Source organism: Phalangium opilio, unplaced genomic scaffold, assembly GCF_054372755.1.
Source record: "Phalangium opilio isolate 3A_F unplaced genomic scaffold, DU_Popi_V2 ptg000019l_1, whole genome shotgun sequence".
Lineage (NCBI taxonomy): Eukaryota > Metazoa > Arthropoda > Arachnida > Opiliones > Phalangiidae > Phalangium > Phalangium opilio.
In genome coordinates this window covers 3,845,205-3,985,229 of record NW_028324152.1, presented here as the reverse complement: position 1 = coordinate 3,985,229, position 140,025 = coordinate 3,845,205, and the positions used below count along the sequence as shown (strand labels likewise).

General features: G+C 40.3%; 2 non-coding genes and 98 pseudogenes across 2 annotated transcripts; all 100 read right to left on the bottom strand.

Annotated features, from left to right (window-relative positions):
* Positions 1 to 81,016: 81,016 nt before the first annotated feature.
* LOC149700190 (5S ribosomal RNA) lies at positions 81,017 to 81,135 on the bottom strand (annotated as a pseudogene).
* A 359-nt stretch (positions 81,136 to 81,494) lies between these two features.
* Positions 81,495 to 81,613, bottom strand: LOC149700189 (5S ribosomal RNA; annotated as a pseudogene).
* A 362-nt stretch (positions 81,614 to 81,975) lies between these two features.
* LOC149700188 (5S ribosomal RNA) lies at positions 81,976 to 82,094 on the bottom strand (annotated as a pseudogene).
* Positions 82,095 to 82,937: 843 nt separating this feature from the next.
* On the bottom strand, positions 82,938 to 83,056 carry LOC149700187 (5S ribosomal RNA; annotated as a pseudogene).
* Positions 83,057 to 83,396: 340 nt separating this feature from the next.
* LOC149700186 (5S ribosomal RNA) lies at positions 83,397 to 83,515 on the bottom strand (annotated as a pseudogene).
* Positions 83,516 to 84,101: 586 nt separating this feature from the next.
* LOC149700185 (5S ribosomal RNA) lies at positions 84,102 to 84,220 on the bottom strand (annotated as a pseudogene).
* Positions 84,221 to 84,560: 340 nt separating this feature from the next.
* On the bottom strand, positions 84,561 to 84,679 carry LOC149700184 (5S ribosomal RNA; annotated as a pseudogene).
* Positions 84,680 to 85,265: 586 nt separating this feature from the next.
* On the bottom strand, positions 85,266 to 85,384 carry LOC149700183 (5S ribosomal RNA; annotated as a pseudogene).
* Positions 85,385 to 85,730: 346 nt separating this feature from the next.
* On the bottom strand, positions 85,731 to 85,833 carry LOC149700182 (5S ribosomal RNA; annotated as a pseudogene).
* A 137-nt stretch (positions 85,834 to 85,970) lies between these two features.
* LOC149700181 (5S ribosomal RNA) lies at positions 85,971 to 86,088 on the bottom strand (annotated as a pseudogene).
* Positions 86,089 to 86,210: 122 nt separating this feature from the next.
* LOC149700180 (5S ribosomal RNA) lies at positions 86,211 to 86,313 on the bottom strand (annotated as a pseudogene).
* Positions 86,314 to 86,450: 137 nt separating this feature from the next.
* On the bottom strand, positions 86,451 to 86,569 carry LOC149700179 (5S ribosomal RNA; annotated as a pseudogene).
* Positions 86,570 to 86,915: 346 nt separating this feature from the next.
* On the bottom strand, positions 86,916 to 87,018 carry LOC149700178 (5S ribosomal RNA; annotated as a pseudogene).
* A 137-nt stretch (positions 87,019 to 87,155) lies between these two features.
* LOC149700177 (5S ribosomal RNA) lies at positions 87,156 to 87,274 on the bottom strand (annotated as a pseudogene).
* A 122-nt stretch (positions 87,275 to 87,396) lies between these two features.
* Positions 87,397 to 87,499, bottom strand: LOC149700176 (5S ribosomal RNA; annotated as a pseudogene).
* A 137-nt stretch (positions 87,500 to 87,636) lies between these two features.
* LOC149700175 (5S ribosomal RNA) lies at positions 87,637 to 87,755 on the bottom strand (annotated as a pseudogene).
* Positions 87,756 to 87,878: 123 nt separating this feature from the next.
* LOC149700174 (5S ribosomal RNA) lies at positions 87,879 to 87,981 on the bottom strand (annotated as a pseudogene).
* A 137-nt stretch (positions 87,982 to 88,118) lies between these two features.
* LOC149700173 (5S ribosomal RNA) lies at positions 88,119 to 88,237 on the bottom strand (annotated as a pseudogene).
* Positions 88,238 to 88,360: 123 nt separating this feature from the next.
* Positions 88,361 to 88,463, bottom strand: LOC149700172 (5S ribosomal RNA; annotated as a pseudogene).
* A 137-nt stretch (positions 88,464 to 88,600) lies between these two features.
* Positions 88,601 to 88,719, bottom strand: LOC149700171 (5S ribosomal RNA; annotated as a pseudogene).
* A 360-nt stretch (positions 88,720 to 89,079) lies between these two features.
* LOC149700170 (5S ribosomal RNA) lies at positions 89,080 to 89,198 on the bottom strand (annotated as a pseudogene).
* A 134-nt stretch (positions 89,199 to 89,332) lies between these two features.
* Positions 89,333 to 89,451, bottom strand: LOC149700169 (5S ribosomal RNA; annotated as a pseudogene).
* Positions 89,452 to 89,573: 122 nt separating this feature from the next.
* LOC149700168 (5S ribosomal RNA) lies at positions 89,574 to 89,692 on the bottom strand (annotated as a pseudogene).
* A 137-nt stretch (positions 89,693 to 89,829) lies between these two features.
* LOC149700167 (5S ribosomal RNA) lies at positions 89,830 to 89,948 on the bottom strand (annotated as a pseudogene).
* A 358-nt stretch (positions 89,949 to 90,306) lies between these two features.
* Positions 90,307 to 90,425, bottom strand: LOC149700166 (5S ribosomal RNA; annotated as a pseudogene).
* A 136-nt stretch (positions 90,426 to 90,561) lies between these two features.
* On the bottom strand, positions 90,562 to 90,680 carry LOC149700165 (5S ribosomal RNA; annotated as a pseudogene).
* Positions 90,681 to 90,802: 122 nt separating this feature from the next.
* Positions 90,803 to 90,921, bottom strand: LOC149700164 (5S ribosomal RNA; annotated as a pseudogene).
* A 137-nt stretch (positions 90,922 to 91,058) lies between these two features.
* On the bottom strand, positions 91,059 to 91,177 carry LOC149700163 (5S ribosomal RNA; annotated as a pseudogene).
* A 122-nt stretch (positions 91,178 to 91,299) lies between these two features.
* LOC149700162 (5S ribosomal RNA) lies at positions 91,300 to 91,402 on the bottom strand (annotated as a pseudogene).
* Positions 91,403 to 91,539: 137 nt separating this feature from the next.
* Positions 91,540 to 91,658, bottom strand: LOC149700161 (5S ribosomal RNA; annotated as a pseudogene).
* Positions 91,659 to 92,017: 359 nt separating this feature from the next.
* On the bottom strand, positions 92,018 to 92,136 carry LOC149700160 (5S ribosomal RNA; annotated as a pseudogene).
* A 136-nt stretch (positions 92,137 to 92,272) lies between these two features.
* Positions 92,273 to 92,391, bottom strand: LOC149700159 (5S ribosomal RNA; annotated as a pseudogene).
* Positions 92,392 to 92,513: 122 nt separating this feature from the next.
* LOC149700158 (5S ribosomal RNA) lies at positions 92,514 to 92,632 on the bottom strand (annotated as a pseudogene).
* Positions 92,633 to 92,769: 137 nt separating this feature from the next.
* On the bottom strand, positions 92,770 to 92,888 carry LOC149700157 (5S ribosomal RNA; annotated as a pseudogene).
* Positions 92,889 to 93,246: 358 nt separating this feature from the next.
* LOC149700156 (5S ribosomal RNA) lies at positions 93,247 to 93,365 on the bottom strand (annotated as a pseudogene).
* A 136-nt stretch (positions 93,366 to 93,501) lies between these two features.
* LOC149700155 (5S ribosomal RNA) lies at positions 93,502 to 93,620 on the bottom strand (annotated as a pseudogene).
* A 122-nt stretch (positions 93,621 to 93,742) lies between these two features.
* On the bottom strand, positions 93,743 to 93,861 carry LOC149700154 (5S ribosomal RNA; annotated as a pseudogene).
* A 137-nt stretch (positions 93,862 to 93,998) lies between these two features.
* LOC149700153 (5S ribosomal RNA) lies at positions 93,999 to 94,117 on the bottom strand (annotated as a pseudogene).
* Positions 94,118 to 94,239: 122 nt separating this feature from the next.
* Positions 94,240 to 94,342, bottom strand: LOC149700152 (5S ribosomal RNA; annotated as a pseudogene).
* Positions 94,343 to 94,717: 375 nt separating this feature from the next.
* On the bottom strand, positions 94,718 to 94,836 carry LOC149700151 (5S ribosomal RNA; annotated as a pseudogene).
* A 361-nt stretch (positions 94,837 to 95,197) lies between these two features.
* LOC149700150 (5S ribosomal RNA) lies at positions 95,198 to 95,316 on the bottom strand (annotated as a pseudogene).
* A 583-nt stretch (positions 95,317 to 95,899) lies between these two features.
* On the bottom strand, positions 95,900 to 96,018 carry LOC149700149 (5S ribosomal RNA; annotated as a pseudogene).
* A 120-nt stretch (positions 96,019 to 96,138) lies between these two features.
* On the bottom strand, positions 96,139 to 96,241 carry LOC149700148 (5S ribosomal RNA; annotated as a pseudogene).
* Positions 96,242 to 96,599: 358 nt separating this feature from the next.
* On the bottom strand, positions 96,600 to 96,718 carry LOC149700147 (5S ribosomal RNA; annotated as a pseudogene).
* Positions 96,719 to 96,838: 120 nt separating this feature from the next.
* LOC149700146 (5S ribosomal RNA) lies at positions 96,839 to 96,941 on the bottom strand (annotated as a pseudogene).
* A 373-nt stretch (positions 96,942 to 97,314) lies between these two features.
* LOC149700145 (5S ribosomal RNA) lies at positions 97,315 to 97,433 on the bottom strand (annotated as a pseudogene).
* Positions 97,434 to 97,790: 357 nt separating this feature from the next.
* On the bottom strand, positions 97,791 to 97,909 carry LOC149700144 (5S ribosomal RNA; annotated as a pseudogene).
* A 122-nt stretch (positions 97,910 to 98,031) lies between these two features.
* LOC149700143 (5S ribosomal RNA) lies at positions 98,032 to 98,150 on the bottom strand (annotated as a pseudogene).
* Positions 98,151 to 98,287: 137 nt separating this feature from the next.
* Positions 98,288 to 98,406, bottom strand: LOC149700142 (5S ribosomal RNA; annotated as a pseudogene).
* A 122-nt stretch (positions 98,407 to 98,528) lies between these two features.
* LOC149700141 (5S ribosomal RNA) lies at positions 98,529 to 98,631 on the bottom strand (annotated as a pseudogene).
* A 135-nt stretch (positions 98,632 to 98,766) lies between these two features.
* LOC149700140 (5S ribosomal RNA) lies at positions 98,767 to 98,885 on the bottom strand (annotated as a pseudogene).
* Positions 98,886 to 99,242: 357 nt separating this feature from the next.
* LOC149700139 (5S ribosomal RNA) lies at positions 99,243 to 99,361 on the bottom strand (annotated as a pseudogene).
* Positions 99,362 to 99,482: 121 nt separating this feature from the next.
* Positions 99,483 to 99,600, bottom strand: LOC149700138 (5S ribosomal RNA; annotated as a pseudogene).
* A 138-nt stretch (positions 99,601 to 99,738) lies between these two features.
* LOC149700137 (5S ribosomal RNA) lies at positions 99,739 to 99,857 on the bottom strand (annotated as a pseudogene).
* Positions 99,858 to 99,979: 122 nt separating this feature from the next.
* On the bottom strand, positions 99,980 to 100,082 carry LOC149700136 (5S ribosomal RNA; annotated as a pseudogene).
* A 137-nt stretch (positions 100,083 to 100,219) lies between these two features.
* Positions 100,220 to 100,338, bottom strand: LOC149700135 (5S ribosomal RNA; annotated as a pseudogene).
* A 122-nt stretch (positions 100,339 to 100,460) lies between these two features.
* On the bottom strand, positions 100,461 to 100,563 carry LOC149700134 (5S ribosomal RNA; annotated as a pseudogene).
* Positions 100,564 to 100,698: 135 nt separating this feature from the next.
* LOC149700133 (5S ribosomal RNA) lies at positions 100,699 to 100,817 on the bottom strand (annotated as a pseudogene).
* A 122-nt stretch (positions 100,818 to 100,939) lies between these two features.
* Positions 100,940 to 101,042, bottom strand: LOC149700132 (5S ribosomal RNA; annotated as a pseudogene).
* Positions 101,043 to 101,179: 137 nt separating this feature from the next.
* Positions 101,180 to 101,298, bottom strand: LOC149700131 (5S ribosomal RNA; annotated as a pseudogene).
* Positions 101,299 to 101,420: 122 nt separating this feature from the next.
* LOC149700130 (5S ribosomal RNA) lies at positions 101,421 to 101,523 on the bottom strand (annotated as a pseudogene).
* A 137-nt stretch (positions 101,524 to 101,660) lies between these two features.
* LOC149700129 (5S ribosomal RNA) lies at positions 101,661 to 101,779 on the bottom strand (annotated as a pseudogene).
* A 137-nt stretch (positions 101,780 to 101,916) lies between these two features.
* On the bottom strand, positions 101,917 to 102,035 carry LOC149700128 (5S ribosomal RNA; annotated as a pseudogene).
* Positions 102,036 to 102,396: 361 nt separating this feature from the next.
* LOC149700127 (5S ribosomal RNA) lies at positions 102,397 to 102,515 on the bottom strand (annotated as a pseudogene).
* A 362-nt stretch (positions 102,516 to 102,877) lies between these two features.
* Positions 102,878 to 102,996, bottom strand: LOC149700126 (5S ribosomal RNA; annotated as a pseudogene).
* Positions 102,997 to 103,357: 361 nt separating this feature from the next.
* On the bottom strand, positions 103,358 to 103,476 carry LOC149700125 (5S ribosomal RNA; annotated as a pseudogene).
* Positions 103,477 to 103,838: 362 nt separating this feature from the next.
* LOC149700124 (5S ribosomal RNA) lies at positions 103,839 to 103,957 on the bottom strand (annotated as a pseudogene).
* Positions 103,958 to 104,318: 361 nt separating this feature from the next.
* Positions 104,319 to 104,437, bottom strand: LOC149700123 (5S ribosomal RNA; annotated as a pseudogene).
* Positions 104,438 to 104,559: 122 nt separating this feature from the next.
* On the bottom strand, positions 104,560 to 104,662 carry LOC149700122 (5S ribosomal RNA; annotated as a pseudogene).
* Positions 104,663 to 104,799: 137 nt separating this feature from the next.
* On the bottom strand, positions 104,800 to 104,918 carry LOC149700121 (5S ribosomal RNA; annotated as a pseudogene).
* A 361-nt stretch (positions 104,919 to 105,279) lies between these two features.
* LOC149700120 (5S ribosomal RNA) lies at positions 105,280 to 105,398 on the bottom strand (annotated as a pseudogene).
* A 362-nt stretch (positions 105,399 to 105,760) lies between these two features.
* LOC149700119 (5S ribosomal RNA) lies at positions 105,761 to 105,879 on the bottom strand (annotated as a pseudogene).
* Positions 105,880 to 106,240: 361 nt separating this feature from the next.
* On the bottom strand, positions 106,241 to 106,359 carry LOC149700118 (5S ribosomal RNA; annotated as a pseudogene).
* A 122-nt stretch (positions 106,360 to 106,481) lies between these two features.
* On the bottom strand, positions 106,482 to 106,600 carry LOC149700117 (5S ribosomal RNA; annotated as a pseudogene).
* A 362-nt stretch (positions 106,601 to 106,962) lies between these two features.
* LOC149700116 (5S ribosomal RNA) lies at positions 106,963 to 107,081 on the bottom strand (annotated as a pseudogene).
* Positions 107,082 to 107,442: 361 nt separating this feature from the next.
* LOC149700115 (5S ribosomal RNA) lies at positions 107,443 to 107,561 on the bottom strand (annotated as a pseudogene).
* Positions 107,562 to 107,923: 362 nt separating this feature from the next.
* LOC149700114 (5S ribosomal RNA) lies at positions 107,924 to 108,042 on the bottom strand (annotated as a pseudogene).
* A 361-nt stretch (positions 108,043 to 108,403) lies between these two features.
* Positions 108,404 to 108,522, bottom strand: LOC149700113 (5S ribosomal RNA; annotated as a pseudogene).
* A 122-nt stretch (positions 108,523 to 108,644) lies between these two features.
* On the bottom strand, positions 108,645 to 108,763 carry LOC149700112 (5S ribosomal RNA; annotated as a pseudogene).
* A 362-nt stretch (positions 108,764 to 109,125) lies between these two features.
* LOC149700111 (5S ribosomal RNA) lies at positions 109,126 to 109,244 on the bottom strand (annotated as a pseudogene).
* Positions 109,245 to 109,605: 361 nt separating this feature from the next.
* On the bottom strand, positions 109,606 to 109,724 carry LOC149700110 (5S ribosomal RNA; annotated as a pseudogene).
* A 361-nt stretch (positions 109,725 to 110,085) lies between these two features.
* Positions 110,086 to 110,204, bottom strand: LOC149700109 (5S ribosomal RNA; annotated as a pseudogene).
* A 362-nt stretch (positions 110,205 to 110,566) lies between these two features.
* Positions 110,567 to 110,685, bottom strand: LOC149700108 (5S ribosomal RNA; annotated as a pseudogene).
* Positions 110,686 to 111,046: 361 nt separating this feature from the next.
* Positions 111,047 to 111,165, bottom strand: LOC149700107 (5S ribosomal RNA; annotated as a pseudogene).
* Positions 111,166 to 111,526: 361 nt separating this feature from the next.
* Positions 111,527 to 111,645, bottom strand: LOC149700106 (5S ribosomal RNA; annotated as a pseudogene).
* Positions 111,646 to 112,007: 362 nt separating this feature from the next.
* LOC149700105 (5S ribosomal RNA) lies at positions 112,008 to 112,126 on the bottom strand (annotated as a pseudogene).
* Positions 112,127 to 112,263: 137 nt separating this feature from the next.
* On the bottom strand, positions 112,264 to 112,382 carry LOC149700104 (5S ribosomal RNA; annotated as a pseudogene).
* Positions 112,383 to 112,743: 361 nt separating this feature from the next.
* Positions 112,744 to 112,862, bottom strand: LOC149700103 (5S ribosomal RNA; annotated as a pseudogene).
* A 362-nt stretch (positions 112,863 to 113,224) lies between these two features.
* LOC149700102 (5S ribosomal RNA) lies at positions 113,225 to 113,343 on the bottom strand (annotated as a pseudogene).
* A 361-nt stretch (positions 113,344 to 113,704) lies between these two features.
* On the bottom strand, positions 113,705 to 113,823 carry LOC149700101 (5S ribosomal RNA; annotated as a pseudogene).
* A 362-nt stretch (positions 113,824 to 114,185) lies between these two features.
* Positions 114,186 to 114,304, bottom strand: LOC149700100 (5S ribosomal RNA; annotated as a pseudogene).
* Positions 114,305 to 114,665: 361 nt separating this feature from the next.
* On the bottom strand, positions 114,666 to 114,784 carry LOC149700099 (5S ribosomal RNA; annotated as a pseudogene).
* A 361-nt stretch (positions 114,785 to 115,145) lies between these two features.
* On the bottom strand, positions 115,146 to 115,264 carry LOC149700098 (5S ribosomal RNA; annotated as a pseudogene).
* A 362-nt stretch (positions 115,265 to 115,626) lies between these two features.
* Positions 115,627 to 115,745, bottom strand: LOC149700097 (5S ribosomal RNA; annotated as a pseudogene).
* Positions 115,746 to 115,882: 137 nt separating this feature from the next.
* Positions 115,883 to 116,001, bottom strand: LOC149700096 (5S ribosomal RNA; annotated as a pseudogene).
* A 361-nt stretch (positions 116,002 to 116,362) lies between these two features.
* LOC149700095 (5S ribosomal RNA) lies at positions 116,363 to 116,481 on the bottom strand (annotated as a pseudogene).
* Positions 116,482 to 116,843: 362 nt separating this feature from the next.
* Positions 116,844 to 116,962, bottom strand: LOC149700094 (5S ribosomal RNA; annotated as a pseudogene).
* Positions 116,963 to 117,323: 361 nt separating this feature from the next.
* On the bottom strand, positions 117,324 to 117,442 carry LOC149700093 (5S ribosomal RNA; annotated as a pseudogene).
* Positions 117,443 to 125,578: 8,136 nt separating this feature from the next.
* Positions 125,579 to 125,651, bottom strand: TRNAK-CUU (transfer RNA lysine (anticodon CUU)). The gene has a single exon. It is a non-coding gene; the product is annotated as a tRNA-Lys (tRNA).
* A 2,423-nt stretch (positions 125,652 to 128,074) lies between these two features.
* TRNAN-GUU (transfer RNA asparagine (anticodon GUU)) lies at positions 128,075 to 128,147 on the bottom strand. The gene has a single exon. It is a non-coding gene; the product is annotated as a tRNA-Asn (tRNA).
* Positions 128,148 to 140,025: the final 11,878 nt, after the last annotated feature.

Genomic DNA, 140,025 nt, shown 5'->3' with positions numbered 1-140,025 from the left:
GGGCCGAGTACTTAAGCAAAACGTAACGAAACAAACCCCCTCCATGGGAAATGCATTAGACTATACTTTGCAGGCTCGTAACTCTGTTTCTACTGGAGATACGGGGATGTCCTTTGAGTATGTTATAGTCCAATTTGTCCCCCATCTAACCATACTAAAAATATTGAGCTACGACAAACAGGGGCCGAGTAATTAAGCTAAACGTAAACAAACAAACCCCTCCATAGGAAATGCATTAGACTATACTTTGAAGGCCCATAACTCTGTGTCTACTAGAGATACGGGGATGTCCTTAGGATATGTTATAGTCCAAATACACCACTTTGACATTACCTAGGGCGCCACGGCGGGCTACTGAGAACTAGTACTTATTAAGATGGGCAGGGAAAAAAACCGCGTGGGGTTGCGCTTTTGCTAGTAGGGGTAACAAAGAGCAGTTTCCAGTCTTTCCCTTTGAGGCGCTTCGAGCGCGGGGCATTGGGCATGCGCACAACAGAATGTCGAAGTGGTGTATTGTCCCCCATCTAACCATACTAAAAACTTTGGGCTACGACAAACAGGGGCCGAGTAGTTAAGCAAAACGTAACGAAACAAACCCCCTCCATAGGAAATGCATTAGACTATACTTTGCAGGCTCGTAACTCTGTTTCTACTGGAGATACGGGGATGTCCTTTGAGTATGTTATAGTCCAATTTGTCCCCCATCTAACCATACTAAAAATATTGAGCTACGACAAACAGGGGCCGAGTAATTAAGCTAAACGTAAACAAACAACCCGTCCATAGGAAATGCATTAGACTATACTTTGCAGGCCCATAACTCTGTGTCTACTAGAGATACGGAGATGTCCTTAGGATGTGATATAGTCCAAATTGTCCCCCATCTAACCATACTAAAAACATTGAGCTACGACAAACAGGGGCCGAGATATTAAGCAAAATGTTCGTCAACTTTGGTATCGTCTCACTTATTTTTATTATGTTACTTATGATTTTTGCACTAAACTTTGGAGGCTCATAACTCTTGTTCTACAAGAGGTACTGGGATCTCCTTTGGATATGTTATAGTACTCTTTGCTCCCCATACAAGGATACTTTAAACTTGAGGCTACCTCAATATCGTCGTCAACTTACTTTTTGTCTCACTTATTGTTAGAAGGTTACTTTTGATTTTTGAAAATATACTTTGCAGGCTCGTAACTCTGTTTCTACTGGAGATACGGGGATGTCCTTTGAGTATGTTTTAGACCAATTTGTCCCCCATCTAGCCATACTAAGAATTAGGGCTACGACAAACAGTAGTCGAGTAATTAAGCTAATCGTAAACAAACAAACCCCTCCATAGGAAATACATTAGACTAAATTCTGGAGGCTCGTAACTCTGGTTCTACCAGAGATACGGGGATGTAAATAATGTGACCTTGACACAAACGTTCGGATAATTATAAAGGTCTTTGCATGTTCCAAGCAAAAAAAAAACTTCGCGGTTTCGAACCTGTGGCCTTCCGAGAGTGAGGCGGATGCGATAACCGCTACACTAAAGATATGTTATTATTTTTAATCGAAAGAACAGGGTCAAGTAATTAAGCAATACGTGAACAAACAAACCCCTCCATAGAAAATGCATTAGACTATACTTTGCAGGCTCGTAACTCTGTTTCTACTGGAGATACGGGGATGTCCTTTGAGTATGTTATAGTCCAATTTGTCCCCCATCTAACCATACTAAAAACATTGAGCTACGACAAACAGTAGTCGAGTAATTAAGCTAATCGTAAACAAACAAACCCCTCCATAGGAAATGCATTAGACTATACTTTGCAGGCCCATAACTCTGTGTCTACTAGAGATACGGGGATGTCCTTAGGATATGTTATAGTCCAAATACACCACTTTGACATTACCTAGGGCGCCACGGCGGGCTGCTGAGAACTAGTACTTATTAAGATGGGCAGGGAAAAAAACCGCGTGGGGTTGCGCTTTTGCTAGTAGGGGTAACAAAGAGCAGTTTCCATTCTTTCCCTTTGAGGCGCTTCGAGCGCGGGGCATTGGGCATGCGCACAACAGAATGTCGAAGTGGTGTATTGTCCCCCATCTAACCATACTAAAAACTTTGGGCTACGACAAACAGGGGCCGAGTACTTAAGCAAAACGTAACGAAACAAACCCCCTCCATAGGAAATGCATTAGACTATACTTTGCAGGCTCGTAACTCTGTTTCTACTGGAGATACGGGGATGTCCTTAGGATATGTTATAGTCCAAATTGTCCCCCATCTAACCATACTAAAAACTTTGGGCTACGACAAACAGGGGCCGAGTACTTAAGCAAAACGTAACGAAACAAACCCCCTCCATAGGAAATGCATTAGACTATACTTTGCAGGCTCGTAACTCTGTTTCTACTGGAGATACGGGGATGTCCTTTGAGTATGTTATAGTCCAATTTGTCCCCCATCTAACCATACTAAAAATATTGAGCTACGACAAACAGGGGCCGAGTAATTAAGCTAAACGTAAACAAACCACCCGTCCATAGGAAATGCATTAGACTATATTTTGCAGGCCCATAACTCTGTGTCTACTAGAGATACGGGGATGTCCTTAGGATATGTTATAGTCCAAATTGTCCCCCATCTAACCATACTAAAAACTTTGGGCTACGACAAACAGGGGCCGAGTACTTAAGCAAAACGTAACGAAACAAACCCCCTCCATAGGAAATGCCTTAGACTATACTTTGCAGGCTCGTAACTCTGTTTCTACTGGAGATACGGGGATGTCCTTTGAGTATGTTATAGTCCAATTTGTCCCCCATCTAACCATACTAAAAATATTGAGCTACGACAAACAGGGCCCGAGTAATTAAGCTAAACGTAAACAAACAACCCGTCCATAGGAAATGCATTAGACTATACTTTGCAGGCCCATAACTCTGTGTCTACTAGAGATACGGGGATGTCCTTAGGATGTGATATAGTCCAAATTGTCCCCCATCTAACCATACTAAAAACATTGAGCTACGACAAACAGGGGCCGAGATATTAAGCAAAATGTTCGTCAACTTTGGTATCGTCTCACTTATTTTTATTATGTTACTTATGATTTTTGCACTAAACTTTGGAGGCTCATAACTCTTGTTCTACAAGAGGTACTGGGATCTCCTTTGGATATGTTATAGTACTCTTTGCTCCCCATACAAGGATACTTTAAACTTGAGGCTACCTCAATATCGTCGTCAACTTACTTTTTGTCTCACTTATTGTTAGAAGGTTACTTTTGATTTTTGAAAATATACTTTGCAGGCTCGTAACTCTGTTTCTACTGGAGATACGGGGATGTCCTTTGAGTATGTTATAGACCAATTTGTCCCCCATCTAGCCATACTAAGAATTAGGGCTACGACAAACAGTAGTCGAGTAATTAAGCTAATCGTAGACAAACAAACCCCTCCATAGGAAATACATTAGACTAAATTCTGGAGGCTCGTAACTCTGGTTCTACCAGAGATACGGGGATGTAAATAATGTGACCTTGACACAAATGTTCGGATAATTATAAAGGTCTTTGCATGTTCCAAGCAAAAAAAAAAAACTTCGCGGTTTCGAACTTGTGGCCTTCCGAGAGTGAGGCGGATGCGATAACCGCTACACTAAAGATATGTTATTATTTTTAATCGAAAGAACAGGGTCAAGTAATTAAGCAATACGTGAACAAACAAACCCCTCCATAGAAAATGCATTAGACTATACTTTGCAGGCTCGTAACTCTGTTTCTACTGGAGATACGGGGATGTCCTTTGAGTATGTTATAGTCCAATTTGTCCCCCATCTAACCATACTAAAATTATTGAGCTACGACAAACAGTAGTCGAGTAATTAAGCTAATCGTAAACAAACAAACCCCTCCATAGGAAATGCATTAGACTATACTTTGCAGGCCCATAACTCTGTGTCTACTAGAGATACGGGGATGTCCTTAGGATATGTTATAGTCCAAATTGTCCCCCATCTAACCATACTAAAAACTTTGGGCTACGACAAACAGGGGCCGAGTACTTAAGCAAAACGTAACGAAACAAACCCCCTCCATAGGAAATGCATTAGACTATACTTTGCAGGCTCGTAACTCTGTTTCTACTGGAGATACGGGGATGTCCTTTGAGTATGTTATAGTCCAATTTGTCCCCCATCTAACCATACTAAAAATATTGAGCTACGACAAACAGGGGCCGAGTAATTAAGCTAAACGTAAACAAACCACCCGTCCATAGGAATTGCATTAGACTATATTTTGCAGGCCCATAACTCTGTGTCTACTAGAGATACGGGGATGTCCTTAGGATATGTTATAGTCCAAATTGTCCCCCATCTAACCATACTAAAAACTTTGGGCTACGACAAACAGGGGCCGAGTACTTAAGCAAAACGTAACGAAACAAACCCCCTCCATAGGAAATGCCTTAGACTATACTTTGCAGGCTCGTAACTCTGTTTCTACTGGAGATACGGGGATGTCCTTTGAGTATGTTATAGTCCAATATGTCCCCCATCTAACCATACTAAAAATATTGAGCTACGACAAACAGGGCCCGAGTAATTAAGCTAAACGTAAACAAACAACCCGTCCATAGGAAATGCATTAGACTATACTTTGCAGGCCCATAACTCTGTGTCTACTAGAGATACGGGGATGTCCTTAGGATGTGATATAGTCCAAATTGTCCCCCATCTAACCATACTAAAAACATTGAGCTACGACAAACAGGGGCCGAGATATTAAGCAAAATGTTCGTCAACTTTGGTATCGTCTCACTTATTTTTATTATGTTACTTATGATTTTTGCACTAAACTTTGGAGGCTCATAACTCTTGTTCTACAAGAGGTACTGGGATCTCCTTTGGATATGTTATAGTACTCTTTGCTCCCCATACAAGGATACTTTAAACTTGAGGCTACCTCAATATCGTCGTCAACTTACTTTTTGTCTCACTTATTGTTAGAAGGTTACTTTTGATTTTTGAAAATATACTTTGCAGGCTCGTAACTCTGTTTCTACTGGAGATACGGGGATGTCCTTTGAGTATGTTATAGACCAATTTGTCCCCCATCTAGCCATACTAAGAATTAGGGCTACGACAAACAGTAGTCGAGTAATTAAGCTAATCGTAGACAAACAAACCCCTCCATAGGAAATACATTAGACTAAATTCTGGAGGCTCGTAACTCTGGTTCTACCAGAGATACGGGGATGTAAATAATGTGACCTTGACACAAATGTTCGGATAATTATAAAGGTCTTTGCATGTTCCAAGCAAAAAAAAAAACTTCGCGGTTTCGAACTTGTGGCCTTCCGAGAGTGAGGCGGATGCGATAACCGCTACACTAAAGATATGTTATTATTTTTAATCGAAAGAACAGGGTCAAGTAATTAAGCAATACGTGAACAAACAAACCCCTCCATAGAAAATGCATTAGACTATACTTTGAAGGCTCGTAACTCTGTTTCTACTGGAGATACGGGGATGTCCTTTGAGTATGTTATAGTCCACTTTGTCCCCCATCTAACCATACTAAAAACATTGAGCTACGACAAACAGTAGTCGAGTAATTAAGCTAATCGTAAACAAACAAACCCCTCCATAGGAAATGCATTAGACTATACTTTGCAGGCCCATAACTCTGTGTCTACTAGAGATACGGGGATGTCCTTAGGATATGTTATAGTCCAAATTGTCCCCCATCTAACCATACTAAAAACTTTGGGCTACGACAAACAGGGGCCGAGTAATTAAGCTAAACGTAAACAAACAACCCCTCCGTAGGAAATGCATTAGACTATATTTTGCAGGCTCGTAACTCTGTTTCTACTGGAGATAGGGGATGTCCTTTGAGTATGTTTTAGTCCAAATTGTCCCCCATCTAACCATACTAAAAACTTTGGGCTACGACAAACAGGGGCCGAGTAATTAAGCTAAACGTAAACAAACAACCCCTCCGTAGGAAATGCATTAGACTATATTTTGCAGGCTCGTAACTCTGTTTCTACTGGAGATAGGGGATGTCCTTTGAGTATGTTTTAGTCCAAATTGTCCCCCATCTAACCATACTAAAAACTTTGGGCTACGACAAACAGGGGCCGAGTACTTAAGCAAAACGTAACGAAACAAACCCCCTCCATAGGAAATGCATTAGACTATACTTTGCAGGCTCGTAACTCTGTTTCTACTGGAGATATGGGGATGTCCTTTGAGTATGTTATAGTCCAATTTGTCCCCCATCTAACCATACTAAAAATATTGAGCTACGACAATCAGGGGCCGAGTAATTAAGCTAAACGTAAACAAACAACCCGTCCATAGGAAATGCATTAGACTATATTTTGCAGGCCCATAACTCTGTGTCTACTAGAGATACGGGGATGTCCTTAGGAAATGTTATAGTCCAAATTGTCCTCCATCTAACGATACTAAAAACATTGAGCTACGACAAACAAGGGCCGAGATATTAAGCAAAATGTTCGTCAACTTTGGTATCGTCTCACTTATTTTTATTATGTTACTTATGATTTTTGCACTAAACTTTGGAGGCTCATAACTCTTGTTCTACAAGAGATACTGGGATCTCCTTTGGATATGTTATAGCACTCTTTGCTCCCCATACAAGGATACTTTAAACTTGAGGCTACCTCAATATCGTCGTCAACTTATTTTTTGTCTCACTTATTGTTAGAAGGTTACTTTTGATTTTTGAAAATAAACTTTGCAGGCTCGTAACTCTGGTTCTACCAGAGATACGGGGATGTAAATAATGTGACCTTGACACAAATGTTCGGATAATTATAAAGGTCTTTGCATGTTCCAAGCAAAAAAAAAACTTCGCGGTTTCGAACCTGTGGCCTTCCGGGAGTGAGGCGGATGCGATAACCGCTACACTAAAGATATTGTTGTAGTATTAAGTTGGCTCGTTTAATAAACAATTTAACTTTATTGTATGATTAACTAGTATATTTGTTCTAACCCGTTCATGCCTGATGCAATCATTTATATAGTTGCTTATCTATATTTTTTATAGTTAACGTGTTATATATTTCTTAGTATTAAGCTTATCTATATTTTTTATAGTTAACGTGCTATATATTTTTTAGTATTAAGTATACCACTAGGTCTACTATAACAACTTTTTTTTTTTTTTTTTTTGAATAAACACTTTATGGAATGCAAACAAATGGTTGTGGTTTTTTCGATACTCTGCCGCTCCTTGTCACTTGTCGGTCGTGGACCATTCCTGTCTCCTTGAATGCTGTTGGAATCTCGTCTGAGGTTCTATCTGTGTGACTACTCGTTGCTTGTTGCTGTCTTTGTTGTGGTCGGTTGCGAGTGACTACTGGTAGTCGGACGATTATTCTGTCTTCTGGTGTACGTTGTTCAGTCTTAGTCAACGTTGGCTTTGCATCAGTCACTTGGTCTACTTTAGGCGGGTTGCTTACAGATTTTCCGAGTGTGCTTCGTATGTGTGTTCTGGTTCTCCTATATAAGCATCCGTTTTCGGAGCGAATGATGTATGAATCGTTTTCTTCTTTTTTGTGTATCACCGCTTTGATCCAAAATCTTGGTCCGGCCAGGTATCGAACGTGGTCTCCCGGCTTAAGGTCTGGCAATGGTTTGTTGGGTCGTCGATTGGCTTGAATTGTCATGTTGCTTTGCCTTCGTTCGAGTGCGTCCTTTATTCTTTTAGTCGGATAGTGCGGTTCGAGTGACGCTTGGTTGGTTGTTAGTGGTGTGCGGAGCCTTCGGCCCATTAAAATCTCCGCCGGGGATGGTAGTTCCGCCCTTGGTGTGGTTCTGTATTCTAGCAGTACTTCGTCGAGTGTTTTTCCTGTCTTTGTTGCTTTCGCCAATAGGTTTTTCAGTGTTTGCACTGCGCGTTTCGCGAGACCATTTGTTTGTGGATGGTACGGGCTTGAAGTCTTATGTTCTATGTTCCAGTGGTGTAGGAACTCTTTGAATGCCACTGAATTGTATGGAGGACCATTATCGCTAATTAATGTCTGCGGAGCGCCGTGTCTTGTTATTTGTGGTTGGAGGAATTTTATCACTGCCTGTACTGTCGTAGTTGGCATTTCTTGCGCTTCGATGTATTTCGAGTAATAGTCGATGAGCAGTATATAATTGCGACCCCTATAGTGAAACAGGTCCGTTCCTACGGTGTTCCATGGGCTGATCGGGATTGGCAGGGGCTGAATTGGAGTAGCGGTGTTGGCTCTATCGTGCATTCGGCAGATGTCACACTGTTGGATGTAGTGTTTGATGTCTTGGGCTATCTCAGGCCAGTATACGTGTACGCGTGCCTTCGCTAGACATGATGTTATGCCCTGGTGTGCTGAATGAATTTGGTCCAGGGTGTTTTTCTGCAGCGTCTGTGGTACTACCAATCTCTCTCCCCTGTATAGTAGTCCATTTTCCGCATGTAATTCTTCTTGTAGTGGCCAGTAGGACTTCACCTCCTTGCTCGTTATTTTGTTCCTAGTTGATGGCCAACCTTCGGTGCTATACCGGATAATTGTTTGTAAGGTTTTGTCCTTCTGGGTTTCTGCACGGAATTTCTCTTCTCTTTCTCTGGACATGACTGTTAGGCTGAATACAGCGGCATTTGGTCCTTCCAGGTAGTCCGTATTGTATCGTGTGTCAGGAAGTGGAGCCCTTGATAGAGTGTCAGCGACGTAGAGTTTCGATCCGGGTACGTATACTAAGGTAGGATCGTAGCGCGCGAGGCGTAACGTGAGGCGTTGAAGTCGCGGTGACATTAAGTTGAAGGGTTTCTTTATGACGGCTAATAGTGGACGATGATCGGTTTGCACCGTGATAGGAGCTCCCGCGATGTAAAAATGGTAATGTTCACATGCGAAGAGGACGACCAAAATTTCTTTTTCAATTTGTGCATAGCGCTCCTGGGTTGAATTGAAGGTCATTGACGTGTACTCGATGGGGTGGTTATCTTGGAGTAATACTGCTCCCACACCATGCTGGCTGGCGTCGACAGACAGGGTACAAGGTAGCTTTGCGTCGAATAGTTTCAGTACCGGTGTGGTCGCGATGGCCATCTTAACGTCATCGTGAGCTCGTTGTAGATTCTCGTCCCAGCAGTATTCCACGGTTGATTTTAGTAGGTTTCGTAGTTGCGAGGTTCGTTCCGAATATGCTGGTATGAACTTGGCCATGTAATTAACCATGCCCAAGAATCTTTGCAGGGCAGGTTTGTCAGGAGGATGTGGTAAGTTAATTATAGCTTTAGTCTTCGCTGGATCCGCATGCAAACCTTGGTCACTGATTATATGTCCCAAGTATTTTATTTGTGTCGAAGCCAGCTGCATTTTTGACGTACTGAACTTGAGACCTTCTTTTCGTGCTCTTTGAAGTGCCCTTATTAGCGCCGTATTGTGAATCTCCATAGTTGGTCCGTGTATTACGAAATCGTCCGTGGAGATCCTTACATTGGGAATGTCTCCGAAGATCCTTTGCATCACTTCTTGGAAAAGTTGCGACGCAGTGGCAATGCCATACGGCAGTCTCTTAAATCGAAATCTGCCAAATGGCGTTGCGAAAGTGCAGAGTCTTGAACTTGTCTTTGTTAGTTGTACTTGCCAGAAGGCGCTTTGAGCATCAAGTACGGTAAAGTATTTCGAATTGGCGAGGTCTGTATATATTTCCTGTGTTGTTGGCATAGGATATTCTGTTCGTCGTAACGCAGCGTTCAGTTTTCTTGGATCCAGGCAGATTCTGACTTTCGTTCTGTTTTGCTCTGGTTGGTTGACTTGGCTCGGTTCGTCAAGGCAGTTCTCCCCCTCGTGTGTCTTGTTTTTTCTCACTACCACCATCGGGTGGACCCAGTCCGATGGTTCCCGCACTTCTTCAATGACGTCATTGTCCATCATTCGCTGGAGTTCTTCTTGGACTTCCTTGTTTAGTTGCACTGGTATTCGTCTAGGTGCACTGATCGTTGGCTGTACATGAGGTTTCAAACAAAGGTCGTGTTTTCCAGGTAATTTGCCTATTGTATTGAATACGTCCTTGAATGCGCTGATGATGTCTTGTGGCCGTGATCGAATCGTGACGTTGTCGTTTTTCATTGTTTGCTTGGAACCGAGTTCCGATTGTTTTATCTCTGATCTTTGGGTACTGATGGTGGTGGCGTGGATTTGTTGCTGTGATGTCGGTGTATTGTACGGCAATCGCGCTATTAGTCCCAAGGCCGTAGATTCTTTTCCGCTCAGAATTGGCGTGGAGTACTTTGGGGTGACGTAGAACGGGCAGTAAGTTGTTGCAGCTTGTGAGGCGCAAGGAAGGTAAAGCATTCCAATGACCTCAACTGGATGACCTGAGTATGCTCGGATGCTATGGAGCGGCTTCCTCAGGGGCGGTGCGTCCGGTAGACTTAAATAATCGTCAAGAGGTATTATATTCACCTGGGACCCTGTGTCGATTTTGAATGTAATCTTTCGACTGGCGACGTCTATGGTCTCCTTCCACGTAGAGTCTCCGTGCTCGTTCCTTTTGTTAGCGTCATTCGGGATTGTCGAGTATAAGCTCAGCTCGTTGAGGTAAAGCGGTTCCCACGCTGTTTCATTTTCTTCTAGAGGTGAGTTTGGGCTCATCGCCTGTTGACCGTAGGCGTGTTCCGTGGCTGCGGTCTGTATCATGTAATGGGATTGCCATGGGTCGTTTGTTGTTGTCTGTCCTGGTATTTCATCCAAGGTTCGAATGGATCGGCACCTTGATGCTTAGTGATTGTTGCCTCCACACGATCGACATTGCGCTCCTTCAGCTGGGCAACGGTAAGGTGGATGTATGAGTCCGCATCTGTTACACTTTTGATTGCGGGAGTACTGATCTCTGTTTCCAAGCGAACTGGCTCGGGGTCGCGTCTGGAATTGTTGATTTGTTGGGTACCTTCGTGACTCACTAACCGCTCGTGGTCGATATGTCTTCGTCGAGAATCTGTTGCGGTTCAGGCTTCGAGAGCGGTAAGTATTGTGATATTCGAGTGCGTCCACGGTTTCCGATGTTCCTGTTGCGCTTGTTGTGTTGTGTGTCATAAGGTGCAGGTGTTCGGAAGATGTTTCTTCGGCCTGACATATTGCTATGGCATCTTCTAAAGACAAGTCGTCAATTTGTAACATTTTCTTGCGAGCTTCTGGGGAGCTAGTTCCAATTAGTATTATTGTTGCCGTGAGAGAGTCCTGGAGTTGACCCAGTGCGCAGGCAGGTGCCATGGTCTTGAGTGCAGTGAAGAATTGGTCAAATGTTTGATGTCTCTCTTGTTTCGTAGTAAAGAATCGATATCGGGAGTAGTTGATACTCGTATATGGTCTATAGTAGGCGTCGAATGCCTCAATAATTAGTTGAAGTGGGGGCTTTGCTGCGTCAGTGCCAATCTTCAGCGTCTTATAGATCCGTAGGCCTTCACTCCCCAGGACATGCAAAAAGACGTTCTTTTGATATTCCTTATCTTCGTTGTCCAGTTTGGAAGCGGCCGAAAAGATGGTATAGCGTTCTTTGTACTCTTGCCAAGCAAGAGCGGGATTGCTGCCCGGTATAAACGGGTCTGGTGGGCGAAGTGTGGTCATTCTTGTCCGGGTTGATCCGTCGTCGGGGTTTCTTAGACAACTTCTGACATCATGTTGTAGTATTAAGTTGGCTCGTTTAATAAACAATTTAACTTTATTGTATGATTAACTAGTATATTTGTTCTAACCCGTTCATGCCTGATACAATCATTTATATAGTTGCTTATCTATATTTTTTATAGTTAACGTGTTATATATTTTTTAGTATTAAGCTTATCTATATTTTTTATAGTTAACGTGTTATATATTTTTTAGTATTAAGTATACCACTAGGTCTACTATAACAGATATGTTATTATTTTTAAACGAAAGAACAGGGTCAAGTAATTAAGCAATACGTGAACAAACAAACCCCTCCATAGAAAATGCATTAGACTATACGTTGCAGGCTCGTAACTCTGTTTCTACTGTAGATACGGCGATTTCCTTTGAGTATGTTATAGTCCAATTTGTCCCCCATCTAACCATACTAAAAACATTGAGCTACGACAAACAGGGGCCGAGTAATTAAGCTAAACATAAACAAACAACCCGTCCATAGGAAATGCATTAGACTATACTTTGCAGGCCCATAACTCTGTGTCTACTAGAGATACGGGGATGTCCTTAGGATGTGATATAGTCCAAAGTGTCCCCCATCTAACCATACTAAAAACATTGAGCTACGACAAACAGGGGCCGAGATATTAGGCAAAATGTTCGTCAACTTTGGTATCGTCTCACTTATTTTTATTATGTTACTTATGATTTTTGCACTAAATTTTGGAGGCTCATAACTCTTGTTCTACAAGAGGTACTGGGATCTCCTTTGGATATGTTATAGTACTCTTTGCTCCCCATACAAGGATACTTTAAACTTGAGGCTACCTCAATATCGTCGTCATTTTACTTTTTGTCTCACTTATTGTTAGAAGGTTACTTTTGATTTTTGAAAATATACTTTGCAGGCTCGTAACTCTGTTTCTTCTGGAGATACGGGGATGTCCTTTGAGTATGTTATAGACCAATTTGTCCCCCATCTAGCCATACTAAGAATTAGGGCTACGACAAACAGTAGTCGAGTAATTAAGCTAATCGTAAACAAACAAACCCCTCCATAGGAAATACATAAGACTAAATTCTGGAGGCTCGTAACTCTGGTTCTACCAGAGATACGGGGATGTAAATAATGTGACCTTGACACAAATGTTCGGATAATTATGAAGGTCTTTGCATGTTCCAAGCAAAAAAAAAACTTCGCGGTTTCGAACCTGTGGCCTTCCGAGAGTGAGGCGGATGCGATAACCGCTACACTAAAGATATGTAATTATTTTTAATCGAAAGAACAGGGTCAAGTAATTAAGCAATACGTGAACATACAAACCCCTCCATAGAAAATGCATTAGACTATACTTTGCAGGCTCGTAACTCTGTTTCTACTGGAGATACGGGGATGTCCTTTGAGTATGTTATAGTCCAATTTGTCCCCCATCTAACCATACTAAAAACTTTGGGCTACGACAAACAGGGGCCGAGTACTTAAGCAAAACGTAACGAAACAAACCCCCTCCATAGGAAATGCATTAGACTATACTTTGCAGGCTCGTAACTCTGTTTCTACTGGAGATACGGGGATGTCCTTTGAGTATGTTATAGTCCAATTTGTCCCCCATCTAACCATACTAAAAATATTGAGCTACGACAAACAGGGGCCGAGTAATTAAGCTAAACGTAAACAAACAACCCGTCCATAGGAAATGCATTAGATTATATTTTGCAGGCCCATAACTCTGTGTCTACTAGAGATACGGGGATGTCCTTAGGAAATGTTATAGTCCAAATTGTCCTCCATCTAACCATACTACAAACATTGAGCTACGACAAACAAGGGCCGAGATATTAAGCAAAATGTTCGTCAACTTTGGTATCGTCTCACTTATTTTTATTATGTTACTTATGATTTTTGCACTAAACTTTGGAGGCTCATAACTCTTGTTCTACAAGAGATACTGGGATCTCCTTTGGATATGTTATAGTACTCTTTGCTCCCCATACAAGGATACTTTAAACTTGAGGCTACCTCAATATCGTCGTCAACTTATTTTTTGTCTCACTTATTGTTAGAAGGTTACTTTTGATTTTTGAAAATAAACTTTGCAGGCTCGTAACTCTGGTTCTACCAGAGATACGGGGATGTAAATAATGTGACCTTGACACAAATGTTCGGATAATTATAAAGGTCTTTGCATGTTCCAAGCAAAAAAAAAAAACTTCGCGGTTCCGAACCTGTGGCCTTCCGGGAGTGAGGCGGATGCGATAACCGCTACACTAAAGATATGTTATTATTTTTAATCGAAAGTACAGGGTCAAGTAATTAAGCAAAACGTGAACAAACAAACCCCTCCATAGAAAATGCATTAGACTATACTTTGCAGGCTCGTAACTCTGTTTCTACTGTAGATACGGCGATGTCCTTTGAGTATGTTATAGTCCAATTTGTCCCCCATCTAACCATACTAAAAACATTGAGCTATGACAAACAGGGGCCGAGTAATTAAGCTAAACGTAAACAAACAACCCGTCCATAGGAAATGCATTAGACTATACTTTGCAGGCCCATAATTCTGTGTCTACTAGAGATACCGGGATGTCCTTAGGATATGTTATAGTCCAATTTGTCCTTCATCTAACCATACTAAAAACATTAAGCTACGACAAACAGGGGCCGAGTAATTAAGCTAAACGTAAACAAACAACCCGTCCATAGGAAATGCATTAGACTATACTTTGCAGACCCATAACTCTGTGTCTACTAGAGATACGGGGATGTCCTTAGGATATGTTATATTCCAAATTGTCCCCCATCTAACCATACTAAAAACTTTGGGCTACGACGAACAGGGGCCGAGTACTTAAGCAAAACGTAACGAAACAAACCCCCTCCACAGGAAATGCATTAGACTATACTTTGCAGGCTCGTAACTCTGTTTCTACTGGAGATACGAGGATGTTCTTAGGATATGTTATAGTCAAAATTGTCCCCCATCTAACCATACTAAAAACTCTGGGCTACGACAAACAGGGGCCGAGTAATTAAGCTAAACGTAAACAAACAACCCCTCCGTAGGAAATGCATTAGACTATATTTTGCAGGCTCGTAACTCTGTTTCTACTGGAGATAGGGGATGTCCTTTGAGTATGTTTTAGTCCAAATTGTCCCCCATCTAACCATACTAAAAACTTTGGGCTACGACAAACAGGGGCCGAGTACTTAAGCAAAACGTAACGAAACAAACCCCCTCCATTGGAAATGCATTAGACTATACTTTGCAGGCTCGTAACTCTGTTTCTACTGGAGATACGGGGATGTCTTTTGAGTATGTTATAGTCCAATTTGTCCCCCATCTAACCATACTAAAAACTTTAGGCTACGACAAACAGGGGCCGAGTACTTAAGCAAAACGTAACGAAACAAACCCCCTCCATAGGAAATGCATTAGACTATATTTTGCAGGCTCGTAACTCTGTTTCAACTGGAGATACGAGGATGTCCTTAGGATATGTTATAGTCCAAATTGTCCCCCATCTAACCATACTAAAAACTCTGGGCTACGGCAAACAGGGGCCGAGTAATTAAGCTAAACGTAAACAAACAACCCCTCCGTAGGAAATGCATTAGACTATATTTTGCAGGCTCGTAACTCTGTTTCTACTGGAGATAGGGGATGTCCTTTGAGTATGTTTTAGTCCAAATTGTCCCCCATCTAACCATACTAAAAACTTTGGGCTACGTCAAACAGGGGCCGAGTACTTAAGCAAAACGTAACGAAACAAACCCCCTCCATAGGAAATGCATTAGACTATACTTTGCAGGCTCGTAACTCTGTTTCTACTGGAGATACCGGGATGTCCTTTGAGTATGTTATAGTCCAATTTGTCCCCCATCTAACCATACTAAAAATATTGAGCTACGACAAACAGGGGCCGAGTAATTAAGCTAAACGTAAACAAACAACCCGTCCATAGGAAATGCATTAGACTATATTTTGCAGGCCCATTACTCTGTGTCTACTAGAGATACGGGGATGTCCTTAGGAAATGTTATAGTCCAAATTGTCCTCCATCTAACCATACTAAAAACATTGAGCTACGACAAACAAGGGCCGAGATATTAAGCAAAATGTTCGTCAACTTTGGTATCGTCTCACTTATTTTTATTATGTTACTTATGATTTTTGCACTAAACTATGGAGGCTCATAACTCTTGTTCTACAAGAGATACTGGGATCTCCTTTGGATATGTTATAGTACTCTTTGCTCCCCATACAAGGATACTTTAAACTTGAGGCTACCTCAATATCGTCGTCAACTTATTTTTTGTCTCACTTATTGTTAGAAGGTTACTTTTGATTTTTGAAAATAAACTTTGCAGGCTCGTAACTCTGGTTCTACCAGAGATACGTGGATGTAAATAATGTGACCTTGACACAAATGTTCGGATAATTATAAAGGTCTTTGCATGTTCCAAGCAAAAAAAAAAAACTTCGCGGTTCCGAACCCGTGGCCTTCCGGGAGTGAGGCGGATGCGATAACCGCTACACTAAAGATATGTTATTATTTTTAATCGAAAGTACAGGGTCAAGTAATTAAGCAAAACGTGAACAAACAAACCCCTCCATAGAAAATGCATTAGACTATACTTTGCAGGCTCGTGACTCTGTTTCTACTGTAGATACGGCGATGTCCTTTGAGTGTGTTATATTCCAATTTGTTCCCCATCTAACCATACTAAAAACATTGAGCTACGACAAACAGGGGCCGAGTAATTAAGCTAAACGTAAACAAACAACCCGTCCAAAGGAAATGCATTAGACTATGCTTTGCAGGCCCATAACTCTGTGTGTACTAGAGATACGGGGATGTCCTTAGGATATGTTATAGTCCAAATTGTCCTTCATCTAACCATACTAAAAACTTTGGGCTACGACAAACAGGGGCCGAGTACTTAAGCAAAACGTAAAGAAACAAACCCCCTCCATAGGAAATGAGTTAGACTATATTTTGCAGGCTCGTAACTCTGTTTCCACTGGAGATACGGGGATGTCCTTTGAGTATGTTATAGTCCAATTTGTCCCCCATCTAACCATACTAAAAACTTTAGGCTACGACAAACAGGGGCCGAGTAATTAAGCTAAACGTAAACAAACAACCCCTCCGTAGGAAATGCATTAGACTATATTTTGCAGGCTCGTAACTCTGTTTCTACTGGAGATAGGGGATGTCCTTTGAGTATGTTTTAGTCCAAATTGTCCCCCATCGAACCATACTAAAAATATTGAGCTACGACAAACAGGGGCCGAGTAATTAAGCTAAACGTAAACAAACAACCCGTCCATAGGAAATGCATTAGACTATATTTTGCAGGCCCATAACTCTGTGTCTACTAGAGATACGGGGATGTCCTTAGGATATGTTATAGTCCAAATTGTCCCCCATCTAACCATACTAAAAACTTTAGGCTACGACAAACAGGGGCCGAGTACTTAAGCAAAACGTAACGAAACAAACCCCCTCCATAGGAAATGCATTAGACTATACTTTGCAGGCTCGTAACTCTGTTTCTACTGGAGATTCGAGGATGTCCTTAGGATATGTTATAGTCCAAATTGTCCCCCATCTAACCATACTAAAAACTCTGGGCTACGACAAACAGGGGCCGAGTAATTAAGCTAAACGTAAACAAACAACCCCTCCGTAGGAAATGCATTAGACTATATTTTGCAGGCTCGTAACTCTGTTTCTACTGGAGATAGGGGATGTCCTTTGAGTATGTTTTAGTCCAAATTGTCCCCCATCTAACCATACTAAAAACTTTGGGCTACGACAAACAGGGGCCGAGTACTTAAGCAAAACGTAACGAAACAAACCCCCTCCATAGGAAATGCATTAGACTATACTTTGCAGGCTCGTAACTCTGTTTCTACTGGAGATACGGGGATGTCCTTTGAGTATGTTATAGTCCAATTTGTCCCCCATCTAACCATACTAAAAATATTGAGCTACGACAAACAAGGGCCGAGATATTAAGCAAAATGTTCGTCAACTTTGGTATCGTCTCACTTATTTTTATTATGTTACTTATGGTTTTTGCACTAAACTTTGGAGGCTCATAACTCTTGTTCTACAAGAGATACTGGGATCTCCTTTGGATATGTTATAGTACTCTTTGCTCCCCATACAAGGATACTTTAAACTTGAGGCTACCTCAATATCGTCGTCAACTTATTTTTTGTCTCACTTATTGTTAGAAGGTTACTTTTGATTTTTGAAAATAAACTTTGCAGGCTCGTAACTCTGGTTCTACCAGAGATACGGGGATGTAAATAATGTGACCTTGACACAAATGTTCGGATAATTATAAAGGTCTTTGCATGTTCCAAGCAAAAAAAAAAAACTTCGCGGTTTCGAACCTGTGGCCTTCCGGGAGTGAGGCGGATGCGATAACCGCTACACTAAAGATATGTTATTATTTTTAATCGAAAGTACAGGGTCAAGTAATTAAGCTAAACGTAAACAAACAACCCGTCCATAGGAAATGCATTAGACTATATTTTGCAGGCCCATAACTCTGTGTCTACTAGAGATACGGGGATGTCCTTAGGATATGTTATAGTCCAAATTGTCCCCCATCTAACCATACTAAAAACTTTAGGCTACGACAAACAGGGGCCGAGTACTTAAGCAAAACGTAACGAAACAAACCCCCTCCATAGGAAATGCATTAGACTATACTTTGCAGGCTCGTAACTCTGTTTCTACTGGAGATTCGAGGATGTCCTTAGGATATGTTATAGTCCAAATTGTCCCCCATCTAACCATACTAAAAACTCTGGGCTACGACAAACAGGGGCCGAGTAATTAAGCTAAACGTAAACAAACAACCCCTCCGTAGGAAATGCATTAGACTATATTTTGCAGGCTCGTAACTCTGTTTCTACTGGAGATAGGGGATGTCCTTTGAGTATGTTTTAGTCCAAATTGTCCCCCATCTAACCATACTAAAAACTTTGGGCTACGACAAACAGGGGCCGAGTACTTAAGCAAAACGTAACGAAACAAACCCCCTCCATAGGAAATGCATTAGACTATACTTTGCAGGCTCGTAACTCTGTTTCTACTGGAGATACGTTGATGTCCTTTGAGTATGTTATAGTCCAATTTGTCCCCCATCTAACCATACTAAAAATATTGAGCTACGACAAACAAGGGCCGAGATATTAAGCAAAATGTTCGTCAACTTTGGTATCGTCTCACTTATTTTTATTATGTTACTTATGGTTTTTGCACTAAACTTTGGAGGCTCATAACTCTTGTTCTACAAGAGATACTGGGATCTCCTTTGGATATGTTATAGTACTCTTTGCTCCCCATACAAGGATACTTTAAACTTGAGGCTACCTCAATATCGTCGTCAACTTATTTTTTGTCTCACTTATTGTTAGAAGGTTACTTTTGATTTTTGAAAATAAACTTTGCAGGCTCGTAACTCTGGTTCTACCAGAGATACGGGGATGTAAATAATGTGACCTTGACACAAATGTTCGGATAATTATAAAGGTCTTTGCATGTTCCAAGCAAAAAAAAAAACTTCGCGGTTTCGAACCTGTGGCCTTCCGGGAGTGAGGCGGATGCGATAACCGCTACACTAAAGATATGTTATTATTTTTAATCGAAAGTAAAGGGTCAAGTAATTAAGCTGAACGTAAACAAACAACCCGTCCATAGGAAATGCATTAGACTATATTTTGCAGGCCCATAACTCTGTGTCTACTAGAGATACGGGGATGTCCTTAGGATATGTTATAGTCCAAATTGTCCCCCATCTAACCATACTAAAAACTTTAGGCTACGACAAACAGGGGCCGAGTACTTAAGCAAAACGTAACGAAACAAACCCCCTCTATAGGAAATGCATTAGACTATACTTTGCAGGCTCGTAACTCTGTTTCTACTGGAGATACGAGGATGTCTTTAGGATATGTTATAGTCCAAATTGTCCCCCATCTAACCATACTAAAAACTCTGGGCTACGACAAACAGGGGCCGACTAATTAAGCTAAACGTAAACAAACAACCCCTCCGTAGGAAATGCATTAGACTATATTTTGCAGGCTCGTAACTCTGTTTCTACTGGAGATAGGGGATGTCCTTTGAGTATGTTTTAGTCCAAATTGTCCCCCATCTAACCATACTAAAAACTTTGGGCTACGTCAAACAGGGGCCGAGTACTTAAGCAAAACGTAACGAAACAAACCCCCTCCATTGGAAATGCATTAGACTATAATTTGCAGGCTCGTAACTCTGTTTCTACTGGAGATACGGGGATGTCCTTTGAGTATGTTTTAGTCCAAATTGTCCCCCATCTAACCATACTAAACACTTTGGGCTACGACAATTAGGGGCCGAGTACTTAAGCAAAACGTAACGAAACTAACCCCCTCCATTGGAAATGCATTAGACTATACTTTGCAGGCTCGTAACTCTGTTTCTACTGGAGATACGGGGATGTCCTTTGAGTATGTTATAGTCCAATTTGTCCCCCATCTAACCATTTTAAAAATATTGAGCTACGACAAACAGGGGCCGAGTAATTAAGCTAAACGTAAACAAACAACCCGTCCTTAGGAAATGCATTAGACTATATTTTGCAGGCCCATAACTCTGTGTCTACTAGAGATACGGGGATGTCCTTAGGATATGTTATAGTCCAAATTGTCCCCCATCTAACCATACTAAAAACTTTAGGCTACGACAAACAGGGGCCGAGTACTTAAGCAAAACGTAACGAAACAAACCCCCTCCATAGGAAATGCATTAGACTATACTTTGCAGGCTCGTAACTCTGTTTCTACTGGAGATACGAGGATGTCCTTAGGATATGTTATAGTCCAAATTGTCCCCCATCTAACCATACTAAAAACTCTGGGCTACGACAAACAGGGGCCGAGTAATTAAGCTAAACGTAAACAAACAACCCCTCCGTAGGAAATGCATTAGACTATATTTTGCAGGCTCGTAACTCTGTTTCTACTGGAGATAGGGGATGTCCTTTGAGTATGTTTTAGTCCAAATTGTCCCAAATCTAACCATACTAAAAACTTTGGGCTACGTCAAACAGGGGCCGAGTACTTAAGCAAAACGTAACGAAACAAACCCCCTCCATAGGAAATGCATTAGACTATACTTTGCAGGCTCGTAACTCTGTTTCTACTGGAGATACGGGGATGTCCTTAGGATATGTTATAGTCCAAATTGTCCCCCATCTAACCATACTAAAAATATTGAGCTACGACAAACAAGGGCCGAGATATTAAGCAAAATGTTCGTCAACTTTGGTATCGTCTCACTTATTTTTATTATGTTACTTATGGTTTTTGCACTAAACTTTGGAGGCTCATAACTCTTGTTCAACAAGAGATACTGGGATCTCCTTTGGATATGTTATAGTACTCTTTGCTCCCCATACAAGGATACTTTAAACTTGAGGCTACCTCAATATCGTCGTCAACTTATTTTTTGTCTCACTTATTGTTAGAAGGTTACTTTTGATTTTTGAAAATAAACTTTGCAGGCTCGTAACTCTGGTTCTACCAGAGATACGGGGATGTAAATAATGTGACCTTGACACAAATGTTCGGATAATTATAAAGGTCTTTGCATGTTCCAAGCAAAAAAAAAACTTCGCGGTTTCGAACCTGTGGCCTTCCGGGAGTGAGGCGGATGCGATAACCGCTACACTAAAGATATGTTATTATTTTTAATCGAAAGTAAAGGGTCAAGTAATTAAGCTAAACGTAAACAAACAACCCGTCCATAGGAAATGCATTAGACTATATTTTGCAGGCCCATAACTCTGTGTCTACTGGAGATAGGGGATGTCCTTTGAGTATGTTTTAGTCCAAATTGTCCCCCATCGAACCATACTAAAAATATTGAGCTACGACAAACAGGGGCCGAGTAATTAAGCTAAACGTAAACAAACAACCCGTCCATAGGAAATGCATTAGACTATATTTTGCAGGCTCGTAACTCTGTTTCTACTGGAGATAGGGGATGTCCTTTGAGTATGTTTTAGTCCAAATTGTCCCCCATCGAACCATACTAAAAATATTGAGCTACGACAAACAGGGGCCGAGTAATTAAGCTAAACGTAAACAAACAACCCGTCCATAGGAAATGCATTAGACTATATTTTGCAGGCCCATAACTCTGTGTCTACTAGAGATACGGGGATGTCCTTAGGATATGTTATAGTCCAAATTGTCCCCCATCTAACCATACTAAAAACTCTGGGCTACGACAAACAGGGGCCGAGTACTTAAGCAAAACGTAACGAAACAAACCCCCTCCATAGGAAATGCATTAGACTATACTTTGCAGGCTCGTAACTCTGTTTCTACTGGAGATTCGAGGATGTCCTTAGGATATGTTATAGTCCAAATTGTCCCCCATCTAACCATACTAAAAACTCTGGGCTACGACAAACAGGGGCCGAGTAATTAAGCTAAACGTAAACAAACAACCCCTCCGTAGGAAATGCATTAGACTATATTTTGCAGGCTCGTAACTCTGTTTCTACTGGAGATAGGGGATGTCCTTTGAGTATGTTTTAGTCCAAATTGTCCCCCATCTAACCATACTAAAAACTTTGGGCTACGACAAACAGGGGCCGAGTACTTAAGCAAAACGTAACGAAACAAACCCCCTCCATAGGAAATGCATTAGACTATACTTTGCAGGCTCGTAACTCTGTTTCTACTGGAGATACGGGGATGTCCTTTGAGTATGTTATAGTCCAATTTGTCCCCCATCTAACCATACTAAAAATATTGAGCTACGACAAACAAGGGCCGAGATATTAAGCAAAATGTTCGTCAACTTTGGTATCGTCTCACTTATTTTTATTATGTTACTTATGGTTTTTGCACTAAACTTTGGAGGCTCATAACTCTTGTTCTACAAGAGATACTGGGATCTCCTTTGGATATGTTATAGTACTCTTTGCTCCCCATACAAGGATACTTTAAACTTGAGGCTACCTCAATATCGTCGTCAACTTATTTTTTGTCTCACTTATTGTTAGAAGGTTACTTTTGATTTTTGAAAATAAACTTTGCAGGCTCGTAACTCTGGTTCTACCAGAGATACGGGGATGTAAATAATGTGACCTTGACACAAATGTTCGGATAATTATAAAGGTCTTTGCATGTTCCAAGCAAAAAAAAAAAACTTCGCGGTTTCGAACCTGTGGCCTTCCGGGAGTGAGGCGGATGCGATAACCGCTACACTAAAGATATGTTATTATTTTTAATCGAAAGTACAGGGTCAAGTAATTAAGCTAAACGTAAACAAACAACCCGTCCATAGGAAATGCATTAGACTATATTTTGCAGGCCCATAACTCTGTGTCTACTAGAGATACGGGGATGTCCTTAGGATATGTTATAGTCCAAATTGTCCCCCATCTAACCATACTAAAAACTTTAGGCTACGACAAACAGGGGCCGAGTACTTAAGCAAAACGTAACGAAACAAACCCCCTCCATAGGAAATGCATTAGACTATACTTTGCAGGCTCGTAACTCTGTTTCTACTGGAGATTCGAGGATGTCCTTAGGATATGTTATAGTCCAAATTGTCCCCCATCTAACCATACTAAAAACTCTGGGCTACGACAAACAGGGGCCGAGTAATTAAGCTAAACGTAAACAAACAACCCCTCCGTAGGAAATGCATTAGACTATATTTTGCAGGCTCGTAACTCTGTTTCTACTGGAGATAGGGGATGTCCTTTGAGTATGTTTTAGTCCAAATTGTCCCCCATCTAACCATACTAAAAACTTTGGGCTACGACAAACAGGGGCCGAGTACTTAAGCAAAACGTAACGAAACAAACCCCCTCCATAGGAAATGCATTAGACTATACTTTGCAGGCTCGTAACTCTGTTTCTACTGGAGATACGTTGATGTCCTTTGAGTATGTTATAGTCCAATTTGTCCCCCATCTAACCATACTAAAAATATTGAGCTACGACAAACAAGGGCCGAGATATTAAGCAAAATGTTCGTCAACTTTGGTATCGTCTCACTTATTTTTATTATGTTACTTATGGTTTTTGCACTAAACTTTGGAGGCTCATAACTCTTGTTCTACAAGAGATACTGGGATCTCCTTTGGATATGTTATAGTACTCTTTGCTCCCCATACAAGGATACTTTAAACTTGAGGCTACCTCAATATCGTCGTCAACTTATTTTTTGTCTCACTTATTGTTAGAAGGTTACTTTTGATTTTTGAAAATAAACTTTGCAGGCTCGTAACTCTGGTTCTACCAGAGATACGGGGATGTAAATAATGTGACCTTGACACAAATGTTCGGATAATTATAAAGGTCTTTGCATGTTCCAAGCAAAAAAAAAAACTTCGCGGTTTCGAACCTGTGGCCTTCCGGGAGTGAGGCGGATGCGATAACCGCTACACTAAAGATATGTTATTATTTTTAATCGAAAGTAAAGGGTCAAGTAATTAAGCTAAACGTAAACAAACAACCCGTCCATAGGAAATGCATTAGACTATATTTTGCAGGCCCATAACTCTGTGTCTACTAGAGATACGGGGATGTCCTTAGGATATGTTATAGTCCAAATTGTCCCCCATCTAACCATACTAAAAACTTTAGGCTACGACAAACAGGGGCCGAGTACTTAAGCAAAACGTAACGAAACAAACCCCCTCTATAGGAAATGCATTAGACTATACTTTGCAGGCTCGTAACTCTGTTTCTACTGGAGATACGAGGATGTCTTTAGGATATGTTATAGTCCAAATTGTCCCCCATCTAACCATACTAAAAACTCTGGGCTACGACAAACAGGGGCCGACTAATTAAGCTAAACGTAAACAAACAACCCCTCCGTAGGAAATGCATTAGACTATATTTTGCAGGCTCGTAACTCTGTTTCTACTGGAGATAGGGGATGTCCTTTGAGTATGTTTTAGTCCAAATTGTCCCCCATCTAACCATACTAAAAACTTTGGGCTACGTCAAACAGGGGCCGAGTACTTAAGCAAAACGTAACGAAACAAACCCCCTCCATTGGAAATGCATTAGACTATACTTTGCAGGCTCGTAACTCTGTTTCTACTGGAGATACGGGGATGTCCTTTGAGTATGTTTTAGTCCAAATTGTCCCCCATCTAACCATACTAAACACTTTGGGCTACGACAATTAGGGGCCGAGTACTTAAGCAAAACGTAACGAAACTAACCCCCTCCATTGGAAATGCATTAGACTATACTTTGCAGGCTCGTAACTCTGTTTCTACTGGAGATACGGGGATGTCCTTTGAGTATGTTATAGTCCAATTTGTCCCCCATCTAACCATTTTAAAAATATTGAGCTACGACAAACAGGGGCCGAGTAATTAAGCTAAACGTAAACAAACAACCCGTCCTTAGGAAATGCATTAGACTATATTTTGCAGGCCCATAACTCTGTGTCTACTAGAGATACGGGGATGTCCTTAGGATATGTTATAGTCCAAATTGTCCCCCATCTAACCATACTAAAAACTTTAGGCTACGACAAACAGGGGCCGAGTACTTAAGCAAAACGTAACGAAACAAACCCCCTCCATAGGAAATGCATTAGACTATACTTTGCAGGCTCGTAACTCTGTTTCTACTGGAGATACGAGGATGTCCTTAGGATATGTTATAGTCCAAATTGTCCCCCATCTAACCATACTAAAAACTCTGGGCTACGACAAACAGGGGCCGAGTAATTAAGCTAAACGTAAACAAACAACCCCTCCGTAGGAAATGCATTAGACTATATTTTGCAGGCTCGTAACTCTGTTTCTACTGGAGATAGGGGATGTCCTTTGAGTATGTTTTAGTCCAAATTGTCCCCCATCTAACCATACTAAAAACTTTGGGCTACGTCAAACAGGGGCCGAGTACTTAAGCAAAACGTAACGAAACAAACCCCCTCCATAGGAAATGCATTAGACTATACTTTGCAGGCTCGTAACTCTGTTTCTACTGGAGATACGGGGATGTCCTTTGAGTATGTTATAGTCCAATTTGTCCCCCATCTAACCATACTAAAAATATTGAGCTACGACAAACAAGGGCCGAGATATTAAGCAAAATGTTCGTCAACTTTGGTATCGTCTCACTTATTTTTATTATGTTACTTATGGTTTTTGCACTAAACTTTGGAGGCTCATAACTCTTGTTCTACAAGAGATACTGGGATCTCCTTTGGATATGTTATAGTACTCTTTGCTCCCCATACAAGGATACTTTAAACTTGAGGCTACCTCAATATCGTCGTCAACTTATTTTTTGTCTCACTTATTGTTAGAAGGTTACTTTTGATTTTTGAAAATAAACTTTGCAGGCTCGTAACTCTGGTTCTACCAGAGATACGGGGATGTAAATAATGTGACCTTGACACAAATGTTCGGATAATTATAAAGGTCTTTGCATGTTCCAAGCAAAAAAAAAAAACTTCGCGGTTTCGAACCTGTGGCCTTCCGGGAGTGAGGCGGATGCGATAACCGCTACACTAAAGATATGTTATTATTTTTAATCGAAAGTACAGGGTCAAGTAATTAAGCTAAACGTAAACAAACAACCCGTCCATAGGAAATGCATTAGACTATATTTTGCAGGCCCATAACTCTGTGTCTACTAGAGATACGGGGATGTCCTTAGGATATGTTATAGTCCAAATTGTCCCCCATCTAACCATACTAAAAACTTTAGGCTACGACAAACAGGGGCCGAGTACTTAAGCAAAACGTAACGAAACAAACCCCCTCCATAGGAAATGCATTAGACTATACTTTGCAGGCTCGTAACTCTGTTTCTACTGGAGATTCGAGGATGTCCTTAGGATATGTTATAGTCCAAATTGTCCCCCATCTAACCATACTAAAAACTCTGGGCTACGACAAACAGGGGCCGAGTAATTAAGCTAAACGTAAACAAACAACCCCTCCGTAGGAAATGCATTAGACTATATTTTGCAGGCTCGTAACTCTGTTTCTACTGGAGATAGGGGATGTCCTTTGAGTATGTTTTAGTCCAAATTGTCCCCCATCTAACCATACTAAAAACTTTGGGCTACGACAAACAGGGGCCGAGTACTTAAGCAAAACGTAACGAAACAAACCCCCTCCATAGGAAATGCATTAGACTATACTTTGCAGGCTCGTAACTCTGTTTCTACTGGAGATACGTTGATGTCCTTTGAGTATGTTATAGTCCAATTTGTCCCCCATCTAACCATACTAAAAATATTGAGCTACGACAAACAAGGGCCGAGATATTAAGCAAAATGTTCGTCAACTTTGGTATCGTCTCACTTATTTTTATTATGTTACTTATGGTTTTTGCACTAAACTTTGGAGGCTCATAACTCTTGTTCTACAAGAGATACTGGGATCTCCTTTGGATATGTTATAGTACTCTTTGCTCCCCATACAAGGATACTTTAAACTTGAGGCTACCTCAATATCGTCGTCAACTTATTTTTTGTCTCACTTATTGTTAGAAGGTTACTTTTGATTTTTGAAAATAAACTTTGCAGGCTCGTAACTCTGGTTCTACCAGAGATACGGGGATGTAAATAATGTGACCTTGACACAAATGTTCGGATAATTATAAAGGTCTTTGCATGTTCCAAGCAAAAAAAAAAACTTCGCGGTTTCGAACCTGTGGCCTTCCGGGAGTGAGGCGGATGCGATAACCGCTACACTAAAGATATGTTATTATTTTTAATCGAAAGTAAAGGGTCAAGTAATTAAGCTAAACGTAAACAAACAACCCGTCCATAGGAAATGCATTAGACTATATTTTGCAGGCCCATAACTCTGTGTCTACTAGAGATACGGGGATGTCCTTAGGATATGTTATAGTCCAAATTGTCCCCCATCTAACCATACTAAAAACTTTAGGCTACGACAAACAGGGGCCGAGTACTTAAGCAAAACGTAACGAAACAAACCCCCTCTATAGGAAATGCATTAGACTATACTTTGCAGGCTCGTAACTCTGTTTCTACTGGAGATACGAGGATGTCTTTAGGATATGTTATAGTCCAAATTGTCCCCCATCTAACCATACTAAAAACTCTGGGCTACGACAAACAGGGGCCGACTAATTAAGCTAAACGTAAACAAACAACCCCTCCGTAGGAAATGCATTAGACTATATTTTGCAGGCTCGTAACTCTGTTTCTACTGGAGATAGGGGATGTCCTTTGAGTATGTTTTAGTCCAAATTGTCCCCCATCTAACCATACTAAAAACTTTGGGCTACGTCAAACAGGGGCCGAGTACTTAAGCAAAACGTAACGAAACAAACCCCCTCCATTGGAAATGCATTAGACTATACTTTGCAGGCTCGTAACTCTGTTTCTACTGGAGATACGGGGATGTCCTTTGAGTATGTTTTAGTCCAAATTGTCCCCCATCTAACCATACTAAACACTTTGGGCTACGACAATTAGGGGCCGAGTACTTAAGCAAAACGTAACGAAACTAACCCCCTCCATTGGAAATGCATTAGACTATACTTTGCAGGCTCGTAACTCTGTTTCTACTGGAGATACGGGGATGTCCTTTGAGTATGTTATAGTCCAATTTGTCCCCCATCTAACCATTTTAAAAATATTGAGCTACGACAAACAGGGGCCGAGTAATTAAGCTAAACGTAAACAAACAACCCGTCCTTAGGAAATGCATTAGACTATATTTTGCAGGCCCATAACTCTGTGTCTACTAGAGATACGGGGATGTCCTTAGGATATGTTATAGTCCAAATTGTCCCCCATCTAACCATACTAAAAACTTTAGGCTACGACAAACAGGGGCCGAGTACTTAAGCAAAACGTAACGAAACAAACCCCCTCCATAGGAAATGCATTAGACTATACTTTGCAGGCTCGTAACTCTGTTTCTACTGGAGATACGAGGATGTCCTTAGGATATGTTATAGTCCAAATTGTCCCCCATCTAACCATACTAAAAACTCTGGGCTACGACAAACAGGGGCCGAGTAATTAAGCTAAACGTAAACAAACAACCCCTCCGTAGGAAATGCATTAGACTATATTTTGCAGGCTCGTAACTCTGTTTCTACTGGAGATAGGGGATGTCCTTTGAGTATGTTTTAGTCCAAATTGTCCCCCATCTAACCATACTAAAAACTTTGGGCTACGTCAAACAGGGGCCGAGTACTTAAGCTAAACGTAACGAAACAAACCCCCTCCATAGGAAATGCATTAGACTATACTTTGCAGGCTCGTAACTCTGTTTCTACTGGAGATACGGGGATGTCCTTAGGATATGTTATAGTCCAAATTGTCCCCCATCTAACCATACTAAAAATATTGAGCTACGACAAACAAGGGCCGAGATATTAAGCAAAATGTTCGTCAACTTTGGTATCGTCTCACTTATTTTTATTATGTTACTTATGGTTTTTGCACTAAACTTTGGAGGCTCATAACTCTTGTTCAACAAGAGATACTGGGATCTCCTTTGGATATGTTATAGTACTCTTTGCTCCCCATACAAGGATACTTTAAACTTGAGGCTACCTCAATATCGTCGTCAACTTATTTTTTGTCTCACTTATTGTTAGAAGGTTACTTTTGATTTTTGAAAATAAACTTTGCAGGCTCGTAACTCTGGTTCTACCAGAGATACGGGGATGTAAATAATGTGACCTTGACACAAATGTTCGGATAATTATAAAGGTCTTTGCATGTTCCAAGCAAAAAAAAAAACTTCGCGGTTTCGAACCTGTGGCCTTCCGGGAGTGAGGCGGATGCGATAACCGCTACACTAAAGATATGTTATTATTTTTAATCGAAAGTAAAGGGTCAAGTAATTAAGCTAAACGTAAACAAACAACCCGTCCATAGGAAATGCATTAGACTATATTTTGCAGGCCCATAACTCTGTGTCTACTAGAGATACGGGGATGTCCTTAGGATATGTTATAGTCCAAATTGTCCCCCATCTAACCATACTAAAAACTTTAGGCTACGACAAACAGGGGCCGAGTACTTAAGCAAAACGTAACGAAACAAACCCCCTCTATAGGAAATGCATTAGACTATACTTTGCAGGCTCGTAACTCTGTTTCTACTGGAGATACGAGGATGTCTTTAGGATATGTTATAGTCCAAATTGTCCCCCATCTAACCATACTAAAAACTCTGGGCTACGACAAACAGGGGCCGACTAATTAAGCTAAACGTAAACAAACAACCCCTCCGTAGGAAATGCATTAGACTATATTTTGCAGGATCGTAACTCTGTTTCTACTGGAGATAGGGGATGTCCTTTGAGTATGTTTTAGTCCAAATTGTCCCCCATCTAACCATACTAAAAACTTTGGGCTACGTCAAACAGGGGCCGAGTACTTAAGCAAAACGTAACGAAACAAACCCCCTCCATTGGAAATGCATTAGACTATACTTTGCAGGCTCGTAACTCTGTTTCTACTGGAGATACGGGGATGTCCTTTGAGTATGTTTTAGTCCAAATTGTCCCCCATCTAACCATACTAAAAACTTTGGGCTACGACAATTAGGGGCCGAGTACTTAAGCAAAACGTAACGAAACTAACCCCCTCCATTGGAAATGCATTAGACTATACTTTGCAGGCTCGTAACTCTGTTTCTACTGGAGATACGGGGATGTCCTTTGAGTATGTTATAGTCCAATTTGTCCCCCATCTAACCATTTTAAAAATATTGAGCTACGACAAACAGGGGCCGAGTAATTAAGCTAAACGTAAACAAACAACCCGTCCTTAGGAAATGCATTAGACTATATTTTGCAGGCCCATAACTCTGTGTCTACTAGAGATACGGGGATGTCCTTAGGATATGTTATAGTCCAAATTGTCCCCCATCTAACCATACTAAAAACTTTAGGCTACGACAAACAGGGGCCGAGTACTTAAGCAAAACGTAACGAAACAAACCCCCTCCATAGGAAATGCATTAGACTATACTTTGCAGGCTCGTAACTCTGTTTCTACTGGAGATACGAGGATGTCCTTAGGATATGTTATAGTCCAAATTGTCCCCCATCTAACCATACTAAAAACTCTGGGCTACGACAAACAGGGGCCGAGTAATTAAGCTAAACGTAAACAAACAACCCCTCCGTAGGAAATGCATTAGACTATATTTTGCAGGCTCGTAACTCTGTTTCTACTGGAGATAGGGGATGTCCTTTGAGTATGTTTTAGTCCAAATTGTCCCCCATCTAACCATACTAAAAACTTTGGGCTACGTCAAACAGGGGCCGAGTACTTAAGCAAAACGTAACGAAACAAACCCCCTCCATTGGAAATGCATTAGACTATACTTTGCAGGCTCGTAACTCTGTTTCTACTGGAGATACGGGGATGTCCTTTGAGTATGTTTTAGTCCAAATTGTCCCCCATCTAACCATACTAAAAACTTTGGGCTACGACAAACAGGGGCCGAGTACTTAAGCAAAACGTAACGAAACTAACCCCCTCCATTGGAAATGCATTAGACTATACTTTGCAGGCTCGTAACTCTGTTTCTACTGGAGATACGGGGATGTCCTTTGAGTATGTTATAGTCCAATTTGTCCCCCATCTAACCATTTTAAAAATATTGAGCTACGACAAACAGGGGCCGAGTAATTAAGCTAAACGTAAACAAACAACCCGTCCTTAGGAAATGCATTAGACTATATTTTGCAGGCCCATAACTCTGTGTCTACTAGAGATACGGGGATGTCCTTAGGATATGTTATAGTCCAAATTGTCCCCCATCTAACCATACTAAAAACTTTAGGCTACGACAAACAGGGGCCGAGTACTTAAGCAAAACGTAACGAAACAAACCCCCTCCATAGGAAATGCATTAGACTATACTTTGCAGGCTCGTAACTCTGTTTCTACTGGAGATACGAGGATGTCCTTAGGATATGTTATAGTCCAAATTGTCCCCCATCTAACCATACTAAAAACTCTGGGCTACGACAAACAGGGGCCGAGTAATTAAGCTAAACGTAAACAAACAACCCCTCCGTAGGAAATGCATTAGACTATATTTTGCAGGCTCGTAACTCTGTTTCTACTGGAGATAGGGGATGTCCTTTGAGTATGTTTTAGTCCAAATTGTCCCCCATCGAACCATACTAAAAATATTGAGCTACGACAAACAGGGGCCGAGTAATTAAGCTAAACGTAAACAAACAACCCGTCCATAGGAAATGCATTAGACTATATTTTGCAGGCCCATAACTCTGTGTCTACTAGAGATACGGGGATGTCCTTAGGATATGTTATAGTCCAAATTGTCCCCCATCTAACCATACTAAAAACTTTAGGCTACGACAAACAGGGGCCGAGTACTTAAGCAAAACGTAACGAAACAAACCCCCTCCATAGGAAATGCATTAGACTATACTTTGCAGGCTCGTAACTCTGTTTCTACTGGAGATTCGAGGATGTCCTTAGGATATGTTATAGTCCAAATTGTCCCCCATCTAACCATACTAAAAACTCTGGGCTACGACAAACAGGGGCCGAGTAATTAAGCTAAACGTAAACAAACAACCCCTCCGTAGGAAATGCATTAGACTATATTTTGCAGGCTCGTAACTCTGTTTCTACTGGAGATAGGGGATGTCCTTTGAGTATGTTTTAGTCCAAATTGTCCCCCATCTAACCATACTAAAAACTTTGGGCTACGACAAACAGGGGCCGAGTACTTAAGCAAAACGTAACGAAACAAACCCCCTCCATAGGAAATGCATTAGACTATACTTTGCAGGCTCGTAACTCTGTTTCTACTGGAGATACGGGGATGTCCTTTGAGTATGTTATAGTCCAATTTGTCCCCCATCTAACCATACTAAAAATATTGAGCTACGACAAACAAGGGCCGAGATATTAAGCAAAATGTTCGTCAACTTTGGTATCGTCTCACTTATTTTTATTATGTTACTTATGGTTTTTGCACTAAACTTTGGAGGCTCATAACTCTTGTTCTACAAGAGATACTGGGATCTCCTTTGGATATGTTATAGTACTCTTTGCTCCCCATACAAGGATACTTTAAACTTGAGGCTACCTCAATATCGTCGTCAACTTATTTTTTGTCTCACTTATTGTTAGAAGGTTACTTTTGATTTTTGAAAATAAACTTTGCAGGCTCGTAACTCTGGTTCTACCAGAGATACGGGGATGTAAATAATGTGACCTTGACACAAATGTTCGGATAATTATAAAGGTCTTTGCATGTTCCAAGCAAAAAAAAAAACTTCGCGGTTTCGAACCTGTGGCCTTCCGGGAGTGAGGCGGATGCGATAACCGCTACACTAAAGATATGTTATTATTTTTAATCGAAAGTACAGGGTCAAGTAATTAAGCTAAACGTAAACAAACAACCCGTCCATAGGAAATGCATTAGACTATATTTTGCAGGCCCATAACTCTGTGTCTACTAGAGATACGGGGATGTCCTTAGGATATGTTATAGTCCAAATTGTCCCCCATCTAACCATACTAAAAACTTTAGGCTACGACAAACAGGGGCCGAGTACTTAAGCAAAACGTAACGAAACAAACCCCCTCCATAGGAAATGCATTAGACTATACTTTGCAGGCTCGTAACTCTGTTTCTACTGGAGATACGAGGATGTCCTTAGGATATGTTATAGTCCAAATTGTCCCCCATCTAACCATACTAAAAACTCTGGGCTACGACAAACAGGGGCCGAGTAATTAAGCTAAACGTAAACAAACAACCCCTCCGTAGGAAATGCATTAGACTATATTTTGCAGGCTCGTAACTCTGTTTCTACTGGAGATAGGGGATGTCCTTTGAGTATGTTTTAGTCCAAATTGTCCCCCATCTAACCATACTAAAAACTTTGGGCTACGTCAAACAGGGGCCGACTACTTAAGCAAAACGTAACGAAACAAACCCCCTCCATTGGAAATGCATTAGACTATACTTTGCAGGCTCGTAACTCTGTTTCTACTGGAGATACGGGGATGTCCTTTGAGTATGTTTTAGTCCAAATTGTCCCCCATCTAACCATACTAAAAACTTTGGGCTACGACAAACAGGGGCCGAGTACTTAAGCAAAACGTAACGAAACTAACCCCCTCCATTGGAAATGCATTAGACTATACTTTGCAGGCTCGTAACTCTGTTTCTACTGGAGATACGGGGATGTCCTTTGAGTATGTTATAGTCCAATTTGTCCCCCATCTAACCATTTTAAAAATATTGAGCTACGACAAACAGGGGCCGAGTAATTAAGCTAAACGTAAACAAACAACCCGTCCTTAGGAAATGCATTAGACTATATTTTGCAGGCCCATAACTCTGTGTCTACTAGAGATACGGGGATGTCCTTAGGATATGTTATAGTCCAAATTGTCCCCCATCTAACCATACTAAAAACTTTAGGCTACGACAAACAGGGGCCGAGTACTTAAGCAAAACGTAACGAAACAAACCCCCTCCATAGGAAATGCATTAGACTATACTTTGCAGGCTCGTAACTCTGTTTCTACTGGAGATACGAGGATGTCCTTACGATATGTTATAGTCCAAATTGTCCCCCATCTAACCATACTAAAAACTCTGGGCTACGACAAACAGGGGCCGAGTAATTAAGCTAAACGTAAACAAACAACCCCTCCGTAGGAAATGCATTAGACTATATTTTGCAGGCTCGTAACTCTGTTTCTACTGGAGATAGGGGATGTCCTTTGAGTATGTTTTAGTCCAAATTGTCCCCCATCGAACCATACTAAAAATATTGAGCTACGACAAACAGGGGCCGAGTAATTAAGCTAAACGTAAACAAACAACCCGTCCATAGGAAATGCATTAGACTATATTTTGCAGGCCCATAACTCTGTGTCTACTAGAGATACGGGGATGTCCTTAGGATATGTTATAGTCCAAATTGTCCCCCATCTAACCATACTAAAAACTTTAGGCTACGACAAACAGGGGCCGAGTACTTAAGCAAAACGTAACGAAACAAACCCCCTCCATAGGAAATGCATTAGACTATACTTTGCAGGCTCGTAACTCTGTTTCTACTGGAGATTCGAGGATGTCCTTAGGATATGTTATAGTCCAAATTGTCCCCCATCTAACCATACTAAAAACTCTGGGCTACGACAAACAGGGGCCGAGTAATTAAGCTAAACGTAAACAAACAAACCCTCCGTAGGAAATGCATTAGACTATATTTTGCAGGCTCGAAACTCTGTTTCTACTGGAGATAGGGGATGTCCTTTGAGTATGTTTTAGTCCAAATTGTCCCCCATCTAACCATACTAAAAACTTTGGGCTACGACAAACAGGGGCCGAGTACTTAAGCAAAACGTAACGAAACAAACCCCCTCCATAGGAAATGCATTAGACTATACTTTGCAGGCTCGTAACTCTGTTTCTACTGGAGATACGGGGATGTCCTTTGAGTATGTTATAGTCCAATTTGTCCCCCATCTAACCATACTAAAAATATTGAGCTACGACAAACAAGGGCCGAGATATTAAGCAAAATGTTTGTCAACTTTGGTATCGTCTCACTTATTTTTATTATGTTACTTATGGTTTTTGCACTAAACTTTGGAGGCTCATAACTCTTGTTCTACAAGAGATACTGGGATCTCCTTTGGATATGTTATAGTACTCTTTGCTCCCCATACAAGGATACTTTAAACTTGAGGCTACCTCAATATCGTCGTCAACTTATTTTTTGTCTCACTTATTGTTAGAAGGTTACTTTTGATTTTTGAAAATAAACTTTGCAGGCTCGTAACTCTGGTTCTACCAGAGATACGGGGATGTAAATAATGTGACCTTGACACAAATGTTCGGATAATTATAAAGGTCTTTGCATGTTCCAAGCAAAAAAAAAAACTTCGCGGTTTCGAACCTGTGGCCTTCCGGGAGTGAGGCGGATGCGATAACCGCTACACTAAAGATATGTTATTATTTTTAATCGAAAGTACAGGGTCAAGTAATTAAGCTAAACGTAAACAAACAACCCGTCCATAGGAAATGCATTAGACTATATTTTGCAGGCCCATAACTCTGTGTCTACTAGAGATACGGGGATGTCCTTAGGATATGTTATAGTCCAAATTGTCCCCCATCTAACCATACTAAAAACTTTAGGCTACGACAAACAGGGGCCGAGTACTTAAGCAAAACGTAACGAAACAAACCCCCTCCATAGGAAATGCATTAGACTATACTTTGCAGGCTCGTAACTCTGTTTCTACTGGAGATACGAGGATGTCCTTAGGATATGTTATAGTCCAAATTGTCCCCCATCTAACCATACTAAAAACTCTGGGCTACGACAAACAGGGGCCGAGTAATTAAGCTAAACGTAAACAAACAACCCCTCCGTAGGAAATGCATTAGACTATATTTTGCAGGCTCGTAACTCTGTTTCTACTGGAGATAGGGGATGTCCTTTGAGTATGTTTTAGTCCAAATTGTCCCCCATCTAACCATACTAAAAACTTTGGGCTACGTCAAACAGGGGCCGAGTACTTAAGCAAAACGTAACGAAACAAACCCCCTCCATTGGAAATGCATTAGACTATACTTTGCAGGCTCGTAACTCTGTTTCTACTGGAGATACGGGGATGTCCTTTGAGTATGTTTTAGTCCAAATTGTCCCCCATCTAACCATACTAAAAACTTTGGGCTACGACAAACAGGGGCCGAGTACTTAAGCAAAACGTAACGAAACTAACCCCCTCCATTGGAAATGCATTAGACTATACTTTGCAGGCTCGTAACTCTGTTTCTACTGGAGATACGGGGATGTCCTTTGAGTATGTTATAGTCCAATTTGTCCCCCATCTAACCATTTTAAAAATATTGAGCTACGACAAACAGGGGCCGAGTAATTAAGCTAAACGTAAACAAACAACCCGTCCTTAGGAAATGCATTAGACTATATTTTGCAGGCCCATAACTCTGTGTCTACTAGAGATACGGGGATGTCCTTAGGATATGTTATAGTCCAAATTGTCCCCCATCTAACCATACTAAAAACTTTAGGCTACGACAAACAGGGGCCGAGTACTTAAGCAAAACGTAACGAAACAAACCCCCTCCATAGGAAATGCATTAGACTATACTTTGCAGGCTCGTAACTCTGTTTCTACTGGAGATACGAGGATGTCCTTAGGATATGTTATAGTCCAAATTGTCCCCCATCTAACCATACTAAAAACTCTGGGCTACGACAAACAGGGGCCGAGTAATTAAGCTAAACGTAAACAAACAACCCCTCCGTAGGAAATGCATTAGACTATATTTTGCAGGCTCGTAACTCTGTTTCTACTGGAGATAGGGGATGTCATTTGAGTATGTTTTAGTCCAAATTGTCCCCCATCTAACCATACTAAAAACTTTGGGCTACGTCAAACAGGGGCCGAGTACTTAAGCAAAACGTAACGAAACAAACCCCCTCCATAGGAAATGCATTAGACTATACTTTGCAGGCTCGTAACTCTGTTTCTACTGGAGATACCGGGATGTCCTTTGAGTATGTTATAGTCCAATTTGTCCCCCATCTAACCATTTTAAAAATATTGAGCTACGACAAACAGGGGCCGAGTAATTAAGCTAAACGTAAACAAACAACCCGTCCTTAGGAAATGCATTAGACTATATTTTGCAGGCCCATAACTCTGTGTCTACTAGAGATACGGGGATGTCCTTAGGATATGTTATAGTCCAAATTGTCCCCCATCTAACCATACTAAAAACTTTAGGCTACGACAAACAGGGGCCGAGTACTTAAGCAAAACGTAACGAAACAAACCCCCTCCATAGGAAATGCATTAGACTATACTTTGCAGGCTCGTAACTCTGTTTCTACTGGAGATACGAGGATGTCCTTAGGATATGTTATAGTCCAAATTGTCCCCCATCTAACCATACTAAAAACTCTGGGCTACGACAAACAGGGGCCGAGTAATTAAGCTAAACGTAAACAAACAACCCCTCCGTAGGAAATGCATTAGACTATATTTTGCAGGCTCGAAACTCTGTTTCTACTGGAGATAGGGGATGTCCTTTGAGTATGTTTTAGTCCAAATTGTCCCCCATCTAACCATACTAAAAACTTTGGGCTACGACAAACAGGGGCCGAGTACTTAAGCAAAACGTAACGAAACAAACCCCCTCCATAGGAAATGCATTAGACTATACTTTGCAGGCTCGTAACTCTGTTTCTACTGGAGATACGGGGATGTCCTTTGAGTATGTTATAGTCCAATTTGTCCCCCATCTAACCATACTAAAAATATTGAGCTACGACAAACAAGGGCCGAGATATTAAGCAAAATGTTTGTCAACTTTGGTATCGTCTCACTTATTTTTATTATGTTACTTATGGTTTTTGCACTAAACTTTGGAGGCTCATAACTCTTGTTCTACAAGAGATACTGGGATCTCCTTTGGATATGTTATAGTACTCTTTGCTCCCCATACAAGGATACTTTAAACTTGAGGCTACCTCAATATCGTCGTCAACTTATTTTTTGTCTCACTTATTGTTAGAAGGTTACTTTTGATTTTTGAAAATAAACTTTGCAGGCTCGTAACTCTGGTTCTACCAGAGATACGGGGATGTAAATAATGTGACCTTGACACAAATGTTCGGATAATTATAAAGGTCTTTGCATGTTCCAAGCAAAAAAAAAAACTTCGCGGTTTCGAACCTGTGGCCTTCCGGGAGTGAGGCGGATGCGATAACCGCTACACTAAAGATATGTTATTATTTTTAATCGAAAGTACAGGGTCAAGTAATTAAGCTAAACGTAAACAAACAACCCGTCCATAGGAAATGCATTAGACTATATTTTGCAGGCCCATAACTCTGTGTCTACTAGAGATACGGGGATGTCCTTAGGATATGTTATAGTCCAAATTGTCCCCCATCTAACCATACTAAAAACTTTAGGCTACGACAAACAGGGGCCGAGTACTTAAGCAAAACGTAACGAAACAAACCCCCTCCATAGGAAATGCATTAGACTATACTTTGCAGGCTCGTAACTCTGTTTCTACTGGAGATACGAGGATGTCCTTAGGATATGTTATAGTCCAAATTGTCCCCCATCTAACCATACTAAAAACTCTGGGCTACGACAAACAGGGGCCGAGTAATTAAGCTAAACGTAAACAAACAACCCCTCCGTAGGAAATGCATTAGACTATATTTTGCAGGCTCGTAACTCTGTTTCTACTGGAGATAGGGGATGTCCTTTGAGTATGTTTTAGTCCAAATTGTCCCCCATCTAACCATACTAAAAACTTTGGGCTACGTCAAACAGGGGCCGAGTACTTAAGCAAAACGTAACGAAACAAACCCCCTCCATTGGAAATGCATTAGACTATACTTTGCAGGCTCGTAACTCTGTTTCTACTGGAGATACGGGGATGTCCTTTGAGTATGTTTTAGTCCAAATTGTCCCCCATCTAACCATACTAAAAACTTTGGGCTACGACAAACAGGGGCCGAGTACTTAAGCAAAACGTAACGAAACTAACCCCCTCCATTGGAAATGCATTAGACTATACTTTGCAGGCTCGTAACTCTGTTTCTACTGGAGATACGGGGATGTCCTTTGAGTATGTTATAGTCCAATTTGTCCCCCATCTAACCATTTTAAAAATATTGAGCTACGACAAACAGGGGCCGAGTAATTAAGCTAAACGTAAACAAACAACCCGTCCTTAGGAAATGCATTAGACTATATTTTGCAGGCCCATAACTCTGTGTCTACTAGAGATACGGGGATGTCCTTAGGATATGTTATAGTCCAAATTGTCCCCCATCTAACCATACTAAAAACTTTAGGCTACGACAAACAGGGGCCGAGTACTTAAGCAAAACGTAACGAAACAAACCCCCTCCATAGGAAATGCATTAGACTATACTTTGCAGGCTCGTAACTCTGTTTCTACTGGAGATACGAGGATGTCCTTAGGATATGTTATAGTCCAAATTGTCCCCCATCTAACCATACTAAAAACTCTGGGCTACGACAAACAGGGGCCGAGTAATTAAGCTAAACGTAAACAAACAACCCCTCCGTAGGAAATGCATTAGACTATATTTTGCAGGCTCGTAACTCTGTTTCTACTGGAGATAGGGGATGTCCTTTGAGTATGTTTTAGTCCAAATTGTCCCCCATCTAACCATACTAAAAACTTTGGGCTACGTCAAACAGGGGCCGAGTACTTAAGCAAAACGTAACGAAACAAACCCCCTCCATAGGAAATGCATTAGACTATACTTTGCAGGCTCGTAACTCTGTTTCTACTGGAGATACCGGGATGTCCTTTGAGTATGTTATAGTCCAATTTGTCCCCCATCTAACCATTTTAAAAATATTGAGCTACGACAAACAGGTTCCGAGTAATTAAGCTAAACGTAAACAAACAACCCGTCCTTAGGAAATGCATTAGACTATATTTTGCAGGCCCATAACTCTGTGTCTACTAGAGATACGGGGATGTCCTTAGGATATGTTATAGTCCAAATTGTCCCCCATCTAACCATACTAAAAACTTTAGGCTACGACAAACAGGGGCCGAGTACTTAAGCAAAACGTAACGAAACAAACCCCCTCCATAGGAAATGCATTAGACTATACTTTGCAGGCTCGTAACTCTGTTTCTACTGGAGATACGAGGATGTCCTTAGGATATGTTATAGTCCAAATTGTCCCCCATCTAACCATACTAAAAACTCTGGGCTACGACAAACAGGGGCCGAGTAATTAAGCTAAACGTAAACAAACAACCCCTCCGTAGGAAATGCATTAGACTATATTTTGCAGGCTCGTAACTCTGTTTCTACTGGAGATAGGGGATGTCCTTTGAGTATGTTTTAGTCCAAATTGTCCCCCATCTAACCATACTAAAAACTTTGGGCTACGTCAAACAGGGGCCGAGTACTTAAGCAAAACGTAACGAAACAAACCCCCTCCATAGGAAATGCATTAGACTATACTTTGCAGGCTCGTAACTCTGTTTCTACTGGAGATACCGGGATGTCCTTTGAGTATGTTATAGTCCAATTTGTCCCCCATCTAACCATACTAAAAATATTGAGCTACGACAAACAGGGGCCGAGTAATTAAGCTAAACGTAAACAAACAACCCGTCCATAGGAAATGCATTAGACTATATTTTGCAGGCCCATAACTCTGTGTCTACTACAGATACGGGGATGTCCTTAGGAAATGTTATAGTCCAAATTGTCCTCCATCTAACCATACTAAAAACATTGAGCTACGACAAACAAGGGCCGAGATATTAAGCAAAATGTTCGTCAACTTTGGTATCGTCTCACTTATTTTTATTATGTTACTTATGATTTTTGCACTAAACTTTGGAGGCTCATAACTCTTGTTCTACAAGAGATACTGGGATCTCCTTTGGATATGTTATAGTACTCTTTGCTCCCCATACAAGGATACTTTAAACTTGAGGCTACCTCAATATCGTCGTCAACTTATTTTTTGTCTCACTTATTGTTAGAAGGTTACTTTTGATTTTTGAAAATAAACTTTGCAGGCTCGTAACTCTGGTTCTACCAGAGATACGGGGATGTAAATAATGTGACCTTGACACAAATGTTCGGATAATTATAAAGGTCTTTGCATGTTCCAAGCAAAAAAAAAAACTTCGCGGTTCCGAACCTGTGGCCTTCCGGGAGTGAGGCGGATGCGATAACCGCTACACTAAAGATATGTTATTATTTTTAATCGAAAGTACAGGGTCAAGTAATTAAGCAAAACGTGAACAAACAAACCCCTCCATAGAAAATGCATTAGACTATACTTTGCAGGCTCGTAACTCTGTTTCTACTGTAGATACGGCGATGTCCTTTGAGTATGTTATATTCCAATTTGTTCCCCATCCAACCATACTAAAAACATTGAGCTACGACAAACAGGGGCCGAGTAATTAAGCTAAACGTAAACAAACAACCCGTCCAAAGGAAATGCATTAGACTATGCTTTGCAGGCCCATAACTCTGTGTCTACTAGAGATACGGGGATGTCCTTAGGATATGTTATAGTCCAAATTGTCCTTCATCTAACCATACTAAAAACTTTGGGCTACGACAAACAGGGGCCGAGTACTTAAGCAAAACGTAAAGAAACAAACCCCCTCCATAGGAAATGAGTTAGACTATATTTTGCAGGCTCGTAACTCTGTTTCCACTGGAGATACGGGGATGTCCTTTGAGTATGTTATAGTCCAATTTGTCCCCCATCTAACCATACTAAAAACTTTAGGCTACGACAAACAGGGGCCGAGTACTTAAGCAAAACGTAACGAAACAAACCCCCTCCATAGGAAATGCATTAGACTATATTTTGCAGGCTCGTAACTCTGTTTCAACTGGAGATACGAGGATGTCCTTAGGATATGTTATAGTCCAAATTGTCCCCCATCTAACCATACTAAAAACTCTGGGCTACGGCAAACAGGGGCCGAGTAATTAAGCTAAACGTAAACAAACAACCCCTCCGTAGGAAATGCATTAGACTATATTTTGCAGGCTCGTAACTCTGTTTCTACTGGAGATAGGGGATGTCCTTTGAGTATGTTTTAGTCCAAATTGTCCCCCATCGAACCATACTAAAAATATTGAGCTACGACAAACAGGGGCCGAGTAATTAAGCTAAACGTAAACAAACAACCCGTCCATAGGAAATGCATTAGACTATATTTTGCAGGCCCATAACTCTGTGTCTACTAGAGATACGGGGATGTCCTTAGGATATGTTATAGTCCAAATTGTCCCCCATCTAACCATACTAAAAACTTTAGGCTACGACAAACAGGGGCCGAGTACTTAAGCAAAACGTAACGAAACAAACCCCCTCCATAGGAAATGCATTAGACTATACTTTGCAGGCTCGTAACTCTGTTTCTACTGGAGATTCGAGGATGTCCTTAGGATATGTTATAGTCCAAATTGTCCCCCATCTAACCATACTAAAAACTCTGGGCTACGACAAACAGGGGCCGAGTAATTAAGCTAAACGTAAACAAACAACCCCTCCGTAGGAAATGCATTAGACTATATTTTGCAGGCTCGTAACTCTGTTTCTACTGGAGATAGGGGATGTCCTTTGAGTATGTTTTAGTCCAAATTGTCCCCCATCTAACCATACTAAAAACTTTGGGCTACGACAAACAGGGGCCGAGTACTTAAGCAAAACGTAACGAAACAAACCCCCTCCATAGGAAATGCATTAGACTATACTTTGCAGGCTCGTAACTCTGTTTCTACTGGAGATACGGGGATGTCCTTTGAGTATGTTATAGTCCAATTTGTCCCCCATCTAACCATACTAAAAATATTGAGCTACGACAAACAAGGGCCGAGATATTAAGCAAAATGTTCGTCAACTTTGGTATCGTCTCACTTATTTTTATTATGTTACTTATGGTTTTTGCACTAAACTTTGGAGGCTCATAACTCTTGTTCTACAAGAGATACTGGGATCTCCTTTGGATATGTTATAGTACTCTTTGCTCCCCATACAAGGATACTTTAAACTTGAGGCTACCTCAATATCGTCGTCAACTTATTTTTTGTCTCACTTATTGTTAGAAGGTTACTTTTGATTTTTGAAAATAAACTTTGCAGGCTCGTAACTCTGGTTCTACCAGAGATACGGGGATGTAAATAATGTGACCTTGACACAAATGTTCGGATAATTATAAAGGTCTTTGCATGTTCCAAGCAAAAAAAAAAACTTCGCGGTTTCGAACCTGTGGCCTTCCGGGAGTGAGGCGGATGCGATAACCGCTACACTAAAGATATGTTATTATTTTTAATCGAAAGTACAGGGTCAAGTAATTAAGCTAAACGTAAACAAACAACCCGTCCATAGGAAATGCATTAGACTATATTTTGCAGGCCCATAACTCTGTGTCTACTAGAGATACGGGGATGTCCTTAGGATATGTTATAGTCCAAATTGTCCCCCATCTAACCATACTAAAAACTTTAGGCTACGACAAACAGGGGCCGAGTACTTAAGCAAAACGTAACGAAACAAACCCCCTCCATAGGAAATGCATTAGACTATACTTTGCAGGCTCGTAACTCTGTTTCTACTGGAGATACGAGGATGTCCTTAGGATATGTTATAGTCCAAATTGTCCCCCATCTAACCATACTAAAAACTCTGGGCTACGACAAACAGGGGCCGAGTAATTAAGCTAAACGTAAACAAACAACCCCTCCGTAGGAAATGCATTAGACTATATTTTGCAGGCTCGTAACTCTGTTTCTACTGGAGATAGGGGATGTCCTTTGAGTATGTTTTAGTCCAATTTGTCCCCCATCTAACCATTTTAAAAATATTGAGCTAAGACAAACAGGGGCCGAGTAATTAAGCTAATCGTAAACAAACAACCGGTCCTTAGGAAATGCATTAGACTATATTTTGCAGGCCCATAACTCTGTGTCTACTAGAGATACGGGGATGTCCTTAGGATATGTTATAGTCCAAATTATCCCCCATCTAACCATACTAAAAACTTTAGGCTACGACAAATAGGGGCCGAGTACTTAAGCAAAACGTAACGAAACAAACCCCCTCCATAGGAAATGCATTAGACTATACTTTGCAGGCTCGTAACTCTGTTTCTACTGGAGATACGAGGATGTCCTTAGGATATGTTATAGTCCAAATTGTCCCCCATCTAACCATACTAAAAACTCTGGGCTACGACAAACAGGGGCCGAGTAATTAAGCTAAACGTAAACAAACAACCCGTCCAAAGGAAATGCATTAGACTATGCTTTGCAGGCCCATAACTCTGTGTCTACTAGAGATACGGGGATGTCCTTAGGATATGTTATAGTCCAAATTGTACTTCATCTAACCATACTAAAAACTTTGGGCTACGACAAACAGGGGCCGAGTACTTAAGCAAAACGTAAAGAAACAAACCCCCTCCATAGGAAATGAGTTAGACTATATTTTGCAGGCTCGTAACTCTGTTTCCACTGGAGATACGGGGATGTCCTTTGAGTATGTTATAGTCCAATTTGTCCCCCATCTAACCATACTAAAAACTTTAGGCTACGACAAACAGGGGCCGAGTACTTAAGCAAAACGTAACGAAACAAATCCCCTCCATAGGAAATGCATTAGACTATATTTTGCAGGCTCGTAACTCTGTTTCAACTGGAGATACGAGGATGTCCTTAGGATATGTTATAGTCCAAATTGTCCCCCATCTAACCATACTAAAAACTCTGGGCTACGGCAAACAGGGGCCGAGTAATTAAGCTAAACGTAAACAAACAACCCCTCCGTAGGAAATGCATTAGACTATATTTTGCAGGCTCGTAACTCTGTTTCTACTGGAGATAGGGGATGTCCTTTGAGTATGTTTTAGTCCAAATTGTCCCCCATCGAACCATACTAAAAATATTGAGCTACGACAAACAGGGGCCGAGTAATTAAGCTAAACGTAAACAAACAACCCGTCCATAGGAAATGCATTAGACTATATTTTGCAGGCCCATAACTCTGTGTCTACTAGAGATACGGGGATGTCCTTAGGATATGTTATAGTCCAAATTGTCCCCCATCTAACCATACTAAAAACTTTAGGCTACGACAAACAGGGGCCGAGTACTTAAGCAAAACGTAACGAAACAAACCCCCTCCATAGGAAATGCATTAGACTATACTTTGCAGGCTCGTAACTCTGTTTCTACTTTAGATTCGAGGATGTCCTTAGGATATGTTATAGTCCAAATTGTCCCCCATCTAACCATACTAAAAACTCTGGGCTACGACAAACAGGGGCCGAGTAATTAAGCTAAACGTAAACAAACAACAACTCCGTAGGAAATGCATTAGACTATATTTTGCAGGCTCGTAACTCTGTTTCTACTGGAGATAGGGGATGTCCTTTGAGTATGTTTTAGTCCAAATTGTCCCCCATCTAACCATACTAAAAACTTTGGGCTACGACAAACAGGGGCCGAGTACTTAAGCAAAACGTAACGAAACAAACCCCCTCCATAGGAAATGCATTAGACTATACTTTGCAGGCTCGTAACTCTGTTTCTACTGGAGATACGGGGATGTCCTTTGAGTATGTTATAGTCCAATTTGTCCCCCATCTAACCATACTAAAAATATTGAGCTACGACAAACAAGGGCCGAGATATTAAGCAAAATGTTCGTCAACTTTGGTATCGTCTCACTTATTTTTATTATGTTACTTATGGTTTTTGCACTAAACTTTGGAGGCTCATAACTCTTGTTCTACAAGAGATACTGGGATCTCCTTTGGATATGTTATAGTACTCTTTGCTCCCCATACAAGGATACTTTAAACTTGAGGCTACCTCAATATCGTCGTCAACTTATTTTTTGTCTCACTTATTGTTAGAAGGTTACTTTTGATTTTTGAAAATAAACTTTGCAGGCTCGTAACTCTGGTTCTACCAGAGATACGGGGATGTAAATAATGTGACCTTGACACAATTGTTCGGATAATTATAAAGGTCTTTGCATGTTCCAAGCAAAAAAAAAAACTTCGCGGTTTCGAACCTGTGGCCTTCCGGGAGTGAGGCGGATGCGATAACCGCTACACTAAAGATATGTTATTATTTTTAATCGAAAGTACAGGGTCAAGTAATTAAGCTAAACGTAAACAAACAACCCGTCCATAGGAAATGCATTAGACTATATTTTGCAGGCCCATAACTCTGTGTCTACTAGAGATACGGGGATGTCCTTAGGATATGTTATAGTCCAAATTGTCCTTCATCTAACCATACTAAAAACTTTGGGCTACGACAAACAGGGGCCGAGTACTTAAGCAAAACGTAAAGAAACAAACCCCCTCCATAGGAAATGAGTTAGACTATATTTTGCAGGCTCGTAACTCTGTTTCCACTGGAGATACGGGGATGTCCTTTGAGTATGTTATAGTCCAATTTGTCCCCCATCTAACCATACTAAAAACTTTAGGCTACGACAAACAGGGGCCGAGTACTTAAGCAAAACGTAACGAAACAAACCCCCTCCATAGGAAATGCATTAGACTATATTTTGCAGGCTCGTAACTCTGTTTCAACTGGAGATACGAGGATGTCCTTAGGATATGTTATAGTCCAAATTGTCCCCCATCTAACCATACTAAAAACTCTGGGCTACGGCAAACAGGGGCCGAGTAATTAAGCTAAACGTAAACAAACAACCCCTCCGTAGGAAATGCATTAGACTATATTTTGCAGGCTCGTAACTCTGTTTCTACTGGAGATAGGGGATGTCCTTTGAGTATGTTTTAGTCCAAATTGTCCCCCATCGAACCATACTAAAAATATTGAGCTACGACAAACAGGGGCCGAGTAATTAAGCTAAACGTAAACAAACAACCCGTCCATAGGAAATGCATTAGACTATATTTTGCAGGCCCATAACTCTGTGTCTACTAGAGATACGGGGATGTCCTTAGGATATGTTATAGTCCAAATTGTCCCCCATCTAACCATACTAAAAACTTTAGGCTACGACAAACAGGGGCCGAGTACTTAAGCAAAACGTAACGAAACAAACCCCCTCCATAGGAAATGCATTACACTATACTTTGCAGGCTCGTAACTCTGTTTCTACTGGAGATTCGAGGATGTCCTTAGGATATGTTATAGTCCAAATTGTCCCCCATCTAACCATACTAAAAACTCTGGGCTACGACAAACAGGGGCCGAGTAATTAAGCTAAACGTAAACAAACAACCCCTCCGTAGGAAATGCATTAGACTATATTTTGCAGGCTCGTAACTCTGTTTCTACTGGAGATAGGGGATGTCCTTTGAGTATGTTTTAGTCCAAATTGTCCCCCATCTAACCATACTAAAAACTTTGGGCTACGACAAACAGGGGCCGAGTACTTAAGCAAAACGTAACAAAACAAACCCCCTCCATAGGAAATGCATTAGACTATACTTTGCAGGCTCGTAACTCTGTTTCTACTGGAGATACGGGGATGTCCTTTGAGTATGTTATAGTCCAATTTGTCCCCCATCTAACCATACTAAAAATATTGAGCTACGACAAACAAGGGCCGAGATATTAAGCAAAATGTTCGTCAACTTTGGTATCGTCTCACTTATTTTTATTATGGTACTTATGGTTTTTGCACTAAACTTTGGAGGCTCATAACTCTTGTTCTACAAGAGATACTGGGATCTCCTTTGGATATGTTATAGTACTCTTTGCTCCCCATACAAGGATACTTTAAACTTGAGGCTACCTCAATATCGTCGTCAACTTATTTTTTGTCTCACTTATTGTTAGAAGGTTACTTTTGATTTTTGAAAATAAACTTTGCAGGCTCGTAACTCTGGTTCTACCAGAGATACGGGGATGTAAATAATGTGACCTTGACACAAATGTTCGGATAATTATAAAGATCTTTGCATGTTCCAAGCAAAAAAAAAACTTCGCGGTTTCGAACCTGTGGCCTTCCGGGAGTGAGGCGGATGCGATAACCGCTACACTAAAGATATGTTATTATTTTTAATCGAAAGTACAGGGTCAAGTAATTAAGCTAAACGTAAACAAACAACCCGTCCATAGGAAATGCATTAGACTATACTTTGCAGGCTCGTAACTCTGTTTCTACTGGAGATTCGAGGATGTCCTTAGGATATGTTATAGTCCAAATTGTCCCCCATCTAACCATACTAAAAACTCTGGGCTACGACAAACAGGGGCCGAGTAATTAAGCTAAACGTAAACAAACAACCCCTCCGTAGGAAATGCATTAGACTATATTTTGCAGGCTCGTAACTCTGTTTCTACTGGAGATAGGGGATGTCCTTTGAGTATGTTTTAGTCCAAATTGTCCCCCATCTAACCATACTAAAAACTTTGGGCTACGACAAACAGGGGCCGAGTACTTAAGCAAAACGTAACGAAACAAACCCCCTCCATAGGAAATGCATTAGACTATACTTTGCAGGCTCGTAACTCTGTTTCTACTGGAGATACGGGGATGTCCTTTGAGTATGTTATAGTCCAATTTGTCCCCCATCTAACCATACTAAAAATATTGAGCTACGACAAACAAGGGCCGAGATATTAAGCAAAATGTTCGTCAACTTTGGTATCGTCTCACTTATTTTTATTATGGTACTTATGGTTTTTGCACTAAACTTTGGAGGCTCATAACTCTTGTTCTACAAGAGATACTGGGATCTCCTTTGGATATGTTATAGTACTCTTTGCTCCCCATACAAGGATACTTTAAACTTGAGGCTACCTCAATATCGTCGTCAACTTATTTTTTGTCTCACTTATTGTTAGAAGGTTACTTTTGATTTTTGAAAATAAACTTTGCAGGCTCGTAACTCTGGTTCTACCAGAGATACGGGGATGTAAATAATGTGACCTTGACACAAATGTTCGGATAATTATAAAGATCTTTGCATGTTCCAAGCAAAAAAAAAACTTCGCGGTTTCGAACCTGTGGCCTTCCGGGAGTGAGGCGGATGCGATAACCGCTACACTAAAGATATGTTATTATTTATAATCGAAAGTACAGGGTCAAGTAATTAAGCTAAACGTAAACAAACAACCCGTCCATAGGAAATGCATTAGACTATATTTTGCAGGCCCATAACTCTGTGTCTACTAGAGATACGGGGATGTCCTTAGGATATGTTATAGTCCAAATTGTCCCCCATCTAACCATACTAAAAACTTTAGGCTACGACAAACAGGGGCCGAGTACTTAAGCAAAACGTAACGAAACAAACCCCCTCCATAGGAAATGCATTAGACTATACTTTGCAGGCTCGTAACTCTGTTTCTACTGGAGATACGAGGATGTCCTTAGGATATGTTATAGTCCAAATTGTCCCCCATCTAACCATACTAAAAACTCTTAGCTACGACAAACAGGGGCCGAGTAATTAAGCTAAACGTAAACAAACAACCCCTCCGTAGGAAATGCATTAGACTATATTTTGCAGGCTCGTAACTCTGTTTCTACTGGAGATAGGGGATGTCCTTTGAGTATGTTTTAGTCCAATTTGTCCCCCATCTAACCATTTTAAAAATATTGAGCTAAGACAAACAGGGGCCGAGTAATTAAGCTAAACGTAAACAAACAACCGGTCCTTAGGAAATGCATTAGACTATATTTTGCAGGCCCATAACTCTGTGTCTACTAGAGATACGGGGATGTCCTTAGGATATGTTATAGTCCAAATTATCCCCCATCTAACCATACTAAAAACTTTAGGCTACGACAAATAGGGGCCGAGTACTTAAGCAAAACGTAACGAAACAAACCCCCTCCATAGGAAATGCATTAGACTATACTTTGCAGGCTCGTAACTCTGTTTCTACTGGAGATACGAGGATGTCCTTAGGATATGTTATAGTCCAAATTGTCCCCCATCTAACCATACTAAAAACTCTGGGCTACGACAAACAGGGGCCGAGTAATTAAGCTAAACGTAAACAAACAACCCGTCCAAAGGAAATGCATTAGACTATGCTTTGCAGGCCCATAACTCTGTGTCTACTAGAGATACGGGGATGTCCTTAGGATATGTTATAGTCCAAATTGTACTTCATCTAACCATACTAAAAACTTTGGGCTACGACAAACAGGGGCCGAGTACTTAAGCAAAACGTAAAGAAACAAACCCCCTCCATAGGAAATGAGTTAGACTATATTTTGCAGGCTCGTAACTCTGTTTCCACTGGAGATACGGGGATGTCCTTTGAGTATGTTATAGTCCAATTTGTCCCCCATCTAACCATACTAAAAACTTTAGGCTACGACAAACAGGGGCCGAGTACTTAAGCAAAACGTAACGAAACAAATCCCCTCCATAGGAAATGCATTAGACTATATTTTGCAGGCTCGTAACTCTGTTTCAACTGGAGATACGAGGATGTCCTTAGGATATGTTATAGTCCAAATTGTCCCCCATCTAACCATACTAAAAACTCTGGGCTACGGCAAACAGGGGCCGAGTAATTAAGCTAAACGTAAACAAACAACCCCTCCGTAGGAAATGCATTAGACTATATTTTGCAGGCTCGTAACTCTGTTTCTACTGGAGATAGGGGATGTCCTTTGAGTATGTTTTAGTCCAAATTGTCCCCCATCGAACCATACTAAAAATATTGAGCTACGACAAACAGGGGCCGAGTAATTAAGCTAAACGTAAACAAACAACCCGTCCATAGGAAATGCATTAGACTATATTTTGCAGGCCCATAACTCTGTGTCTACTAGAGATACGGGGATGTCCTTAGGATATGTTATAGTCCAAATTGTCCCCCATCTAACCATACTAAAAACTTTAGGCTACGACAAACAGGGGCCGAGTACTTAAGCAAAACGTAACGAAACAAACCCCCTCCATAGGAAATGCATTAGACTATACTTTGCAGGCTCGTAACTCTGTTTCTACTGGAGATTCGAGGATGTCCTTAGGATATGTTATAGTCCAAATTGTCCCCCATCTAACCATACTAAAAACTCTGGGCTACGACAAACAGGGGCCGAGTAATTAAGCTAAACGTAAACAAACAACCCCTCCGTAGGAAATGCATTAGACTATATTTTGCAGGCTCGTAACTCTGTTTCTACTGGAGATAGGGGATGTCCTTTGAGTATGTTTTAGTCCAAATTGTCCCCCATCTAACCATACTAAAAACTTTGGGCTACGACAAACAGGGGCCGAGTACTTAAGCAAAACGTAACGAAACAAACCCCCTCCATAGGAAATGCATTAGACTATACTTTGCAGGCTCGTAACTCTGTTTCTACTGGAGATACGGGGATGTCCTTTGAGTATGTTATAGTCCAATTTGTCCCCCATCTAACCATACTAAAAATATTGAGCTACGACAAACAAGGGCCGAGATATTAAGCAAAATGTTCGTCAACTTTGGTATCGTCTCACTTATTTTTATTATGTTACTTATGGTTTTTGCACTAAACTTTGGAGGCTCATAACTCTTGTTCTACAAGAGATACTGGGATCTCCTTTGGATATGTTATAGTACTCTTTGCTCCCCATACAAGGATACTTTAAACTTGAGGCTACCTCAATATCGTCGTCAACTTATTTTTTGTCTCACTTATTGTTAGAAGGTTACTTTTGATTTTTGAAAATAAACTTTGCAGGCTCGTAACTCTGGTTCTACCAGAGATACGGGGATGTAAATAATGTGACCTTGACACAAATGTTCGGATAATTATAAAGGTCTTTGCATGTTCCAAGCAAAAAAAAAAACTTCGCGGTTTCGAACCTGTGGCCTTCCGGGAGTGAGGCGGATGCGATAACCGCTACACTAAAGATATGTTATTATTTTTAATCGAAAGTACAGGGTCAAGTAATTAAGCTAAACGTAAACAAACAACCCGTCCATAGGAAATGCATTAGACTATATTTTGCAGGCCCATAACTCTGTGTCTACTAGAGATACGGGGATGTCCTTAGGATATGTTATAGTCCAAATTGTCCTTCATCTAACCATACTAAAAACTTTGGGCTACGACAAACAGGGGCCGAGTACTTAAGCAAAACGTAAAGAAACAAACCCCCTCCATAGGAAATGAGTTAGACTATATTTTGCAGGCTCGTAACTCTGTTTCCACTGGAGATACGGGGATGTCCTTTGAGTATGTTATAGTCCAATTTGTCCCCCATCTAACCATACTAAAAACTTTAGGCTACGACAAACAGGGGCCGAGTACTTAAGCAAAACGTAACGAAACAAACCCCCTCCATAGGAAATGCATTAGACTATATTTTGCAGGCTCGTAACTCTGTTTCAACTGGAGATACGAGGATGTCCTTAGGATATGTTATAGTCCAAATTGTCCCCCATCTAACCATACTAAAAACTCTGGGCTACGGCAAACAGGGGCCGAGTAATTAAGCTAAACGTAAACAAACAACCCCTCCGTAGGAAATGCATTAGACTATATTTTGCAGGCTCGTAACTCTGTTTCTACTGGAGATAGGGGATGTCCTTTGAGTATGTTTTAGTCCAAATTGTCCCCCATCGAACCATACTAAAAATATTGAGCTACGACAAACAGGGGCCGAGTAATTAAGCTAAACGTAAACAAACAACCCGTCCATAGGAAATGCATTAGACTATATTTTGCAGGCCCATAACTCTGTGTCTACTAGAGATACGGGGATGTCCTTAGGATATGTTATAGTCCAAATTGTCCCCCATCTAACCATACTAAAAACTTTAGGCTACGACAAACAGGGGCCGAGTACTTAAGCAAAACGTAACGAAACAAACCCCCTCCATAGGAAATGCATTAGACTATACTTTGCAGGCTCGTAACTCTGTTTCTACTGGAGATTCGAGGATGTCCTTAGGATATGTTATAGTCCAAATTGTCCCCCATCTAACCATACTAAAAACTCTGGGCTACGACAAACAGGGGCCGAGTAATTAAGCTAAACGTAAACAAACAACCCCTCCGTAGGAAATGCATTAGACTATATTTTGCAGGCTCGTAACTCTGTTTCTACTGGAGATAGGGGATGTCCTTTGAGTATGTTTTAGTCCAAATTGTCCCCCATCTAACCATACTAAAAACTTTGGGCTACGACAAACAGGGGCCGAGTACTTAAGCAAAACGTAACGAAACAAACCCCCTCCATAGGAAATGCATTAGACTATACTTTGCAGGCTCGTAACTCTGTTTCTACTGGAGATACGGGGATGTCCTTTGAGTATGTTATAGTCCAATTTGTCCCCCATCTAACCATACTAAAAATATTGAGCTACGACAAACAAGGGCCGAGATATTAAGCAAAATGTTCGTCAACTTTGGTATCGTCTCACTTATTTTTATTATGGTACTTATGGTTTTTGCACTAAACTTTGGAGGCTCATAACTCTTGTTCTACAAGAGATACTGGGATCTCCTTTGGATATGTTATAGTACTCTTTGCTCCCCATACAAGGATACTTTAAACTTGAGGCTACCTCAATATCGTCGTCAACTTATTTTTTGTCTCACTTATTGTTAGAAGGTTACTTTTGATTTTTGAAAATAAACTTTGCAGGCTCGTAACTCTGGTTCTACCAGAGATACGGGGATGTAAATAATGTGACCTTGACACAAATGTTCGGATAATTATAAAGATCTTTGCATGTTCCAAGCAAAAAAAAAACTTCGCGGTTTCGAACCTGTGGCCTTCCGGGAGTGAGGCGGATGCGATAACCGCTACACTAAAGATATGTTATTATTTTTAATCGAAAGTACAGGGTCAAGTAATTAAGCTAAACGTAAACAAACAACCCGTCCATAGGAAATGCATTAGACTATACTTTGCAGGCTCGTAACTCTGTTTCTACTGGAGATTCGAGGATGTCCTTAGGATATGTTATAGTCCAAATTGTCCCCCATCTAACCATACTAAAAACTCTGGGCTACGACAAACAGGGGCCGAGTAATTAAGCTAAACGTAAACAAACAACCCCTCCGTAGGAAATGCATTAGACTATATTTTGCAGGCTCGTAACTCTGTTTCTACTGGAGATAGGGGATGTCCTTTGAGTATGTTTTAGTCCAAATTGTCCCCCATCTAACCATACTAAAAACTTTGGGCTACGACAAACAGGGGCCGAGTACTTAAGCAAAACGTAACGAAACAAACCCCCTCCATAGGAAATGCATTAGACTATACTTTGCAGGCTCGTAACTCTGTTTCTACTGGAGATACGGGGATGTCCTTTGAGTATGTTATAGTCCAATTTGTCCCCCATCTAACCATACTAAAAATATTGAGCTACGACAAACAAGGGCCGAGATATTAAGCAAAATGTTCGTCAACTTTGGTATCGTCTCACTTATTTTTATTATGGTACTTATGGTTTTTGCACTAAACTTTGGAGGCTCATAACTCTTGTTCTACAAGAGATACTGGGATCTCCTTTGGATATGTTATAGTACTCTTTGCTCCCCATACAAGGATACTTTAAACTTGAGGCTACCTCAATATCGTCGTCAACTTATTTTTTGTCTCACTTATTGTTAGAAGGTTACTTTTGATTTTTGAAAATAAACTTTGCAGGCTCGTAACTCTGGTTCTACCAGAGATACGGGGATGTAAATAATGTGACCTTGACACAAATGTTCGGATAATTATAAAGATCTTTGCATGTTCCAAGCAAAAAAAAAACTTCGCGGTTTCGAACCTGTGGCCTTCCGGGAGTGAGGCGGATGCGATAACCGCTACACTAAAGATATGTTATTATTTTTAATCGAAAGTACAGGGTCAAGTAATTAAGCTAAACGTAAACAAACAACCCGTCCATAGGAAATGCATTAGACTATATTTTGCAGGCCCATAACTCTGTGTCTACTAGAGATACGGGGATGTCCTTAGGATATGTTATAGTCCAAATTGTCCTTCATCTAACCATACTAAACACTTTGGGCTACGACAAACAGGGGCCGAGTACTTAAGCAAAACGTAAAGAAACAAACCCCCTCCATAGGAAATGAGTTAGACTATATTTTGCAGGCTCGTAACTCTGTTTCCACTGGAGATACGGGGATGTCCTTTGAGTATGTTATAGTCCAATTTGTCCCCCATCTAACCATACTAAAAACTTTAGGCTACGACAAACAGGGGCCGAGTACTTAAGCAAAACGTAACGAAACAAACCCCCTCCATAGGAAATGCATTAGACTATATTTTGCAGGCTCGTAACTCTGTTTCAACTGGAGATACGAGGATGTCCTTAGGATATGTTATAGTCCAAATTGTCCCCCATCTAACCATACTAAAAACTCTGGGCTACGGCAAACAGGGGCCGAGTAATTAAGCTAAACGTAAACAAACAACCCCTCCGTAGGAAATGCATTAGACTATATTTTGCAGGCTCGTAACTCTGTTTCTACTGGAGATAGGGGATGTCCTTTGAGTATGTTTTAGTCCAAATTGTCCCCCATCGAACCATACTAAAAATATTGAGCTACGACAAACAGGGGCCGAGTAATTAAGCTAAACGTAAACAAACAACCCGTCCATAGGAAATGCATTAGACTATATTTTGCAGGCCCATAACTCTGTGTCTACTAGAGATACGGGGATGTCCTTAGGATATGTTATAGTCCAAATTGTCCCCCATCTAACCATGCTAAAAACTTTAGGCTACGACAAACAGGGGCCGAGTACTTAAGCAAAACGTAACGAAACAAACCCCCTCCATAGGAAATGCATTAGACTATACTTTGCAGGCTCGTAACTCTGTTTCTACTGGAGATTCGAGGATGTCCTTAGGATATGTTATAGTCCAAATTGTCCCCCATCTAACCATACTAAAAACTCTGGGCTACGACAAACAGGGGCCGAGTAATTAAGCTAAACGTAAACAAACAACCCCTCCGTAGGAAATGCATTAGACTATATTTTGCAGGCTCGTAACTCTGTTTCTACTGGAGATAGGGGATGTCCTTTGAGTATGTTTTAGTCCAAATTGTCCCCCATCTAACCATACTAAAAACTTTGGGCTACGACAAACAGGGGCCGAGTACTTAAGCAAAACGTAACGAAACAAACCCCCTCCATAGGAAATGCATTAGACTATACTTTGCAGGCTCGTAACTCTGTTTCTACTGGAGATACGGGGATGTCCTTTGAGTATGTTATAGTCCAATTTGTCCCCCATCTAACCATACTAAAAATATTGAGCTACGACAAACAAGGGCCGAGATATTAAGCAAAATGTTCGTCAACTTTGGTATCGTCTCACTTATTTTTATTATGTTACTTATGGTTTTTGCACTAAACTTTGGAGGCTCATAACTCTTGTTCTACAAGAGATACTGGGATCTCCTTTGGATATGTTATAGTACTCTTTGCTCCCCATACAAGGATACTTTAAACTTGAGGCTACCTCAATATCGTCGTCAACTTATTTTTTGTCTCACTTATTGTTAGAAGGTTACTTTTGATTTTTGAAAATAAACTTTGCAGGCTCGTAACTCTGGTTCTACCAGAGATACGGGGATGTAAATAATGTGACCTTGACACAAATGTTCGGATAATTATAAAGATCTTTGCATGTTCCAAGCAAAAAAAAAACTTCGCGGTTTCGAACCTGTGGCCTTCCGGGAGTGAGGCGGATGCGATAACCGCTACACTAAAGATATGTTATTATTTTTAATCGAAAGTACAGGGTCAAGTAATTAAGCTAAACGTAAACAAACAACCCGTCCATAGGAAATGCATTAGACTATATTTTGCAGGCCCATAACTCTGTGTCTACTAGAGATACGGGGATGTCCTTAGGATATGTTATAGTCCAAATTGTCCTTCATCTAACCATACTAAACACTTTGGGCTACGACAAACAGGGGCCGAGTACTTAAGCAAAACGTAAAGAAACAAACCCCCTCCATAGGAAATGAGTTAGACTATATTTTGCAGGCTCGTAACTCTGTTTCCACTGGAGATACGGGGATGTCCTTTGAGTATGTTATAGTCCAATTTGTCCCCCATCTAACCATACTAAAAACTTTAGGCTACGACAAACAGGGGCCGAGTACTTAAGCAAAACGTAACGAAACAAACCCCCTCCATAGGAAATGCATTAGACTATATTTTGCAGGCTCGTAACTCTGTTTCAACTGGAGATACGAGGATGTCCTTAGGATATGTTATAGTCCAAATTGTCCCCCATCTAACCATACTAAAAACTCTGGGCTACGGCAAACAGGGGCCGAGTAATTAAGCTAAACGTAAACAAACAACCCCTCCGTAGGAAATGCATTAGACTATATTTTGCAGGCTCGTAACTCTGTTTCTACTGGAGATAGGGGATGTCCTTTGAGTATGTTTTAGTCCAAATTGTCCCCCATCGAACCATACTAAAAATATTGAGCTACGACAAACAGGGGCCGAGTAATTAAGCTAAACGTAAACAAACAACCCGTCCATAGGAAATGCATTAGACTATATTTTGCAGGCCCATAACTCTGTGTCTACTAGAGATACGGGGATGTCCTTAGGATATGTTATAGTCCAAATTGTCCCCCATCTAACCATACTAAAAACTTTAGGCTACGACAAACAGGGGCCGAGTACTTAAGCAAAACGTAACGAAACAAACCCCCTCCATAGGAAATGCATTAGACTATACTTTGCAGGCTCGTAACTCTGTTTCTACTGGAGATTCGAGGATGTCCTTAGGATATGTTATAGTCCAAATTGTCCCCCATCTAACCATACTAAAAACTCTGGGCTACGACAAACAGGGGCCGAGTAATTAAGCTAAACGTAAACAAACAACCCCTCCGTAGGAAATGCATTAGACTATATTTTGCAGGCTCGTAACTCTGTTTCTACTGGAGATAGGGGATGTCCTTTGAGTATGTTTTAGTCCAAATTGTCCCCCATCTAACCATACTAAAAACTTTGGGCTACGACAAACAGGGGCCGAGTACTTAAGCAAAACGTAACGAAACAAACCCCCTCCATAGGAAATGCATTAGACTATACTTTGCAGGCTCGTAACTCTGTTTCTACTGGAGATACGGGGATGTCCTTTGAGTATGTTATAGTCCAATTTGTCCCCCATCTAACCATACTAAAAATATTGAGCTACGACAAACAAGGGCCGAGATATTAAGCAAAATGTTCGTCAACTTTGGTATCGTCTCACTTATTTTTATTATGTTACTTATGGTTTTTGCACTAAACTTTGGAGGCTCATAACTCTTGTTCTACAAGAGATACTGGGATCTCCTTTGGATATGTTATAGTACTCTTTGCTCCCCATACAAGGATACTTTAAACTTGAGGCTACCTCAATATCGTCGTCAACTTATTTTTTGTCTCACTTATTGTTAGAAGGTTACTTTTGATTTTTGAAAATAAACTTTGCAGGCTCGTAACTCTGGTTCTACCAGAGATACGGGGATGTAAATAATGTGACCTTGACACAAATGTTCGGATAATTATAAAGATCTTTGCATGTTCCAAGCAAAAAAAAAACTTCGCGGTTTCGAACCTGTGGCCTTCCGGGAGTGAGGCGGATGCGATAACCGCTACACTAAAGATATGTTATTATTTTTAATCGAAAGTACAGGGTCAAGTAATTAAGCTAAACGTAAACAAACAACCCGTCCATAGGAAATGCATTAGACTATATTTTGCAGGCCCATAACTCTGTGTCTACTAGAGATACGGGGATGTCCTTAGGATATGTTATAGTCCAAATTGTCCTTCATCTAACCATACTAAAAACTTTGGGCTACGACAAACAGGGGCCGAGTACTTAAGCAAAACGTAAAGAAACAAACCCCCTCCATAGGAAATGAGTTAGACTATATTTTGCAGGCTCGTAACTCTGTTTCAACTGGAGATACGAGGATGTCCTTAGGATATGTTATAGTCCAAATTGTCCCCCATCTAACCATACTAAAAACTCTGGGCTACGGCAAACAGGGGCCGAGTAATTAAGCTAAACGTAAACAAACAACCCCTCCGTAGGAAATGCATTAGACTATATTTTGCAGGCTCGTAACTCTGTTTCTACTGGAGATAGGGGATGTCCTTTGAGTATGTTTTAGTCCAAATTGTCCCCCATCGAACCATACTAAAAATATTGAGCTACGACAAACAGGGGCCGAGTAATTAAGCTAAACGTAAACAAACAACCCGTCCATAGGAAATGCATTAGACTATATTTTGCAGGCCCATAACTCTGTGTCTACTAGAGATACGGGGATGTCCTTAGGATATGTTATAGTCCAAATTGTCCCCCATCTAACCATACTAAAAACTTTAGGCTACGACAAACAGGGGCCGAGTACTTAAGCAAAACGTAACGAAACAAACCCCCTCCATAGGAAATGCATTAGACTATACTTTGCAGGCTCGTAACTCTGTTTCTACTGGAGATTCGAGGATGTCCTTAGGATATGTTATAGTCCAAATTGTCCCCCATCTAACCATACTAAAAACTCTGGGCTACGACAAACAGGGGCCGAGTAATTAAGCTAAACGTAAACAAACAACCCCTCCGTAGGAAATGCATTAGACTATATTTTGCAGGCTCGTAACTCTGTTTCTACTGGAGATAGGGGATGTCCTTTGAGTATGTTTTAGTCCAAATTGTCCCCCATCTAACCATACTAAAAACTTTGGGCTACGACAAACAGGGGCCGAGTACTTAAGCAAAACGTATCGAAACAAACCCCCTCCATAGGAAATGCATTAGACTATACTTTGCAGGCTCGTAACTCTGTTTCTACTGGAGATACGGGGATGTCCTTTGAGTATGTTATAGTCCAATTTGTCCCCCATCTAACCATACTAAAAATATTGAGCTACGACAAACAAGGGCCGAGATATTAAGCAAAATGTTCGTCAACTTTGGTATCGTCTCACTTATTTTTATTATGTTACTTATGGTTTTTGCACTAAACTTTGGAGGCTCATAACTCTTGTTCTACAAGAGATACTGGGATCTCCTTTGGATATGTTATAGTACTCTTTGCTCCCCATACAAGGATACTTTAAACTTGAGGCTACCTCAATATCGTCGTCAACTTATTTTTTGTCTCACTTATTGTTAGAAGGTTACTTTTGATTTTTGAAAATAAACTTTGCAGGCTCGTAACTCTGGTTCTACCAGAGATACGGGGATGTAAATAATGTGACCTTGACACAAATGTTCGGATAATTATAAAGGTCTTTGCATGTTCCAAGCAAAAAAAAAAACTTCGCGGTTTCGAACCTGTGGCCTTCCGGGAGTGAGGCGGATGCGATAACCGCTACACTAAAGATATGTTATTATTTTTAATCGAAAGTACAGGGTCAAGTAATTAAGCTAAACGTAAACAAACAACCCGTCCATAGGAAATGCATTAGACTATATTTTGCAGGCCCATAACTCTGTGTCTACTAGAGATACGGGGATGTCCTTAGGATATGTTATAGTCCAAATTGTCCCCCATCTAACCATACTAAAAACTCTGGGCTACGACAAACAGGGGCCGAGTAATTAAGCTAAACGTAAACAAACAACCCCTCCGTAGGAAATGCATTAGACTATATTTTGCAGGCTCGTAACTCTGTTTCTACTGGAGATAGGGGATGTCCTTTGAGTATGTTTTAGTCCAATTTGTCCCCCATCTAACCATTTTAAAAATATTGAGCTACGACAAACAGGGGCCGAGTAATTAAGCTAAACGTAAACAAACAACCGGTCCTTAGGAAATGCATTAGACTATATTTTGCAGGCCCATAACTCTGTGTCTACTAGAGATACGGGGATGTCCTTAGGATATGTTATAGTCCAAATTATCCCCCATCTAACCATACTAAAAACTTTAGGCTACGACAAACAGGGGCCGAGTACTTAAGCAAAACGTAACGAAACAAACCCCCTCCATAGGAAATGCATTAGACTATACTTTGCAGGCTCGTAACTCTGTTTCTACTGGAGATACGAGGATGTCCTTAGGATATGTTATAGTCCAAATTGTCCCCCATCTAACCATACTAAAAACTCTGGGCTACGACAAACAGGGGCCGAGTAATTAAGCTAAACGTAAACAAACAACCCGTCCAAAGGAAATGCATTAGACTATGCTTTGCAGGCCCATAACTCTGTGTCTACTAGAGATACGGGGATGTCCTTAGGATATGTTATAGTCCAAATTGTCCTTCATCTAACCATACTAAAAACTTTGGGCTACGACAAACAGGGGCCGAGTACTTAAGCAAAACGTAAAGAAACAAACCCCCTCCATAGGAAATGAGTTAGACTATATTTTGCAGGCTCGTAACTCTGTTTCCACTGGAGATACGGGGATGTCCTTTGAGTATGTTATAGTCCAATTTGTCCCCCATCTAACCATACTAAAAACTTTAGGCTACGACAAACAGGGGCCGAGTACTTAAGCAAAACGTAACGAAACAAACCCCCTCCATAGGAAATGCATTAGACTAAATTTTGCAGGCTCGTAACTCTGTTTCAACTGGAGATACGAGGATGTCCTTAGGATATGTTATAGTCCAAATTGTCCCGCATCTAACCATACTAAAAACTCTGGGCTACGGCAAACAGGGGCCGAGTAATTAAGCTAAACGTAAACAAACAACCCCTCCGTAGGAAATGCATTAGACTATATTTTGCAGGCTCGTAACTCTGTTTCTACTGGAGATAGGGGATGTCCTTTGAGTATGTTTTAGTCCAAATTGTCCCCCATCGAACCATACTAAAAATATTGAGCTACGACAAACAGGGGCCGAGTAATTAAGCTAAACGTAAACAAACAACCCCTCCGTAGGAAATGCATTAGACTATATTTTGCAGGCTCGTAACTCTGTTTCTACTGGAGATAGGGGATGTCCTTTGAGTATGTTTTAGTCCAAATTGTCCCCCATCTAACCATACTAAAAACTTTGGGCTACGACAAACAGGGGCCGAGTACTTAAGCAAAACGTAACGAAACAAACCCCCTCCATAGGAAATGCATTAGACTATACTTTGCAGGCTCGTAACTCTGTTTCTACTGGAGATACGGGGATGTCCTTTGAGTATGTTATAGTCCAATTTGTCCCCCATCTAACCATACTAAAAATATTGAGCTACGACAAACAAGGGCCGAGATATTAAGCAAAATGTTCGTCAACTTTGGTATCGTCTCACTTATTTTTATTATGTTACTTATGGTTTTTGCACTAAACTTTGGAGGCTCATAACTCTTGTTCTACAAGAGATACTGGGATCTCCTTTGGATATGTTATAGTACTCTTTGCTCCCCATACAAGGATACTTTAAACTTGAGGCTACCTCAATATCGTCGTCAACTTATTTTTTGTCTCACTTATTGTTAGAAGGTTACTTTTGATTTTTGAAAATAAACTTTGCAGGCTCGTAACTCTGGTTCTACCAGAGATACGGGGATGTAAATAATGTGACCTTGACACAAATGTTCGGATAATTATAAAGGTCTTTGCATGTTCCAAGCAAAAAAAAAAAACTTCGCGGTTTCGAACCTGTGGCCTTCCGGGAGTGAGGCGGATGCGATAACCGCTACACTAAAGATATGTTATTATTTTTAATCGAAAGTACAGGGTCAAGTAATTAAGCTAAACGTAAACAAACAACCCGTCCATAGGAAATGCATTAGACTATATTTTGCAGGCCCATAACTCTGTGTCTACTAGAGATACGGGGATGTCCTTAGGATATGTTATAGTCCAAATTGTCCCCCATCTAACCATACTAAAAACTTTAGGCTACGACAAACAGGGGCCGAGTACTTAAGCAAAACGTAACGAAACAAACCCCCTCCATAGGAAATGCATTAGACTATACTTTGCAGGCTCGTAACTCTGTTTCTACTAGAGATACGAGGATGTCCTTAGGATATGTTATAGTCCAAATTGTCCCCCATCTAACCATACTAAAAACTCTGGGCTACGACAAACAGGGGCCGAGTAATTAAGCTAAACGTAAACAAACAACCCCTCCGTAGGAAATGCATTAGACTATATTTTGCAGGCTCGTAACTCTGTTTCTACTGGAGATAGGGGATGTCCTTTGAGTATGTTTTAGTCCAATTTGTCCCCCATCTAACCATTTTAAAAATATTGAGCTACGACAAACAGGGGCCGAGTAATTAAGCTAAACGTAAACAAACAACCCGTCCTTAGGAAATGCATTAGACTATATTTTGCAGGCCCATAACTCTGTGTCTACTAGAGATACGGGGATGTCCTTAGGATATGTTATAGTCCAAATTGTCCCCCATCTAACCATACTAAAAACTTTAGGCTACGACAAACAGGGGCCGAGTACTTAAGCAAAACGTAACGAAACAAACCCCCTCCATAGGAAATGCATTAGACTATACTTTGCAGGCTCGTAACTCTGTTTCTCCTGGAGATACGAGGATGTCCTTAGGATATGTTATAGTCCAAATTGTCCCCCATCTAACCATACTAAAAACTCTGGGCTACGACAAACAGGGGCCGAGTAATTAAGCTAAACGTAAACAAACAACCCCTCCGTAGGAAATGCATTAGACTATATTTTGCAGGCTCGTAACTCTGTTTCTACTGGAGATAGGGGATGTCCTTTGAGTATGTTTTAGTCCAATTTGTCCCCCATCTAACCATTTTAAAAATATTGAGCTACGACAAACAGGGGCCGAGTAATTAAGCTAAACGTAAACAAACAACCCGTCCTTAGGAAATGCATTAGACTATATTTTGCAGGCCCATAACTCTGTGTCTACTAGAGATACGGGGATGTCCTTAGGATATGTTATAGTCCAAATTGTCCCCCATCTAACCATACTAAAAACTTTAGGCTACGACAAACAGGGGCCGAGTACTTAAGCAAAACGTAACGAAACAAACCCCCTCCATAGGAAATGCATTAGACTATACTTTGCAGGCTCGTAACTCTGTTTCTACTGGAGATACGAGGATGTCCTTAGGATATGTTATAGTCCAAATTGTCCCCCATCTAGCCATACTAAAAACTCTGGGCTACGACAAACAGGGGCCGAGTAATTAAGCTAAACGTAAACAAACAACCCCTCCGTAGGAAATGCATTAGACTATATTTTGCAGGCTCGTAACTCTGTTTCTACTGGAGATAGGGGATGTCCTTTGAGTATGTTTTAGTCCAAATTGTCCCCCATCTAACCATACTAAAAACTTTGGGCTACGTCAAACAGGGGCCGAGTACTTAAGCAAAACGTAAAGAAACAAACCCCCTCCATAGGAAATGAGTTAGACTATATTTTGCAGGCTCGTAACTCTGTTTCCACTGGAGATACGGGGATGTCCTTTGAGTATGTTATAGTCCAATTTGTCCCCCATCTAACCATACTAAAAACTTTAGGCTACGACAAACAGGGGCCGAGTACTTAAGCAAAACGTAACGAAACAAACCCCCTCCATAGGAAATGCATTAGACTATATTTTGCAGGCTCGTAACTCTGTTTCAACTGGAGATACGATTATGTCCTTAGGATATGTTATAGTCCAAATTGTCCCGCATCTAACCATACTAAAAACTCTGGGCTACGGCAAACAGGGGCCGAGTAATTAAGCTAAACGTAAACAAACAACCCCTCCGTAGGAAATGCATTAGACTATATTTTGCAGGCTCGTAACTCTGTTTCTACTGGAGATAGGGGATGTCCTTTGAGTATGTTTTAGTCCAAATTGTCCCCCATCTAACCATACTAAAAACTTTGGGCTACGTCAAACAGGGGCCGAGTACTTAAGCAAAACGTAAAGAAACAAACCCCCTCCATAGGAAATGAGTTAGACTATATTTTGCAGGCTCGTAACTCTGTTTCCACTGGAGATACGGGGATGTCCTTTGAGTATGTTATAGTCCAATTTGTCCCCCATCTAACCATACTAAAAACTTTAGGCTACGACAAACAGGGGCCGAGTACTTAAGCAAAACGTAACGAAACAAACCCCCTCCATAGGAAATGCATTAGACTATATTTTGCAGGCTCGTAACTCTGTTTCAACTGGAGATACGAGGATGTCCTTAGGATATGTTATAGTCCAAATTGTCCCGCATCTAACCATACTAAAAACTCTGGGCTACGGCAAACAGGGGCCGAGTAATTAAGCTAAACGTAAACAAACAACCCCTCCGTAGGAAATGCATTAGACTATATTTTGCAGGCTCGTAACTCTGTTTCTACTGGAGATAGGGGATGTCCTTTGAGTATGTTTTAGTCCAAATTGTCCCCCATCGAACCATACTAAAAATATTGAGCTACGACAAACAGGGGCCGAGTAATTAAGCTAAACGTAAACAAACAACCCCTCCGTAGGAAATGCATTAGACTATATTTTGCAGGCTCGTAACTCTGTTTCTACTGGAGATAGGGGATGTCCTTTGAGTATGTTTTAGTCCAAATTGTCCCCCATCTAACCATACTAAAAACTTTGGGCTACGACAAACAGGGGCCGAGTACTTAAGCAAAACGTAACGAAACAAACCCCCTCCATAGGAAATGCATTAGACTATACTTTGCAGGCTCGTAACTCTGTTTCTACTGGAGATACGGGGATGTCCTTTGAGTATGTTATAGTCCAATTTGTCCCCCATCTAACCATACTAAAAATATTGAGCTACGACAAACAAGGGCCGAGATATTAAGCAAAATGTTCGTCAACTTTGGTATCGTCTCACTTATTTTTATTATGTTACTTATGGTTTTTGCACTAAACTTTGGAGGCTCATAACTCTTGTTCTACAAGAGATACTGGGATCTCCTTTGGATATGTTATAGTACTCTTTGCTCCCCATACAAGGATACTTTAAACTTGAGGCTACCTCAATATCGTCGTCAACTTATTTTTTGTCTCACTTATTGTTAGAAGGTTACTTTTGATTTTTGAAAATAAACTTTGCAGGCTCGTAACTCTGGTTCTACCAGAGATACGGGGATGTAAATAATGTGACCTTGACACAAATGTTCGGATAATTATAAAGGTCTTTGCATGTTCCAAGCAAAAAAAAAAAACTTCGCGGTTTCGAACCTGTGGCCTTCCGGGAGTGAGGCGGATGCGATAACCGCTACACTAAAGATATGTTATTATTTTTAATCGAAAGTACAGGGTCAAGTAATTAAGCTAAACGTAAACAAACAACCCGTCCATAGGAAATGCATTAGACTATATTTTGCAGGCCCATAACTCTGTGTCTACTAGAGATACGGGGATGTCCTTAGGATATGTTATAGTCCAAATTGTCCCCCATCTAACCATACTAAAAACTTTAGGCTACGACAAACAGGGGCCGAGTAATTAAGCTAAACGTAAACAAACAACCCCTCCGTAGGAAATGCATTAGACTATATTTTGCAGGCTCGTAACTCTGTTTCTACTGGAGATAGGGGATGTCCTTTGAGTATGTTTTAGTCCAATTTGTCCCCCATCTAACCATTTTAAAAATATTGAGCTACGACAAACAGGGGCCGAGTAATTAAGCTAAACGTAAACAAACAACCCGTCCTTAGGAAATGCATTAGACTATATTTTGCAGGCCCATAACTCTGTGTCTACTAGAGATACGGGGATGTCCTTAGGATATGTTATAGTCCAAATTGTCCCCCATCTAACCATACTAAAAACTTTAGGCTACGACAAACAGGGGCCGAGTACTTAAGCAAAACGTAACGAAACAAACCCCCTCCATAGGAAATGCATTAGACTATACTTTGCAGGCTCGTAACTCTGTTTCTCCTGGAGATACGAGGATGTCCTTAGGATATGTTATAGTCCAAATTGTCCCCCATCTAACCATACTAAAAACTCTGGGCTACGACAAACAGGGGCCGAGTAATTAAGCTAAACGTAAACAAACAACCCCTCCGTAGGAAATGCATTAGACTATATTTTGCAGGCTCGTAACTCTGTTTCTACTGGAGATAGGGGATGTCCTTTGAGTATGTGTTAGTCCAATTTGTCCCCCATCTAACCATTTTAAAAATATTGAGCTACGACAAACAGGGGCCGAGTAATTAAGCTAAACGTAAACAAACAACCCGTCCTTAGGAAATGCATTAGACTATATTTTGCAGGCCCATAACTCTGTGTCTACTAGAGATACGGGGATGTCCTTAGGATATGTTATAGTCCAAATTGTCCCCCATCTAACCATACTAAAAACTTTAGGCTACGACAAACAGGGGCCGAGTACTTAAGCAAAACGTAACGAAACAAACCCCCTCCATAGGAAATGCATTAGACTATACTTTGCAGGCTCGTAACTCTGTTTCTCCTGGAGATACGAGGATGTCCTTAGGATATGTTATAGTCCAAATTGTCCCCCATCTAACCATACTAAAAACTCTGGGCTACGACAAACAGGGGCCGAGTAATTAAGCTAAACGTAAACAAACAACCCCTCCGTAGGAAATGCATTAGACTATATTTTGCAGGCTCGTAACTCTGTTTCTACTGGAGATAGGGGATGTCCTTTGAGTATGTTTTAGTCCAATTTGTCCCCCATCTAACCATTTTAAAAATATTGAGCTACGACAAACAGGGGCCGAGTAATTAAGCTAAACGTAAACAAACAACCCGTCCTTAGGAAATGCATTAGACTATATTTTGCAGGCCCATAACTCTGTGTCTACTAGAGATACGGGGATGTCCTTAGGATATGTTATAGTCCAAATTGTCCCCCATCTAACCATACTAAAAACTTTAGGCTACGACAAACAGGGGCCGAGTACTTAAGCAAAACGTAACGAAACAAACCCCCTCCATAGGAAATGCATTAGACTATACTTTGCAGGCTCGTAACTCTGTTTCTACTGGAGATACGAGGATGTCCTTAGGATATGTTATAGTCCAAATTGTCCCCCATCTAACCATACTAAAAACTCTGGGCTACGACAAACAGGGGCCGAGTAATTAAGCTAAACGTAAACAAACAACCCCTCCGTAGGAAATGCATTAGACTATATTTTGCAGGCTCGTAACTCTGTTTCTACTGGAGATAGGGGATGTCCTTTGAGTATGTTTTAGTCCAAATTGTCCCCCATCTAACCATACTAAAAACTTTGGGCTACGTCAAACAGGGGCCGAGTACTTAAGCAAAACGTAACGAAACAAACCCCCTCCATAGGAAATGCATTAGACTATACTTTGCAGGCTCGTAACTCTGTTTCTACTGGAGATACCGGGATGTCCTTTGAGTATGTTATAGTCCAATTTGTCCCCCATCTAACCATACTAAAAATATTGAGCTACGACAAACAGGGGCCGAGTAATTAAGCTAAACGTAAACAAACAACCCGTCCATAGGAAATGCATTAGACTATATTTTGCAGGCTCGTAACTCTGTTTCCACTGGAGATACGGGGATGTCCTTTGAGTATGTTATAGTCCAATTTGTCCCCCATCTAACCATACTAAAAACTTTAGGCTACGACAAACAGGGGCCGAGTACTTAAGCAAAACGTAACGAAACAAACCCCCTCCATAGGAAATGCATTAGACTATATTTTGCAGGCTCGTAACTCTGTTTCAACTGGAGATACGAGGATGTCCTTAGGATATGTTATAGTCCAAATTGTCCCCCATTTAACCATACTAAAAACTCTGGGCTACGGCAAACAGGGGCCGAGTAATTAAGCTAAACGTAAACAAACAACCCCTCCGTAGGAAATGCATTAGACTATATTTTGCAGGCTCGTAACTCTGTTTCTACTGGAGATAGGGGATGTCCTTTGAGTATGTTTTAGTCCAAATTGTCCCCCATCGAACCATACTAAAAATATTGAGCTACGACAAACAGGGGCCGAGTAATTAAGCTAAACGTAAACAAACAACCCGTCCATAGGAAATGCATTAGACTATATTTTGCAGGCCCATAACTCTGTGTCTACTAGAGATACGGGGATGTCCTTAGGATAAGTTATAGCCCAAATTGTCCCCCATCTAACCATACTAAAAACTTTAGGCTACGACAAACAGGGGCCGAGTACTTAAGCAAAACGTAACGAAACAAACCCCCTCCATAGGAAATGCATTAGACTATAATTTGCAGGCTCGTAACTCTGTTTCTACTGGAGATTCGAGGATGTCCTTAGGATATGTTATAGTCCAAATTGTCCCCCATCTAACCATACTAAAAACTCTGGGCTACGACAAACAGGGGCCGAGAAATTAAGCTAAACGTAAACAAACAACCCCTCCGTAGGAAATGCATTAGACTATATTTTGCAGGCTCGTAACTCTGTTTCTACTGGAGATAGGGGATGTCCTTTGAGTATGTTTTAGTCCAAATTGTCCCCCATCTAACCATACTAAAAATATTGAGCTACGACAAACAAGGGCCGAGATATTAAGCAAAATGTTCGTCAACTTTGGTATCGTCTCACTTATTTTTATTATGTTACTTATGGTTTTTGCACTAAACTTTGGAGGCTCATAACTCTTGTTCTACAAGAGAAACTGGGATCTCCTTTGGATATGTTATAGTACTCTTTGCTCCCCATACAAGGATACTTTAAACTTGAGGCTACCTCAATATCGTCGTCAACTTATTTTTTGTCTCACTTATTGTTAGAAGGTTACTTTTGATTTTTGAAAATAAACTTTGCAGGCTCGTAACTCTGGTTCTACCAGAGATACGGGGATGTAAATAATGTGACCTTGACACAAATGTTCGGATAATTATAAAGGTCTTTGCATGTTCCAAGCAAAAAAAAAAAACTTCGCGGTTTCGAACCTGTGGCCTTCCGGGAGTGAGGCGGATGCGATAACCGCTACACTAAAGATATGTTATTATTTTTAATCGAAAGTACAGGGTCAAGTAATTAAGCTAAACGTAAACAAACAACCCGTCCATAGGAAATGCATTAGACTATATTTTGCAGGCCCATAACTCAGTGTCTACTAGAGATACGGGGATGTCCTTAGGATATGTTATAGTCCAAATTGTCCCCCATCTAACCATACTAAAAACTTTAGGCTACGACAAACAGGGGCCGAGTACTTAAGCAAAACGTAACGAAACAAACCCCCTCCATAGGAAATGCATTAGACTATACTTTGCAGGCTCGTAACTCTGTTTCTACTGGAGATACGGGGATGTCCTTTGAGTATGTTATAGTACAATTTGTCCCCCATCTAACCATACTAAAAATATTGAGCTACGACAAACAAGGGCCGAGATATTAAGCAAAATGTTCGTCAACTTTGGTATCGTCTCACTTATTTTTATTATGTTACTTATGGTTTTTGCACTAAACTTTGGAGGCTCATAACTCTTGTTCTACAAGAGAAACTGGGATCTCCTTTGGATATGTTATAGTACTCTTTGCTCCCCATACAAGGATACTTTAAACTTGAGGCTACCTCAATATCGTCGTCAACTTATTTTTTGTCTCACTTATTGTTAGAAGGTTACTTTTGATTTTTGAAAATAAACTTTGCAGGCTCGTAACTCTGGTTCTACCAGAGATACGGGGATGTAAATAATGTGACCTTGACACAAATGTTCGGATAATTATAAAGGTCTTTGCATGTTCCAAGCAAAAAAAAAAAACTTCGCGGTTTCGAACCTGTGGCCTTCCGGGAGTGAGGCGGATGCGATAACCGCTACACTAAAGATATGTTATTATTTTTAATCGAAAGTACAGGGTCAAGTAATTAAGCTAAACGTAAACAAACAACCCGTCCATAGGAAATGCATTAGACTATATTTTGCAGGCCCATAACTCTGTGTCTACTAGAGATACGGGGATGTCCTTAGGATATGTTATAGTCCAAATTGTCCCCCATCTAACCATACTAAAAACTTTAGGCTACGACAAACAGGGGCCGAGTACTTAAGCAAAACGTAACGAAACAAACCCCCTCCATAGGAAATGCATTAGACTATACTTTGCAGGCTCGTAACTCTGTTTCTACTGGAGATTCGAGGATGTCCTTAGGATATGTTATAGTCCAAATTGTCCCCCATCTAACCATACTAAAAACTCTGGGCTACGACAAACAGGGGCCGAGTAATTAAGCTAAACGTAAACAAACAACCCCTCCGTAGGAAATGCATTAGACTATATTTTGCAGGCTCGTAACTCTGTTTCTACTGGAGATAGGGGATGTCCTTTGAGTATGTTTTAGTCCAAATTGTCCCCCATCTAACCATACTAAAAACTTTGGGCTACGACAAACAGGGGCCGAGTACTTAAGCAAAACGTAACGAAACAAACCCCCTCCATAGGAAATGCATTAGACTATACTTTGCAGGCTCGTAACTCTGTTTCTACTGGAGATACGGGGATGTCCTTTGAGTATGTTATAGTACAATTTGTCCCCCATCTAACCATACTAAAAATATTGAGCTACGACAAACAAGGGCCGAGATATTAAGCAAAATGTTCGTCAACTTTGGTATCGTCTCACTTATTTTTATTATGTTACTTATGGTTTTTGCACTAAACTTTGGAGGCTCATAACTCTTGTTCTACAAGAGAAACTGGGATCTCCTTTGGATATGTTATAGTACTCTTTGCTCCCCATACAAGGATACTTTAAACTTGAGGCTACCTCAATATCGTCGTCAACTTATTTTTTGTCTCACTTATTGTTAGAAGGTTACTTTTGATTTTTGAAAATAAACTTTGCAGGCTCGTAACTCTGGTTCTACCAGAGATACGGGGATGTAAATAATGTGACCTTGACACAAATGTTCGGATAATTATAAAGGTCTTTGCATGTTCCAAGCAAAAAAAAAAAACTTCGCGGTTTCGAACCTGTGGCCTTCCGGGAGTGAGGCGGATGCGATAACCGCTACACTAAAGATATGTTATTATTTTTAATCGAAAGTACAGGGTCAAGTAATTAAGCTAAACGTAAACAAACAACCCGTCCATAGGAAATGCATTAGACTATATTTTGCAGGCCCATAACTCTGTGTCTACTAGAGATACGGGGATGTCCTTAGGATATGTTATAGTCCAAATTGTCCCCCATCTAACCATACTAAAAACTTTAGGCTACGACAAACAGGGGCCGAGTACTTAAGCAAAACGTAACGAAACAAACCCCCTCCATAGGAAATGCATTAGACTATACTTTGCAGGCTCGTAACTCTGTTTCTACTGGAGATTCGAGGATGTCCTTAGGATATGTTATAGTCCAAATTGTCCCCCATCTAACCATACTAAAAACTCTGGGCTACGACAAACAGGGGCCGAGTAATTAAGCTAAACGTAAACAAACAACCCCTCCGTAGGAAATGCATTAGACTATATTTTGCAGGCTCGTAACTCTGTTTCTACTGGAGATAGGGGATGTCCTTTGAGTATGTTTTAGTCCAAATTGTCCCCCATCTAACCATACTAAAAACTTTGGGCTACGACAAACAGGGGCCGAGTACTTAAGCAAAACGTAACGAAACAAACCCCCTCCATAGGAAATGCATTAGACTATACTTTGCAGGCTCGTAACTCTGTTTCTACTGGAGATACGGGGATGTCCTTTGAGTATGTTATAGTCCAATTTGTCCCCCATCTAACCATACTAAAAATATTGAGCTACGACAAACAAGGGCCGAGATATTAAGCAAAATGTTCGTCAACTTTGGTATCGTCTCACTTATTTTTATTATGTTACTTATGGTTTTTGCACTAAACTTTGGAGGCTCATAACTCTTGTTCTACAAGAGATACTGGGATCTCCTTTGGATATGTTATAGTACTCTTTGCTCCCCATACAAGGATACTTTAAACTTGAGGCTACCTCAATATCGTCGTCAACTTATTTTTTGTCTCACTTATTGTTAGAAGGTTACTTTTGATTTTTGAAAATAAACTTTGCAGGCTCGTAACTCTGGTTCTACCAGAGATACGGGGATGTAAATAATGTGACCTTGACACAAATGTTCGGATAATTATAAAGGTCTTTGCATGTTCCAAGCAAAAAAAAAAACTTCGCGGTTTCGAACCTGTGGCCTTCCGGGAGTGAGGCGGATGCGATAACCGCTACACTAAAGATATGTTATTATTTCTAATCGAAAGTACAGGGTCAAGTAATTAAGCAAAACGTGAACAAACTAACCCCTCCATAGAAAATGCATTAGACTATACTTTGCAGGCTCGTAACTCTGTTTCTACTGTATATACGGCGATGTCCTTTGAGTATGTTATATCCCAATTTGTTCCCCATCTAACCATACTAAAAACATTGAGCTACGACAAACAGGGGCCGAGTAATTAAGCTAAACGTAAACAAACAACCCGTCCAAAGGAAATGCATTAGATTATGCTTTGCAGGCCCATAACTCTGTGTCTACTAGAGATACGGGGATGTCCTTAGGATATGTTATAGTCCAAATTGTCCTTCATCTAACCATACTAAAAACTTTGGGCTACGACAAACAGGGGCCGAGTACTTAAGCAAAACGTAAAGAAACAAACCCCCTCCATAGGAAATGAGTTAGACTATATTTTGCAGGCTCGTAACTCTGTTTCCACTGGAGATACGGGGATGTCTTTTGAGTATGTTATAGTCCAATTTGTCCCCCATCTAACCATACTAAAAACATTGAGCTATGACAAACAGGGGCCGAGTAATTAAGCTAAACGTAAACAAACAACCCGTCCATAGGAAATGCATTAGACTATAGTTTGCAGGCCCATAACTCTGTGTCTACTAGAGATACGGGGATGTCCTTAGGAAATGTTATAGTCCAAATTGTCCTCCATCTAACCATACTAAAAACATTGAGCTACGACAAACAAGGGCCGAGATATTAAGCAAAATGTTCGTCAACTTTGGTATCGTCTCACTTATTTTTATTATGTTTCTTATGATTTTTGCACTAAACTTTGGAGGCTCATAACTCTTGTTCTACAAGAGATACTGGGATCTCCTTTGGATATGTTATAGTACTCTTTGCTCCCCATACAAGGATACTTTAAACTTGAGGCTACCTCAATATCGTCGTCAACTTATTTTTTGTCTCACTTATTGTTAGAAGGTTACTTTTGATTTTTGAAAATAAACTTTGCAGGCTCGTAACTCTGGTTCTACCAGAGATACGGGGATGTAAATAATGTGACCTTGACACAAATGTTCGGATAATTATAAAGGTCTTTGCATGTTCCAAGCAAAAAAAAAACTTCGCGGTTTCGAACCTGTGGCCTTCCGGGAGTGAGGCGGATGCGATAACCGCTACACTAAAGATATGTTATTATTTCTAATCGAAAGTACAGGGTCAAGTAATTAAGCAAAACGTGAACAAACAAACCCCTCCATAGAAAATGCATTAGACTATACTTTGCAGGCTCGTAACTCTGTTTCAACTGGAGATACGAGGATGTCCTTAGGATATGTTATAGTCCAAATTGTCCCCCATTTAACCATACTAAAAACTCTGGGCTACGGCAAACAGGGGCCGAGTAATTAAGCTAAACGTAAACAAACAACCCCTCCGTAGGAAATGCATTAGACTATATTTTGCAGGCTCGTAACTCTGTTTCTACTGGAGATAGGGGATGTCCTTTGAGTATGTTTTAGTCCAAATTGTCCCCCATCGAACCATACTAAAAATATTGAGCTACGACAAACAGGGGCCGAGTAATTAAGCTAAACGTAAAAAAACAACCCGTCCATAGGAAATGCATTAGACTATATTTTGCAGGCCCATAACTCTGTGTCTACTAGAGATACGGGGATGTCCTTAGGATATGTTATAGTCCAAATTGTCCCCCATCTAACCATACTAAAAACTTTAGGCTACGACAAACAGGGGCCGAGTACTTAAGCAAAACGTAACGAAACAAACCCCCTCCATAGGAAATGCATTAGACTATAATTTGCAGGCTCGTAACTCTGTTTCTACTGGAGATTCGAGGATGTCCTTAGGATATGTTATAGTCCAAATTGTCCCCCATCTAACCATACTAAAAACTCTGGGCTACGACAAACAGGGGCCGAGAAATTAAGCTAAACGTAAACAAACAACCCCTCCGTAGGAAATGCATTAGACTATATTTTGCAGGCTCGTAACTCTGTTTCTACTGGAGATAGGGGATGTCCTTTGAGTATGTTTTAGTCCAAATTGTCCCCCATCTAACCATACTAAAAACTTTGGGCTACGACAAACAGGGGCCGAGTACTTAAGCAAAACGTAACGAAACAAACCCCCTCCATAGGAAATGCATTAGACTATACTTTGCAGGCTCGTAACTCTGTTTCTACTGGAGATACGGGGATGTCCTTTGAGTATGTTATAGTACAATTTGTCCCCCATCTAACCATACTAAAAATATTGAGCTACGACAAACAAGGGCCGAGATATTAAGCAAAATGTTCGTCAACTTTGGTATCGTCTCACTTATTTTTATTATGTTACTTATGGTTTTTGCACTAAACTTTGGAGGCTCATAACTCTTGTTCTACAAGAGAAACTGGGATCTCCTTTGGATATGTTATAGTACTCTTTGCTCCCCATACAAGGATACTTTAAACTTGAGGCTACCTCAATATCGTCGTCAACTTATTTTTTGTCTCACTTATTGTTAGAAGGTTACTTTTGATTTTTGAAAATAAACTTTGCAGGCTCGTAACTCTGGTTCTACCAGAGATACGGGGATGTAAATAATGTGACCTTGACACAAATGTTCGGATAATTATAAAGGTCTTTGCATGTTCCAAGCAAAAAAAAAAAACTTCGCGGTTTCGAACCTGTGGCCTTCCGGGAGTGAGGCGGATGCGATAACCGCTACACTAAAGATATGTTATTATTTTTAATCGAAAGTACAGGGTCAAGTAATTAAGCTAAACGTAAACAAACAACCCGTCCATAGGAAATGCATTAGACTATATTTTGCAGGCCCATAACTCTGTGTCTACTAGAGATACGGGGATGTCCTTAGGATATGTTATAGTCCAAATTGTCCCCCATCTAACCATACTAAAAACTTTAGGCTACGACAAACAGGGGCCGAGTACTTAAGCAAAACGTAACGAAACAAACCCCCTCCATAGGAAATGCATTAGACTATACTTTGCAGGCTCGTAACTCTGTTTCTACTGGAGATTCGAGGATGTCCTTAGGATATGTTATAGTCCAAATTGTCCCCCATCTAACCATACTAAAAACTCTGGGCTACGACAAACAGGGGCCGAGTAATTAAGCTAAACGTAAACAAACAACCCCTCCGTAGGAAATGCATTAGACTATATTTTGCAGGCTCGTAACTCTGTTTCTACTGGAGATAGGGGATGTCCTTTGAGTATGTTTTAGTCCAAATTGTCCCCCATCTAACCATACTAAAAACTTTGGGCTACGACAAACAGGGGCCGAGTACTTAAGCAAAACGTAACGAAACAAACCCCCTCCATAGGAAATGCATTAGACTATACTTTGCAGGCTCGTAACTCTGTTTCTACTGGAGATACGGGGATGTCCTTTGAGTATGTTATAGTACAATTTGTCCCCCATCTAACCATACTAAAAATATTGAGCTACGACAAACAAGGGCCGAGATATTAAGCAAAATGTTCGTCAACTTTGGTATCGTCTCACTTATTTTTATTATGTTACTTATGGTTTTTGCACTAAACTTTGGAGGCTCATAACTCTTGTTCTACAAGAGAAACTGGGATCTCCTTTGGATATGTTATAGTACTCTTTGCTCCCCATACAAGGATACTTTAAACTTGAGGCTACCTCAATATCGTCGTCAACTTATTTTTTGTCTCACTTATTGTTAGAAGGTTACTTTTGATTTTTGAAAATAAACTTTGCAGGCTCGTAACTCTGGTTCTACCAGAGATACGGGGATGTAAATAATGTGACCTTGACACAAATGTTCGGATAATTATAAAGGTCTTTGCATGTTCCAAGCAAAAAAAAAAAAACTTCGCGGTTTCGAACCTGTGGCCTTCCGGGAGTGAGGCGGATGCGATAACCGCTACACTAAAGATATGTTATTATTTTTAATCGAAAGTACAGGGTCAAGTAATTAAGCTAAACGTAAACAAACAACCCGTCCATAGGAAATGCATTAGACTATATTTTGCAGGCCCATAACTCTGTGTCTACTAGAGATACGGGGATGTCCTTAGGATATGTTATAGTCCAAATTGTCCCCCATCTAACCATACTAAAAACTTTAGGCTACGACAAACAGGGGCCGAGTACTTAAGCAAAACGTAACGAAACAAACCCCCTCCATAGGAAATGCATTAGACTATACTTTGCAGGCTCGTAACTCTGTTTCTACTGGAGATTCGAGGATGTCCTTAGGATATGTTATAGTCCAAATTGTCCCCCATCTAACCATACTAAAAACTCTGGGCTACGACAAACAGGGGCCGAGTAATTAAGCTAAACGTAAACAAACAACCCCTCCGTAGGAAATGCATTAGACTATATTTTGCAGGCTCGTAACTCTGTTTCTACTGGAGATAGGGGATGTCCTTTGAGTATGTTTTAGTCCAAATTGTCCCCCATCTAACCATACTAAAAACTTTGGGCTACGACAAACAGGGGCCGAGTACTTAAGCAAAACGTAACGAAACAAACCCCCTCCATAGGAAATGCATTAGACTATACTTTGCAGGCTCGTAACTCTGTTTCTACTGGAGATACGGGGATGTCCTTTGAGTATGTTATAGTCCAATTTGTCCCCCATCTAACCATACTAAAAATATTGAGCTACGACAAACAAGGGCCGAGATATTAAGCAAAATGTTCGTCAACTTTGGTATCGTCTCACTTATTTTTATTATGTTTCTTATGATTTTTGCACTAAACTTTGGAGGCTCATAACTCTTGTTCTACAAGAGATACTGGGATCTCCTTTGGATATGTTATAGTACTCTTTGCTCCCCATACAAGGATACTTTAAACTTGAGGCTACCTCAATATCGTCGTCAACTTATTTTTTGTCTCACTTATTGTTAGAAGGTTACTTTTGATTTTTGAAAATAAACTTTGCAGGCTCGTAACTCTGGTTCTACCAGAGATACGGGGATGTAAATAATGTGACCTTGACACAAATGTTCGGATAATTATAAAGGTCTTTGCATGTTCCAAGCAAAAAAAAAAACTTCGCGGTTTCGAACCTGTGGCCTTCCGGGAGTGAGGCGGATGCGATAACCGCTACACTAAAGATATGTTATTATTTTTAATCGAAAGTACAGGGTCAAGTTATTAAGCAAAACGTGAACAAACAAACCCCTCCATAGAAAATGCATTAGACTATACTTTGCAGGCTCGTAACTCTGTTTCTACTGTAGATACGGCGATGTCCTTTGAGTATGTTATATTCCAATTTGTTCCCCATCTAACCATACTAAAAACATTGAGCTACGACAAACAGGGGCCGAGTAATTAAGCTAAACGTAAACAAACAACCCGTCCAAAGGAAATGCATTAGACTATGCTTTGCAGGCCCATAACTCTGTGTCTACTAGAGATACGGCGATGTCCTTAGGATATGTTATAGTCCAAATTGTCCTTCATCTAACCATACTAAAAACTTTGGGCTACGACAAACAGGGGCCGAGTACTTAAGCAAAACGTAAAGAAACAAACCCCCTCCATAGGAAATGAGTTAGACTATATTTTGCAGGCTCGTAACTCTGTTTCCACTGGAGATACGGGGATGTCTTTTGAGTATGTTATAGTCCAATTTGTCCCCCATCTAACCATACTAAAAACATTGAGCTATGACAAACAGGGGCCGAGTAATTAAGCTAAACGTAAACAAACAACCCGTCCATAGGAAATGCATTAGACTATACTTTGCAGGCCCATAACTCTGTGTCTACTAGAGATACGGGGATGTCCTTAGGAAATGTTATAGTCCAAATTGTCCTCCATCTAACCATACTAAAAACATTGAGCTACGACAAACAAGGGCCGAGATATTAAGCAAAATGTTCGTCAACTTTGGTATCGTCTCACTTATTTTTATTATGTTTCTTATGATTTTTGCACTAAACTTTGGAGGCTCATAACTCTTGTTCTACAAGAGATACTGGGATCTCCTTTGGATATGTTATAGTACTCTTTGCTCCCCATACAAGGATACTTTAAACTTGAGGCTACCTCAATATCGTCGTCAACTTATTTTTTGTCTCACTTATTGTTAGAAGGTTACTTTTGATTTTTGAAAATAAACTTTGCAGGCTCGTAACTCTGGTTCTACCAGAGATACGGGGATGTAAATAATGTGACCTTGACACAAATGTTCGGATAATTATAAAGGTCTTTGCATGTTCCAAGCAAAAAAAAAACTTCGCGGTTTCGAACCTGTGGCCTTCCGGGAGTGAGGCGGATGCGATAACCGCTACACTAAAGATATGTTATTATTTTTAATCGAAAGTACAGGGTCAAGTAATTACGCAAAACGTGAACAAACAAACCCATCCATAGAAAATGCATTAGACTATACTTTGCAGGCTCGTAACTCTGTTTCTACTGTAGATACGGCGATGTCCTTTGAGTATGTTATATTCCAATTTGTTCCCCATCTAACCATACTAAAAACATTGAGCTACGACAAACAGGGGCCGAGTAATTAAGCTAAACGTAAACAAACAACCCGTCCATAGGAAATGCATTAGACTATACTTTGCAGGCCCATAACTCTGTGTCTACTAGAGATACGGGGATGTCCTTAGGAAATGTTATAGTCCAAATTGTCCTCCATCTAACCATACTAAAACCTTTGGGCTACGACAAACAGGGGCCGAGTACTTAAGCAAAACGTAAAGAAACAAACCCCCTCCATAGGAAATGAGTTAGACTATATTTTGCAGGTTCGTAACTCTGTTTCCACTGGAGATACGGGGATGTCTTTTGAGTATGTTATAGTCCAAGTTGTCCCCCATCTAACCATACTAAAAACATTGAGCTACGACAAACAGGGGCCGAGTAATTAAGCTAAACGTAAACAAACAACCCGTCCATAGGAAATGCATTAGACTATACTTTGCAGGCCCATAACTCTGTGTCTACTAGAGATACGGGGATGTCCTTAGGAAATGTTATAGTCCAAATTGTCCTCCATCTAACCATACTAAAAACATTGAGCTACGACAAACAAGGGCCGAGATATTAAGCAAAATGTTCGTCAACTTTGGTATCGTCTCACTTATTTTTATTATGTTACTTATGATTTTTGCACTAAACTTTGGAGGCTCATAACTCTTGTTCTACAAGAGATACTGGGATCTCCTTTGGATATGTTATAGTACTCTTTGCTCCCCATACAAGGATACTTTAAACTTGAGGCTACCTCAATATCGTCGTCAACTTATTTTTTGTCTCACTTATTGTTAGAAGGTTACTTTTGATTTTTGAAAATAAACTTTGCAGGCTCGTAACTCTGTTTCTACTGGAGATACGGGGATGTCCTTTGAGTATGTTATAGTCCAATTTGTCCCCCATCTAACCATACTAAAAACATTGAGCTACGACAAACAGGGGCCGAGTAATTAAGCTAAACGTAAACAAACAACCCGTCCATAGGAAATGCATTAGACTATACTTTGCAGGAAAATAACTCTGTGTCTACTAGAGATACGGGGATGTCCTTAGGATGTGATATAGTCCAAATTGTCCCCCATCTAACTATACTAAAAACATTGACAATAACAAAAAGAAAACATGTTTGCTTTTTTCATATCTATTAAAATTTAAAAGAGGAAAAAAAAGTGAAAAAACCAACGGCACGCAGTGTTCCTAAGTGGTCTCCCTCCCAAGTAGTGACTGCGCTCGACGCCGCTTAACTTCGGTTACCGGACGAGAACCGGTGTATACAGCTTGATATGGCCGTTGCCGAGAGTGCTTGTTAATAATTTGAATTTAATTAACTTTCATCTTTATAAAACAATAACAAAAAGATATGTTTGCTTTTTTCATATCTGGTGGAATTTGAAAGAGGAAACAAAAGTGAAAAAGCAAACGGCACGCAGTATTCCCAAATACTGTATGCGCTCGACGCTGCTTAACTTCGGTGATCGGACGTAAACCGGTGTTTTCAGCGTTACATGGCCGTTGCCGAGAGTGCTAGTTAATAATTCGAATTTAAATTAAGTGAGACAAATTAACCTTCATCATTTTAAAACAATATCAAAAAGAAAACCCGTTTGCTTTTTACATATCTATTGGAATTTAAAAGAGGAAAAAAAAGTGAAAAAGCTAACGGCACGCAGTGTTCCTAAGTGGTCGCCCTCCCAAGTACTGACTGCGCTCGACGCTGCTTAACTTCGGTTATGGGACAAGAATCGGTGTATTCAGCATGATATGGCCGTTTCCGAGAGTGCTAGTTAATAATTTGAATTTAATTAACTTTCATCTTTATAAAACAATAACAAAAAGAAGATATGTTTGCTTTTTTCATATCTGGTGGAATTTCATAGAGGAAACAAAAGTGAAGAAGCAAACGGCACGCAGTATTCCCAAGTACTGACTGCGCTCGACGCTGCTAACGTCGGCGATCGGACGAGAACCGGTGTTCTCAGCGTGATATGGCCGTTGCCGAGAGTGCTAGATAATAATTCGAATTTAAATTAAGTGAGACAAATTAACCTTCATCTTTTTAAAACAATAACAAAAAGAAAATATGTTTGCTTTTTTTCATATCTATTGGAATTTAAAAGAGGAAAAAAAAGTGAAAAAGCCAACGGCACGCAGTGTTCCTAAGTGGTCTCCCTCCCAAGTAGTGACTGCGCTCGACGCTGCTTAACTTCGGTTATCGGACGAGAACCGGTGTATTCAGCGTGATATGGCCGTTGCCGAGAGTGCTACTTAATAATTTGAATTTAATTAACTTTCATCTTTATAAAACAATAACAAAAAAGAAGATATGTTTGCTTTTTTCATATCTGGTGGAATTTGAAAGAGGAAACAAAAGTGAAAAAGCCAACGGCACGCAGTATTCCCAAGTACTGTATGCGCTCGACGCTGCTTAACTTCGGTGAACGGACGTGAACCGGTGTTTTCAGCGTTATATGGCCGTTGCCGAGAGTGCTAGTTAATAATTCGAATTTAAATTAAGTGAGACAAATTAACCTTCATCATTTTAAAACAATAACAAAAAGAAAACCTGTTTGCTTTTTACATATCTATTAAAATTTAAAAGAGGAAAAAAAGTGAAAAAGCCAACGGCACGCAGTGATCCTAAGTGGTCTCCCTCCCAAGTAATGACTGCGCTCGACGCTGCTTAACTTCGGTTATGGGACGAGAATCGGTGTATTCAGCGTGATATGGCCGTTTCCGAGAGTGCTAGTTAATAATTTGAATTTAATTAACTTTCATCTTTATAAAACAATAACAAAAAGAAGATATGTTTGCTTTTTTCATATCTGGTGGAATTTGAAAGAGGAAACAAAAGTGAAAAAGCAAACGGCACGCAGTATTCCCAAGTACTGACTGCGCTCGACGCTGCTAACGTCGGCGATCGGACGAGAACCGGTGTTCTCAGCGTGATATGGCCGTTGCCGAGAGTGCTAGATAGTAATTCGAATTTAAATTAAGTGAGACAAATTAACCTTCATCTTTTTAAAACAATAACAAAAAGAAAATATGTTTGCTTTTTTTCATATCTATTGGAATTTAAAAGAGGAAAAAAAAGTGAAAAAGCCAACGGCACGCAGTGTTCCTAAGTGGTCTCCCTCCCAAGTAGTGACTGCGCTCGACGCCGCTTAACTTCGGTTATCGGACGAGAACCGGTGTATTCAGCGTGATATGGCCGTTGCCGAGAGTGCAAGTTAATAATTTGAATTTAATTAACTTTCATCTTTATAAAACAATAACAAAAAGATATGTTTGCTTTTTTCATATCTGGTGGAAGGGAAAAAACAAACGGCACGCAGTATTCCCAAATACTGTATGCGCTCGACGCTGCTTAACTTCGGTGATCGGACGTAAACCGGTGTTTTCAGCGTTATATGGCCGTTGCCGAGAGTGCTAGTTAATAATTCGAATTTAAATTAAGTGAGACAAATTAACCTTCATCATTTTAAAACAATAACAAAAAGAAAACCTGTTTGCTTTTTACATATCTATTAAAATTTAAAAGAGGAAAAAAAAGTGAAAAAGCCAACGGCACGCAGTGTTCCTAAGTGGTCTCCCTCCAAAGTAACGACTGCGCTCGACGCAGCTTAACTTCGGTTATCGGACGAAAATCGGTGTATTCAGCGAGATATGGCCGTTGCCGAGAGTGCTAGTTAATAATTTGAATTTAATTAACTTTCATCTTTATAAAACAATAACAAAAAGAAGATATGTTTGCTTTTTTCATATCTGGTGGAATTTGAAAGAGGAACCAAAAGTGAAAAAGCAAACGGCACGCAGTATTCCCAAGTACTGACTGCGCTCGACGCTGCTAACGTCGGCGATCGGACGAGAACCGGTGTTCTCAGCGTGATATGGCCGTTGCCGAGAGTGCTAGTTAATAATTTGAATTTAATTAACTTTCATCTTTATAAAACAATAACAAAAAGAAGATATGTTTGCTTTTTTCATATCTGGTGGAATTTGAAAGAGGAAACAAAAGTGAAAAAGCAAACGGCACGCAGTATTCCCAAGTACTGACTGCGCTCGACGCTGGTAACGTCGGCGATCGGACGAGAACCGGTGTTCTCAGCGTGATATGGCCGTTGCCGAGAGTGCTAGATAGTAATTCGAATTTAAATTAAGTGAGACAAATTAACCTTCATCTTTTTAAAACAATAACAAAAAGAAAATATGTTTGCTTTTTTTCATATCTATTGGAATTTAAAAGAGGAAAAAAAAGTGAAAAAGCTAACGGCACGCAGTGTTCCTAAGTGGTCTCAATCCCAAGTAGTGACTGCGCTCGACGCCGCTTAACTTCGGTTATCGGACGAGAACCGGTGTATTCAGCGTGATATGGCCGTTGCCGAGAGTGCTAGTTAATAATTTGAATTTAATTAACTTTCATCTTTATAAAACAATAACAAAAAGATATGTTTGCTTTTTTCATATCTGGTGGAAGGGAAAAAACAAACGGCACGCAGTATTCCCAAATACTGTATGCGCTCGACGCTGCTTAACTTCGGTGATCGGACGTAAACCGGTGTTTTCAGCGTTATATGGCCGTTGCCGAGAGTGCTAGTTAATAATTCGAATTTAAATTAAGTGAGACAAATTAACCTTCATCATTTTAAAACAATAACAAAAAGAAAACCTGTTTGCTTTTTACATATCTATTAAAATTTAAAAGAGGAAAAAAAAGTGAAAAAGCCAACGGCACGCAGTGTTCCTAAGTGGTCTCCCTCCAAAGTAACGACTGCGCTCGACGCAGCTTAACTTCGGTTATCGGACGAAAATCGGTGTATTCAGCGAGATATGGCCGTTGCCGAGAGTGCTAGTTAATAATTTGAATTTAATTAACTTTCATCTTTATAAAACAATAACAAAAAGAAGATATGTTTGCTTTTTTCATATCTGGTGGAATTTGAAAGAGGAACCAAAAGTGAAAAAGCAAACGGCACGCAGTATTCCCAAGTACTGACTGCGCTCGAAGCTGCTAACGTCGGCGATCGGACGAGAACCGGTGTTCTCAGCGTGATATGGCCGTTGCCGAGAGTGCTAGTTAATAATTTGAATTTAATTAACCTTCATCTTTATAAAACAATAACAAAAATAAGATATGTTTGCTTTTTTCATATCTGGTGGAATTTAAAAGAGGAAACAAAAGTGAAAAAGCCAACGGCACGCAGTATACCCAAGTACTGTATGCGCTCGACGCTGCTTAACTTCGTTGATCGGACGTGAACCGGTGTTTTCAGCGTGATATGGCCGTTGCCGAGAGTGCTAGTTAATAATTCGAATTTAAATTAAGTGAGACAAATTAACCTTCATCATTTTAAAACAATAACAAAAAGAAAACCTGTTTGCTTTTTACATATCTATTGGAATTTAAAAGAGGAAAAAAAAGTGAAAAAGCTAACGGCACGCAGTGTTCCTAAGTGGTCGCCCTCCCAAGCACTGACTGCGCTCGACGCTGCTTAATTTCGGTTATCGGACGAGAACCGGTGTATTCAGCGTGATATGGCCGTTGCCGAGAGTGCTAGTTAATAATTTGAATTTAATTAACCTTCATCTTTATAAAACAATAACAAAAATAAGATATGTTTGCTTTTTTCATATCTGGTGGAATTTGAAAGAGGAACCAAAAGTGAAAAAGCAAACGGCACGCAGTATTCCCAAGTACTGACTGCGCTCGAAGCTGCTAACGTCGGCGATCGGACGAGAACCGGTGTTCTCAGCGTGATATGGCCGTTGCCGAGAGTGCTAGTTAATAATTTGAATTTAATTAACCTTCATCTTTATAAAACAATAACAAAAATAAGATATGTTTGCTTTTTTCATATCTGGTGGAATTTAAAAGAGGAAACAAAAGTGAAAAAGCCAACGGCACGCAGTATTCCCAAGTACTGTATGCGCTCGACGCTGCTTAACTTCGGTGATCGGACGTGAACCGGTGTTTTCAGCGTGATATGGCCGTTGCCGAGAGTGCTAGTTAATAATTCGAATTTAAATTAAGTGAGACAAATTAACCTTCATCATTTTAAAACAATAACAAAAAGAAAACCTGTTTGCTTTTTACATATCTATTGGAATTTAAAAGAGGAAAAAAAAGTGAAAAAGCTAACGGCACGCAGTGTTCCTAAGTGGTCGCCCTCCCAAGTACTGACTGCGCTCGAAGCTGCTAACGTCGGCGATCGGACGAGAACCGGTGTTCTCAGCGTGATATGGCCGTTGCCGAGAGTGCTAGTTAATAATTTGAATTTAATTAACCTTCATCTTTATAAAACAATAACAAAAATAAGATATGTTTGCTTTTTTCATATCTGGTGGAATTTAAAAGAGGAAACAAAAGTGAAAAAGCCAACGGCACGCAGTATTCCCAAGTACTGTATGCGCTCGACGCTGCTTAACTTCGGTGATCGGACGTGAACCGGTGTTTTCAGCGTGATATGGCCGTTGCCGAGAGTGCTAGTTAATAATTCGAATTTAAATTAAGTGAGACAAATTAACCTTCATCATTTTAAAACAATAACAAAAAGAAAACCTGTTTGCTTTTTACATATCTATTAAAATTTAAAAGAGGAAAAAAAAGTGAAAAAGCCAACGGCACGCAGTGTTCCTAAGTGGTCTCCCTCCAAAGTAACGACTGCGCTCGACGCAGCTTAACTTCGGTTATCGGACGAAAATCGGTGTATTCAGCGAGATATGGCCGTTGCCGAGAGTGCTAGTTAATAATTTGAATTTAATTAACTTTCATCTTTATAAAACAATAACAAAAAGAAGATATGTTTGCTTTTTTCATATCTGGTGGAATTTGAAAGAGGAACCAAAAGTGAAAAAGCAAACGGCACGCAGTATTCCCAAGTACTGACTGCGCTCGACGCTGCTAACGTCGGCGATCGGACGAGAACCGGTGTTCTCAGCGTGATATGGCCGTTGCCGAGAGTGCTAGTTAATAATTTGAATTTAATTAACCTTCATCTTTATAAAACAATAACAAAAATAAGATATGTTTGCTTTTTTCATATCTAGTGGAATTTAAAAGAGGAAACAAAAGTGAAAAAGCCAACGGCACGCAGTATTCCCAAGTACTGTATGCGCTCGACGCTGCTTAACTTCGGTGATTGGACGTGAACCGGTGTTTTCAGCGTGATATGGCCGTTGCCGAGAGTGCTAGTTAATAATTCGAATTTAAATTAAGTGAGACAAATTAACCTTCATCATTTTAAAACAATAACAAAAAGAAAACCTGTTTGCTTTTTACATATCTATTGGAATTTAAAAGAGGAAAAAAAAGTGAAAAAGCTAACGGCACGCAGTGTTCCTAAGTGGTCGCCCTCCCAAGTACTGACTGCGCTCGACGCTGCTTAATTTCGGTTATCGGACGAGAACCGGTGTATTCAGCGTGATATGGCCGTTGCCGAGAGTGCTAGTTAATAATTTGAATTTAATTAACCTTCATCTTTATAAAACAATAACAAAAAGAAGATATGTTTGCTTTTTTCATATCTGGTGGAATTTAAAAGAGGAAACAAAAGTGAAAAAGCCAACGGCACGCAGTATTCCCAAGTACTGTATGCGCTCGACGCTGCTTAACTTCGGTGATCGGACGTGAACCGGTGTTTTTAGCGTGATATGGCCGTTGCCGAGAGTGCTAGTTAATAATTCGAATTTAAATTAAGTGAGACAAATTAACCTTCATCATTTTAAAACAATAACAAAAAGAAAACATGTTTGCTTTTTTCATATCTATTAAAATTTAAAAGAGGAAAAAAAAGTGAAAAAGCCAACGGCACGCAGTGTTGCTAAGTGGTCTCCCTCCCAAGTGGTGACTGCGCTCGACGCTGCTTAACTTTGGTTATCGGACGAGAACCGGTGTATTCAGCGTGATATGGCCGTTGCCGAGAGTGCTGGTTAATTATTTGAATTTAATTAACTTTCATCTTTATAAAACAATAACAAAAAAGAAGATATGTTTGCTTTTTTCATATCTGGTGGAATTTGAAAGAGGAAACAAAAGTGAAAAAGCCAACGGCACGCAGTATTCCCAAGTACTGTATGCGCTCGACGCTGCTTAACTTCGGTGAACGGACGTGAACCGGTGTTTTCAGCGTGATATGGCCGTTGCCGAGAGTGCTAGTTAATAATTCGAATTTAAATTAAGTGAGACAAATTAACCTTCATCATTTTAAAACAATAACAAAAAGAAAACATGTTTGCTTTTATCATATCTATTAAAATTTAGAAGAGGAAAAAAAAGTGAAAAAGCCAACGGCACGCAGTGTTGCTAAGTGGTCTCCCTCCCAAGTAGTGACTGCGCTCGACGCTGCTTAACTTTGGTTATCGGACGAGAACCGGTGTATTCAGCGTGATATGGCCGTTGCCGAGAGTGCTGGTTAATAATTTGAATTTAATTAACTTTCATCTTTATAAAACAATAACAAAAAAGAAGATATGTTTGCTTTTTTCATATCTGGTGGAATTTGAAAGAGGAAACAAAAGTGAAAAAGCCAACGGCACGCAGTATTCCCAAGTACTGTATGCGCTCGACGCTGCTTAACTTCGGTGAACGGACGTGAACCGGTGTTTTCAGCGTGATATGGCCGTTGCCGAGAGTGCTAGTTAATAATTCGAATTTAAATTAAGTGAGACAAATTAACGTTCATCATTTTAAAACAATAACAAAAAGAAAACCTGTTTGCTATTTACATATCAATTAAAATTTAAAAGAGGAAAAAAAAGTGAAAAAGCCAACGGCACGCAGTGATCCTAAGTGGTCTCCCTCCCAAGTAATGACTGCGCTCGACGCTGCTTAACTTCGGTTATGGGACGAGAACCGGTGTATTCAGCGTGATATGGCCGTTTCCGAGAGTGGCAGTTAATAATTTGAATTTAATTAACTTTCATCTTTATAAAACAAAAAAAAAAGAAGATATGTTTGCTTTTTTCATATCGGGTGGAATTTAAAAGAGGAAACAAAAGTGAAAAAGCCAACGGCACGCAGTATTCCCAAGTACTGACTGCGCTCGACGCTGCTAACGTCGGCGATCGGACGAGTACCGGTGTTTTCTGCGTGATATTACCGTTGCCGAGAGTGCAAGATAATAATTCGAATTTAAATTAAGTGAGACAAATTATCCTTCATCTTTTTAAAACTATAACAAAAAGAAAATATGTTTGCTTTTTTCATATCTATAGGAATTTAAAAGAGGAATAAAAAGTGAAAAAGCTAACGGCACGCAGTGTTCCTAAGTGGTCGCCCTCCCAAGTACTGACTGCGCTCGACGCTGCTTAACTTCGTTGATCGGACGAGAACCGGTGTATTCAGCGTGATATGGTCGTTGCCGAGAGTGCTACTTAATAATTCGAATTTAAATTAAGTGAGACAAATTAACCTTCATCATTTTAAAACAATAACAAAAAAACATGTTTGCTTTTTTCATATCTATTAAAATTTAAAAGAGAAAAAAAAAGTGAAAAAATCAACGGCACGCAGTGTTCCTAAGTGGAATCCCTCCCAAGTACTGACTGCGCTCGACGCTGCTTAACTTCGTTGATCGGACGAGAATCGGTGTATTCAGCGTGATATGGTCGTTGCCGAGAGTGCTAGTTAATAATTTGAATTAAATTAACCTTCATCTATATAAAACAATAACAAAAAGAAGATATGTTTGCTTTTTTCATATCTATTGGAATTTAAAAGAGGAAAAAAAAGTGAAAAAGCCAACGGCACGCAGTGTTCCTAAGTGGTCTCACTCCCAAGTACTGTATGCGCTCGACGCTGCTCAACTTCGGTGATCGGACGAGAACCGGTGTTTTCAGCGTGATATGGCCGTTGCCGAGAGTGCTAGTTAATAATTCGAATTTAAATTAAGTGAGACAAATTAACCTTCATCATTTTAAAACAATAAGAAAAAGAAAACATGTTTGCTTTTTTCATATCTATTAAAATTTAAAAGAGGAAAAAAAAGTGAAAAAGCCAACGGCACGCAGTGTTCCTAAGTGGTCTCCCTCCCAAGTAGTGACTGCGCTCGACGCTGCTTAACTTCGGTTATCGGACGAGAACCGGTGTTTTCAGCGTGATATGGCCGTTGCCGAGAGTGATAGTTAATAATTTGAATTTAATTAACTTTCATCTTTATAAAACAAAAAAAAGAAGATATGTTTGCTTTTTTCATATCGGGTGGAATTTAAAAGAGGAAACAAAAGTGAAAAAGCCAACGGCACGCAGTATTCCCAAGTACTGACTGCGCTCGACGCTGCTAACGTCGGCGATCGGACGAGTACCGGTGTTCTCTGCGTGATATGGCCGTTGCCGAGAGTGCAAGATAATAATTCGAATTTAAATTAAGTGAGACAAATTATCCTTCATCTTTTTAAAACTATAACAAAAAGAAAATATGTTTGCTTTTTTCATATCTATTGGAATTTAAAAGAGGAATAAAAAGTGAAAAAGCTAACGGCACGCAGTGTTCCTAAGTGGTCGCCCTCCCAAGTACTGACTGCGCTCGACGCTGCTTAACTTCGTTGATCGGACGAGAACCGGTGTATTCAGCGTGATATGGTCGTTGCCGAGAGTGCTAGTTAATAATTCGAATTTAAATTAAGTGAGACAAATTAACCTTCATCATTTTAAAACAATAACAAAAAAAAACATGTTTGCTTTTTTCATATCTATTAAAATTTAAAAGAGAAAAAAAAAGAGAAAAAATCAACGGCACGCAGTGTTCCTAAGTGGAATCCCTCCCAAGTACTGACTGCACTCGACGCTGCTTAACTTCGTTGATCGGCCGAGAACCGGTGTATTCAGCGTGATATGGTCGTTGCCGAGAGTGCTAGTTAATAATTTGAATTAAATTAACCTTCATCTATATAAAACAATAACAAAAAGAAGATATGTTTGCTTTTTTCATATCTATTGGAATTTAAAAGAGGAAAAAAAAGTGAAAAAGCCAACGGCACGCAGTGTTCCTAAGTGGTCTCACTCCCAAGTACTGTATGCGCTCGACGCTGCTCAACTTCGGTGATCGGACGAGAACCGGTGTTTTCAGCGTGATATGGCCGTTGCCGAGAGTGCTAGTTAATAATTCGAATTTAAATTAATTGAGACAAATTAACCTTCATCATTTTAAAACAATAAGAAAAAGAAAACATGTTTGCTTTTTTCATATCTATTAAAATTTAAAAGAGGAAAAAAAAGTGAAAAAGCCAACGGCACGCAGTGTTCCTAAGTGGTCTCCCTCCCAAGTAGTGACTGCGCTCGACGCTGCTTAACTTCGGTTATCGGACGAGAACCGGTGTTTTCAGCGTGATATGGCCGTTGCCGAGAGTGATAGTTAATAATTTTAATTTATTTAACCTTTATCTTTATAAAACAATAACAAAAAGAAGATATGTTTGCTTTTTTCATATCTGGTGGAATTTGAAAGAGGAAACAAAAGTGAAAAAGCCAACGGCACGCAGTATTCCCAAGTACTGTATGCGCTCGACGCTGCTTAACTTCGGTGAACGGACGTGAACCGGTGTTTTCAGCGTGATATGGCCGTTGCCGAGAGTGCTAGTTAATAATTCGAATTTAAATTAAGTGAGACAAATTAACGTTCATCATTTTAAAACAATAACAAAAAGAAAACCTGTTTGCTATTTACATATCAATTAAAATTTAAAAGAGGAAAAAAAAGTGAAAAAGCCAACGGCACGCAGTGATCCTAAGTGGTCTCCCTCCCAAGTAATGACTGCGCTCGACGCTGCTTAACTTCGGTTATGGGACGAGAACCGGTGTATTCAGCGTGATATGGCCGTTTCCGAGAGTGGCAGTTAATAATTTGAATTTAATTAACTTTCATCTTTATAAAACAAAAAAAAAGAAGATATGTTTGCTTTTTTCATATCGGGTGGAATTTAAAAGAGGAAACAAAAGTGAAAAAGCCAACGGCACGCAGTATTCCCAAGTACTGACTGCGCTCGACGCTGCTAACGTCGGCGATCGGACGAGTACCGGTGTTTTCTGCGTGATATTACCGTTGCCGAGAGTGCAAGATAATAATTCGAATTTAAATTAAGTGAGACAAATTATCCTTCATCTTTTTAAAACTATAACAAAAAGAAAATATGTTTGCTTTTTTCATATCTATAGGAATTTAAAAGAGGAATAAAAAGTGAAAAAGCTAACGGCACGCAGTGTTCCTAAGTGGTCGCCCTCCCAAGTACTGACTGCGCTCGACGCTGCTTAACTTCGTTGATCGGACGAGAACCGGTGTATTCAGCGTGATATGGTCGTTGCCGAGAGTGCTAGTTAATAATTCGAATTTAAATTAAGTGAGACAAATTAACCTTCATCATTTTAAAACAATAACAAAAAAAAACATGTTTGCTTTTTTCATATCTATTAAAATTTAAAAGAGAAAAAAAAAGAGAAAAAATCAACGGCACGCAGTGTTCCTAAGTGGAATCCCTCCCAAGTACTGACTGCGCTCGACGCTGCTTAACTTCGTTGATCGGCCGAGAACCGGTGTATTCAGCGTGATATGGTCGTTGCCGAGAGTGCTAGTTAATAATTTGAATTAAATTAACCTTCATCTATATAAAACAATAACAAAAAGAAGATATGTTTGCTTTTTTCATATCTATTGGAATTTAAAAGAGGAAAAAAAAGTGAAAAAGCCAACGGCACGCAGTGTTCCTAAGTGGTCTCACTCCCAAGTACTGTATGCGCTCGACGCTGCTCAACTTCGGTGATCGGACGAGAACCGGTGTTTTCAGCGTGATATGGCCGTTGCCGAGAGTGCTAGTTAATAATTCGAATTTAAATTAATTGAGACAAATTAACCTTCATCATTTTAAAACAATAAGAAAAAGAAAACATGTTTGCTTTTTTCATATCTATTAAAATTTAAAAGAGGAAAAAAAAGTGAAAAAGCCAACGGCACGCAGTGTTCCTAAGTGGTCTCCCTCCCAAGTAGTGACTGCGCTCGACGCTGCTTAACTTCGGTTATCGGACGAGAACCGGTGTTTTCAGCGTGATATGGCCGTTGCCGAGAGTGATAGTTAATAATTTGAATTTAATTAACTTTCATCTTTATAAAACAAAAAAAAGAAGATATGTTTGCTTTTTTCATATCGGGTGGAATTTAAAAGAGGAAACAAAAGTGAAAAAGCCAACGGCACGCAGTATTCCCAAGTACTGACTGCGCTCGACGCTGCTAACGTCGGCGATCGGACGAGTACCGGTGTTCTCTGCGTGATATGGCCGTTGCCGAGAGTGCAAGATAATAATTCGAATTTAAATTAAGTGAGACAAATTATCCTTCAACTTTTTAAAACTATAACAAAAAGAAAATATGTTTGCTTTTTTCATATCTATTGGAATTTAAAAGAGGAATAAAAAGTGAAAAAGCTAACGGCACGCAGTGTTCCTAAGTGGTCGCCCTCCCAAGTACTGACTGCGCTCGACGCTGCTTAACTTCGTTGATCGGACGAGAACCGGTGTATTCAGCGTGATATGGTCGTTGCCGAGAGTGCTAGTTAATAATTCGAATTTAAATTAAGTGAGACAAATTAACCTTCATCATTTTAAAACAATAACAAAAAAAAACATGTTTGCTTTTTTCATATCTATTAAAATTTAAAAGAGAAAAAAAAAGAGAAAAAATCAACGGCACGCAGTGTTCCTAAGTGGAATCCCTCCCAAGTACTGACTGCGCTCGACGCTGCTTAACTTCGTTGATCGGCCGAGAACCGGTGTATTCAGCGTGATATGGTCGTTGCCGAGAGTGCTAGTTAATAATTTGAATTAAATTAACCTTCATCTATATAAAACAATAACAAAAAGAAGATATGTTTGCTTTTTTCATATCTATTGGAATTTAAAAGAGGAAAAAAAAGTGAAAAAGTAAACGGCACGCAGTGTTCCTAAGTGGTCTCACTCCCAAGTACTGTATGCGCTCGACGCTGCTCAACTTCGGTGATCGGACGAGAACCGGTGTTTTCAGCGTGATATGGCCGTTGCCGAGAGTGCTAGTTAATAATTCGAATTTAAATTAATTGAGACAAATTAACCTTCATCATTTTAAAACAATAAGAAAAAGAAAACATGTTTGCTTTTTTCATATCTATTAAAATTTAAAAGAGGAAAAAAAAGTGAAAAAGCCAACGGCACGCAGTGTTCCTAAGTGGTCTCCCTCCCAAGTAGTGACTGCGCTCGACGCTGCTTAACTTCGGTTATCGGACGAGAACCGGTGTTTTCAGCGTGATATGGCCGTTGCCGAGAGTGATAGTTAATAATTTTAATTTATTTAACCTTTATCTTTATAAAACAATAACAAAAAGAAGATATGTTTGCTTTTTTCATATCTGGTGGAATTTAAAAGAGGAAACAAAAGTGAAAAAGCCAACGGCACGCAGTATTCCCAAGTACTGTATGCGCTCGACGCTGCTTAACTTCGGTGATCGGACGAGAACCGGTGATTGCAGCGTGATATGGCCGTTGCCGAGAGTGCTAGTTAATAATTCGAATTTAAATGAAGTGAGACAAATTAACCTTCATCTTTATAAAACAAAAAAAAAAGAAGATATGTTTGCTTTTTTCATATCGGGTGGAATTTAAAAGAGGAAACAAAAGTGAAAAAGCCAACGGCACGCAGTATTCCCTGGTACTGACTGCGCTCGACGCTGCTAACGTCTGCGATCGGACGAGTACCGGTGTTCTCTGCGTGATATGGCCGTTGCCGAGAGTGCTAGATAATAATTCGAATTTATATTAAGTGAGACAAATTATCCTTCATCTTTTTAAAACAATAACAAAAAGAAAATATGTTTGCTTTTTTCATATCTATTGAAATTTAAAAGAGAAAAAAAAAATGAAAAAATCAACGGCACGCAGTGTTCCTAAGAGGTCTCCCTCCCAAGTAGTGACTGCGCTCGGCGCTGCTTAACTTCGGTGATCGGACGAGAACCGGTGTATTCAGCGTGATATGGTCGTTGCCGAGAGAGCTAGTTAATAATTTGAATTTAATTAACCTTCATCTTTATAAAACAATAACAAAAAGAAGATATGTTTGCTTTTTTCATATATATTGGAATTTAAAAGAGGAAAAAAAAGTGAAAAAGCCAACGGCACGCTGTATTCCCAAGTACTGACTGCGCTCGACCCTGCTAACGTCGGCGATCGGACGAGAATCGGTGTTCTCAGCGTGATATGGCCGTTGCCGAGAGTGCTAGTTAATAATTCGAATTTAAATTAAGTGAGACAAATTAACCTTCATCATTTTGAAACAATAACAAAAAGAAAACATGTTTGCTTTTTTCATATCTATTAAAATTTAAAAGAGGAAAAAAAAGTGAAAAAGCCAACGGCACGCAGTGTTCCTAAGTGGTCTCCCTCCCAAGTACTGACTGCGCTCGACGCTTCTTTACTTCGGTTATCGGACGAGAACCGGTGTATTCAGCGTGTTATGGCCGTTGCCGAGAGTGCTAGTTAATAATTTGAATTTAATTAACTTTCATCTTTAAAAAACAATTACAAAAAGAAGATATGTTTGCTTTTTTCATATCTGGTGGAATTTGAAAGAGGAAACAAAAGTGAAAAAGCCAAAGGCACGCAGTATTCCCAAGTACTGTATGCGCTCGACGCTGCTTAACTTCAGTGATCGGACGAGAACCGGTGTTTTCAGCGTGATATGGCCGTTGCCGAGAGTGATAGTTAATAATTTTAATTTATTTAACCTTTATCTTTATAAAACAATAACAAAAAGAAGATATGTTTGCTTTTTTCATATCTGGTGGAATTTAAAAGAGGAAACAAAAGTGAAAAAGCCAACGGCACGCAGTATTCCCAAGTACTGACTGCGCTCGACGCTGCTAACGTCGGCGATCGGACGAGAACCGGTGTTCTCAGCGTGATATGGCCGTTGCCGAGAGTGCTAGTTAAAAATTCGAATTTAAATTAAGTGAGACAAATTAAACTTCATCATTTTAAAACAATAACAAAAAAACATGTTTGCTTTTTCATATCTATTAAAATTTAAAAGAGGAAAAAAAAAGTGAAAAAATCAACGGCACGCAGTGTTCCTAAGTGGTCTCCCTCCCAAGTACTGACTGCGCTCGACGCTGCTTAACTTCGGTTATCGGAGGAGAAGCGGTGTATTCAGCGTGATATGGCCGTTGCCGAGAGTGCTAGTTAATAATTTGAATTTAATTAACTTTCATCTTTATAAAACAATAACAAAAAAAGATATGTTTGCTTTTTTCATATCGGGTGGAATTTAAAAGAGAAAACAAAAGTGAAAAACCAACGGCACGCAGTATTCCCAAGTACTGTATGCGCTCGACGCTGCTTAACTTCGGTGATCGGACGAGAACCGGTGTTTTCAGCATGATATGGCCGTTGCCGAGAGTGATAGTTAATAATTTTAATTTATTTAACCTTTATCTTTATAAAACAATAACAAAAAGAAGATATGTTTGCTTTTTTCATATCTGGTGGAATTTAAAAGAGGAAACAAAAGTGAAAAAGCCAACGGCACGCAGTATTCCCAAGTACTGACTGCGCTCGACGCTGCTAACGTCGGCGATCGGACGAGAACCGGTGTTCTCAGCGTGATATGGCCGTTGCCGAGAGTGCTAGTTAAAAATTCGAATTTAAATTAAGTGAGACAAATTAACCTTCATCATTTTAAAACAATAACAAAAAAACATGTTTGCTTTTTCATATCTATTAAAATTTAAAAGAGGAAAAAAAAAGTGAAAAAATCAACGGCACGCAGTGTTCCTAAGTGGTCTCCCTCCCAAGTACTGACTGCGCTCGACGCTGCTTAACTTCGGTTATCGGACGAGAAGCGGTGTATTCAGCGTGATATGGCCGTTGCCGAGAGTGCTAGTTAATAATTTGAATTTAATTAACTTTCATCTTTATAAAACAATAACAAAAAAAGATATGTTTGCTTTTTTCATATCGGGTGGAATTTAAAAGAGAAAACAAAAGAGAAAAACCAACGGCACGCAGTATTCCCAAGTACTGTATGCGCTCGACGCTGCTTAACTTCGGTGATCGGACGAGAACCGGTACTTGCAGCGTGATATGGCCGTTGCCGAGAGTGCTAGTTAATAATTCGAATTTAAATGAAGTGAGACAAATTAACCTTCATCTTTATAAAACAAAAAAAAGAAGATATGTTTGCTTTTTTCATATCGGGTGGAATTTAAAAGAGGAAACAAAAGTGAAAAAGCCAACGGCACGCAGTATTCCCTGGTACTGACTGCGCTCGACGCTGCTAACGTCGGCGATCGGACGAGTACCGGTGTTCTCTGCGTGATATGGCCGTTGCCGAGAGTGCTAGATAATAATTCGAATTTATATTAAGTGAGACAAATTATCCTTCATCTTTTTAAAACAATAACAAAAAGAAAATATGTTTGCTTTTTTCAAATCTATTGGAATTTAAAAGAGGAATAAAAAGTGAAAAAGCTAACGGCACGCAGTGTTCCTAAGTGGTCGCCCTCCCAAGTACTGACTGTGCTCGACGCTGCTTAACTTCGGTTATCGGACGAGAACCGGTGTATTCAGCGTGATATGGTCGTTGCCGAGAGTGCTAGTTAATAAATTGAATTTAATTAACCTTCATCTTTATAAAACAATAACAAAAAGAAGATATGTTTGCTTTTTTCATATCTATTGGAATTTAAAAGAGGAAAAAAAAGTGAAAAAGCCAACGGCACGCAGTATTCCCAAGTACTGACTGCGCACGACGCTGCTAACGTCGGCGATCGGACGAGAACCGGTGTTCTCAGCGTGATTTGGCCGTTGCCGAGAGTGCTAGTTAATAATTCGAATTTAAATTAAGTGAGACAAATTAACTTTCATCATTTTAAAACAATAACAAAAAAACATGTTTGCTTTTTTCATATCTATTGAAATTTAAAAGAGAAAAAAAAAGTGAAAAATCAACGGCACGCATTGTTCCTAAGAGGTCTCCCTCCCAAGTACTGACTGCGCTCGACGCTGCTTAACTTCGGTGATCGGACGAGAACCGGTGTATTCAGCGTGATATGGTCGTTGCCGAGAGTGCTAGTTAATAATTTGAATTTAATTAACCTTCATCTTTATAAAACAATAACAAAAAGAAGATATGTTTGCTTTTTTCTTATCTATTGGAATTTAAAAGAGGAAAAAAAAGTGAAAAAGCCAACGGCACGCAGTGTTCCTAAGTGGTCTCCCTCCCAAGTACTGTATGCGCTCGACGCTGCTCAACTTCGGTGATCGGACGAGAACCGGTGTTTTCAGCGTGATATGGCCGTTGCCGAGAGTGCTAGTTAATAATTCGAATTTAAATTAAGTGAGACAAATTAACGTTCATCATTTTAAAACAATAAGAAAAAGAAAACATGTTTGCTTTTTTCATATCTATTAAAATTTAAAAGAGGAAAAAAAAGTGAAAAAGCCAACGGCACGCAGTGTTCCTAAGTGGTCTCCCTCCCAAGTAGTGACTGCGCTCGACGCTGCTTAACTTCGGTTATCGGACAAGAACCGGTGTTTTCAGCGTGATATGGCCGTTGCCGAGAGTGCGAGTTAATAATTTGAATTTAATTAACTTTCATCTTTATAAAACAATAACAAAAAGAAGATATGTTTGCTGTTTTCATATCTGGTGGAATTTGAAAGAGGAAAAAAAAGTGAAAAAGCAAACGGCACGCAGTATTCCCAAGTACTGTATGCGCTCGACGCTGCTTAACTTCGGTGATCGGACGAGAACCGGTGTTTTCAGCGTGATATGGCCGTTGCCGAGAGTGCTAGTTAATAATTCGAATTTAAAATAAGTGAGACAAATTAACCTTCATCATTTTAAAACAATAACAAAAAAAACATGTTTGCTTTTTTCATATCTATTAAAATTTAAAAGAGAAAAAAAAAGTGAAAAAGCCAAAGGCACGCAGTGTTCCTAAGTGGTCTCCCTCCCAAGTACTGACTGCGCTTGACGCTGCTTAACTTCGTTGATCGGACGAGAACTGGTGTTTTCAGCGTGATATGGCCGTTGCCGAGAGTGCTAGTTAATAATTTGAATTTAATTAACTTTCATCTTTATAAAACAATAACAAAAAGAAGATATGTTGGCTGTTTTCATATCTGGTGGAATTTGAAAGAGGAAACAAAAGTGAAAAAGCAAACGGCACGCAGTATTCCCAAGTACTGTATGCGCTCGACGCTGCTTAACTTCGGTGATTGGACGAGAACCGGTGTTTTCAGCGTGATATGGCCGTTGCCGAGAGTGCTAGTTAATAATTCGAATTTAAATTAAGTGAGACAAATTAACCTTCATCATTTTAAAACAATAACAAAAAAACATGTTTGCTTTATCATGTCTATTGAAATTTAAAAGAGAAAAAAAAGTGAAAAAATCAACGGCACGCAGTGTTCCTAAGAGGTCTCCCTCCCAAGTACTGACTGCGCTCGACGCTGCTTAACTTCGGTGATCGGACGAGAACCGGTGTATTCAGCGTGATATGGTCGTTGCCGAGAGTGCTAGTTAATAATTTGAATTTAATTAACCTTCATCTTTATAAAACAATAACAAAAAGAAGATATGTTTGCTTTTTTCATATCTATTGGAATTTAAAAGAGGAAAAAAAGTGAAAAAGCCAACGGCACGCAGTGTTCCTAAGTGGTCTCCCTCCCAAGTACTGTATGCGCTCGACGCTGCTCAACTTCAGTGATCGGACGGAACCGGTGATTTCAGCGTGATATGGCCGTTGCCGAGAGTGCTAGTTAATAATTCGAATTTAAATTAAGTGATACAAATTAACCTTCATCATTTTAAAACAATAAGAAAAAGAAAACATGTTTGCTTTTTTCATATCTATTAAAATTTAAAAGAGGAAAAAAAAAGTGAAAAAGCCAACGGCACGCAGTGTTCCTAAGTGGTCTCCCTCCCAAGTAGTGACTGCGCTCGACGCTGCTTAACTTCGGTTATCGGACGAGAACCGGTGTTTTCAGCGTGATATGGCCGTTGCCGAGAGTGCTAGTTAATAATTTGAATTTAATTAACTTTCATCTTTATAAAACAATAACAAAAAGAAGATATGTTTGCTGTTTTCATATCTGGTGGAATTTGAAAGAGGAAACAAAAGTGAAAAAGCAAACGGCACGCAGTATTCCCAAGTACTGTATGCGCTCGACGCTGCTTAACTTCGGTGATCGGACGAGAACCGGTGTTTTCAGCGTGATATGGCCGTTGCCGAGAGTGCTAGTTAATAATTCGAATTTAAATTAAGTAAGACAAATTAACGTTCATCATTTTAAAACAATAAGAAAAAGAAAACATGTTTGCTATTTTCATATCTATTAAAATTTAAAAGAGGAAAAAAAAGTGAAAAAGCCAACGGCACGCAGTGTTCCTAAGTGGTCTCCCTCCCAAGTAGTGACTGCGCTCGACGCTGCTTAACTTCGGTTATCGGACGAGAACCGGTGTTTTCAGCGTGATATGGCCGTTGCCGAGAGTGCTAGTTAATAATTTGAATTTAATTAACTTTCATCTTTATAAAACAATAACAAAAAGAAGATATGTTTGCTGTTTTCATATCTGGTGGAATTTGAAAGAGGAAACAAAAGTGAAAAAGCAAACGGCACGCAGTATTCCCAAGTACTATATGCGCTCGACGCTGCTTAACTTCGGTGATCGGACGAGAACCGGTGTTTTCAGCGTGATATGGCCGTTGCCGAGATTGCTAGTTAATAATTCGAATTTAAATTAAGTGAGACAAATTAACCTTCATCATTTTAAAACAATAACAAAAAAAACATGTTTGCTTTTTTCATATCTATTAAAATTTAAAAGAGAAAAAAAAAGTGAAAAAATCAACGGCACGCAGTGTTCCTAAGTGGTCTCCCTCCCAAGTAGTGACTGCGCTCGACGCTGCTTAACTTCGGTTATCGGACGAGAACCGGTGTTTTCAGCGTGATATGGCCGTTGCCGAGAGTGCTAGTTAATAATTTGAATTTAATTAACTTTCATCTTTATAAAACAATAACAAAAAGAAGATATGTTTGCTGTTTTCATATCTGGTGGAATTTGAAAGAGGAAACAAAAGTGAAAAAGCAAACGGCACGCAGTATTCCCAAGTACTGTATGCGCTCGACGCTGCTTAACTTCGGTGATCGGACGAGAACCGGTGTTTTCAGCGTGATATGGCCGTTGCCGAGAGTGCTAGTTAATAATTCGAATTTAAATTAAGTGAGACAAATTAACGTTCATCATATTAAAACAATAAGAAAAAGAAAACATGTTTGCTTTTTTCATATCTATTAAAATTTAAAAGAGGAAAAAAAAGTGAAAAAGCCAACGGCACGCAGTGTTCCTAAGTGGTCTCCCTCCCAAGTAGTGACTGCGCTCGACGCTGCTTAACTTCGGTTATCGGACGAGAACCAGTGTTTTCAGCGTGATATGGCCGTTGCCGAGAGTGCTAGTTAATAATTTGAATTTAATTAACTTTCATCTTTATAAAACAATAACAAAAAGAAGATATGTTTGCTGTTTTCATATCTGGTGGAATTTGAAAGAGGAAACAAAAGTGAAAAAGCAAACGGCACGCAGTATTCCCAAGTACTGTATGCGCTCGACGCTGCTTAACTTCGGTGATCGGACGAGAACCGGTGTTTTCAGCGTGATATGGCCGTTGCCGAGAGTGCTAGTTAATAATTCGAATTTAAATTAAGTGAGGCAAATTAACGTTCATCATATTAAAACAATAAGAAAAAGAAAACATGTTTGCTTTTTTCATATCTATTAAAATTTAAAAGAGGAAAAAAAAGTGAAAAAGCCAACGGCACGCAGTGTTCCTAAGTGGTCTCCCTCCCAAGTAGTGACTGCGCTCGACGCTGCTTAACTTCGGTTATCGGACGAGAACCGGTGTTTTCAGCGTGATATGGCCGTTGCCGAGAGTGCTAGTTAATAATTCGAATTTAAATTAAGTGAGGCAAATTAACGTTCATCATATTAAAACAATAAGAAAAAGAAAACATGTTTGCTTTTTTCATATCTATTAAAATTTAAAAGAGGAAAAAAAAGTGAAAAAGCCAACGGCACGCAGTGTTCCTAAGTGGTCTCCCTCCCAAGTAGTGACTGCGCTCGACGCTGCTTAACTTCGGTTATCGGACGAGAACCGGTGTTTTCAGCGTGATATGGCCGTTGCCGAGAGTGCTAGTTAATAATTTGAATTTAATTAACTTTCATCTTTATAAAACAATATCAAAAAGAAAATATGTTTGCTTTTTTCATATCGGGTGGAATTTAAAAGAGGAAACAAAAGTGAAAAAGCCAACGGCACGCAGTATTCCCAAGTACTGACTGCGCTCGACGCTGCTAACGTCGGCGATCGGACGAGAACCGGTGTTCTCAGCGTGATATGGCCGTTGCCGTAAGTGCTAGATAATAATTCGAATTTAAATTAAGTGAGACAAATTAACCTTCATCTTTTTCAAACAATAACAAAAAGAAAATATGTTTGCTTTTTTCATATCTATTGGAATTTAAAAGAGGAAACAAAAGTGAAAAAGCTAACGGCACGCAGTGTTCCGAAGTGGTCGCCCTCCCAAGTACTGACTGCGCTCGACGCTGCTTAACTTTGGTTATCGGACGAGAACCGGTGTATTCAGCGTGATATGGCCGTTGCCGAGAGTGCTAGTTAATAATTTGAATTTAATTAACTTTCATCTTTATAAAACAATATCAAAAAGAAAATATGTTTGCTTTTTTCATATCTGGTGGAATTTAAAAGAGGAAACAAAAGTGAAAAAACAAACGGCACGCAGTATTCCCAAGTACTGTATGCGCTCGACGCTGCTTAACTTCGGTGATCGGACGTGAACCGGTGTTTTCAGCGTGATATGGCCGTTGCCGAGAGTGCTAGTTAATAATTCGAATTTAAATTAAGTGAGACAAATTAACTTTCATCATTTTAAAACAATAACAAAAAGAAAACATGTTTGCTTTTTTCATATCTATTAAAATTTAAAAGAGGAAAAAAAAGTGAAAAAGCCAACGGCACGCAGTGTTCCTAAGTGGTCTCCCTCCCAAGTAGTGACTGCGCTCGACGCTGCTTAACTTCGGTTATCGGACGAGAACCGGTGTATTCAGCGTGATATGGCCGTTGCCGAGAGTGCTATTTAATAATTTGAATTTAATTAACTTTCATCATTATAAAACAATAACAAAAAGAAGATATGTTTGCTTTTTTCATATCTGGTGGAATTTGAAAGAGGAAACAAAAGTGAAAAAGCAAACGGCACGCAGTATTCCCAAGTACTGACTGCGCTCGACGCTGCTAACGTCGGCGATCGGACGAGAACCGGTGTTCTCAGCGTGATATGGCCGTTGCCGAGAGTGCTAGATAATAATTCGAATTTAAATTAAGTGAGACAAATTAACCTTCATCTTTTTCAAACAATAACAAAAAGAAAATATGTTTGCTTTTTTCATATCTATTGGAATTTAAAAGAGGAAAAAAAAGTGAAAAAGCTAACGGCACGCAGTGTTCCTAAGTGGTCGCCCTCCCAAGTACTGACTGCGGTCGACGCTGCTTAACTTTGGTTATCGGACGAGAAGCGGTGTATTCAGCGTGATATGGCCGTTGCCGAGAGTGCTAGTTAATAATTTGAATTTAATTAACCTTCATCTTTATAAAACAATAACAAAAAGAAGATATGTTTGCTTTTTTCATATCTGGTGGAATTTAAAAGAGGAAACAAAAGTGAAAAAACAAACGGCACGCAGTATTCCCAAGTACTGTATGCGCTCGACGCTGCTTAACTTCGGTGATCGGACGTGAACCGGTGTTTTCAGCGTGATATGGCCGTTGCCGAGAGTGCTAGTTAATAATTCGAATTTAAATTAAGTGAGACAAAGTAACCTTCATCATTTTAAAACAATAACAAAAAGAAAACATGTTTGCTTTTTTCATATCTATTAAAATTTAAAAGAGGAAAAAAAAGTGAAAAAGCCAACGGCACGTAGTGTTCCTAAGTGGTCTCCCTCCCAAGTAATGACTGCGCTCGACGCTGCTTAACTTCGGTCATCGGACGAGAACCGGTGTATTCAGCGTGATATGGCCGTTGCCGAGAGTGCTAGTTAATAATTTGAATTTAATTAACTTTCATCTTTATAAAACAATAACAAAAAGATGATATGTTTGCTCTTTTCATATCTGGTGGAATTTGAAAGAAGAAACAAAAGTGAAAAAGCAAACGGCACGCAGTATTCCCAAGTACTGACTGCGCTCGACGCTGCTAACGTCGGCGATCGGACGAGAACCGGTGTTCTCAGCGTGATATGGCCGTTGCCGAGAGTGCTAGATAATAATTCGAATTTAAATTAAGTGAGACAAATTAACCTTCATCATTTTAAAACAATAACAAAAAGAAAATATGTTTGCTTTTTTCATATCTATTAGAATTTAAAAGAGGAAAAAAAAGTGAAAAAGCTAACGGCACGCAGTGTTCCTAAGTGGTCGCCCTCCCAAGTACTGACTGCGCTCGACGCTGCTTAACTTCGGTTATGGGACGAGAATCGGTGTATTCAGCGTGATATGGCCGTTGCCGAGAGTGCTAGTTAATAATTTGAATTTAATTAACTTTCATCTTTATAAAACAATATCAAAAAGAAAATATGTTTGCTTTTTTCATATCGGGTGGAATTTAAAAGAGGAAACAAAAGTGAAAAAGCCAACGGCACGCAGTATTCCCAAGTACTGACTGCGCTCGACGCTGCTTAACTTCGGTGATCGGACGTGAACCGGTGTTTTCAGCGTGATATGGCCGTTGCCGAGAGTGCTAGTTAATAATTCGAATTTAAATTAAGTGAGACAAATTAACTTTCATCATTTTAAAACAATAACAAAAAGAAAACATGTTTGCTTTTTTCATATCTATTAAAATTTAAAAGAGGAAAAAAAAGTGAAAAAGCCAACGGCACGCAGTGTTCCTAAGTGGTCTCCCTCCCAAGTAGTGACTGCGCTCGACGCTGCTTAACTTCGGTTATCGGACGAGAACCGGTGTATTCAGCGTGATATGGCCGTTGCCGAGAGTGCTAGTTAATAATTTGAATTTAATTAACTTTCATCATTATAAAACAATAACAAAAAGAAGATATGTTTGCTTTTTTCATATCTGGTGGAATTTGAAAGAGGAAACAAAAGTGAAAAAGCAAACGGCACGCAGTATTCCCAAGTACTGACTGCGCTCGACGCTGCTAACGTCGGCGATCGGACGAGAACCGGTGTTCTCAGCGTGATATGGCCGTTGCCGAGAGTGCTAGATAATAATTCGAATTTAAATTAAGTGAGACAAATTAACCTTCATCTTTTTCAAACAATAACAAAAAGAAAATATGTTTGCTTTTTTCATATCTATTGGAATTTAAAAGAGGAAAAAAAAGTGAAAAAGCTAACGGCACGCAGTGTTCCTAAGTGGTCGCCCTCCCAAGTAGTGACTGCGCTCGACGCTGCTTAACTTCGGTTATCGGACGAGAACCGGTGTATTCAGCGTGATATGGCCGTTGCCGAGAGTGCTAGTTAATAATTTGAATTTAATTAACCTTCATCTTTATAAAACAATAACAAAAAGAAGATATGTTTGCTTTTTTCATATCTGGTGGAATTTAAAAGAGGAAACAAAAGTGAAAAAACAAACGGCACGCAGTATTCCCAAGTACTGTATGCGCTCGACGCTGCTTAACTTCGGTGATCGGACGTGAACCGGTGTTTTCAGCGTGATATGGCCGTTGCCGAGAGTGCTAGTTAATAATTCGAATTTAAATTAAGTGAGACAAAGTAACCTACATCATTTTAAAACAATAACAAAAAGAAAACATGTTTGCTTTTTTCATATCTATTAAAATTTAAAAGAGGAAAAAAAAGTGAAAAAGCCAACGGCACGTAGTGTTCCTAAGTGGTCTCCCTCCCAAGTAATGACTGCGCTCGACGCTGCTTAACTTCGGTCATCGGAAGAGAACCGGTGTATTCAGCGTGATATGGCCGTTGCCGAGAGTGCTAGTTAATAATTTGAATTTAATTAACTTTCATCTTTATAAAACAATAACAAAAAGATGATATGTTTGCTCTTTTCATATCTGGTGGAATTTGAAAGAAGAAACAAAAGTGAAAAAGCAAACGGCACGCAGTATTCCCAAGTACTGACTGCGCTCGACGCTGCTAACGTCGGCGATCGGACGAGAACCGGTGTTCTCAGCGTGATATGGCCGTTGCCGAGAGTGCTAGATAATAATTCGAATTTAAATTAAGTGAGACAAATTAACGTTCATCATTTTAAAACAATAACAAAAAGAAAATATGTTTGCTTTTTTCATATCTATTGGAATTTAAAAGAGGAAAAAAAAGTGAAAAAGCTAACGGCACGCAGTGTTCCGAAGTGGTCGCCCTCCCAAGTACTGACTGCGCTCGACGCTGCTTAACTTTGGTTATCGGACGAGAACCGGTGTATTCAGCGTGATATGGCCGTTGCCGAGAGTGCTAGTTAATAATTTGAATTTAATTAACTTTCATCATTATAAAACAATAACAAAAAGAAGATATGTTTGCTTTTTTCATATCTGGTGGAATTTGAAAGAGGAAAAAAAAGTGAAAAAGCTAACGGCACGCAGTGTTCCGAAGTGGTCGCCCTCCCAAGTACTGACTGCGCTCGACGCTGCTTAACTTTGGTTATCGGACGAGAACCGGTGTATTCAGCGTGATATGGCCGTTGCCGAGAGTGCTAGTTAATAATTTGAATTTAATTAACTTTCATCTTTATAAAACAATATCCAAAAGAAAATATGTTTGCTTTTTTCATATCTGGTGGAATTTAAAAGAGGAAACAAAAGTGAAAAAACAAACGGCACGCAGTATTCCCAAGTACTGTATGCGCTCGACGCTGCTTAACTTCGGTGATCGGACGTGAACCGGTGTTTTCAGCGTGATATGGCCGTTGCCGAGAGTGCTAGTTAATAATTCGAATTTAAATTAAGTGAGACAAATTAACTTTCATCATTTTAAAACAATAACAAAAAGAAAACATGTTTGCTTTTTTCATATCTATTAAAATTTAAAAGAGGAAAAAAAAGTGAAAAAGCCAACGGCACGCAGTGTTCCTAAGTGGTCTCCCTCCCAAGTAGTGACTGCGCTCGACGCTGCTTAACTTCGGTTATCGGACGAGAACCGGTGTATTCAGCGTGATATGGCCGTTGCCGAGAGTGCTAGTTAATAATTTGAATTTAATTAACTTTCATCATTATAAAACAATAACAAAAAGAAGATATGTTTGCTTTTTTCATATCTGGTGGAATTTGAAAGAGGAAACAAAAGTGAAAAAGCAAACGGCACGCAGTATTCCCAAGTACTGACTGCGCTCGACGCTGCTAACGTCGGCGATCGGACGAGAACCGGTGTTCTCAGCGTGATATGGCCGTTGCCGAGAGTGCTAGATAATAATTCGAATTTAAATTAAGTGAGACAAATTAACCTTCATCTTTTTCAAACAATAACAAAAAGAAAATATGTTTGCTTTTTTCATATCTATTGGAATTTAAAAGAGGAAAAAAAAGTGAAAAAGCTAACGGCACGCAGTGTTCCTAAGTGGTCGCCCTCCCAAGTAGTGACTGCGCTCGACGCTGCTTAACTTCGGTTATCGGACGAGAACCGGTGTATTCAGCGTGATATGGCCGTTGCCGAGAGTGCTAGTTAATAATTTGAATTTAATTAACCTTCATCTTTATAAAACAATAACAAAAAGAAGATATGTTTGCTTTTTTCATATCTGGTGGAATTTAAAAGAGGAAACAAAAGTGAAAAAACAAACGGCACGCAGTATTCCCAAGTACTGTATGCGCTCGACGCTGCTTAACTTCGGTGATCGGACGTGAACCGGTGTTTTCAGCGTGATATGGCCGTTGCCGAGAGTGCTAGTTAATAATTCGAATTTAAATTAAGTGAGACAAAGTAACCTACATCATTTTAAAACAATAACAAAAAGAAAACATGTTTGCTTTTTTCATATCTATTAAAATTTAAAAGAGGAAAAAAAAGTGAAAAAGCCAACGGCACGTAGTGTTCCTAAGTGGTCTCCCTCCCAAGTAATGACTGCGCTCGACGCTGCTTAACTTCGGTCATCGGAAGAGAACCGGTGTATTCAGCGTGATATGGCCGTTGCCGAGAGTGCTAGTTAATAATTTGAATTTAATTAACTTTCATCTTTATAAAACAATAACAAAAAGATGATATGTTTGCTCTTTTCATATCTGGTGGAATTTGAAAGAAGAAACAAAAGTGAAAAAGCAAACGGCACGCAGTATTCCCAAGTACTGACTGCGCTCGACGCTGCTAACGTCGGCGATCGGACGAGAACCGGTGTTCTCAGCGTGATATGGCCGTTGCCGAGAGTGCTAGATAATAATTCGAATTTAAATTAAGTGAGACAAATTAACGTTCATCATTTTAAAACAATAACAAAAAGAAAATATGTTTGCTTTTTTCATATCTATTGGAATTTAAAAGAGGAAAAAAAAGTGAAAAAGCTAACGGCACGCAGTGTTCCGAAGTGGTCGCCCTCCCAAGTACTGACTGCGCTCGACGCTGCTTAACTTTGGTTATCGGACGAGAACCGGTGTATTCAGCGTGATATGGCCGTTGCCGAGAGTGCTAGTTAATAATTTGAATTTAATTAACTTTCATCATTATAAAACAATAACAAAAAGAAGATATGTTTGCTTTTTTCATATCTGGTGGAATTTGAAAGAGGAAAAAAAAGTGAAAAAGCTAACGGCACGCAGTGTTCCGAAGTGGTCGCCCTCCCAAGTACTGACTGCGCTCGACGCTGCTTAACTTTGGTTATCGGACGAGAACCGGTGTATTCAGCGTGATATGGCCGTTGCCGAGAGTGCTAGTTAATAATTTGAATTTAATTAACTTTCATCTTTATAAAACAATATCCAAAAGAAAATATGTTTGCTTTTTTCATATCTGGTGGAATTTAAAAGAGGAAACAAAAGTGAAAAAACAAACGGCACGCAGTATTCCCAAGTACTGTATGCGCTCGACGCTGCTTAACTTCGGTGATCGGACGTGAACCGGTGTTTTCAGCGTGATATGGCCGTTGCCGAGAGTGCTAGTTAATAATTCGAATTTAAATTAAGTGAGACAAATTAACTTTCATCATTTTAAAACAATAACAAAAAGAAAACATGTTTGCTTTTTTCATATCTATTAAAATTTAAAAGAGGAAAAAAAAGTGAAAAAGCCAACGGCACGCAGTGTTCCTAAGTGGTCTCCCTCCCAAGTAGTGACTGCGCTCGACGCTGCTTAACTTCGGTTATCGGACGAGAACCGGTGTATTCAGCGTGATATGGCCGTTGCCGAGAGTGCTAGTTAATAATTTGAATTTAATTAACTTTCATCATTATAAAACAATAACAAAAAGAAGATATGTTTGCTTTTTTCATATCTGGTGGAATTTGAAAGAGGAAACAAAAGTGAAAAAGCAAACGGCACGCAGTATTCCCAAGTACTGACTGCGCTCGACGCTGCTAACGTCGGCGATCGGACGAGAACCGGTGTTCTCAGCGTGATATGGCCGTTGCCGAGAGTGCTAGATAATAATTCGAATTTAAATTAAGTGAGACAAATTAACCTTCATCTTTTTCAAACAATAACAAAAAGAAAATATGTTTGCTTTTTTCATATCTATTGGAATTTAAAAGAGGAAAAAAAAGTGAAAAAGCTAACGGCACGCAGTGTTCCTAAGTGGTCGCCCTCCCAAGTAGTGACTGCGCTCGACGCTGCTTAACTTCGGTTATCGGACGAGAACCGGTGTATTCAGCGTGATATGGCCGTTGCCGAGAGTGCTAGTTAATAATTTGAATTTAATTAACTTTCATCATTATAAAACAATAACAAAAAGAAGATATGTTTGCTTTTTTCATATCTGGTGGAATTTGAAAGAGGAAACAAAAGTGAAAAAGCAAACGGCACGCAGTATTCCCAAGTACTGACTGCGCTCGACGCTGCTAACGTCGGCGATCGGACGAGAACCGGTGTTCTCAGCGTGATATGGCCGTTGCCGAGAGTGCTAGATAATAATTCGAATTTAAATTAAGTGAGACAAATTAACCTTCATCTTTTTCAAACAATAACAAAAAGAAAATATGTTTGCTTTTTTCATGTCTATTGGAATTTAAAAGAGGAAAAAAAAGTGAAAAAGCTAACGGCACGCAGTGTTCCTAAGTGGTCGCCCTCCCAAGTACTGACTGCGCTCGACGCTGCTTAACTTTGGTTATCGGACGAGAAGCGGTGTATTCAGCGTGATATGGCCGTTGCCGAGAGTGCTAGTTAATAATTTGAATTTAATTAACCTTCATCTTTATAAAACAATAACAAAAAGAAGATATGTTTGCTTTTTTCATATCTGGTGGAATTTAAAAGAGGAAACAAAAGTGAAAAAACAAACGGCACGCAGTATTCCCAAGTACTGTATGCGCTCGACGCTGCTTAACTTCGGTGATCGGACGTGAACCGGTGTTTTCAGCGTGATATGGCCGTTGCCGAGAGTGCTAGTTAATAATTCGAATTTAAATTAAGTGAGACAAAGTAACCTTCATCATTTTAAAACAATAACAAAAAGAAAACATGTTTGCTTTTTTCATATCTATTAAAATTTAAAAGAGGAAAAAAAAGTGAAAAAGCCAACGGCACGCAGTGTTCCTAAGTGGTCTCCCTCAAAAGTAATGACTGCGCTCGACGCTGCTTAACTTCGGTTATCGGACGAGAACCGGTGTATTCAGCGTGATATGGCCGTTGCCGAGAGTGCTAGTTAATAATTTGAATTTAATTAACTTTCATCATTATAAAACAATAACAAAAAGAAGATATTTTTGCTTTTTTCATATCTGGTGGAATTTGAAAGAGGAAACAAAAGTGAAAAAGCAAACGGCACGCAGTATTCCCAAGTACTGACTGCGCTCGACGCTGCTAACGTCGGCGATCGGACGAGAACCGGTGTTCTCAGCGTGATATGGCCGTTGCCGAGAGTGCTAGATAATAATTCGAATTTAAACTAAGTGAGACAAATTAACCTTCATCTTTTTCAAACAATAACAAAAAGAAAATATGTTTGCTTTTTTCATATCTATTGGAATTTAAAAGAGGAAAAAAAAGTGAAAAAGCTAACGGCACGCAGTGTTCCTAAGTGGTCGCCCTCCCAAGTACTGACTGCGCTCGACGCTGCTTAACTTTGGTTATCGGACGAGAAGCGGTGTATTCAGCGTGATATGGCCGTTGCCGAGAGTGCTAGTTAATAATTTGAATTTAATTAACTTTCATCTTTATAAAACAATAACAAAAAGAAAATATGTTTGCTTTTTTTATATCGGGTGGAATTTAAAAGACGAAACAAAAGTGAAAAAGCCAACGGCACGCAGTATTCCCAAGTACTGACTGCGCTCGACGCTGCTAACGTCGGCGATCGGACGAGAACCGGTGTTCTCAGCGTGATATGGCCGTTGCCGAGAGTGCTAGTTAATAATTCGAATTTAAATTAAGTGAGACAAAGTAACCTTCATCATTTTAAAACAATAACAAAAAGAAAACATGTTTGCTTTTTTCATATCTATTAAAATTTAAAAGAGGAAAAAAAAGTGAAAAAGCCAACGGCACGCAGTGTTCCTAAGTGGTCGTCCTCCCAAGTAGTGACTGCGCTCGACGCTGCTTAACTTCGGTTATCGGACGAGAACCGGTGTATTCAGCGTGATATGGCCGTTGCCGAGAGTGCTAGTTAATAATTTGAATTTAATTAACCTTCATCTTTATAAAACAATAACAAAAAGAAGATATGTTTGCTTTTTTCATATCTGGTGGAATTTAAAAGAGGAAACAAAAGTGAAAAAACAAACCGCAAGCTGTATTCCCAAGTACTGTATGCGCTCGACGCTGCTTAACTTCGGTGATCGGACGTGAACCGGTGTTTTCAGCGTGATATGGCCGTTGCCGAGAGTGCTAGTTAATAATTCGAATTTAAATTAAGTGAGACAAAGTAACCTTCATCATTTTAAAACAATAACAAAAAGAAAACATGTTTGCTTTTTTCATATCTATTAAAATTTAAAAGATGAAAAAAAAGTGAAAAAGCCAACGGCACGCAGTGTTCCTAAGTGGTCGCCCTCCCAAGTAGTGACTGCGCTCGACGCTGCTTAACTTCGGTGATCGGACGTGAACCGGTGTTTTCAGCGTGATATGGCCGTTGCCGAGAGTGCTAGTTAATAATTCGAATTTAAATTAAGTGAGACAAATTAACTTTCATCATTTTAAAACAATAACAAAAAGAAAACATGTTTGCTTTTTTCATATCTATTAAAATTTAAAAGAGGAAAAAAAAGTGAAAAAGCCAACGGCACGCAGTGTTCCTAAGTGGTCTCCCTCCCAAGTAGTGACTGCGCTCGACGCTGCTTAACTTCAGTTATCGGACGAGAACCGGTGTATTCAGCGTGATATGGCCGTTGCCGAGAGTGCTAGTTAATAATTTGAATTTAATTAACTTTCATCTTTATAAAACAATAACAAAAAGAAAATATGTTTGCTTTTTTTATATCGGGTGGAATTTAAAAGAGGAAACAAAAGTGAAAAAGCCAACGGCACGCAGTATTCCCAAGTACTGACTGCGCTCGACGCTGCTAACGTCGGCGATCGGACGAGAACCGGTGTTCTCAGCGTGATATGGCCGTTGCCGAGAGTGCTAGTTAATAATTCGAATTTAAATTAAGTGAGACAAAGTAACCTTCATCATTTTAAAACAATAACAAAAAGAAAACATGTTTGCTTTTTTCATATCTATTAAAATTTAAAAGAGGAAAAAAAAGTGAAAAAGCCAACGGCACGCAGTGTTCCTAAGTGGTCGCCCTCCCAAGTAGTGACTGCGCTCGACGCTGCTTAACTTCGGTTATCGGACGAGAACCGGTGTATTCAGCGTGATATGGCCGTTGCCGAGAGTGCTAGTTAATAATTTGAATTTAATTAACCTTCATCTTTATAAAACAATAACAAAAAGAAGATATGTTTGCTTTTTTCATATCTGGTGGAATTTAAAAGAGGAAACAAAAGTGAAAAAACAAACGGCACGCTGTACTCCCAAGTACTGTATGCGCTCGACGCTGCTTAACTTCGGTGATCGGACGTGAACCGGTGTTTTCAGCGTGATATGGCCGTTGCCGAGAGTGCTAGTTAATAATTCGAATTTAAATTAAGTGAGACAAATTAACTTTCATCATTTTAAAACAATAACAAAAAGAAAACATGTTTGCTTTTTTCATATCTATTAAAATTTAAAAGAGGAAAAAAAAGTGAAAAAGCCAACGGCACGCAGTGTTCCTAAGTGGTCTCCCTCCCAAGTAGTGACTGCGCTCGACGCTGCTTAACTTCAGTTATCGGACGAGAACCGGTGTATTCAGCGTGATATGGCCGTTGCCGAGAGTGCTAGTTAATAATTTGAATTTAATTAACTTTCATCATTATAAAACAATAACAAAAAGAAGATATGTTTGCTTTTTTCATATCTGGTGGAATTTGAAAGAGGAAACAAAAGTGAAAAAGTAAACGGCACGCAGTATTCCCAAGTACTGACTGCGCTCGACGCTGCTAACGTCGGCGATCGGACGAGAACCGGTGTTCTCAGCGTGATATGGCCGTTGCCGAGAGTGCTAGATAATAATTCGAATTTAAATTAAGTGAGACAAATTAACCTTCATCTTTTTCAAACAATAACAAAAAGAAAATATGTTTGCTTTTTTCATGTCTATTGGAATTTAAAAGAGGAAAAAAAAGTGAAAAAGCTAACGGCACGCAGTGTTCCTAAGTGGTCGCCCTCCCAAGTACTGACTGCGCTCGACGCTGCTTAACTTTGGTTATCGGACGAGAAGCGGTGTATTCAGCGTGATATGGCCGTTGCCGAGAGTGCTAGTTAATAATTTGAATTTAATTAACCTTCATCTTTATAAAACAATAACAAAAAGAAGATATGTTTGCTTTTTTCATATCTGGTGGAATTTAAAAGAGGAAACAAAAGTGAAAAAACAAACGGCACGCAGTATTCCCAAGTACTGTATGCGCTCGACGCTGCTTAACTTCGGTGATCGGACGTGAACCGGTGTTTTCAGCGTGATATGGCCGTTGCCGAGAGTGCTAGTTAATAATTCGAATTTAAATTAAGTGAGACAAAGTAACCTTCATCATTTTAAAACAATAACAAAAAGAAAACATGTTTGCTTTTTTCATATCTATTAAAATTTAAAAGAGGAAAAAAAAGTGAAAAAGCCAACGGCACGCAGTGTTCCTAAGTGGTCTCCCTCAAAAGTAATGACTGCGCTCGACGCTGCTTAACTTCGGTTATCGGACGAGAACCGGTGTATTCAGCGTGATATGGCCGTTGCCGAGAGTGCTAGTTAATAATTTGAATTTAATTAACTTTCATCATTATAAAACAATAACAAAAAGAAGATATTTTTGCTTTTTTCATATCTGGTGGAATTTGAAAGAGGAAACAAAAGTGAAAAAGCAAACGGCACGCAGTATTCCCAAGTACTGACTGCGCTCGACGCTGCTAACGTCGGCGATCGGACGAGAACCGGTGTTCTCAGCGTGATATGGCCGTTGCCGAGAGTGCTAGATAATAATTCGAATTTAAACTAAGTGAGACAAATTAACCTTCATCTTTTTCAAACAATAACAAAAAGAAAATATGTTTGCTTTTTTCATATCTATTGGAATTTAAAAGAGGAAAAAAAAGTGAAAAAGCTAACGGCACGCAGTGTTCCTAAGTGGTCGCCCTCCCAAGTACTGACTGCGCTCGACGCTGCTTAACTTTGGTTATCGGACGAGAAGCGGTGTATTCAGCGTGATATGGCCGTTGCCGAGAGTGCTAGTTAATAATTTGAATTTAATTAACTTTCATCTTTATAAAACAATAACAAAAAGAAAATATGTTTGCTTTTTTTATATCGGGTGGAATTTAAAAGACGAAACAAAAGTGAAAAAGCCAACGGCACGCAGTATTCCCAAGTACTGACTGCGCTCGACGCTGCTAACGTCGGCGATCGGACGAGAACCGGTGTTCTCAGCGTGATATGGCCGTTGCCGAGAGTGCTAGTTAATAATTCGAATTTAAATTAAGTGAGACAAAGTAACCTTCATCATTTTAAAACAATAACAAAAAGAAAACATGTTTGCTTTTTTCATATCTATTAAAATTTAAAAGAGGAAAAAAAAGTGAAAAAGCCAACGGCACGCAGTGTTCCTAAGTGGTCGTCCTCCCAAGTAGTGACTGCGCTCGACGCTGCTTAACTTCGGTTATCGGACGAGAACCGGTGTATTCAGCGTGATATGGCCGTTGCCGAGAGTGCTAGTTAATAATTTGAATTTAATTAACCTTCATCTTTATAAAACAATAACAAAAAGAAGATATGTTTGCTTTTTTCATATCTGGTGGAATTTAAAAGAGGAAACAAAAGTGAAAAAACAAACCGCAAGCTGTATTCCCAAGTACTGTATGCGCTCGACGCTGCTTAACTTCGGTGATCGGACGTGAACCGGTGTTTTCAGCGTGATATGGCCGTTGCCGAGAGTGCTAGTTAATAATTCGAATTTAAATTAAGTGAGACAAAGTAACCTTCATCATTTTAAAACAATAACAAAAAGAAAACATGTTTGCTTTTTTCATATCTATTAAAATTTAAAAGATGAAAAAAAAGTGAAAAAGCCAACGGCACGCAGTGTTCCTAAGTGGTCGCCCTCCCAAGTAGTGACTGCGCTCGACGCTGCTTAACTTCGGTGATCGGACGTGAACCGGTGTTTTCAGCGTGATATGGCCGTTGCCGAGAGTGCTAGTTAATAATTCGAATTTAAATTAAGTGAGACAAATTAACTTTCATCATTTTAAAACAATAACAAAAAGAAAACATGTTTGCTTTTTTCATATCTATTAAAATTTAAAAGAGGAAAAAAAAGTGAAAAAGCCAACGGCACGCAGTGTTCCTAAGTGGTCTCCCTCCCAAGTAGTGACTGCGCTCGACGCTGCTTAACTTCAGTTATCGGACGAGAACCGGTGTATTCAGCGTGATATGGCCGTTGCCGAGAGTGCTAGTTAATAATTTGAATTTAATTAACTTTCATCTTTATAAAACAATAACAAAAAGAAAATATGTTTGCTTTTTTTATATCGGGTGGAATTTAAAAGAGGAAACAAAAGTGAAAAAGCCAACGGCACGCAGTATTCCCAAGTACTGACTGCGCTCGACGCTGCTAACGTCGGCGATCGGACGAGAACCGGTGTTCTCAGCGTGATATGGCCGTTGCCGAGAGTGCTAGTTAATAATTCGAATTTAAATTAAGTGAGACAAAGTAACCTTCATCATTTTAAAACAATAACAAAAAGAAAACATGTTTGCTTTTTTCATATCTATTAAAATTTAAAAGAGGAAAAAAAAGTGAAAAAGCCAACGGCACGCAGTGTTCCTAAGTGGTCGCCCTCCCAAGTAGTGACTGCGCTCGACGCTGCTTAACTTCGGTTATCGGACGAGAACCGGTGTATTCAGCGTGATATGGCCGTTGCCGAGAGTGCTAGTTAATAATTTGAATTTAATTAACCTTCATCTTTATAAAACAATAACAAAAAGAAGATATGTTTGCTTTTTTCATATCTGGTGGAATTTAAAAGAGGAAACAAAAGTGAAAAAACAAACGGCACGCTGTACTCCCAAGTACTGTATGCGCTCGACGCTGCTTAACTTCGGTGATCGGACGTGAACCGGTGTTTTCAGCGTGATATGGCCGTTGCCGAGAGTGCTAGTTAATAATTCGAATTTAAATTAAGTGAGACAAATTAACTTTCATCATTTTAAAACAATAACAAAAAGAAAACATGTTTGCTTTTTTCATATCTATTAAAATTTAAAAGAGGAAAAAAAAGTGAAAAAGCCAACGGCACGCAGTGTTCCTAAGTGGTCTCCCTCCCAAGTAGTGACTGCGCTCGACGCTGCTTAACTTCAGTTATCGGACGAGAACCGGTGTATTCAGCGTGATATGGCCGTTGCCGAGAGTGCTAGTTAATAATTTGAATTTAATTAACTTTCATCATTATAAAACAATAACAAAAAGAAGATATGTTTGCTTTTTTCATATCTGGTGGAATTTGAAAGAGGAAACAAAAGTGAAAAAGTAAACGGCACGCAGTATTCCCAAGTACTGACTGCGCTCGACGCTGCTAACGTCGGCGATCGGACGAGAACCGGTGTTCTCAGCGTGATATGGCCGTTGCCGAGAGTGCTAGATAATAATTCGAATTTAAATTAAGTGAGACAAATTAACCTTCATCTTTTTCAAACAATAACAAAAAGAAAATATGTTTGCTTTTTTCATATCTATTGGAATTTAAAAGAGGAAAAAAAAGTGAAAAAGCTAACGGCACGCAGTGTTCCTAAGTGGTCGCCCTCCCAAGTACTGACTGCGCTCGACGCTGCTTAACTTTGGTTATCGTAGGAGAACCGATGTATTCAGCGTGACATGGCCGTTGCCGAGAGTGCTAGTTAATAATTTGAATTTAATTAACCTTCATCTTTATAAAACAATAACATAAAGAAGATATGTTTGCTTTTTTCATATCTGGTGGAATTTAAAAGAGGAAACAAAAGTGAAAAAACAAACGGCACGCAGTATTCCCAAGTACTGTATGCGCTCGACGCTGCTTAACTTCGGTGATCGGAAGTGAACCGGAGTTTTCATCGTGATATGGCCGTTGCCGAGAGTGCTAGTTAATAATTCGAATTTAAATTAAGTGAGACAAATTAACATACATCATTTAACCATTGCGCCACGGAAGCCCAAAAATTAAATGGCCGTCAGGTATTGTGGAAAAACTTTGAATTTTTACGTCACATCTGAGACCTCACAACACCGCTCCCGTATGGGCTCGAACCACCAACCTTTCGGTTAACAGTCGAACGCGCTAACCATTGCGCCACGGAAGCCCAAAAATTAAATGGCCGTCAGGTATTGTGGAAAAACTTTGACTTTTTACGTCACATATGAGACTCCACAACACCGCTCCGGGATGGGCTCGAACCACCGACCTTTCGGTTAACAGCCGAATGCGCTAACCATTGCGCCACGCAAGCCCAAAAATAAATGTTCGTCAGGTATTGTTGAAAAACTTTGACTTTTTACGTCACATCTGAGGCCTCACAACACCGCTCCCGGGTGGGCTAGAACCACCGACCTCTCGGTTAACAGCCGAACGCACTAACCATTGCGCCATGGAAGCTTAGAATTTAAAATGTTGTCAGGTATTGTGGAAAAACTTTGGCTTTTTACGTTCCTTCTGAGATCTCACAACACCGCTCCCGGGTGGCCCGAACCACCAACCTTTCGGTTAACAGATGAACGCGATAACCGTTGCGCAACGGAAGCCCAATAATTATATCGTCGTCAGGTATTGTGGAAAAACTTTGACTTTTTACGTCACATCTGAGACCTCACAACACCGCTCCCGGATGGGCTCGAACCTCCAACCTTTCAGTTAACAGCCGAACGCGCTAACCATTGAGCCACGGAAGCTCAGAAATTCAATGGTTGTCAGGTATTGTGGAAAAACTTTGACTTTTTACGTTACATTTGAGATCTCACAACTCCGCTCCCGGGTGGGCTCGAACGACCAACCTTTCGGTTAACAGCCGAACGCGCTAACCATTGAGCCACGGAAGCTCAGAAATTAAATGGTTGTCAGGTATTGTGGAAAAACTTTGACTTTTTACGTCACATCTGAGACCTCACAACACCGCTCCCGGATGGGCTCGAACCACCAACCATTCGGTTAACAGCCGAACGCACTAAGCATTGCGCCACGGAAAATTAGAATTTAAAATGTTGTCATGTATTGTGGAAAACTTATGACTTTTTACGCTACATCTGAGACCCCACAACACCGCTCCCGGGTGGGCCCGAACCACCTACCTTTCGGTTAACAGATGAACGCGATAACCGTTGCGCAACGGAAGCCCAAAAATTATATCGTCGTCATGTATTGTGGAAAACTTATGAATTTTTACGTCACATCTGAGACCTCAACACCGCTCCCAGATGGGCTCGAACCACCAACCTTTCAGTTAACAGCCGAACGCGCTAACCATTGAGCCAAGGAAGCTCAGAAATTCGATGGTTGTCAGGTATTGTGGAAAAACTTTGACTTTTTACGTCACACCTGAGGCCTCACAACACCGCTCCCGTATGGGCTCAAACCACCAACTCGCTAACCATTGCGCCACGGAAGCCCAAAAATTATATCGTCGTCAGGTATTGTGGAAAAACTTTTACTTTTTACGTCACATCTGAGACCTCACAACACTGCTCCCATATGGGCTCGAACCTCCAACCTTTCAGTTAACAGCCGAACGCGCTAACCATTGAGCCACGGAAGCTCAGAAATTCAATGGTTGTCAGGTATTGTGGAAAAACTTTGGCTTTTTACGTTCCTTCTGAGATCTCACAACACCGCTCCCGGGTGGGCCCGAACCACCAACCTTTCGGTTAACAGATGAACGATATAACCATTGAGCCACGGAAGCTCAGAAATTCAACGGTTGTCAGGTATTGTGGAAAAACTTTGACTTTTTACGTTCCTTCTGAGATCTCACTACACCGCTCCCGGGTGGGCTCGAACGACCAACCTTTCAATTAACAGCCGAACGCGCTAACCATTGACCCACGGAAGCTCAGAAATTAAATGGTTGTCAGGTATTGTGGAAAAACTTTGACTTTTTACGTCACATCTGAGACCTCACAACACCGCTCTCGGATGGGCTCGAACCACCAACCATTCGGTTAACAGACGAACGCACTAAGCATTGCGCCACGGAAAATTAGAATTTAAAAAGTTGTCATGTATTGTGGAAAACTTATGACTTTTTACGTCACATCTGAGGCCTCACAACACCGCTCCCGGGTGGGCTCGAACCACCGACCTTTCGGTTAACAGCCGAACGCACTAAGCATTGCGCCACGGAAGCTCAGAAATTAAATGGTTGTCAGTTATTGTAGAAAAGTTATGACTTTTCACGCTACATCTGATACCCCACAACACCTCTCCCGGGTGGGCGCGAACCACCAACCTCTCGGTTAACAGCTGAACGCGCTAACCATTGCGCCACGGAAGCCCAAAAATTAAATGTTCGTCAGGTATTGTGGAAAAACACTGACTTTTTACGTAACGATGCGTGCGTGGCGAGCGTAGCGTACGTAGCGTGGCGAGCGAAAATTTACGCCTAGTGCGGACGTACCTTTATACCTTGAAGAAAGAATTGTCGTCGGCCTCAGTGTTAAGTTCAACGGACTATACACAGCCCTTCATACTACACACGGACGCTTCCTACCTTGGATTGGAAGCAGTGCTGTCGCAGAAAATAAAGGGAAAGCGACACGTCGTCCAATTCGCTAGCCGCTCACTTAGCGACACGGAAAGAAAATATTCCACGACTGAGCGGGAATGTTTAGCTGTCGTCTGGGCAGTAGAGAAGTTCCGCCCATACATAAAGGGTCAAAATTTGAAGTTTTTACCGATCACAGTGCAATACGCTGGCTTTACCGCGCGCGAGACCCCACCGGCAAATTTGCCAGGTGGAACGCAAGGCTACAAGCTTTTGATTTCACCGTAAACCATATACCCGGCAAAGATAATGTTGTAGCTGACGCCCTCTCGCGGATACCGGAACAAGACGAGCATACCGAAACTTCAGCGGTAGTTGAACAATCAAGGATCCTAAATAGGGATGAACAATTAACGCGTAACTCCGACTGTGATATAGGTATTCTTAGTGCAATAACATCTAGCACCCCTCATTCTAGCCCGGTATTAGTCAAGTTTGACCGCGACGACATTATACAAGCACAGCGTAACGACAAAGAAATGAGCGCGATTTTTCAATATTTAGAAAATGATAAGTGGTGTCAGACACCTTAACCAAATGGGTGGAGATATTCCCGTTAAGGACCGCTACTACTAAGCCTATTGTGCGTCATCTTATCGGTGACATTTTTACGCGATTTGGATTGCCCACCTGCGTAGTAAAGGACAATGGCCGACAGTTTGTTTCTCGTATTTTCAAAAAGGTTTTCGAGACGTTGCAGGTCAAACAACGCTATACGTCCTTATATTCATCTCAGGGTAACCTAACAGAAAGGCTTAATAGAATCATAGGAACTATGGTAGTATCCTATGTAGAGGATAATCACAAAGATTAGGACAAAGGCATTTCCCAGTTCGCCATGGCTATTAGGACCGCTCGTCAAGAGACGACAGGATACACCCCTGCGTTCTTGATGTTTGGTCGCGAACTGAGAACGGCCAGTAGCGTTCTGAAAGATAAAAATCCGGAAGAATATTTAGTGCCTGAGACTGAGAGTTTTATGGTCTCAGAGTAGCTTCGGTAGTGGAGGAAGCTGTTGAAAAGGCTAAAGACCGCATTAAAGTTGCTCAACAAAAGCAAAAAGCGTACTATGACCGAAGTCATCGTGATTTCGAGTTCCAGGATGGAAATTTAGTGTTACGTAAAACACATTTTTTATCCAGCGCTGCGGATGACTTTAGTAAGACATTAGCGGATAAGTACGAAGGTCCCTTTAAAATTTCGAAAAAGTTATCAAAACTAACGTACAGGTTGGCTCACCCAAATGGCAAAGAATTGCCTGGAACATATCATGTTTCAGAGCTAAAACCGTACGTCGAAAGACAAAGGCTGGCAGTATCAGCCCTTGCGCAGGGTTACGAGGCTGACAGTACGCATTCGGGTAATGGTGACAAAATTTCGGTACCGACTAAACGGAAAAATGATAGTCACCCTACCAGTATAGGTTTAATAGGAAACAATGAAATTAAACCATTCGATAATGACGATCAGGATGATCGTGATGATCTTAGTGATAGTAGAGTACTACGACCTAGAGATCTAGTTACGCGTAGGGTTATTAAAAAGTAAATGGATTAATGTGAATTCACTTCGAAGTTAATTTAGAGCGCTCTGTAAATTTTGTGTTTTGTTCTATTCTTTTTATGTATTGTGGTTAATATGTTTAAAGACTAGAGTCTATTTTTTTAAAAAATGATTTCGTAAAGTATCATAATCTTGTTAGTCCATATAATGATTGATTATTCGTGTGGACTTTTGTTTAGGTTACAGTTAACTGGATAGCGCTGCTCTTGATCTGTTTTTAAGATGATAATTTGCTTATGTTTATTTTTGATATTATTTTGATGAACATTAATACTTTTCAAGTAAATAAGTTTTGGATTTCATTTAATCGCTATCGCTGGTGCTATGTTTTAGTAGTTTTGTTTATGATCAGTAAACGAATTTCTGTTTAGTTTTTGGTTATGCTGAACTAGCGTTTAGTTTTTGCGTTTGCTAGTACCGGAGTTGAACTTTGTCCCACCAGGAGTTCATAATAACCCGAAGTACGAAACTGGTTAAAAAGCCCGTAACAACAAAGTTTCGCCGTAAAGCTCAGCGGATTCATACACCGCTTAACTCCCAAAGAAATAGTTACCCTTTTTTTAGCGCCCACGCGCATTAACTTACACACATCCGGTTTAGAACTATTTTTATCTTTTGATTTTGGGAGCGAAAATGGCTCACGTCTGCTTCTGTCGGAACGGTGTAAATTAAGCCTTGGCTAAGAAGTTGGCTTTTAGTCGGGGTTTCTAGTTTTCTACAAAAAATTTAAACGATCGTCAATGATGTTTTGTTGTGATATGTGTGAGTGAGAATTCCGTGGTTAAATTAAAACGATTTGGACAAATTTATTCGCAGTATCTTTAATATAAGAATTGCAACGTGTTTCTACGTCCACCATATCGCCATTTTTCTTTTCGACGGAGATCCCAGCCAACGGAAGTTTTGGAACGGAAAACCAAGGAGCATAGATACCACTACGATATACTCTAAGGTTTAGAGAGCTGCATTTCAGTTTCAAACGTTACCATTTCCATACCACTCTTGTTCAAATTTTTGTTTACCAATTCCACCCATAGATTTCATCAACCTCCCCATACGTTACCGATCCGTGGTTTCCAAATACCAACCATTCCCATTCCCGATTAAGAAACGTTATCTCATTTCCAACCATTACCGAAATCAAATATAGCAGAGAACCATTTCCATACCATTACCGATATTCAATATTATAAACTAACAACGTAATTAATACCATTGAATGACAAACAAGGAGAACTCACCTGCAACTTCTACACTAGTCGAAGCATTCTTCTGAAATCTGCCCTATTTTTCCTTCACAAAACGAGCCACAACAAAAATATAAATTTATTTCGAATCAGGGCTCATACAAACCTGGAAAACCGGGAAAATCTGGAAAAATCAGGGAAATAAATAGTTGACAAAAACCTCAGGGAAAATTCAGGGAAATCAGGGCCGAGTAATTAAGCAAAATGTTCGTGAACATACACTCCATAGGATTAACATTACACTTTATTTTGGAGGCTCGTAACTCTGGTTTTACTAGAGATACGGGGATGTCATTTGAGTATGTTATAGTCCAATTTGTCCCCCATCCACCCATAATAAAAGCTTACGGCTACGACAAACATGGCTCTCTCGTTTGGCTAAACCCAACCTGTCGCACTCGTTTAGCTAACCCACCCTGTCGCACTCGTTTAGCTAACCCACCCTGTCGCACTCGTTTAGCTAGCCCACACTGTCGCACTCGTTTAGCTAACCCACCCTGTCGCACTCGTTTAGCTAACCCACCCTGTCGCACTCGTTTAGCCAACCCACCCTGTCGCACTCGTTTAGCTAACCCACCCTGTCGCACTCGTTTAGCTAACCCACTCTGTCGCACTCGTTTAGCTAACCCACTCTGTCGCACTCGTTTAGCTAACCCACCCTGTCGCATTCGTTTAGCTAACCCACCCTGTCGCACTCGTTTAGCTAACCCACTCTGTCGCACTCGTTTAGCTAACCCACCCTGTCGCACTCGTTTAGCTAACCCACCCTGTCGCACTCGTTTAGCTAACCCACCCTGTCGCACTCGTATAGCTAACCCACCCTGTCGCACTCGTTTATTTAGCTAACCCACCCTGTCGCACTCGATTAGCTAACCCACCCTGTCGCACTCGTTTAGCTAACCCACCCTGTCGCACTCGATTAGCTAACCCACCCTGTCGCACTCGTTTAGCTAACCCACCCTGTCGCACTCGTTAAGCTAACCCACCCTGTCGCACTCGTTTAGCTAACCCACCCTGTCGCACTCGTTTAGCTAACCCACCCTGTGGCACTTGTTTAGCTAACCCACCCTGTGGCACTCGTTTAGCTAACGAACCCTGTCGCACTCGTTTAGCTAACCAACCCTGTCGCACTCGTTTAGCTAACCCACCCTGTCGCACTCGTTTAGCTAACCCACCCTGTGGCACTCGTTTAGCTAACCAACCCTGTCGCACACGTTTAGCTAACCCCACCCTGTCGCACTCGTTTAGCTAACCCACCCTGTCGCACTCGTTTACCCTCTGGTTCTACAAGAGATACAGGGATGTCCTTTGAGTGTGTTATAATCCAATTTGTCCGCCCATCCAACCATACTATAAACTTAGTGCTACGACAAGCATGGGCCGAGTAATTAAGCGAAATGTTCAAAAACATGCCATAACTCAGGTTCTACTAGAGATACGGGGATGTCCTTTGAGTATGTTATAGTCCAATATGTTCCACATCCAATAGGTATTGTGGAAAAACTTTGACTTTTTACGTCACATCTGAGACTCCACAAAACCGCTCCGGGATGGGCTCGAACCACCAACCTTTCGGTTAACAGCCGAATGCGCTAACCATTGCGCCACGGAAGCTTAGAATTTAAAATGTTGTCAGGTATTGTGGAAAAACTTTGACTTTTTACGTTACATTTGAGATCTCACAACACCGCGCCCGGGTGGGCTCGAACGACCAACCTTTCGGTTAACAGCCGAAGACACTAAGCATTGCATCACGGAAAATTAGAATTTAAAATGTTGTCATGTATTGTGGAAAACTTATGACTTTGTACGCTACATCTGAGACCCCACAACACCTCTCCCGGGTGGGCTGGAACCACCAACCTTTCGGTTAACAGATGAACGCGATAACCATTGCGCAACGGAAGCCCAAAAATTAAACGTTCGTCAGGTATTGTGGAAAAACTTTGACTTTTTACGTTACATTTGAGATCTCACAACACCGCTCCCGGGTGGGCTCGAACGACCAACCGTTCGGTTAACAGATGAACGCGATAACCATTGCGCAAAGGAAGCCCAAAAATTAAATGGTCTTCAGGTATTGTGGAAAAACTTTTATATTCTGGGTTACAGCTGACACCTCACAACACCGCTCCCAGATGGGCTCGAACCACCACCCTTTTGGTTAACTGCCGAACGCACTAAGCATTGCGCCACGGAAGCTTAAAATTTAAAATGTTGTCAGGTATTGTGGAAAAACTTTTGCTTTTTACGTTCCTTCTGAGATCTCACAACACCGCTCCCGGGTGGGCCCGAACCACCAACCTTTCGGTTAACAGATGAACGCGATAACCGTTGCGCAACGGAAGCCCATAAAATAAATGTTCGTCAGGTATTGTGGAAAAATTTTGACTTTTTACGTCACATATGAGACTCCACAACACCGCTCCCAGATGGGCTCGAACCACCAACCTTTCAGTTAAGAGCCGAACGCGCTAACCATTGAGCCAAGGAAGCTCAGAAATTCAATGGTTGTCAGGTATTGTGGAAAAACTTTGACTTTTTACGTCACATCTGAGAACTCACAACACCGCTCCCGTATGGGCTCGAACCACCAACCTTTTGGTTAACAGCCGAACTCGCTAACCATTGCGCCACGGAAGCCCAAAAATTAAATGGCCGTCAGGTATTGTGGAAAAACTTTGACTTTTTACGTCACATATGAGACTCCACAACACCGCTCCGGGATGGGCTCGAACCACCAACCTTTCGGTTAACAGCCGAATGCGCTAACCATTGCGCCACGGAAGCCCAAAAAATAAATGTTCGTCAGGTATTGTGGGAAAACTTTGACTTTTTACGTCACATCTGAGGCCTCACAACACCGCTCCCGGGTGGGCTCGAACCACCGACCTTTCGGTTAACAGCCGAACGCACTAAGCATTGCGCCATGGAAGCTTAGAATTTAAAATGTTTTCAGGTATTGTAGAAAAACTTTGGCTTTTAACGTTCCTTCTGAGATCTCACAACACCGCTCCCGGGTGGGCCCGAACCACCAACCTTTCGGTTAACAGATGAACGCGATAACCGTTGCGCAACGGACGCCCAATAATTATATCGTCGTCAGGTATTGTGGAAAAACTTTGACTTTTTACGTCACATTTGAGACCTCACAACACCGCTCCCGGATGGGCTCGAACCACCAACCTTTCAGTTAACAGCCGAACGCGCTAACCATTGAGCCACGGAAGCTCAGAAATTCAATGGTTGTCAGGTATTGTGGAAAAACTTTGTCTTTTTACGTCACATCTGAGACCTCACAACACCGCTCCCGTATGGGCTCGAACCACCAGCCTTTCGGTTAACAGCCGAACGCGCTAACCATTGCGCCACGGAAGCCCAAAAATTAAATGGCCGTCAGGTATTGTGGAAAAACTTTGACTTTTTACGTCACATATGAGACTCCACAACACCGCTCCGGGATGGGCTCGAACCACCAACCGTTCGGTTAACAGCCGAACGCGCTAACCATTGCGCCTTGGAAGCCCAAAAATTAAATGACCGTCAGGTATTGTGGAAAAACTTTGACTTTTTACGTCACATATGAGGCCTCACGACACCGCTCCCGGGTGGGCTCGAACCACCGACCTTTCGGTTAACAGCCGAACGCACTAAGCATTGCGCCATGGAAGCTTAGAATTTAAAATGTTGTCTGGTATTGTGGAAAAACTTTGGCTTTTTACGTTCCTTCTGAGATCTCACAACACCGCTCCCGGGTGGCCCGAACCACCAACCTTTCGGTTAACAGATGAACGCGATAACCGTTGCGCAACGGAAGCCCAAAAATTATATCGTCGTCAGGTATTGTGGAAAAACTTTGACTTTTTACGTCACATCTGAGACCTCACAACACCGCTCCCGGATGGGCTCGAACCTCCAACCTTTCAGTTAACAGCCGAACGCGCTAACCATTGAGCTACGGAAGCTCAGAAATTCAATGGTTGTCAGGTATTGTGGAAAAACTTTGACTTTTTACGTCACATCTAAGACCTCACAACACCGCTCCCGGATGGGCTCGAACCACCAACCTTTCGGTTAACAGCCGAACGCACTAAGCATTGCGCCACGGAAGCTTAGAATTTAAAATGTTGTCACGTATTGTGGAAAAACTTTGACTTTTTACGTTACATTTGATATCTCACAACACCGCTCTCGGGTGGGATCGAACGACCAACCTTCCGGTTAACAGCCGAACGCGCTAACCATTGAGCCACGGAAGCTCAGAAATTAAATGGTTGTCAGGTATTGTGGAAAAACTTTGACTTTTTACGTCACATCTGAGACCTCACAACACCGCTCCCGGATGGGCTCGAACCACCAACCATTCGGTTAACAGCCGAACGCACTAAGCATTGCGCCACGGAAAATTAGAATTTAAAATGTTTTCATGTATTGTGGAAAACTTATGACTTTTTACGCTACATCTGAGACCCCACAACACCACTCCCGGGTGGGCCCTAACCACCAACCTTTCGGTTAACAGATGAACGCGATAACCGTTGCGTAACGGAAGCCCAAAAATTATATCGTCGTCAGGTATTGTGGAAAAACTTTGACTTTTTACGTCACATCTGAGACCTCAACACCGCTCCCAGATGGGCTCGAACCACCAACCTTTCAGTTAACAGCCGAACGCGCTAACCATTGAGCCAAGGAAGCTCAGAAATTCAATGGTTGTCAGGTATTGTGGAAAAACTTTAACTTTTTACGTCACATCTGAGAACTCACAACACCGCTCCCGTATGGGCTCGAACCACCAATCTTTCGGTTAACAGCCGAACGCGCTAACCATTGCGCCACGGAAGCCCAAAAAATAAATGTTCGTCAGGTATTGTGGGAAAACTTTGACTTTTTACGTCACATATGAGGCCTCACGACACCGCTCCCGGGTGGGCTCGAACCACCGACCTTTCGGTTAACAGCCGAATGCGCTAACCATTGCGCCACGGAAGCCCAAAAAATAAATGTTCGTCAGGTATTGTGGGAAAACTTTGACTTTTTACGTCACATATGAGGCCTCACGACACCGCTCCCGGGTGGGCTCGAACCACCGACCTTTCGGTTAACAGCCGAACGCACTAAGCATTGCGCCATGGAAGCTTAGAATTTAAAATGTTGTCAGGTATTGTGGAAAAACTTTGACTTTTTACGTCACATCTGAGAACTCACAACACCGCTCCCGTATGGGCTTGAACCACCAACCTTTTGGTTAACAGCCGAACTCGCTAACCATTGCTCCACGGAAGCCCGAAAATTAAATGGCCGTCAGGTATTGTGGAAAAACTTTGACTTTTTACGTCACATATGAGACTCCACAACACCGCTCCGGGATGGGCTCGAACCACCAACCTTTCGGTTAACAGCCGAATGCGCTAACCATTGCGCCACGGAAGCCCAAAAAATAAATGTTCGTCAGGTATTGTGGGAAAACTTTGACTTTTTACGTCACATCTGAGGCCTCACAACACCGCTCCCGGGTGGGCTCGAACCACCGACCTTTCGGTTAACAGCCGAACGCACTAAGCATTGCGCCATGGAAGCTTAGAATTTAAAATGTTGTCAGGAATTGTAGAATAACTTTGGCTTTTTACGTTCCTTCTGAGATCTCACAACACCGCTCCCGGGTGGGCCCGAACCACCAACCTTTCGGTTAACAGATGAACGCGATAACTGTTGCGCAACGGAAGCCCAATAATTATATCGTCGTCAGGTATTGTGGAAAAACTTCGACTTTTTACGTCACATCTGAGACCTCACAACACCGCTCCCGGATGGGCGCGAACCACCAACCTTTCAGTTAACAGCCGAACGCGCTAACCATTGAGCCACGGAAGCTCAGAAATTCCATGGTTGTCAGGTATTGTGGAAAAACTTTGACATTTTACGTCACATCTGAGATCTCACAACACCGCTCCCGGGTGGGCCCGAACCACCAACCTTTCGGTTAACAGATGAACGCGATAACCGTTGCGCAACGGAAGCCCAATAATTATATCGTCGTCAGGTATTGTGGAAAAACTTCGACTTTTTACGTCACATCTGAGACCTCACAACACCGCTCCCGGATGGGCGCGAACCACCAACCTTTCAGTTAACAGCCGAACGCGCTAACCATTGAGCCACGGAAGCTCAGAAATTCCATGGTTGTCAGGTATTGTGGAAAAACTTTGACTTTTTACGTCACATATGAGGCCTCACGACACCGCTCCCGGGTGGGCTCGAACCACCGACCTTTCGGTTAACAGCCGAACGCACTAAGCATTGCGCCATGGAAGCTTAGAATTTAAAATGTTGTCAGGTATTGTGGAAAAACTTTGATTTTTTACGTCACATCTGAGAACTCACAACACCGCTCCCGTATGGGCTTGAATCACCAACCTTTTGGTTAACAGCCGAACTCGCTAACCATTGCTCCACGGAAGCCCAAAAATTAAATGGTTGTCAGGTATTGTGGAAAAACTTTGACTTTTTACGTCACATCTGAGATCTCACAACACCGCTCCCGGATGGGCTCGAACCTCCAACCTTTCAGTTAACAGCCGAACGCGCTAACCATTGAGCCACGGAAGCTCAGAAATTCAATGGTTGTCAGGTATTGTGGAAAAACTTTGACTTTTTACGTCACATCTGAGACCTCACAACACCGCTCCCGGATGGGTTCGAACCACCAACCTTTCGGTTAACAGCCGAACGCACTAAGCATTGCGCCACGGAAGCTTAGAATTCAAAATGTTGTCAGGTATTGTGGAAAAAACTTTGACTTTTTACGTTACATTTGATATCTCACAACACCGCTCCCGGGTGTGCTCGAACGACCAACCTTTCGGTTAACAGCCGAACGCGCTAACCATTGAGCCACGGAAGCTCAGAAATTAAATAGTTGTTAGGTATTGTGGAAAAGTTATGACTTTTCACGGTAGATCTGAGACCCCACAACACCTATCCCGGATGGGCTCGAACCACCAATCTTTCGGTTAACAGCCGAATGCGCTAACCATTGCGCCACGGAAGCCCAAGAATTGAATAGTCGTCAGGTATTGTTGAAAAACTTTGACTTTTTACGAAACATCTGAAACCTCACAGCACCGCTCCCGGGTGTGCTCGAACCACCAACCTTTCAGATAACATCCGAACGCGCTAACCATTGAGCCACGGAAGCTCAGAAATTAAAACGTGAAAAAGTTTGACTTTTTACGTCACATCTGAGACCTCACAACACCGCTCTCCGAATGGGATCGAACCATCAACTTCTCGGTTAACAGACGAACGCACTAAGCATTGCGCCACTGAAGCTTAGAATTAAAAATGTTGTCAGGTATTGTGGACAAACTTTGACTTTTTACGTAACATCTGAAACCTCACATCACCGCTCCCGGGTGTGCTCGAACCACCAACCTTTCGGATAACAGCCGAACGCGCTAACCATTGAGCCACGGAATCTCAGAACTTAAATGGTTGTCAGGTATTGTGGAAAACTTATGACTCTTTACGCTACATCTGAGACCCCACAACAACTCTCCCGGGAGGGCTTGAACCACCAATCTTTCGGTTAACAGCCGAACGCGCTAACCATTGCGCCACAGAAGCCCAAAAATTAAATGGTCGTCAGGTATTGTTGAAAAACTTTGGCTTTTAACGTTACATTTGAGATCTCACAACACCACTTCCGGGTGGGCTCGAGACACCAACCTTTCGGTTAACAGCCGACCGCGCTAACCATTGAGCCACGGAAGCTCAGAAATTAAATGGTTGTCAGGTATTGTGGAAAACGACTTTTTACGCTACATCTGAGACCCCACAACACCTCTCCCGGGTGGGCTGGAACCACCAACCTTTCGGTTAACAGCCAAACGCGCTAACCATTGAGCCACGGAAGCTCAGAAATTAAATGGTTGTCAGGTATTGTGGAAAAACTTTGACTTTTTACGTCACATCTGAGACCTCACAACACCGCTCCCGGATGGGGTCGAACCACCAACCTTTCGGTTAACAGCCGAACGCACTAAGCATTGCGCCACGGAAGCTTAGAATTTAAAATGTTGTCAGGTATAGTGGAAAAACTTTGACTTTTTACGTTACATTTGAGATCTCACAACACCGCTCCCGGGTGGGCTCGAACGACCATCCTTTCGGTTAACAGCCGAACGTGCTACCAATTGAGCCACGGAAAACCAAAAATTAAATGTTCGTCAGGTATTTTGGAAAAACTCTTACTTTTTACGTCACATCTGAGACCTCACAACACCGCTCCCGGATGGGGTCGAACCACCAACCTTTCGGTTAACAGCCGAACGCACTAAGCAGTCCGCCACGGAAGCTTAGAATTTAAAATGTTGTCAGGTATTGTGGAAAACTTATGACTTTTTACGCTACATCCGAGACCCCACAACACCTCTCCCGGGTGGGCTGGAACCACCAACCTTTCGATTAACAACCGAACGCGCTAACCATTGTGCAACGGAAGCCCAAAAATTAAATGGCCGTCAGGTATTGTGGAAAAACTTTGACTTTTTACGTCACATCTGAGACTCCACAACACCGCTCCGGGATGGGCTCGAACCACCAACCTTTCGGTTAACAGCCGAATCCGCTAACCATTGCGCCACGGAAGCCCAAAAAATAAATGTTCGTCAGGTATTGTGGGAAAACTTTGACTTTTTACGTCACATCTGAGGCCTCACAACACCGCTCCCGGATGGGCTCGAACCACCAACCTTTCGGTTAACAGCCGAACGCACTAAGCATTGCGCCACGGAAGCTCAGAATTTAAAATGTTGTCAGGTATTGTGGAAAAACTTTGACATTTTACGTCACATTTGAGATCGCACAACACCGCTCCCGTGTGGGCTCGAACGACCAACCTTTCGGTTAACAGCCGAACGCGCTATCCATTGAGCCACGGAAGCTCAGAAATTAAATGGTTGTCAGGTATTGTGGAGAAACTTTGACTTCTTACGTCACATTTGAGATCGCACAACACCGCTCCCGGATGGGCTCGAACCACCAACCTTTCGGTTAACAGCCGAACGCACTAAGCATTGCGCCACGGAAGCTTAGAATTTAAAATGTTGTCAGGTATTGTGGAAAAACTTTGACTTTTTACGTCACATCTGAGACCTCACAACACCGCTCCCGGATGGGCTCGAACCACCAACCTTTCGGTTAACAGCCGAACGCCCTAAGCATTGCGCCACGGAAGCTTAGAATTTAAAATGTTGTCAGGTATTGTGGAAAAACTTTGACTTTTTCCGTTACATTTGAGATCACACAACAGCGCTCCCGGGTAGGCTCGAACGACCAACCTTTCGGTTAACGGCCGAAGGCGCTAACCATTGAGCCACGGAAGCTCAGAAATTAAATGGTTGTCATCTATTGTGGAAACTTATGACTTTTTACGCTACATCTGAGACCCCACAAAATCAAGGTACATTTTTATTTATTGATCAATCGAGATGAAATCATTTTTAAAAAGTATTTTATAGGTAATTAAGCCGAATTCGGTCAAAAATTTGTTCAGAAGAAAATGCATTCAAAAGTGTACCGAAAAAATCGCATGTTTTTTTCTTCAAGATACAAAATCCGTGACACCGATTTCTTCTTGATAATTGAAATTAAACAGTTTTTTGAATGAATATCGTTACATTTGCTTGAATTAAAGCAAAAAGTACAAAAATAATGGTTTCAGTGGTTATATTTGAAAATATTGAAAAAATACTCAAAATGTGCTTCTCTGGTCGAGAAACGTCGTTTTCGAAAATGTTATTAAAAATCGAGGTACATTTTTATTTATTGATCAATCGAGATGAAATCACTTTTAATGAGTATTTTGTAGGTAATTAAGCTGAATTTGGTCAAAAATTTGTTCAGAAATATGCATTCAAAAGTGTACCGAAAAAATCGCATGTTTTTATTCTTCAAGATACAAAATCCGTGACAACGATTTCTTACTGAAAATTCATTTTGAACAGTTTTTTGAATGAATATCGTTACATTTGCTTGAATTACAGCAAAAAATACAAAAATAATGGTTTCAGTGGTTATATTTTCTGGACAAATTATTGACCGAATTCGGCTTAATTACCTACTAAATACTCAATAAAAGTGATTTCATCTCGATTGATCAATAAATAAAAATGTACCTCGATTTTTAATACCATTTTCAAAATCGACGTTTCTCGACCAGAAAAGCACATTTTGAGAATTTTTTCACTATTTTCAAATATAACCACTGAAACCATTATTTTTGTATTTTTTCCTATAATTCAAGCTAATATAACGATATTCATTCAAAAAACTGTTCAAATTCAATTTTCAGTAAAAAATCGTTGTCACGGATTTTGTATCTTGAAGAAAAAAAACATGCGATTTTTTCGGTACACTTTTGAATGAATTTTTTTCTGGACAAATTTTGACCGAATTCAGCTTAATTACCTACAAAATACTCATTAAAAGTGATTTCATCTCGATTGATCAATAAATAAAAATGTACCTCGATTTTTAATACCATTTTCAAAATCGACGTTTCTCGACCAGAAAAGCACATTTTGAGAATTTTTTCACTATTTTCAAATATAACCACTGAAACCATTATTTTTGTATTTTTTGCTATAATTCAAGCTAATATAACGATATTCATTCAAAAAACTGTTCAAATTCAATTTTCAGTAAAAAATCGTTGTCACGGATTTTGTATCTTGAAGAAAAAAAACATGCGATTTTTTCGGTACACTTTTGAATGCATTTTTTTCTGGAAAAATTTTGACCGAATTCAGCTTAATTACCTACAAAATACTCATTAAAAGTGATTACATCTCGATTGATCAATAAATAAAAATGTACCTCGATTTTTAATAACATTTTCGAAAACGACGTTTCTCGACCAGAGAAGCACATTTTGAGTATTTTTTCAATATTTTCAAATATAAACACTGAAACCATTATTTTTGTACTTTTTGCTTTAATTCAAGCAAATGTAACGATATTCATTCAAAAAACTGTTTAAATTCAATTTTCAAGAAGAAATCGTTGTCACGGATTTTGTATCTTGAAGAAAAAAACATGGGATTTTTTCGGTACACTTTTGAATGCATTTTTTCAGGACAAATTTTTGACCGTATTCAGCTTAATTACCTACTAAATACTCAATAAAAGTGATTTCATCTCGATTGATCAATAAATAAAAATGTACCTCGATTTTTAAACCATTTTCAAAATCGACGTTTCTCGACCAGAAAAGCACATTTTGAGAATTTTTTCACTATTTTCAAATATAACCACTGAAACCATTATTTTTGTATTTTTTGCTATAAATCAGCAAATATAACGATATTCATTCAAAAAACTGTTCAAATTCAATTTTCAGTAAAAAATCGTTGTCACGGATTTTGTATCTTGAAGAAAAAAACATGCGATTTTTTCGGTACACTTTTGAATGCATTTTCTTCTGGACAAATTTTTGACCGAATTCGGCTTAATTACCTACTAAATACTCAATAAAAGTGATTTCATCTCGATTGATCAATAAATAAAAATGTACCTCGATTTTTAATACCATTTTCAAAATCGACGTTTCTCGACCAGAAAAGCACATTTTGAGAATTTTTTCACTATTTTCAAATATAACCACTGAAACCATTATTTTTGTATTTTTTGCTATAATTCAAGCTAATATAACGATATTCATTCAAAAAACTGTTCAAATTCAATTTTCAGTAAAAAATCGTTGTCACGGATTTTGTATCTTGAAGAAAAAAAACATGCGATTTTTTCGGTACACTTTTGAATGCATTTTTTTCTGGACAAATTTTGACCGAATTCAGCTTAATTACCTACAAAATACTCATTAAAAGTGATTACATCTCGATTGATCAATAAATAAAAATGTACCTCGATTTTTAATAACATTTTCGAAAACGACGTTTCTCGACCAGAGAAGCACATTTTGAGTATTTTTTCAATATTTTCAAATATAACCTCTGAAACCATTATTTTTGTACTTTTTGCTTTAATTCAAGCAAATGTAACGATATTCATTCAAAAAACTGTTTAAATTCAATTTTCAATAAGAAATCGTTGTCACGGATTTTGTATCTTGATGAAAAAAAACATGCGATTTTTTCGGTACACTTTTGAATGCATTTTTTTCTGGACAATTTTTGACCGAATTCAGCTTAATTACTTACAAAATACTCATTAAAAGTGATTACATCTCGATTGATCAATAAATAAAAATGTACCTCGATTTTTAAACCATTTTCAAAATCGACGTTTCTCGACCAGAAAAGCACATTTTGAGAATTTTTTCACTATTTTCAAATATAACCACTGAAACCATTATTTTTGTATTTTTTGCTATAATTCAAGCAAATATAACGATATTCATTCAAAAAACTGTTCAAATTCAATTTTCAGTAAAAAATCGTTGTCACGGATTTTGTATCTTGAAGAAAAAAACATGCGATTTTTTCGGTACACTTTTGAATGCATTTTCTTCTGGACAAATTTTTGACCGAATTCGGCTTAATTACCTATAAAATACTCATTAAAAGTGATTTCATCTCGATTGATCAATAAATAAAAATGTACCTCGATTTTTAATACCTTTTTCAAAATCGACGTTTCTCGACCAGAAAAGCACATTTTGAGAATTTTTGCACTATTTTCAAATATAACCACTGAAACCATTATTTTTGTACTTTTTGCTTTAAATCAAGCAAATGTAACGATATTCATTCAAAAAACTGTTTAAATTCATTTTTCAAGAAGAAATCGTCATGGATTTTGTATCTTGAAGAAAAAAAAACATGCGAATTTTTTCGGTACACTTTTGAATGCATTTTCTTCTGGACAAATTTTTGACCGAATTCGGCTTAATTACCTATAAAACACTCATTAGAAGTGATTTCATCTCGATTGATCAATAAATAAAAATGTACCTCGATTTTTAATACCTTTTTCAAAATCGACGTTTCTCGACCAGAAAAGCACATTTTGAGAATTTTTTCACTATTTTCAAATATAACCACTGAAACCATTATTTTTGTATTTTTGCTGCAATTCAAGCAAATGTAACGATATTCATTCAAAAAACGGTTCAAAATGAATTTTCAGTAAGAAATCGTTGTCACGGATTTTGTATCTTGATGAAAAAAAACATGCGATTTTTTCGGTACACTTTTGAATGCATTTTTTTCTGGACAAATTTTTGACCCAATTCAGCTTAATTACCTACAAAATACTCATTAAAAGTGATTTCATCTCGATTGATCAATAAATAAAAATGTACCTCGATTTTTAATAACATTTTCGTAAACGACGTTTCTCGACCAGAGAAGCACATTTTGAGTATTTTTTCAATATTTTCAAATATAACCACTGAAACCATTATTTTTGTATTTTTTGCTGTAATTCAAGCAAATGTAACGAAATTTATTCAAAAAACTGTTCAAATTCAATTTTCAGTAAGAAATCGTTGTCACGGATTTTGTATCTTGAAGAAAAAAAACATGCGATTTTTTCGGTACACTTTTGAATGCATTTTTTTCTGGACAAATTTTTGACCGAATTCGGCTTAATTACCTATAAAATACTCATTAAAAGTGATTTCATCTCGATTGATCAATAAATAAAAATGTACCTTGATTTTTAATACCATTTTCAAAATCGACGTTTCTCGACCAGAGAAGCACATTTTGAGAATTTTTTCACTTTTTTCAAATATAACCACTGAAACCATTATTTTTGTATTTTTGCTGCAATTCAAGCAAATGTAACGATATTCATTCAAAAAACGGTTCAAAATGAATTTTCAGTAAGAAATCGTTGTCACGGATTTTGTATCTTGATGAAAAAAAACATGCGATTTTTTCGGTACACTTTTGAATGCATTTTTTTCTGGACAAATTTTTGACCCAATTCAGCTTAATTACCTACAAAATACTCATTAAAAGTGATTTCATCTCGATTGATCAATAAATAAAAATGTACCTCGATTTTTAATAACATTTTCGAAAACGACGTTTCTCGACCAGAGAAGCAAATTTTGATTATTTTCTCAATATTTTCAAAAATAACCACTGAAACCATTATTTTTGTACTTTTAGCTTTAATTCAAGCAAATGTAACGAAATTCATTCAAAAAACTGTTTAAATTCAATTTTCAAGAAGAAATCGTCATGGATTTTGTATCTGGAAGAAAAAAAAACATGCGATTTTTTCGGTACACTTTTGAATGCATTTTCTTCTGGACAAATTTTTGACCGAATTCGGCTTAATTACCTATAAAACACTCATTAGAAGTGATTTCATCTCGATTGATCAATAAATAAAAATGTACCTCGATTTTTAATACCTTTTTCAAAATCGACGTTTCTCGACCAGAAAAGCACATTTTGAGAATTTTTTCACTATTTTCAAATATAACCACTGAAACCATTATTTTTGTATTTTTTGCTGCAATTCAAGCAAATGTAACGATATTCATTCAAAAAACGGTTCAAAATGAATTTTCAGTATTGTTATTGTTATTGTTGAAGGGGGTGGCGCGTCGCCGCGCCGAGCACCGATACCTAGGGTATATTGTGCGCCCCGAGCTTGTTAGACTACGAAGAGTCCTGTCGCCTCGATGAATCGGAGAATCCGATTGGCCGAGACAGTAGAGAACTGGTGAGGTTCCATAGTATGCATGTCGAAATGCTCGAACCTCATGGCCGCGAGGTAGTCGCAGCTACAGAGGATGTGGGAGGAGGTTTCCTCTACCTCCCGGCAGAACCTACAGAGCGGGTCATCAACGATGCCCAATAAGTGCAGGTGTCTATTCAGCCGGCAGTGTCCAGCGAGGAGACTGGTGACCAGCCTAATTTTGTTTTTGGTGAGGGCAAGCAGTTCCTTTGCCCTAGTGATAGAAGGACCCGGGACAAACTCCTTGGCCTGTCTCTGTCCATCCATGTCAAGCCAGAGCTGCAGTTGAAGTGCAGACATCCGGCAGTGAATCCTATGGCGAATGATGCCATGGGGGATGGGAACCGCAGGCTCTGGTCCGAAGAACTTCGCCTCAGCCCCCCTTTTGGCATACATATCAGCCCTCTCATTGCCCAGGTATCCGCAGTGCCCTGGCACCCACAGCAATTGAACCTTGTTGCGGGCAGCCAAAGAACCCAGCAGATCCAGACAGCTGAGCACCAGTCTGGAATCGACAAGGCACTGATTCAGCGCCTTGAGGGCGGCCTGACTATCCGAATAGATCTGAATCGTCCGTCCGCGATAGTTTTTCTTGTTGCAGAAATCCGCGCATAAACAAATGGCCATGATTTCCGCCTGGAAAACGCTGGCATAGTTGCCAAGGCTCTCGTAAAAACCAAACTTCTTGGTCAAGCAGTAGACCCCGGCACCAACTCCAGAGTCCGTCTTAGAGCCGTCCGTGAACCAGACGGACTCCCCCCAGTCCCGAGGACTGGGGTTGTCTCCCAATCAGCGCGACTGGGAAAGTGCACGCTGAAGGGCTTGTCGAAGTGGTGTGATATAACAGATTTATCTGAGACCATCACGAGTGATGGCTCAGTACTGCTGTACTCACTGAAAAGCTTGGTGTGACTGAAGTCCCAATGCTTGGGCTTCCACCAGCCGAGGTTGTTGAGCCTACAGGCTCCCATAATAGCTTCCTCCTCAATAAAAAGGTGAAGAGGAAGCATATTGAGAAGGATTTCCAGAGAAGCTGTGGGGGCTGTTCTCATGGACCCCGTGATACCGATGCACGCCAGCCTTTGTAGCTTGCGTAGTTCATCTTGGGCTGTTTTTAGGCGAACCCTGGGCCACCAGACAAGAGCTCCATAGGAGACCACTGGCCTGATGATCCTGGTATAAATCCAGTTTACAGCGCTAGGGCTTAAGCCCCAGGACTTGCTGACTGAACTTCTTAAACGCCAAAATAAAATTTTGGCCTTCTTGATACTCAGATCAAGGTGGGACTTCCAAGTAAGCTTGGCATCGAAAGTCACGCCAAGGTATTTGACCTCGGAGGACTTCTTTAAAACCTGTCCAAAGAAGGAAATATCGTTGAATAGGTCATTAGTCCTTTTCCGAGTAAACGGTATAAGGACAGTCTTGTTGGGATTGACGGTTAGGTTAACACCCCTACACCAATCCTCAACATCATGCAAGACAGATTTCATCAGTGCAGCGATAGTTGTAGGGAACCTCCCTGTAACAATCACTGCGATGTCATCCGCATAGCCAAAACAGTGACATCCCCTCTCCCCGAGTCGACCCAGCAGCTCATCCACCACCAGGCACCAAAGAAGAGGGGAAAGAACCCCTCCCTGAGGACAGCCACGGTCGGTGGAGATCTCCAAGGTTTCCTTGAGAAGAGACGCCGTCACCCTGCGATACGTGAGCATGGATTTTATCCAACGACACAAAGTGTCGTCAATACCAAACCGCTCCGCAGCGCGAAGGATGACTTCACTAGAGACCCTATCAAAGGCACCCTCAATATCAAGGAAGATGGCCAAAGACATCTCCTTGAACTCGATGGCCCTGTCAAGGCAGTTCAAAATACCGTGAAGCGCCGTCTCTGTGGACTTGCCTTTCTGAAAGGCAAACTGAAAAGTGGACAGGGGTGTGTGGGAAAGAACACCATCCCGCAGATACCTGTCCACCAATTTTTCTAAAGTCTTTAGGAAGAAAGAGGTAAGACAGATAGGTCTGAATGCCTTAGCCTCAAGATAGCTCGTCTTCCCAGGTTTGGGAATAAAGATAACCTTCGAGCGCTTCCAGACATCTGGAATATGCGCTAGAGCAATGCAGGCTCTAAATATCCTGCACAGATAAGGGC